Raw genomic sequence first — 144,179 nt, 5'->3', positions numbered from 1 at the left:
AGTCGTACTGCTACTACTATCAGTCAGAGTCAGTAGCTACACTCATACAATACTATACTGCCTCTATCTACAAAATATACATAATATAACACTCATCGATCTGCTAATCTCAAAATCCTGGTGGTACGTGGCTCAAATCCTCCTGTAATGCCTCTAGCACTGCCTCGGTAAGTCCTAATGCTCTGCGATATGCTGTCTCCGCACTAAGATCCTGCTGTCTCAAATCAGTAAGCTGCTGCGAACTAACCCGGTGAATATGATGTAGTCTCTCTCTCAGTATATAATCCGGTCGTAATGCTCTGACAGGACCATCCGTCTGTGTCTCATACAACCCAAGGATCTCCCTACACTGGTTCTGCCATCTAATCCTCTCCTCCCTCTCTGCCTGAAAGCGCTGGTAAGTCACGGTATGATGCTCATGAAGATCAGTGCTGGAACCTCGAGAAGGTAATGGTCCATCTACCACGATCTCATCTATAAACTCCGGCTGAGGAAACTGATAAACTCCCGGAACAGGTGCATAAATGGCTAATGGGGCAGGAAATAAGACAGGCTGCTCCATAGGCGCATACACGGGCGGCTCTGCCTCTGGCTCCATCGGTGGCATATCTGGAATCTCGACTGGTGGCATAGGAATCTGAGGCTCTAAATCCTCCCACTGCGGAAGATCAACCATATCAGGAATATCGAACCTCGGGAACTCTAATGGTGGAAAATCTGGTATCTCTGGCTCAAAATATGGAAAATAATCTGCAAAACCTGGTACCTCTGGGGGAAGTGGTATCTCTGGTGCTGGCTCAGGTGGCAATGGAGGTAAGATCTGCTCTGACACTGGGGCTACTACCTGTGCATCCACTGGATCTGTCTCGGTCCTCTCCGTAGATGATGATAAAGAAGCCATCTAATATACATAAAAATAATAACACAAAAACAATCAAATCACAATCCTAAACTCATAACTTCTAATCACATAGACAAACAATCCTAACACTCTTAATCTCATCCTATCTCATTTTCCTATCTTATCTTAGCCCTAACGTTCTTGTTTTCAAAGGTCAAACCGTTCTTGTTTTCAAAGGTCAAACCTAAGCTCTGATGCCAACTATAACACCCTCCAAATCCGGGGTATAGATTTGGGGCATTATTAACAACAATTACCAACTATACCTGCACAAGCGGAATATAAATATAATAATTACCCCGAACTATCACTACTCAAGATCTTTTAAGGTTTGAGTTTGGAAACAAGAATCATGCACTACACTTTATTACAAACCCAACTAAATAAAACCTGTCTCAAGAATTCTCTTTATTACAAAACTTTATTCTATCTACAATTTCACTACGCAATCTTTTATTCAAACTACACAAGACTTTTATTCAACCCAACATTACTATTTATCCTGCTACACCTGATCTGGCAATTCAAAACTCTCTTCGAGAATAGGAAGGAACACTCTTGGTATAAGAGGGTCCCGCTGCTTGACTCGCTTCTTGACTATGCGGGTCCTGATGGGTTTCATTCTCTACCTTAACTGTAAAACAATAGGAGTGACAATAAAAGAAATGAGCCAAAATTGCTCAACAAGCCTGCAACAATATATATATATATATATATTATAAAGAGAGAGAAATAAATGAACCAATAAGCTGCTGGTTTGAACAACCATCTGTATCTGTATATGATAATAATTTGCCAATACTGGCGAGTGCCAAATGAACAAGACTGGAAACAAGAACCAACATATGCACTATAATCTGCTGATCAGTCAGAATATAGTGCGGATCTATACCCAACTGCATAGACCCAACCAACATAAGGAGTACTCAGGCAACTATGGCCTATTAATTAATGGTCTGGGAAAAACCCAGCCTTTATAGTAACCATCCAGTCCAAGGCTGAGCATCCGGAACAATCGGTATGCTATTGATATATCCCAACACCAGGATATACCAGAATATATGTAGGGTAAAAGAATTGAAATATGAACAGGGAATTCAATAAATTGGGTAAATCAAGAATTGAAATGAAACTGGAACAAGTAATAATAAATGGATCACAGTGTATATGAACAATGATTATCAAAGAGAATTGATATGATAGAAAAGAAATATAAATCACTATTCTGAATTTAGAATAGGGGAAAAACTTGCCTTGCGCGTACTTAACCTGGTTTAACTCACTGTCTTCTGACCCTAGCTTGCTCTGCCTTGCTAACACTGAACAATTCATGGAAAGATAGGTGTTTAGATAATTTACTATATACGCGTATCTTGAATTGATATCACGCAACCTTATCAGTCTACCCATGCGTTTCTATCTGACTCGCATATATATATATATATATACATTTATACAGCATATCTATTCACGTAATCACATAAAGCACGTAGCACGTAAGGCACATAATTAATTTCTAGATTTATAATTATTTTTAGAATCAATTCTGGGCTTATTCCTGCATTACTAGTCGTATCTGATTTTATTATAATTTTTCGGGATTTATTCAACTCAGTTATACCCCTATTAGGGCCTACGAACTATTAATTATCTCAAGATCACTCTCTTCCGGGAGAATTTATGACTCACAATTATTTTTATTGGATTCGTCTCATTTTTCTGAGTCTAGGGGTCTTCGTTTTGCTCAAATCGGACTAACGGTTTAATTATTATGAATTAAACAAGATTTAATTAATTAATAACTAATTATAAATAATTAATTATAATTAAATAATCCTTAATTATATTTTTAGATAATTATTTAATAATTATTGCATTTTAAAATAATTAATCCCTAATTATTAGGATTAATTACAATTTACTATAATAATTTACTAATTATTAACGCTTACCCGATCAGATCGATTATTTACAAATAATCAATCGATACAATTAACTGATACGTTATTTACCGAATAACTACGAATTACTTGAATTATAAATCACTTAACGATTAATTACTCGTATAACTATGAGCTACTCGCGATTCTTGCCTTATTATCGAACCATTACATTATTATTGTAACCTATACGATTCGTGAATTAATTATCGATATTTAATTATACAATACGAATAATTATTACGATATTCTTTGAATAACTATCGCTCGAATAATAATTCTAATTATCGAATCCCTACTCGCATAAATACGAGTTACTCATAATATTAACTAGTTATCGGATTATTAATCATATTATTTAATCCTTATTTATTAATTACCTAATTATTAATTAATTACCTAATTATTAATTAATTAGATAACTAATAAATAATTAGATAAATAATTAAATAATTAATTAATAACTGATTTCGAATTTCTAAACTAATAAAATAATTTAGAAATTATTAATACTAATTTTCAGAATTTAAATCTAATTTTTATTATATTTTTAGAATTAATAAAACTGATTTTTAAATTAATAAAATATAAATAAAATAATAGAAAATCCAGAAACAGAAATCTGGAAATGGATTCCGGGTTGAGGGGATCAAACCCGGGTTGTTTTTCGGGTCAATAACCGGGTCGGCGGGTCGCTGAAGAACAGCCGCCGTGCTGCCCAGAAACCGGCACCGGCGAGCTGTCTCCGGCGAACCCAATTCGAACGTACAGATCATTATTTCTGCAAGGTTTTTATCCCGTTCGATTCCATGTGACTGCAGAAACACAACTCCGTCGTCCTCTTCCATCCCTGTCGTCCCAGTCGTCTTCTCCGGCGAAAAACAGAGCATCGGCCGGCGAACTGCTGCAGATTCCGACGAGCTCGGTTTCTAAGGTCAAAACACAACCGTTTGATTCGTTTCTTGGTGGGTTTTCATTCAAAATCACTCCAGGAACACAATCAAATCAGTAACATCATCTAATAACCCCTGGAACAATTTCTCCGGCCAAACCAAGCAATTTTCTGGCCAAAACCTAAACTAACGATTTCGTACATCAAAAATTACAAATAAAATACCAAAATAAAGCTTAACACTTGTATAATCTAACCCCTATAATCATATTAACCTCAGGTTCATACAAAATTAAAAACGAACTAAAATAGAATTGTATAAACTTGAAACTAAGAACTAACACTTAGAACAATTGTTTGTTCAAATAAATAGCATAAATCGATTGTAAACAAGTACAGGAAACTATACCAAGCATCAAAATCAACCCATAACCCCATAATTAAAAACCCCCAATTTCAGTCCAAGAACCCTAAAATACGAATTGAAAATCTAAACATCAAAACATGAAATTGACGGTATGAATAGAAAGTAGAGATCAAAAGCTTTGTTTTGGTTACTCACATGATCGATTTGGATAACAGAATCACTCTCAAATCTGCAGTTTAATTCCCTGGTTGTTCTTCACCCCCACTTTCTAATTTTTTTTATTTTCTGATTTTTAACAATTAATTAATGAATAATTAATAATAAAACAGGTATTTATACTAATAAAAATAATACCCCTAAATAAAATTAAGGGTCTAATTCTACATCTAATAAAAATATTTGGCCCCAATTTTTATAATTTTTGGGTATTAATATTGAATTTTTAAATATCCAATAAATACAAAATAAATGCTAAAAATTCCCAAAAATTGTGAATATTACAAAAATACAAAGAAAAATGATATATGATAATTTCATGATCATATAAAAATAAAAATGTGATTTTTGTGGGGTTTTTGGTACCCAAAGGGGTCCGGAAAAGTCATTTTTCGCGAAAAGGGTAAATTTGTAAAACGTCTAGGGGTTCAAAATAGCGATATGGTATAGGGCATTTTTGGTAAAATAGGACCAATAATTTTATTTGAAATACGGGCTTTTAAAACACTGTTTGAGCTGTACGGGTTTTGATATAAGATATATAACTTGCGATAAAACATTCAATAAATATCCAAAACACATTCGGATCATAACAGACAACACGTAGCACATAACGATTAGGGTTTAATGACTCAACACAGTTAATCACATAATAATACACACAATTTATCTTTATTATGATATAATACAAGCGTAATTTCTCGGTCGTTACAATTCCTGCATTTAGATAGTTTTGACATTATCAATTGGAACTTGTCCATAATTCCATAATGAACAAGTAGGGGGAGATTGTTAGGAGCAATTGATGATATCAAACAGAAACTATCAGAAGTTCATTTCAGAACTTATATATCAACGGATGTTGATGACAATATCAACGGATGATGAAATATCAATGGATGATAGGATATCAACGGATGATGATTTTAAGGGATGATGATGTCAACGGATAATGAAATCAGTATTTGTCACATCAGTTGATCTTCACAGAGGAAAAGGAAACATGACAGTGAAGGACTTTATCTCAGAAGCAATGGTATTGGTTTCGTTATTGTTAATAGAATAAGATTCCTTATACATTGGTAGTTGTGCTTTATATAAAACATAGTTTAGGTTCATGTTATAAGCATTGCGATATTGTTATATCTTCCGCATAACCTAGCAACTCTCAAGGACATTTGTTCATCCTTTCGAGAGAGTACATGTATAATTAGGTTTTTTTCCAGTTAATATAAAAATTGTTGATCATGTTGAAGCTTTGTCGATTAGATTGTGTTAACTGTATTCACCCCTTATACAGTTGATTAAGGGCATAACACGGTACTTATGCGTAAGTGGCCATGTCTAGTCATTCCGGCCATTTTATTTCTGGCCCATGTGCTTCCCAAGGATGTGATCAAGTTCTAAAATTGTTCTTGTCCATCATAAGGTCAAGTTCGAAAAGTGTTCTTGCCTTGGTCAAGTTCGAAAATTGTTCTTGTCCATCTATTAGTAGTAAAAAGTTCCCTCGGAAGGACATGATTGAAATGTCTGATCATAGTTTAATCATATCCAGTTGGTAGAAAGTCGTAGTCCCTCGGAAAAGAAATGTTTAAAATACTTTTAAATTGAATTGCCACAGATAAATGATGATAATAAAAAGAATAAATAACATATTGGATTGTTAAGATTGTTTGGTAATGGAACATCTTGAAACTGATGTTGATTGTTGAAAGATTGAATGAGTAATTATTGTTATTAAATTATATTACAGCTAAGTGCTGGTAAATGATACATTACCGACTGATTGAACAAAACGACTATCCTAAAGTAACTTGAACTATTGGAGAATTATAAAAAGGTTCGAGGTTTATAAAAGATGTTGAGATTTCTTTCATACTTTATACCACAAAGATTTTCAGAAAAATGTTTAGGCAATGTTAGATATATGAGATCACCTTGTAACATTATATTATACAGTTTATATTTTAAAACTCTATTTATAATATGCATAACAGAGGATTTCAGAGATTTATGAAAAGAATATATGTTGAAGTACCTTGTAACTTCATCTTTTAGAATATATCGAAACTTTGTTCATATTTGCATAATAAAGGTTTTTAGAGGTATTATGAAAAATGCTATATATATTGCTAACAAGATATATATTATTTTAGGCTTTATTGCTTCCTTTTATAAAGTATTTTGAACTGTATTTTATAATCAGAAATTGGAAAATGTTAATATCCCTTGTATAGTATTTCGCACCCTATGGTATTTTGAAATCAAGAATATGACATAGAGATTATGGTTGCTATACCAATAAATATTATTCAATTTCAAACTTATAAGGGGAGAAATTATTTATTCTACGGTAGGGATAGTTGCTGAGCATTATTGTGCTCACCCTTACTTTATTTATTTAACCTTACAGTAGCTGGAGAATATAGTCAATTATTCCGTACTACAAGGAATAGAAGTGGAAGATTCAACCCTGAGTTAGCTAGTTCAGAATGGTTAATGTAGAAGAGAGTTGTACACGTTTTAGTCGGGAATGTTGAAGTTGGTATTCAAGTCTAGTTGTTTATTCAGTACCCTTGTATAATTAAGATTAGCTGTTAATATAACTTCAGGCAGAGGTTGTAATTAATAATGTGAGACCATGGATAATACATTTGGATTTAATAACTAATGTTACTTTTGAGAATTGTTTTTAAGGATCTAACTTGTGTGTGTAAGAGATTGGGGTCATTTGGTGTTGTATTATTGGACTTTTGAGGTAATGCGGGTAATATATGTTTGGGCGGTAGCGTAACGACTCAGATCCCTGACCCCGAATTTTGGGGTATTACAGAAATGGTATCAGAGCGATAAGTTATAGTGCTTAGAGACGAGAGTGTTAGGAGTTATATCCAAATAAGAGAGTAACGTAAGAACTTATATAGAGTTCATTATTGGACTACCGGATGTAGTGCCAATAAGTAAGCTAGATTGAAAGGTTGACTTGAGGTAATATATTTGGACCGATAGAATATTTAAGAGACCGTCATAATAATGGGAATATTGGTTGTTTTGCATATGAATTATTAAGGACTTTGACCTGGAAAGCGGAGCAGAGACACTATAGCACACTACGCCATAGATTGCTTTAAGCAACATCCAAACAGTGTTGCTATAGACCCGAAAAAATGTTGCTAAAGGCCCAAAAAGGGCTAAGGCAACATCAGAGTTATGTTGACCCGTAGATAGTTAGTATAGGTATTTATAACAACATAGACAGTACTCTATTACAACATACCATATTCTGTTACTATAGATCTCAATAGCAACATTTTTGGACTCTATAATAACATACTTTTTATATTGCAAAAGATCTTTGAATTTGTTTCAGGATGGTAGACCCCACCTGTGAGGCCCACATTAATAATTTTTAAAAATTCATATGCAATAGTTTTTGTTGTTGCTTATATTTTCTTTAATTTTCATAAATACATTAATAATAGACAAATATATAAATCCAAAATATAATTATAAATATAAACTCATGAAATCAATACAAAGATATCAATTTACAACCGGCATATCTCGGTGCCTTACAAATTAGATGAACCTCCATAACAGAAAGGCTAACCTAGAAACAACATAATTGAGTACATAGCTCAAACAAACTCCTAATAAATATTCTAAAGCAAAACTATAATGTCAATATGCAGTATATGTCTGGCATTCATCGCAAGCTTGTGAACTCTTGAAAGAGCTTCATTTTATTTGTTTGTGACATTTCCAGGATTTATTATATTACTTCAACTTAGCTCCAATAGAAACTGTCAAAAAATAAGAAAGCAAAACTGAGTTATTTGTAAAAGCCAAGCAAAAATCATAGAAGAACTTAAAAATCAATTTTATTAAAGATAAAAGATGACTGTACTTAGCAGTGCCTGTAAGACATTTGAACTCACCTGACACTCCCTTTGATGCAATCACCCGTCGTCCAGTATACAGGCTATATATTTCGTACAGGGGTACCCTAACAAAAACAAGAACCTACATAACAATAAAAGAAGTAAAATTATGGACATTGAAAACCAAATAAATTGAGTGCAAATAAAATTTGAATCACTGTGTCGATATATAATCATTTGATCAGGTTTATGTTTCCATGATCGAGTAACTATCACTTTTATAGTCATTTTTTATTCTGCCTAACTAAAAAGAGACAACTTAGTTACACCAGGAAATCAAACAATTAAATACAACCAGATATGCTTTACTATTTCAGAGTTTCTAATCACTGGTTGCTTGCTTGCTTATTGAAGAACAAAGTTAGTCCTTAATAACCAGCATTACGCTGCCCATAGCTTTTCTTTTGTCAAACTGTGTACATGCTTCTTTTTGAGATACAGTGTCCATAGCCAAATCCTAGAATGTGTTGTAAATGGTAATCCTTTAGAAACACAATGACAAAAGATCTGCCGGACTCAAATCTTATATATTCTGCACTTTTATTAGGAATTACAGTCTACAATAATATATAAAATGAGTTATTATTGTTCCATAGGAATGAATTTAAAAAGATGATATATAAATCTAACCAAATATTCCTTTAAATTTAGAAAAAAGGTGATATGGCATTGGATTCATTACATATCTTGACGCTTGTACCTATATACGAACATATATGCACACAGAATACTGACCAGGGTTGGTGAAGCAAATACAGAGCATTCCGTGTCCAAGTTTTGATGTTTGGAAATTGAAGTGCATTTTTCCAGCCGCCCCTCAAGAGTCTGCAACAATAGTAGAAGCATTGTGGATGCATAAAGCCTCCTAATCCACATAGAATTGTGAAAATGAACTGCAATTCTTTCTCCAGCCACCAAATATTTCTTGAATCATGTAAAATTAGGCTTAAAATTGTTGCTCAGAGATGTATTTTGTAAGTAACAAAAATATTGAAATGACAGCAGATAGTTAGAGTCTAATCATTCTACTATCTAGTAATTCATTCACAATCTCTTTGAACAAATCTCTGATATGTTCACGAACAAATAGTAAGGACTTCAAAATTTCATATAGCAGGGTAAATTTTATTGCAATTATAATTTCACAATCCAATCATACAAGTTGACGAAAAGTACAAAACTTAATCCAATAAGCTAATAAAAAGAACAAAAATCCTATCAACTTTACACTGATCCCACACTGGTCACAGTCAAGTAATCCAACTGAACCAAAAATTCCTCCAAGTCAATATAAATATATCATTTTTTGCTAAACTTTTAAACCCTAATAGCTCCTAAACCCTCCTACCCTCCAAAGAACTAAAGAACTCTGACCCAAATTAAACAAAAACCCGGAAAAAATAACGAAAACACATACACAGGACAATAATCAATGCTCTTTGTTAGTGGGAGAGAGAGTAATTGAACAAAATTACTCAATAAATACACAAATATAGCTTAAAAAGAAGATGGAAAAGAACCTTAAAATCGAACCCCGTGTAACCTCATCGAACCCTAATTGAACCGTAATTGAACCCTAATTTAGTTTGAATCGTAATTGAATGTGTTCCTCGAAACCCCTTGGACCCTAAGGTGAGATTGTGACCTTGCTCGACTTGGTTGCTCGTCGCCATACTCGTCGTCACAGGAGAGAGGGAGAATTTATTTTATGCTAGATCTATGTTTACTGTTTAGTCAATCCAAATGATTTCCTCCCCCCCCTTTACTTTTTAGTCTGAAATTTCAGTTCCCGTGTTAATATTTTAGCCACCCATACTAAATTTCAGCAGCCCAGCCCAATTTCATCATTTGTATTTATTTAATTTTATAAATATTGTAATATTGTTAAATTGACACATTAATTTTGTAATATCCGGGATATATCGTGTAATTATTTTGCTATTAAATAATTATTATATGTGTTCAGTATTTATTCTGTGAATTAATTGTTAAGTGTTATCTGTATTTGGATATTCAAAAATAATATTAATTGAGTATTTTAATTTTTATATGTCTAAAATAAAATATAGATAATTGTCATATCTTCCTAATTATTTTTATGTTGATTTATGAATTTATAAGAATCATATGAAATTTATAAAATCTTTTTCCGCGTATTTAAAATCTATTTTATTAAAACGGGAACCAACTGACGTCATCCGTTGTTACGTTTTTGGAACCCGAAACTCTTCCGAGAACTCCTTCCTAACCTAATTGTAATATTCCGAGCATATTCCATGTTTCAACTTTTTCGATCCGGCGTACGGTTTGTTCTGCGCGGGTCCCGGCGCAACATTTTCGATACAATATTCGTTTCGGTAAATCAATAAAACCCGTATTTTCGATAAACGGGAGCTTTTTATTAAAATATCACAATTATCACCTCGTAATACGTGTAACCAGGCGCTGAGACCAAGACCGCAGTACAAATTGTACTGATTTGGATAATTATCCCGGAAACCGATACCGATTGTATCAGTTTTTATAAATAAACGTACCGTTTTAAATCCGGAATGATCCAACGGGATACTAATTTTCCGTAATTATAAATAGTCTTTTCCCGTATTTTATTTCGTATCAAAATCATTTGCAGACAGATAATTATATAATTTTCAGAGAAAAACTCTAATTTCATAAACTGTTCTAAGAATCAAACAGCAAAACGAATGCGTTACCGATCTCTGTTTTCAAAGCTCGAGTACTTAATCCAAAGGATCTGAAGTGTTCTATCAGATTCTGAGCTTCGTTTTACTGTAGAAATCAAGGTTTATTTTCTATATTTTTATTTTTTTTTGAATTAATTTTATTATAAATATGAATTTTTGTTCGGATGATTATTTGTATGATTTGATGATTGCATGTTGTAGAGCTTGTTTTCCTGATGATTTTGATATATTATACGTCTAATTTGGAGTTCAATAACATGTTCAAATTTGAGTTTAATTTTCGAATTTCAAAATTAGGGTTTATAACCCGTATGAATGTTCTTAAGTGAAATTTGGGGGTTTCTTATTCTGGAATAGATAGATGTTGTGGTATAGTGGATTGTGTTCTCTGTGAAATTTGCAATCCAGTCGTGTAAGTTTCATGAATCAACGAGGTCTGTAGAGAAGGGAGTTGTGTTTGAATATTTTCGAAGTTCGCCGGAAACTGGCAAACTTCACGGCCAAATTCCGGCCAACTCAGGGATTGTTAGGTTGTTTTGATTGCATGGTTGTGTTCCTGGTAGTTTGTAGATGTCATCTGGAGCTTGTGGTAAGGTGAGGAGGCCGGAATCGTGTTCTCCGGCAACCCCTGCATTTTCCGGCGACAGGGGTGTAAAATTGTAGTTTGATACCTGAACTTTTGGGGACGATGCAGTTTGATCCCTGAAGTTTCCAGACTTTGCAAATTTAGGATTCCTGTTTTAAAAATATTTAAAAATTATATTTCTTATTTATTTTTATTATAAACATTCGTTTTTAATTTTTGAAAATTCTAAAAATTATTATTTTAATTCCGAAAATTATTTTTAATTCGAAAATAAAGCTGAATTAATTAGTTAATTAATTTCAGTTAATTTTAATTGATTAATTGGTCAATTAATTCAAAAATTAATTTATTAATTGATTTAATTAATTATTAATTGATTTTAATTAATTATTTAATTAGATTTAATTATTTAAAAATGATTTAAAAATTCTGAAAATTAGTTTTGAGCTTTAAAATATTATTCTAAATTATTTCCAAGGCTCGATAATTATTATAAAATTGTTTCGAAGCCAGAATTGGCCAACCGAACTCTGTTTATTGCTCCGAAATTGATCGAGCGACCCGTTTTAATTCCGAAAAATGTTTTAAAAATCATTTTAAATACTAGAAAGCATATTTATGACCCGAAACTTCTTTATAAATGATATATCATTGATTATGTGACATATTATGTGTTATATGTGACTTGTTGGTTGACTGTCGGTCTGTATATTCGATGTTTACTTGTTCATTACATAACTTTCAATCCGTTAATCGGATTTGGGTGAAACGAAGGGTAGATAGAAGTATGTGTTGAACAGAATCATATGAGTTGAATATTGATAGATGTTTTTAATATGTGATGTGAGCAGAAGAGGCAAGACGTAGGAAAGGGAAACAGGTAGTTGAGGAGTGAGACGGTTGAGATTGGAAGCGAGTACAGTGTAGTAAGCTAACACCAGGCAAGTGTTCTGAACTTTCTCGAGATATTGTAGTACTTAGTAGTCCTGTTGATATTACAAGTGCTTTGAGGCACTGAAACCCAAACCCTGATTCCAGTTATTACTCTTGATCCGTAAACCCTATTCTTTCTAAGCCATTGATTATTGCATACTCAAATACGAACCTCAAGTATACGATACTACTCCACAAATACATACAAAATAAATACCGAACACTGAATCGAATTACCCACACACTCCAATCATTGTATCCTATGCTTTGAAAGGCAAAATCCTTGAAACACTGATTCCTTTGTTATCCAATTCTTTCATTACCCAACAGCTAAGCTTTGAAAATGCCATATTGATCCTCATGAACTCTGGAACCATTTCATTATGAAACATCCAATATTGTTAATGATTCTATTTATTGTTTATTATTGTTTATTCTGTTATTATGCTAGAATTGGATTGTTTTTATAAAATTGTGGACTAGATTCGTGGTATGTCCATATAATGGTCAAGTTAGGCCAATGTGTGCCTTCGATCCAGTAGTTAGAGCAATGTTGTGTGCTTTTCTCGGGGTTAGTGCGTGACTGATCAGCAGCCTAACCTTGGTTTTTAAAATAAAAGTATAATATCCAATTCTAAATCATAATCCATTGTTCACTTGATATCATAACCATATTTACATGATGATCATTATTCTCAGTTTTGTCATGGTGACTTGCTGAGCTAGTTAGCTCATTTGTGCGATGTTGTTTATATTCTTTCCAGTTAAAAAGGAACAAGTTGGTAGCGAGGATCCCCAGTCCAGCGCGAGAGCTAGGGGTTCAGGTTGATCGAGTTAAGCTAGCAGGCTTCTTTTGGAATAATTTAAGTTTGTAAAAATTTGTAATAATGCTTAATACTCAGTTTGAGTTTGAATGGTTGGGATTTGAACGGTTTGTAATATAAGTAGATGTGTTTGGCTTGTGTGCATACTTTAACCAGTTGCGATCCTTGGTAGTTGGTAAGTAGGGTCATTGCATATTATTATTATCTTTATTATTGTTATAAGCAGGTTATAATTAAGGTGTGTGAGTGGACCCCAAAATTCTGACCCGGGTTTGGAGGGCGCTACAAATTTATTATTTTTAATTAACTTATTACTTTCATTATTTGTAAAAATTCAAAGTTATTACATGTTGTTATTTACTATAAATAAATGATTTAGTGTTTTTAATCAAAATTTATTAGTTTTATTAAATAATTAATATAATATTTTAATTTAGTTTGAAATCTAATTTTGTTTTCCATCCATCCCATCCCATTTAATTTGTTATTATTTTACTTTTTTTATCCAAATATTTTTATTTTTATTAATTCCGCATATTATAATTATTACAATAAAACTACAGATTAGTTCGATATAATAATACTTTCCAAGACAAATCCATGAATATCTAGATCAAATATTTATAAAAATCAATTTTATTTTTGATTTAAATTTAAATTTTATTTTATTCTTAGTCTATAACAACACACTATATCATGTTACCTCTATTTAACACCTCAGTGGCCTATGACAACACAGTACTATAGCTTTAGTAACCCGCATAGTGTAGGTGTTGTGATAGGGTGAAAATTTCACATCTATAGTAACATAATCTAAGGTAATACCCCTACTCAAATGTTTAGTTAGGCCATCTATGGCGTGGCAGTGAAGGTAGAGGCATTATTGCCAATACCACTGATTTAATTGATTAGAACGAAATGTTTCACCTATATTTCTTCATAGTTTCCAAGAGGAGGCAGAATATGTGAGAGCGAAAATGTTTCAACTTCATTACACAAGTTAGGTTATTTAGTACCTGAATTAGTTCAAGGCATTGACTTGTCTATGAGATTGGATTCCCCACGAGCAGGGATTTAACTAGAGATAGTGTATACTACGTTATTGAGGATTCTATTGCCTCGAGGAAGATGTATATGCATGTATTAGGGGAATGTTATCTTAAGGCCAATGTACTTGACGACATCACAAATACGCTTCATATGATAGGCCATGATGGTTCGGCTCAAATATTAAGAATGATGGAAATTGATGGCATGACTTTAATGAAGTGCATATGGTTATAACGAGAAATATGGAGATTTAGAATTGGAGTCTTTCGATACGACTCTGGAGAGCGAAGATGAAAATATTGACTAGTACACCTCCATTTTTAGGGGACATATCGATTCGGCTGTTGAAGACTCAAAGTTGGATGAATATAGGGGAATGGCAGATATGCGGACCCCAATCCAGTGAATAACTTTGAGATGATTTTGAGAGACAGTTTATTTGTATCTTATGTTCTTAAGGTAAGGAGATGGGATCATCCTAGTACCGGTAATGTTAGAATTTACGAGGACCATTAACTTATTTTGGTATCTACTAGCTGGTGCACTATCCCATCTAAATTTTATTTATGGACCGTGTTACCTTATTTAAGTTTATATCGGGTAACCCTTCTTGCTTTCTACTTAAAAAGTAGGATGTCAAAAATAACTGATACATTCATTTGATTCCTTTTCCTTCTCCTCACATTACTTCTAAGGTTTGAATACGGAGAATTAAGTTATCACTACTTATCAGAGCGTTTTGTTTGTGCTCTAGGATGACTAGAAGGGGAACAATCATTTCTTCTAGCCTTCTAGGTCTATACTTTTAATTCTTTCAATTATTCAAAGAACATTCAAATTATACTCCCTTAATTATTTGACAAATATTCTTCGACAATTATTTGATAGTCAACTCCTTATCTCATACCTGGATTTCTCAGTCGAGCTAGTAAAGATCTAACTATTTGGTTAAACATAGATGGTTTATTAATTCAGATATTCCTTGTAACTTTTTTTCTTCAAGAGGGGATTTGCACATTGGATGTGGAAATCGTTGAATAGATATCAATTTGATATTGATATTCCGAATCACTCGTTCATCCCAAACTTATTTATTCTTCTTTTAATTAGATATCCGAATAGCCAAAACATTGATTATCTTTCTTGGCTACGAGGTTGGGATTTTGTGCTAGCAGTTTAAAACTGGCTAGTTATATATGTTCTTATGGATGACTAGTTAGTTATATTAACTAGTTAGAATTTTAACATTTTAATGAAAAGCTAGTTAACTTTCCTATCTAGCTGTTATGTTTTGAACTAATTGAAACTAATTGATTTGGTTTAGCTAATTCTTAATGATTCTTGAAATAGACTGGTTATTGCTTCACTGGCCCAACTTCCAATAAATTTGTTTTCACAAATTTAATGCATGTTATATACAGTAATGTATAGTGATGAAATTTCCAAAGGATGCTATAATTGAGACCTAATCAGGTAGCCCACTCAACCAGAATTCTCATCCAGTTTTGTCAAACTTGGTTTCGCTTGATTATTTTATTATTTCATTTATATAACGAAGATTCGTTCAAAATCATGAATTATTAAATAACCAACTGCTTCATTCATTATTTATCATGAAGTAGAATTCCTTTTTTAGATTGACATAATTGATGAGACCTTATTCGTTGACTTTTATCAGTAAAATTATTTGGGGATTTTCCTTTTATTGTTCAAGAGTAAAATTATTCGTCCAATATGGGAATCTTATAAAGATTGTTCGTATGATATTCATATCCAGCCTTTAGCTTAACAAATCGAACAATGGTTTGTGTTTGAGAATCGAGCTTTTAAATAAATTAAGTTGAGGTTATTTCTTAAGAGACATGGTTTTGAATTTGAATGGAAAGAGATGAGAGTTTAGAGGAAATTTTATATGGATAAAATAGGGTTCTAATAGAAAAGACGGTGACATGTTGAAGTGGAGAAAAATGGGAGATCGAGGAGTTAGGGGAGAGCAGTCGGGGAGGGAGAGAGCGGCGATGAAAGAGAAAAAGATAGAGGCGCATATTTAAGGTTATGGCTTGAGTATGTGTTGGAGATAAAAGGGGGAATTGAAATTTAAGGGAGAATTGAAATATTGACAAAGGGGGAGTGAAACAATACAAGGGAACATAAAACAATTTACTAAATAAAAAATTTAAATTTAGGTGATAAAGAAAAAAATTAAAAAAATTTACTAATTTTTTTTAAATTTTTTGATATGAATTAAATGAGTATATCTAAACATCTGTAAGGTTGGATTGTCAAAGAAATTATTTAAAATATTTATCTTGTTAATCGGGGACGAGTTTCGTGTTTAGAAATAGTACTTTTACCAAAATTTTCTATTCCTGACATTCGAGAAGAATTTAATTTTTTTTTAACCTTTTTCATATGAGTAAAATAAGTATATCTAAACATCCATATGGTTGGATCATCGAAAAACTCATTTAAAAAATTTATCTAGTTCATCGGGAACGAATCACGTGTTGAGAAGTAGTGCTTTTACTAGATTTTTCAATTCCTGACATTCGAGATGAATTTGAAATTTTTTAATACTTTTTTCATATTCCTAGAATAAGTATATCTTAACTTCCGTACGGTTGGATTATCAAAAAAATCATTTAAAAAATTTATCTTGTTCATCGAGAACGAATCCCGTGTTGGGAAGTAGTGCTTTTACCAGCTTTTCTATTCCTGACATTCGAGAAGAATTTGAATTTTTTTAATAATTTTTACATGTGATTAAAATAATTATATCTTAACATCCGTACGGTTGGATCATCAAAAATGCATTTAAAAACTTATCTTGTTCATCAGGAACGAATCCCGTGTTGGGAAGTAGTGCTTTTACCATATTTTTCTGTTCCTGACAATTGAGATGAATTTGAAATTTTTTAATACTTTTTTCATGTGACTAAAATAAGTATATTTTAACATCCTTACAGTTGGATCATTAAAAAAATTATTTTAAATATTTATCTTGTTCATAGGGAACGAATCCCGTGTTGGGAAGTAGTACTTGTACAAGACTATTTTATTTCTGACATTCGAGATGAATTTGAAATTTTTTAATTCTTTTTTCATGTGCCTAAAATAATTATCTTAACTTCCGAATGGTTGGATCATCGAAAGAATCATTTAAAAAATTTATGTTGTTCATAGAGAACGAATCCCATGTTAGGAAGTAGTGCTTTTACCAGATTTTTCTATTCCTGACATTCGAGAAGAATTTCAAATTTTTTAATATTTTTTTCATGTGACTAAAATAAGTATACCTTAACTTCCGTACGTTTGGATCGTCGAAAAAGCATTTAAAATATTTATCTTGTTCATCGGGAACGAATCCCGTGTTGGGAAGTAGTAGTTTTACCATATTTTTCTATTCTTCTCATTTGAGATGAATTTTAAATTTTTTGATACTTTTTAGATGTAACTAAAATAAGTATAACTTAACATTCGTACAGTTTGATCATTGGAAAAAATAATTTAAAAAAATTATCTTGTTCATCAGAAACGAATCCCGTGTTGGGAAGTAGTGCTTTTACCAGATTTTTAAATTCCAGACATTCGAGATGAATTTGAAATTTTTCAATACTTTTTTAATGTGCCTAAAATAAGTATATCTTAACATTTGTACGGTTGGATCGTCGAAAAATTATTTTATAAAAATTATCTTGTTCATCGGGAACAAATCCCGTGTTGGGAAGTAGTGCATTTACCATATTTTTCTATTCCCGACAATTGAGATGAATTTGAAATTTTTTAATACTTTTTTCATGTGACAAAAATAAGTATATCTTAACATCCTTACGGTTGTATCATTGAAAAAATAATTTAAAAAATTTATAGTGTTCATCTGGAACGAATCCCGTGTTGGGAAGTAGTGCTTGTACAAGATTATTCTATTTCTGACATTCGAGATGAATTTAAAATTTTTTAATATTTTTCTCTTGTTACTAAAATAAGTATATCTTAACATCCGTACGGTTGGATTGTTGAAAATTTTATTAAAAAAATTTATCTTTTTCATCGGGTATGAAAAAAAATCTAGTACGAGGCAACATCCAACGGTTTTCTATGAAAAGGTCTTGTCTGATATAAATTATGACAACAGTTTTTTTGACAAAAACCATTGTCTGAGTTGATCAACTTTTTTTAAATATTACGGCTGATATTAAATCTACTTTTAATGAACGACTCTAATTACACCAACATAACAATCCAAGTGAATGTTTTTTTTACCAATCACATGGTGCCACCTCATCACAAGCAATGTTCAGAAATTTGAAGAGTCAGACTTACAGACAACGATTTTTTATGAAAAAAGATTGTCTTAGATGAACATTGACAACATTTATTTGAACAAAAACTGTTGTGTAAGCGTAGCAACATTTTTTAATCTAATGGATGATATTAAATATACTTTCAACCAACTGCTCTTATTAATTACACCAACTCAGCAATCCAAGTGAATAATTTTTCACCAGTCATATGGTGCCACCTCATCACAAACAATGCTTTATAAATTTCTAGAATCAGACGTATAGACAATGGTTTCTATGAAAAAGGTTGTCTTAGATAAACATTGACAATATTTCTTTTGAACAAACAAGGTTGTGTAAGCATAGCAACATTTTTTAATCTAACGGCTTATATAAAATCTCCTCTCAATGAACGTCTCTTATTACACCAGCTCACCAATACAAGTGATAATGGTTTTATGAGCAAAACGCTTGTGTGATGTCGTGACATACAACAGAAGAAAAACACCTGTATGTCAAGTGTTATTCAGAAAACACAACGGAAGTACGTTGTTTCATTCCAGCTTAACTAAGGCAATGAGAAAACACTTGTTTGTTTCCAACAACAGTGTTTCACAACGTTGTCTCCATTACTTTCAGACAATACAAAATTAAACTGTTGTACAAACTGCTTCATTTACACAACATCAATTTAGAAAGGCTTGTCTGTGTCGATTATCTAGACAATAGTTTTTAAAGTATTGTAGGAATGATGAAATCTTTTGATTTAAACAACACCTTGTCTCATAAAACGGTTATCTGATACGATCTGCTAGACAACAGTTTTAAATCTATTATAGTAAAGGGATTCACACAACACCCGTTTTCTGGTTTTTAAAAAACCGTTGTGTAAAATTTCTGGACAACACTTTTTTGGTCAAGCGTTGTCTGATGGTATTTTTCTTGTAGTGTAACGACCCGGTCGGGGCCGAACCCGATAATTTTTAGTAAACCGAAACATTTCCTAAATTATAATAAATTTCAAAAATAATTATAAAATATACAAACTCACACAAAACGAGATAAATCATGTAACACGTATCAACCGCTACTAGACACATGTTCAAATAACTTACAACTTCGTTTAAATGCCTTTTAACATGTAGCAATTATCCAAAAAAATACACTAATCTACATATGACCACAAATTACCAATAACACGTAACATTTATAGCTAGACACATTTTCAAATGAAATAAAATATGAAAGATTATATTTAACACATAATAAAATAGTTGTTAAATAGCGCGCAATATTGACTCAGTTGGTTAAAGAGGGGATAACTATCCTTTTGGTCACAAGTTCGAATCCCACGGAAGGAGAATTTATAATTATGCCTCCGGAGTCAGAGTCTGTCGCTTAAATGCGGTTTACCTTGATTCACGTGAAATAGCTGTAAAATACTATTTTTAAATATTTTCACAACTCACCTGTTATTAGGGTGAACCCGGATAAAATACCAAATATATTTTTTGACGCAGAGAAATATCCACTCGATCCGGGCCCAAGGCTATAAAAAAACTAAATGACCGATAACCATAAAATGACCGGCTTTAATAAAATTTAAAATAAATTAAATACTTTCAAAATACCGACTGGTTTCGATAGATAGAACTAACAATAACACATCAAGCCGTTTAATGACACGAACTCATCAAATAAGAATAAAACATCAACAATTTTAATCCTTCCTTATCATCAAAATCATATAACAATACTCAAATAATAATATTAATAATTTTTGAAAATACCGAATATTACATATACTAACATATTATAAGAATTAATATATATACCGTTAATTTATATAAAAATTAAATTACAAAAGAAAGTAAACATGCATTTTGGTTAATAATAAAGTTAGGTGTGTGTCTTAACCATAAAATATAAACAAAAAAACATAAGCAAGAAAGATGACACAAGGAGAACGAAGAAGACGGACAATTTTGAGTAAAATTGAGAGAGGATGTGATTTGGGTATATCCCTATATTACCGCCCTTTATTTTTACATATTCACAGAAAGTGTTATACATAAAACAGAGAGGTGCCACCTAAATTATTTAATTAATGAGTTTTCTACCCTTAAAAATGATTTTAACAATATAGTGAATGACTTTTTGATTTTAACAATATAGTGAATTGTGACTTTGTAACCGTAACAAGTTATCTCGATAGAATATAATAGAATCATTTAATAAATGGGTCACTCTAAATTATCAAGATATTAGAATTCAGGATTTTATATTATTACACTCTCCCTCATTCGTTAGTTTATTAATGGATTGAAAAATTGATCACGGACACCTACTAAGAGCTCATTAATGGGTTGAATAGTAAATCATGGACGGACATCTTTTAGACATAATTTTGCATTTCGTGTCACGATAAATTCTGAGAATATTGGAGGGTGACGTAGAGTCGAATCCGAATTCTTTAGATAACCTGAAATCTGATACCATGTTAAGAAAACAGTTACTCTAAAATCTCAAAATACTAAGGGAGGAACCTTTTTTAAATTTTATATTATTATTCAAACTACAAAATCTCAAATTTTGACATGTTTTAGTTCGGTTCTGTTGTTTCACTTGAGCTGGATTTTCTACAACTCCGTAATTAGTTTCTCTTTATTAGTTACATATTTTCAACTTAATTTCAATTTGTTTCTATTTATTAGTTACATGTTTCAACTTAATTTCAATTTCTCCTGGTCACAGGAAATAAACTATATTTCAATTTCAATTATCTATAACTACATGTTTTTATTTTGATAGTTAAATATCTCCCTTTCTCTAGTGCAGATTATCGGCTAATATCTTACAAGCCCCCTATTACTTTATGATGGCATGAAGCCTATATTATCCAACAGCAACATAAATAAAAAAGAAAAGAAAAATAATTTTTACAATTCGTCGGTGTTATGATAAAATGAACATTTACATCAGGTACACCGTATACAAGTCTTTCCTCATTTAGGATGAGAGCCATAAGTACTGCCATCATAACCTGGAAATGATGATCGGTTTATTTGGTAAAGCAAAAAAAGTTGGGAAGTAGAGCTGCATGCATGGCTATTATGAAGAGACAATTATGAGAAAAGAAGTTAACATGAAAAAGCATGCATGCATGCAGATTTAACAGACAACATACTTGATCAATCTCTGTTATTAAGAACGCTGAACGTGCATGAACCAATCATACCGGTGTAAGTAACTCAAGTTTTAATTACTCCCTCCCTCCCACCGGCTGTTTACATGGGTGACAGGAATTAACACTCATTTTAAAATCCCTTAAAAACATGATTTTCTAAATAATTTTTAATAATTTTTTCTTTTAAATAAAATTATAATATTTAAACTTTTATACAGAAAAAGATTTTTTCTTAAAAAAAATATAGAACTATAAATTGTATAACAGGTCAAGTATGAGGCAAAAGTATGTAAGCATGGAGATTGTTTAATGCATGCATTCGTTTTTATTTAATATATTATAATAAATACTAGCCTAAAACCCGACACGGTTGTTTTAAAATTTTGTTATTTTATTATTTTAATATTATATTAATTATAGTTGTTAAAAGAGTAAGTAATATGTTGTTTTTAGCTCGGTATCATTATATCGACCAACAAATTATTTTTTAGTTTAATTTTTTTATCTCGGTTCAATACTATAATTGTTTCGACACAGTCAATAGAATCTATTATTTTATTTTAGATCTACCCAAATACCGTCTCATACTCGCGTACCGTATCCGGTTATATATAACTTTATGTTAGGTGTTTCATAATTTTTAACGATAATATTATATAAGATAATTATGTCAAAATAATAAATAAATTCTTCTTCTTTCTTTCTTTATAATATATCAGCTTAGCAAAAAATAATAATAATAAATAAATTAAGTGAGACAATTAAGTAATTTCAGCAAGTACCCACCGACTATCAAACTTTTAATATTTAGTGTAAACCCGTACGATGCACGGTTATTTTAAATAATTGTTATTTTAATGTTAATATTTTATTAATTATATTTGTTAAAACATTAAGTATATCTGAATAAGCAAAACAGAATATATATTATTATATCATAATACCTATTTTATAATAATTAGGTTTTAGAAAAAGATAATTTGATAAACTAGCTCAATAATATAGATTAAATTTTCATCCATAACAATTTACTATCAATGTTGGACAAGTTTTCTTACACAAAATATGTTTAGTGCAAACTTGGATAAAATTAGTTTCAAAGTTATGAATAGGAATCTTATCTAATTCATGATAAAATTCTCTTTTTTCATGTCCATTCATTTGTAATATTATAGAAGATAATTATGTTAAAATAATAAATTAGTTAAGTTAAACAATTATGTAATTTCAGCGAGAACCGACCGACTACCAATTTTTTTATTATTTTGTCTGTTATATTATAGTATAGATTGATAGATAGATAATCAATATATATTAAAAAATTATCCATAATAGTTTTAGAGAAATTTTTATTTTAGTTGGAGAAAATAAAAATGGCAACATGTTTTATTTAAAAAAGGGTATAAATTAAAAGGAATTGTCTAAAATACATGTAGAGAAAGAATTGTTTTAGTTGGTGAAAATAAAAAAAAGCAACGAATTTTACTTATAAAGGTAATTGGTAATTTATTAATTAAATAAGGGTAATTGAGTAAATTATTGAATTTTTTTAAGGACGGACAATTATGTAATTGAAGGAAGGACCGTACCAACCAAAATTTTAATATTTCGTTTATTATATAATAGTATAGACTATAGCATAAAACCGGTACGATGCAGTTTTTAGTATTAGATAAATTTTTGAATTAATTTTGAAATGAAAATTTTAAATTATTTTTTTAACGATTTGATAATAATTATAAATGTACTCATGTGTATAAATTAGTGATATTTTTTTAAATACGTTTTATTTTAGTTAAAAAATAAAATTAATGATTGAAAAATAAAGATTTTATTGATATTTATAGGCCTGTTCAGAAAAGATAATTTATGTTTTAATTAAAAGGTAATTTTAAATCATATCACTACTATTCAAATTATCTTTTGATTGGTTTTAATAAAATAATACGAATATTATAAAAATTAAAAAAGTATGTCATTATATGAACCCTAACATTCTGACCGACTATCAAAATTTTAATATTTTCGCTATTAGTGGTGTATCCACCGTAATCCAACACACTTTTAATCCTACATTTTATCTACCAACAAATTAAATACAATTTAATTTCATTCTTGGCCAGATAAATATAAGAATTTTATATAATTCGAATTTTATTCTTGATTTTAGCGTGAACGTGGTTTTATTTTAAACCCCGCGTGCCTGTTATATTTATATCAATCACCTAATTATATTTAATTTGTTTTTTATTTTATTTTAGTCCAGGGTGAAGATTATTTTGAATTAAATTATTAAATTAATTAATAAAACTAAAGTATCGTACCGACCGACCGACTATATCCTTTTAATCGATATTTAAATGTGAAATTCTTTGGTTTAAATTTTTTAAAATTAAGTAATAAAGCCTAAGTGCCATATCGAGTGATCATCTATTTCTTTAAAAAATATTTAAAATATTTTGGCCCTAAATTTGTGTTTATAATGTATTTTGAAAAAAAAATAAAATAGAGTAATAAAATCATAATATACTTATAATTGTTTTAATTAAAATATATTTGTAAAATAGTTAGACCCATATTTATTTTAATTTAAATAGTTTTGTAAAATAGTTATGCATTTTGCAAATACGTTTTAAATGAATAAGAAGGTAAAACTACTAGAGAGATTTATATTTATCTTATTTCGCTAGATCATTGTACCGAATTCGACCAAGGAGTTAATTTTAATATGAATTTAATAAAGTAGTACATAGTAAAAATAAATAAATAAGGGTAATTAAATTAAAATAAAATAAAGATATATAGATTATATATTAGTATAATATATACCGTAACTAAATAAGCCAGCTAAATAATTACAAAAAATATATACCGTAACAAAATTTTAATATTCGTTTATTATAATATAGTAATAATATAGACATATAGATTATATATTAGTATAGATAAATTAGGATATCAATATCAAAATAAATATAATTATATAACTTAAAATAAAATAATACATGCAATTTAATTAAAAAACTAAAAAAGGAAAATTGATGTTTGAGAGGTAATAGTACATCTATGCGGTAAGGGGGGGAGTTTGACGATGGATAAGAATTATTATTACTTGTCTTTGAGATTCGATGACATGTATCAGTTTCAATTAACTTTAATAAGTTAACATGGAGGCATATATATATAAAAATTATATGACTATCCCGCTTTATAATTACACTATTATGATCTTATTTTTTGTTTAGATTATAGGATTAAGCTTGAAAACATGATATATTAAAAAGTTTATATATAATTAGGAACCAAATCAATATCTTGAAAAGAAAACCTCAATTCAATTCGTACCCAATTTTTTTAGTAGTTGTTTGATCGGATGATTATTAATTATAAGTATAATTAGATAAAAATTAGATAAATTTGTAAAATGTTATTTAAAAATAAGGTAATTAAGTAAATTTAACGTGTACTAAAAAATAGGCACCGTACCCAAACTTCAATAAGTCGTCTTTTATACAATAGTAACAGTTAAAATTTTAAGTTAATATAAAACATAGATATATGTTTTCGTAAAGCAGTTTTTTTAATGTCTAACAACTATTTAGCATTTTCAATGGGTTTGAAAATGTAAATGTCGGTTCGGGGAGCAGAATAGGGTTACATGTCATTCCAGACTTTAGTAGGCCAGCCTTCAATATATTGGGCTTCATCGGGCACCAAAGTAGCTTCTTTTGTGGATGATCGACATCTAACAATAATTACCTATTTCTTAAAAATATAATTTATAATTTGTTATGGGTAAGAAATTAGGGTGTATTTATTTCAAGGGTTTGTGAGCTTCAAGGCTCGATTGGACTGCTCTCGTATTTCGTGACTCAATCTGCCTTCACAAGATGCCTATGTACCTTGCTGTTTTCCAAGGATCAAGTCAAGACGTAGTTCTTGATTGGTGGGGGCGAGACCCTTAATATAGGCATAAGATTCCTTGAATTAGATTAGGGTTGAGAGACTTGGTGGGCAAGTCTCAGATGTAGAATAGATTGTAGAGTCCCAGAGAGTAGAGATTTGCTTCCCTATAGGACTGTGTGACTTGGGAACTACTCTTTTGAGAGTCTGATTCTAATTTGAACTTGGCTTCCCACATACAACTTGGGCTAATATCAGGCCTACAAATTTAATAATAAATCATTGGTTTGTGGGCCCTTTGAGCCCAATTAATGACATATTAATTGCTAAGCCTTGATAATTGGGCTTTGTATTTGGGCTAAATTAGTCATAATTAATGCGTTTATTTATTACACAACCAGGGTTTATTTTACTCCTTATCATTTTCCCCCCAACTTCTGGGAAATCGTCTAGATTTCGCAGAAGTTAGGTTCATTTGTTCCCGTACAGGGTATCATGTTCAACGTAAAGTGTGGAGTAAACTACACATTTACAATGACTTGCCTTATGCGAGGCTTCAAGATATTTTCTGAAACATCCGTATTTTTTTTTCTTACCTTATGTTATTCCCAAACAATTTAACAAAGAATTACTGAAGGGGGTTGAATGTAATTCCGGTTCTTTTTCAATTTCAAGAATTATTATATCCCTAATATATATAACAGTGTTTGATTAAGCAAAAGTACGTGATGAAAAATATTGATGTAATCAAATACAAAGTAATTAAACACAAGTATTTAAATACTTTATGGTGGATTGAACTTTTCCACCAGAGATATAAATAAGATTGAGAACTCTGTGATGCAAGGTTTGTACACAGCTGCTTACAAGTAGAATTACAAGAACAGAGAAATTCTTCACACAGATTCAGCTTTTTCTATTTCTCTTGTTGATTGCTTAATTTACTACTAGCTACTCTTGGTTTATATATTACCAAGATACAAGTGAATAAGACAAACTAATAAAACGAAATGTGTCTTTGTCTAATCACATGCTTCTTCAAGTATCTTTGATTTTCTTCAAGTAAGTGATAAGTGGCATTTTATACCACTTAGAATGTCTTATAATGGCTTTAATTGATGCCTTGCAATCAAGTATTTTATGTATTTGATACGTTTTTCTAGTGTTTGTGCATTTCAGGGTATTACTTGTATTTGTGGAGAGATATCATTAGGAATAAGCCTCGGTATGTGCTTGGCATTGCAAGTGGGAAGTTAGGAGCAGAACGCAGCCGAAATCGGGAGCAAAATAAGCATTTTTCCAGAAAGGTGTTGGGCGCCTGCTCAGCCTGGCTGGGCGGCCGCTCAGGAAGCTGGGGGCCCGCTCAGGATTGTTGGGCGGCCGCTCATGGTCGTAAAATTAAATAATGATTTTTAGAGTTATATTTCTATTGGACTTCAGACTTCTGAGATAGCTGGGTCTTGTGGGGCTTCTATATAAGTAGTTTCAGAGACGTTTCACGTGTGAGGAATCGTGGTATCAATCAAGGAGCAAGGAGAGAAGGAAGAAGACCGTTTTAGCACATCACAACGAAGAAGAGGAAGCATAGTTTTCTTGTTATTCTTTTATTCGTTGTATCAGTGGATGCTAGTTTATTTACTTTAAACCTTATTACTCTTGTGACGTACTCTGGTTTTAATAAGTATTTTATTTAGTTTATCTTGTGTGTTATTATCATGTTTTTATATAAACCCATGGTGACGATGACTTCTATCATGGGCTAATCGTAATCATGGGGTCGTAACGGATTTACTATGGAATTCTTTAGTTAGTTGTTTAATACCTTAGTGTGTGATGATTGTATGATATCTAGTATAGGTTGCGCTTATTCGTCTTATGGGCGTCGCGAACATATAAGATAGGGTGTTAATCTCTTGTGAAGTGACGGTGGATCTTGAGGTTTAGAACTTGCCATGCTAGCATAGGTTCATGTATGTGTATGCATGATTAGTGGGTAACTCTAACCGTTTTACTTGCCCTGTGTAATCATAAGGAATAACTTGTGCTTAAATCGTTATGTTGTCAAATTCTGTAGACATATAGGGTCTCAACATAAGTGATACCTATTCAACTTCTATCTTAATTGTGGATGTTTGGTAGAATGTTATTAGTACAACGAAAGTTGGCTTTTATCAGTTTCGTGTTGTTCGTTTAATATCATCACCGTTACATGCTAAGGGTAATAACAATAACTATTGAAGGAAGTAGTAATGAAGTCATGATCTCATGAGTGTTTAATATTGTTAATTCAAGTATCAGTTAAGTGTTTAATTCTCGTAGTTAATTATAGTTAATAATTAGTTAATCAAATCTACGTGTTATTGTCTTGACGTTGAGAAGTAATCATACATTTGTGAGTAAGTGTTAATTGAACATAACTAGTCTGAGTCTCTGTGGGAATGAACTAGAAAGTATTCTACATTACTTGCGAACGCGTATACTTGCGTGAATTATTAGCGCGTGTTTTCGCCCTCACAAGTTTTTGGCGCCGCTACCGGGGACTCGGCATATTTGTTTAGTTTATGTACTTACCATTAGTGGTCGTTAGGACTCATTGATTAAGACATGTTACTTATTGTTTTCGGTTGTATTTCAGGTACTTTAGCGAGCATTTATGCAAACACGTTCTCGTACTCGCAAGAGGAGACAGACTCAGTTCTTGATATTCCGGAGAAGATAGATTTTGAAGATTCGGATAAAGAAAGTGAGCAGAAAGAACCAATAATCATGGGTGATCGTATAGTTCCGGCAGATCCAGCTCTTATGGACTTTTCTCGGCCAAAAATTGATGACATTCAGTCAAGCATCCTTCATCCGGCTATTCAGGCTAACACTTTTGAAACAAGCCAGGAACTATTCAGATGGGGCAGAATTCTGTTTCTTTCAGAGGTGCTGCGGCTGAAGACCCCAACATGCACATCAGAAATTTTGTCGAGATCTGTAGTACTTTCAAATATAATGGTGTGACTGATGAGGCTATCAAGCTGAGGTTTTTCCCATTCTCTCTGAGGGATAAGGCTAAGGACTGGTTACATTCTGAACCAGCTGGTTCCATCACTACTTGGCAAGATCTTGCACAGAAGTTTCTAGTGAAGTTCTATCCAATGGCAAAGACTGCAGCTATGAGGAGTGCTCTTACTCAGTTTACGCAGCAACCAACATAATCTATGTGCGAAGCTTGGGAGCGCTACAAAGAGATGTTGAGAAAATGTCCACATCATGGTATGCCTGACTGGATGGTGATCATTGGTTTTTATAATGGTTTGGGGGCCCAATCTCGGCCAATGCTCGATGCAACAGCTAGAGGCGCCTTGTGGGCCAAAAGCTATACTGAGGCTTATAATCTTATTGAAACTATGGCTGCAAATGAGTATCAAAACCCAACTCAAAGGATGATGCCTGGGAAGGTAGCAGGTATTCTGGAAGTCGATGCAGCTACAGCTATTGCAGCACAGCTCCAAGCGCTGTCTTTGAAGGTCGATTCTTTAGCCACCTATGGAGTCAATCGGATAGCTACGGTCTGTGAGATTTGTGCAGGGTCTCATGCTACGGATCAGTGTTCTCTTGTTAATGAATCTGTTCAGTATGTGAACAATTATTAACGACCGCAGTAGCCTGTGCCAGCTACTTATCATCCTAACAACAGAAATCATCCCAATTTCAGTCGGAGCAATAATCAAAATGCTGTTCAACAACCATATCAGCAGCCTATCAGTAAGCAGTTTAATCCACCTGGATTCCAACAACCACAGCATTATGTTCAAAGGCAATCATATCCTCAACAAGGAGGTGCTGCTCCACCTTCTAGTGCTGATTTCGAGGAACTCAAACTGTTGTGCAAAAGTCAGGCCGTTTCTATCAAGACCTTGGAAAATCAAATCGGTCAAATAGCCAATGCAGTGCTCAACCGTCAACCTGGCACACTTCCCAGTGATACTGAAGTGCCAGTCAGGAAGGAAGCTAAAGAACAAGTCAAAGCTATTACCTTAAGGTCTGGGAAAGTTGCTGATGCTGAAAAAGTGAAAGACGGAGAAGCTGAAGTTGTTGATGAAGAAGAGAAATAAAAGGAGAAAGCGGCGGAACCAAGGAAGACTACTGTTGAACACATTCTCCCTGAGGGTAATACAGGGGAGAAATAACTCTATCCTCCACCATCTTTCCCTAAGAGATTGCAACAACAAAAGCTGGATAAGCAGTTTGGTAAGTTTCTTTAGGTGTTCAAAAAACTTCACATCAATATACCTTTCGCTGAGGCTCTGGAGCAAATGCCTAGTTATGCAAAATTCATGAAGAGTATTCTTTCAAGGAAGGTGAAACTGGATGACCTTGAGACCGTTGCTCTAACGAAAGAGTGCAGTGATGTCTGCAACAAAAATTACCTCCAAAGCTTAAAGATCCAGGTAGCTTCACCATTCCTTGCACCATTGGCAAGTTATCTTTTGACAAATGCCTGTGCGATTTGGGAGCAAGCATCAATCTAATACCGTTGTCTATCTTCAAAAAGTTGAATTTGCCTGATCCAAAGCCTACCTACATGTCTCTACAATTGGCTGATCGTTCTATTACATACCCACTAGGCATAGTGGAGGACGTGTTAGTTAAGGTGGATAAGCTCTTCTTCCCTGCAGACTTTGTCATTTTGGATTTCGAGGAAGATAAGAAGATTCCCATAATCTTGGGAAGACCTTTCTTGGCTACATGCCGTACCTTATTAGATGTGCAGAAAGGAGAACTTACTATGAGGGTGCAGGATCAGGATGTGACATTCAATGTATTCAAGGCGATGAAATTCCCTATAGAAGATGAGGAGTGCTTAAAGGTGGATTTGATTGATTCTGCGGTCACTTCAGAACTTGATCATATGCTAATGTCTGATGCCTTAGAGAAAGCCTTGGTGGGGGACTTTGACAGTGACGATGAGGATGGCAATGGGCAACTACAATATCTAAATGCTTCTCCTTGGAGGCGAAAGCTAGACATGCCATTTGAATCTCTGGGTACTTCTGATCTCAAGAATGCTGAAGGAAAGCTCAAACCATCTATTGAGGAAGCACCTACTTTGAAGCTTAAACCATTGCCTGAACACTTGAGGTATGCTTTTTTAGGTGATGCATCTACTTTGCCTGTTATTATTGCATCTGACCTTTCAGGTAGTGAGGAGGACAAGCTCTTGAGGATCTTGAGAGAATTCAAATCGGCTATCAGAAGGACTATAGCAGATATCAAAGGGATCAGCCCTTCGTACTGCATGCATATAATTCTGCTAGAGGAAGGTAGTAAGCCGACTGTTGAGCAACAATGACGACTTAACCCTATCATGAAAGAAGTGGTGAAGAAAGAAATTCTGAAGTGGCTGGATGCAGGAATCATATATCCTATTTCTGACAGTTCTTGGGTGAGCCACGTGCAATGTGTACCTAAGAAAGGAGGTATTACTGTGGTAGCAAATGAGAAGAATGAACTCATCCCCACTCGAACAGTCACAGGATGAAGGATATGCATGGATTACAGAAAGTTGAACAAAGCCACGAGAAAGGATCACTTCCCTCTTTCATTTATTGATCAGATGCTGGACAGGTTGGCCGGTCATGAGTATTATTGTCTTCTGGATGGCTATTCGGGGTATAATCAGATTTGCATTGCACCAGAGGATCAAGAAAAGACTACCTTCACTTGTCCATTTGGCATGTTTGCTTTTCGCAGAGTATCGTTTGGCTTATGTGGTGGACCGACCACTTTTCAGAGATGTATGATGGCTATATTCTCTAATATGATTGGAAATAATGTCGAAGTGTTCATGGACGACATCTTCGTCTTTGGACATTCGTATGATGAATGTTTGAATAATCTTTCGTGCGGTGCTCAAAAGGTTTGTGAAAACTAATTTGGTGCTCAATTGGGAAAAATGTCACTTTATGGTACGTGAAGGCATTATTCTTAGGCATAAAATCTCTAACAAGGGTCTTGAGGTGGACAAAGCCAAGGTGGGAGTCATTGAAAATCTCCCACCACCTATTTCTATGAAAGGAATCCGTAGTTTTCTTGGTTATGCGGGTTTTTATCGGCGTTTCATTAAGGACTTCTCGAAGATATCTAAGCCGTTGTGCAACTTGCTCGAGAAGGATGTGCCTTTCAAATTTGATGATGAATGCTTGGCAGCATTCGAGACTCTCAAGAAGAGTTTGATAACTGCACCAGTTATTACGGCACCTGATTGGACAGAACCTTTTGAGATCATGTGTGATGCGAGTGATTATACGGTGGGAGCAGTTCTTGGGCAGCGCAAGAATAATATTTTTCATGTAGTCTACTATGCTAGTAAGACTTTAAATGCAGCTCAAATGAACTGCACCACTATTGAGAAGGAGCTCTTGGCTATAGTCTTTGGTTTCAAAAAAATTCGATCTTATCTGCTTGAGACAAAGGTGACAGTATTCACTGATCATGCTGCCATTCGCTATTTGGTCTCAAAGAACGATTCGAAGCCTAGACTTATTCGTTGGGTGCTCTTGTTACAGGAATTTGAGTTAGAGATCAAGGATCGAAAGGTACTGAGAATCAAGTAGCTGACCATCTCTCTAGATTGGAGAATCCCGATTCTACTTTACATGATAAGACATTGATCAGCGAATCTTTTCCGGATGAGCAGTTGTTCACAGTTCAGGAGGAAGGGCCATGGTTCGCAGATATTGTGAACTATCTTGTTAGCAATATAATGTCTCCTAATATGAATGCAGCTCAAAAGAAGAAGTTTTTGCATGAGGTGAAGTGGTACATGTGGGATGAACCATATTTGTTTAGACAAGGAGCTGACCAGATCATTAGGAGATGTATCCCATTCTGTGAGATGGAGGGGATATTACGAGACTGCCATTCCACAGTATATGGTGGACATCATGGTGGTAAAAAGACAACCGCTCGTATTCCGCAAGCAGGTTTTTTCTGGCCTACTTTGTTTAAGGATGCACCAGTTCGTTTTAAGGTGTGATCGTTGCCAAAGAGTGGGGAATCTTACGAGGAAGGATGAGATGTCGTTAAATGTGATGCTGGAAGTCAAGGTCTTTGATGTATGGGGAATCGATTTCATGGGACCATTTATCTCATCCTGTAATAATCAGTACATCTTGATGGCAGTCGATTATGTCTCAAAATGGGTAGAAGTCAAGGCTCTACCGATAAATGATGCAAAGGTAGTGTTGAATTTTCTTCATAAGCAGATTTTCACAAGGTTTGGAATGCCACGAGTAATCATAAGTGATGAAAGGTCGCATTTCTGCAATCGTAAGTTTACTTCTTTGATGTAGTGCTACAATGTGAATCATCGTGTTGCTACTGCCTATCATCCGCAAATGAATGGTTAAGAAGAAGTGTCTAATAGAGAGATCAAGCGCATTCTAGAGAAAGTTGTTTGTCCATCAAGGAAGGATTGGTCCTTAAAGCTCGATGAAGCTGTTTGGCTTATAGAACAACATACAAGACTCCACTTGGAATGTCCCTGTAACACCCCCACATCCAGGGTCGGGGATCCGGGTCGTCACGGTCTTTCTTTCCATAATATCACTTCACTTAATTAATAATAATAACCTTATGCTGTGACCCCACACTAACACACACCACAACCCGTTATAGTCTCAGAGATGAAATTGAAATAAGTACAAGTCTTTGAATCCACAATTTAAAAGTTATTACAACCCAAAATGATTACTTGATAAATTTACAGTTAATTGCCATTATCTGCCACAAGTTATAATTATACATAATTTGATTCTCAAAAATAGAATGCCTGATCTACCAATAGATCTACCTCTGCAGCTATAGCAGCTACAACATCATCGGGAAGACGCGGGACGCTTCCCACGCGCTTGCGCTGGGTCTGCTGGAGTCTGGCCATCTTTCCTAACTGTTGTTGTGTGATGAAGAAATAAAGCAAGAGTGAGCCTTACAGCTCGCAAGATAATATATAGTGATAACAATAATATAAGTATCTAAATGGATACTTACTAGAATCTTTTATCAAGTGTAAGATAATTACTTACTAGATATAAGTAAAAACAAGGGATGAAGTTACCAAATACTTCACTACACTTATATCATTTATAAAGCTACTTGAACTACCACTGTTCAAAGTATAATGAGCTTTTACCAATTCATCACATAGATGAGACTACAAGACACGATTTGAATAGATTAAACCTTTGAAATATTATTAAAGGAAATGAAGTTATGATATACTTCATTAAGTTCTGATATATATATATATATATATATATCCACATATACATCTTCTTTATACATTTCCTGAAAACCTCTGTCATGTAAAGTATGAACAGAATTGCAATATCCAATAAATTTGGAAAGGAAAAGAATTTTGGCATAAACCAGATATCTTGCTGATCAGGCAAAGATACCAATAAGTAACCTTTTCTACTAGTAGATGGACGAATTCCCCACTGGTCATCACCCTGGTCGTAATAGGACCTTATGCTTGACTGCCACTCAGCCACTTATGCATTTGATGGACTCCCACTGAGCCACTTACACTATCATGGACGCCCACTGAGCCCATGTTGCTTATGCCGACTCAATAGATGGACTTACTTCCCGAACGTTGGGTAAGTAATCAATTCATTTACCAAAACTGCAACCTTGTTGCGAATATAAAATACACCACAGAGCCGGATCCCTCAAATTTTGAGCGAGTATTTAAATCCCCTTAAAAAGGAAGATCTTAAATATAAAAATGAGTTTTGGGATCCGCTCTAACTTTTTAAAAAATCATTTTGAAGACTCGAAAACACTTTAAAGAGTGTTTGGAGTAAAGCTGATTTAATGAAGTAAATCAGTCCCCAGTATATTTAGAAAATGTCTGAATATTATTATTTAAATAATATTCCCACAAAGAATAATCTTTATAAAAATAATTGAAGTAGAAGTATTAAAATTATACTTGAAATGAGTATTAAATAACCAAAGATATACTTATACGAAAGTACTATCTTTATTTGAATAATCGAAAATAAGTTTGAGTATTGACACCTTATTCTTTAATAAAATAAAGAATATATTTCAGTTATAAGCGGAGTCATAATAACTCGAATGAATATTATAAATAATATTCATTAAATAAAAATAAAGGAGTCATACATCCTCAAATGAATATTCAAATAATATTCATTAAATAATATAAACTGAGTCATAAGCCCTCGAATGAATATTCAAATAATATTCAAATAATAAAATAAAAGTTATCGAATAAACCTTATTCGATTAATAGTTTGGAAAACTATAACCATATATATATATAAGTATATATATATATATATATATTTATATACATATATACAAAATCTACTCGGGATCCTCGACTCCCGGTTTAGAAAATATTTCCACCTTTTGGGTCCCTATACTAAGGGTATATGCAAGTTACCGCTATCCTCTAGCATAGGTGTTATCAACTGAATCAACAGATATATATAGCAAGAATACGAAACAGGAATGCATATATATATATATATCATAGCAGCATGCTTCAATGTATTGCAACATTTGCTAATTAACCAACATGCATCTATCGCAAGATAATGCAAATCCATATATACATCACAACAACAGTTATAACGGGTAGAAAACTTGCCTGAGCGACTTGGGGTGATAAAAGGCTCGGGACGAGTTTGGTAACCTATAAACAACAAGTAAGTTGGAATTAAACCAAAGTCACTTGTAAATCTATACTTTAACTAACTTAGACTCTAACGCTTGTTTTGCGCTTACTGATTCGCTTAAGTCACTCGAGTACCCTCGGCTCCACCATTTTTAATAATTTAACCTTTACGAGTTTTAAGGCGATTCCTTCGCGAGTGTCTTACCAACTGCCTAACACACTTACCATAAATGTTTCATGCATTAATTAACCCTTTTTGGTCTTTAACCTTTGTTTCAAAGTAAGGCAAGGGGAAAAGTTTCGTTCGCGAAACGCCGTTACTTGAAACGGTCGTTTCTCCTAAACCGTGCATCGGAATCGAACGAACTACATATCAAAACGAAGCTCGTAACACGAACTATCTAAACATGGCAATGGTCATAATCTAGCAGGGGGTTCTCGGGTCCTAATGTTATGCACAAAAACAGTCTAAAGAAAATCGGACGTTACGACGGCTATGTTTACACGATTTCCCAATTTAAAACCATTCAAAACCAACCCAATTCAACCTCAAATCCAACATACAACCAACATCCATCCTTATCACATCATAAGAACCCCAACCAATTCAATTTTAACATTCATACTTATGCCTAAGCTTGAATTTAACTATACTACATTCTTTTAACCAAAACAACAAGATTTACCAATCCGATTCAATACCATTTCAATCCCAAACTCTAAATCACAAACATCAAGCTACAATATCACCCTACTAATCAAAATTATCTTATAATACATAGGAATCTAGGGTTTGGAGATGATATACCTTCCTTGAAGTGGTGGGAAGAGCTAGGAAGCCTTAAGAAGCTTTGAGAAGTCTTAGGAATGCTTGGATCTTCAAGGAAAACAAGAAAAATTTCAAGTTAAAAACTTGAAAACACTATTCATAGTCTTTTTCTTTGATTAAATGAAGAAGATTGAGAAGGAATTGATGGCTTAAACTCATGATATAGCCCTAACTAAGCATAAAGATGATTAGGGAATTAACTCACCAATTTAGGAAGCTTGGATCTTTGATTTTGAATTTTCTTGCCTTTTGCAATAGTAAAAAGCCGAGAGCTCTCAAGAACAATGCCTTGGTTTCTTTTTGATTTTGATGAAGAATGAATTTGCTTGGCTTGGTTGATTTGTTTTTGTGTTTGATTTAGTTAATTACCTTGTTGCCCTTGATTTTGTGTGGTTAAAAAGCCACCACATCTCCTTCCTTCCCATGTCATGCCCATGTCATGTGGTGATGTCATCCTTCCCTCCTTGTCCTCTTCTCATTGGTTGGGTGACATCACTCTCTCTAATCCCTTTAATTAACTCCCTAATTGTTTGCCTAATGACCGCTGATCTGTTATACGGTTCGCTTAACTTTCGTTCTCGTTTATCGTTTGAAGGATCATACCCGGGATCTTATTACTTAGGTTCCCTTAACCTTTCTCAATACATTATATTCCTTTTTATGATCCTCTATTATAATCCTTTAATTTAAATCCTTTTTATCCTGTTACCTTATACTCAATTCTCTCCGTATCTAGTGGATTTCTGGGAAAAACCAAAGTGTTCGGAATTGGATTCTGACGATCTTTACATACACTCATATACCGTATAGAGTACTAATAAAATCTCATAATATCCATAACAGAACCCCTACATAGTGTGGCATGAAAAGTTTTCTCATTCAGCTAAAACACTATTCACAAGGGTTACAAAAAGTTGAAAATTTTGGGGGTTATTACAGTCTCCCCTCCTTAAAAGGATTCCGTCCCGGAATCAAACAGGAAACAAATGGGGGTACTTTTCTAGCATTGTGCTCTCTAGTTCCCAAGTTGATTCTTCCATATTAAAATTCTGCCATAGTACTCTGACTAGCTTGATTACTTTGTTCCGAAGCACCTGCTCCTTCTTATCTATAATCCTTACTGGCTTCTCCACGTAAGTTAGATCTGGCTGCATATCCACCTGCTCGTACTCCACTATGTGTCTGGCATCCCGATGATACTTCCTTAGCATTGACACATGGAACACATTATGAACTTGTTGCAAATTAGGGGGTAAGGCTAGCTCGTAAGCTAACTTTCCAATCCGTCTTAATATCTCAAAAGGTCCAATGTATCTTGGGCTTAGTTTTCCTTTCCTTTCGAACCTCATTAATCCCTTCCAAGGGGATACCTTTAGCAGTACTAAGTCCCCGACTTCATATTCCTTGTCCTTTCGGGCTAGGTCTGCATATTTCTTCTGTCTGTCTTGGGCTGCTACAAGCCATCCTCTGATGAGATCCACTATATCTTTGGTCCTTTGGACCACTTCGGGTCCGAGCATCTTCCGCTCTCCTACCTCATCCCAGTATAAGGGAGATCGACACCTTCTTCCGTACAGGGCCTCATAAGGCGGCATTCCGATGCTAGCATGAAAGCTATTGTTATAAGAAAACTCGATCAACGGCAAGTGATCATCCCAACTCCCTTTAAATTCTATTGCACAGACTCTCAACATATCCTCTAGTGTCTGGATGGTCCTTTCACTCTGCCCATCCGTCTGGGGATGGTACGCGGTACTCATATTTAACTTGGTCCCCGCACATTCCTGAAAGCTCCTCCAAAATCTGGAGTTGAACCTGGGGTCTCGGTCTGAGACAATGGACGCTGGGACTCCATATCGCGTTACTATTTCCTTAAGGTAAATGTCCACCAGTCTATCGACTGTGTATCTCTCATTGATAGGAATGAAATGAGCTGACTTTGTCAGTCGGTCTATAATTACCCAAATGGCATCATGATTGGCTTTCATCCTTGGCAATCCTACAACAAAATCCATCGCTATATGTTCCCATTTCCATTCGGGAATCTCCAGGGGTCGTAAGAGTCCACTGGGTCTCTGGTGCTCTGCCTTTACCCTTTGGCAAGTCAAAAATTTGCTTACCCATTCTGCTATGTCCCTCTTCATGTTGGGCCACCAGTAATATTCCTTCAAATCCCTATACATCTTGGTACTTCCCGGGTGAATGGAATACCTTGAACTATGGCTTTCATCCAATATCTCATCTTTAAGCTCTTGAACATTCGGAACCCAAATCCGGTAGGAGTACCTCATTATCCCTTTATCATCTTTCTCAGTATGGATCTCCTCTCCAGTCATTGACTCTCTGCCTTCATTCATTATTTTCTCCTGGAACAATCTGATCTTTTCCAATAAATCTGGCTGCATTGAGATCTCAAAAAGCTTTTCAGTTTCGGTTCCGGTTACCTTTACTTCTATTTCCATTCTCTTAAAATCCCTTATCAATTCTTCCGAAGTCGTTATCATTTTGAGTCTTTCCTTTCTACTAAGGGCATCAGCCACCATATTGGCTTTTCCTGGATGATAGAGAATCTCACAATCATAGTCCTTGATTAGTTCTAACCATCTCCTCTGGCGCATGTTGAGCTCTTTCTGCGTAAATATGTACTTGAGGCTTTTATGGTCTGTGAAAATCTCGCACTTCTCTCCATACAAGTAGTGCCTCTAAATTTTTAAGGCAAATACTATTGCCGCGAGCTCAAGGTCATGAGTAGGATATCTAACCTCGTATTCCTTTAATTGTCTCGACACATACGCAATCACTTTACCGTGCTGCATAAGCACACATCCTAATCCTTTGTGCGACGCGTCACTATATATCACAAAATCTCCTTTTCCGTCCGGCAATGCCAATACCGGAGCCGTTATCAACCTTTTCTTTAATTCCTGAAAACTGTTCTCGCATTTCTCCGTCCATTCAAACTTCTCTGTCTTACAAGTAAGTCGTGTCAAAGGGGCTGCGATCTTCGCAAAGTCCGGTACAAATCTACGATAGTAGCCGGACAATCCTATGAAACTCCTTACCTCTGTGGGGGTGGTTGGCCTTTCCCAATTTGAGACCGCCTCTATCTTGGAGGGGTCGACCAATACTCCTTCTTTATTGATCACATGTCCTAAAAACTGTACTTCATTCCGCCAGAATTCACACTTCGAGAATTTGGCATATAACTATTCCTCTCTGAGTATTCCTAGAGCTATCCTCAAATGCTCTGCATGTTCTGTCTCAGTCCTTGAGTAGATCAAAATATCATCGATAAAAACTATCACACATTTGTCCAAGTACTTCTTAAATACTCTATTCATTAAATCCATGAAAGCCGCTGGGGCGTTGGTTAATCCAAAGGACATTACCAAGAACTCATAATGCCCATACCTGGTACGGAACGCTGTCTTGGAAATATCTTCGGGTTTAATCTTTAGTTGGTGATATCCAGTTCTCAGGTCGATCTTGGAAAAATAAACAGCATCCTTTAGCTGGTCGAACAGATCATCTATTCTAGGTAATGGGTACCTGTTCTTTATGGTTAGCTTGTTCAACTCTCGATAGTCTATGCACAGCCTCATGCTCCCATCTTTCTTCTTAACAAATAAAACTGGTGCTCCCCATGGAGACACACTGGGTCTTATCATACCCTTATCCAAGAGTTCCTGCAATTGGATAGCTAATTCCTTCATTTCTAACGGGGCTAACCGGTAAGGTGCCTTTGAAACTGGCGCCGTCCCCGGGGCCAACTCAATAGCAAATTCAATCACTCTATCGGGTGGTAATCCCGGAAGGTCTTGTGGGAATACATCTTCAAATTCGTTGACTACTGGAATATCTTGTAAGTTGGGCACCTCCTTCTGCATGTCCACCACATAGGCTAGGTAGGCTTCATTTCCTTTTCGTAGCATCCTTCTGGCCTGGGCCATAGTCAAAAATTTATGCGTCTGCCTCTTTCCTCTAAATATAACTTCCTTCTTCCCTGGGATATTTAGCTTAACTTTCTTCCCTTTAAAGTCTATCTGAGCATCATTTCTAGATAGCCAGTCCATTCCCAAAATTACATCAAACTCCCCTAATTTAAAAGGAATCAGATCAACACTAAAAGATTGCTCCCCTATGCCTATCTCACAGGCGGGGTGAATCTGGTTAACAGGAATAATTTCATGATTGGCTATTTCTACTTGTAAGGGTTCTATCAAGGGTTCAGCCTTAAATCTTAACTTACGCGCAAAGTCCTTTGATATAAAAGATTTAGTTGCTCCCGAATCAAATAAAACATTTGTACTGACTGAATTTAGAGAAAGGGTACCTGCTATCACATCTGAATCTTTCATAGCATCCTGGACTGTCATGTTGAAAGTCCTTGCAGTAGGTGGCTTATTAGAAGCAGCCCTGCTTGCTCCCGAAGCTGCTGGTTTGTTCATTGGGCATTCCCTCTTCCAATGACCCGGGCGTCCACACTGATGACAAGTGATGGTTGGAATGACGGCAGGGGTTGATGATGGGCACTTAGTTGAATAGTGGCTTTCCTGACCGCACTTAAAGCAGGTTACTGACTTTCCTTTACACTCCCCAGTGTGATTCCTTCCACATATGTTACAGGCTGGCAATGGGGGTCGAGACTGGTTGGAATAGGACATTCTTGACTTCTGGCCGCCCTGGCTCACGCTCACACTCATTGGCCGCTTAAACCCAGTGTTCCTTCCTGGTAGGGACACTGCTCCTCGATTAAATCTAGTTAGGAAGCTTCTTCCTGCGGAACCTCCACCCATGCTCATACTTTTCCTCTTTATTCCTTTCTTCTCTCTTTCCTTCTGCATCTGTTCACTTCCGACTTCTACAATCATTGCCTTTTGTACCAGAGTGGCATAGTCCGTAAGCTCAAGGATTGCCACCCTATTCTGAATCCACGGTTTCAGTCCCTGCTGAAACCTCCTAGCTTTCTTTTCCTCGGTGCTCACAAACTCCGGCACAAACCTTGATAACTCAGTAAATTTCGCTTTGTACTCTGCTATAGACAAGTTATTCTGCTTTAGCTCCAAGAACTTGAGCTCAGTCTGGTTTTCCATAAACCTCGGGAAATACTTTCCCAGAAACAACTGACTAAATCTCTCCCAGGTTATAATAGCATCTGTCTCCACGTTTTTCTTGGCCTCCCACCAGTAGTTAGCTTCTCCTTTCAGAAGGTAGGTAGTAAATACAGTCTTCTGTGCCTCATCGGTACTCAAAATCTCAAAGGATTTCTCCATTCCTTTAACCATGCCCTTGCCTCAACTGGGTCGGCTGATCCGTGGAACTCAGGGGGCTTAAGTATAACACCCCCAGATCCGGGGTCGGGGATCCGGGTCGTCACGGTCTTTCTTTCCACAATATCACTTCACTTAATTAATAATAAATAACCTTATGCTGTGACCCCACACTAACACACACCACAACCCGTTATAGTCTCAGAGATGAAATTTAAATAAGTACAAGTCTTTGAATCCACAATTTAAAAGTTATTACAACCCAAAATGATTACTTGATAAATTTACAGTTAATTGCCATTATCTGCCACAAGTTATAATTATACATAATTGATTCTCAAAAGTAGATGGTCTGATCTACAATAGATCTACCTCTGCAGCTATAGCAGCTACAACATCAACGGGAAGACGCGGGACGCTTCCCACGCGCTTGCGCTGGGTCTGCTGGAGTCTGGCCATCTTTCCTAACTGTTGTTGTGTGATGAAGAAATAAAGCAAGGGTGAGCAGCAAGCCCACCAAAATAATATGTATAATGATTTACAATATATGAGCCTTCTCATAGTACTCATGCAAGTCTTGGTCAAAAGAAATGAACCAAGTTTGATATCTTAATGCGATGAAGTCGCAAAATATTCAGTATATATACATATATACTTTTCAAAATCTTGGAAGTCCTCTTCCATGCATAATATACACAGAGTTCCAGTGTATAACTGTATAAAAATATCGTTGCAAGGTGATCTCATATATCTAACCTTGTCTCAACGTTTTTCTGAAAATCTTTGTCATGCATAAGATAATCATTAACTAGATATAAGTTTAAAAGATGAAGTTACAAGATACCCCAAAATACTTATATCTTTCCCAAATACTACTTGAACTACCCCCGTTCAAGTTATAATCAGTTTCAAAGGTTCATCACATAGATGAGACTACAAGACAAGATTTGAATAGATTCAATCTTTGAATATCATTATAAATAATGAAGTTACGAGATACTTCATTAAGTCCCGATATATAAATATATTCATATATATCTCCCATACATTTCCTGAAAACCTCTGTCATGTAAAGTATGAACAGAGTTGCAATATCCAATGAATTTGGAAGGAAAAGAATTTTGGCATAAACCAGATATCTTGCTGATCAGGCAAAGATACCAATAAGTAACCTTTTCTACTGTAGATAGATGAATTCCTCACCGGTCATCACCCTGGCCGCATTAGGACCTCGCGCTAGACCGTTACCCGGCCACTCACGCGTTGATGGACTGCCACCCAGCCACTTACACTTTATAGACCGTACCCCGGCCTGTCGCTTATGCCGACTCAATCAGATGGACTTACTTCCCGAACATTGGGCAAGTAATCAAATTGTTTTCTCAAAACAGCAACCATGTTGCGAATATAAAATACACCACAGAGCCGGATCCCCAAGATTTTTGAGCGAATATTCAAGTCTCCTTCGAAAGGAAGATCTTAAATCGGAAAACGAGTTTTGGGATCCGCTCTAACTTTTAAAATCATTTTGAAGACTCGAAAACATTTTTAAGAATGTTTGGAGTAAAGCTGATTTAATGAAATAAATCAGTCCCGATATATTAGAAAATATCTGAATATTATTATTTAAATAATATTCCCATAAAGAATAATCTTTATAAAAATAATTGAAGTAGAAGTTTTAAAACTTATACTTGAAACGGGTATTAAATAACCAACGATACACTTATATGAAAGTATTATCTTTATTTGAATAATCGAAAATAAGTTTGATTATTAACACCTTATTCTTTAATAAAATAAAGAATATATTTCAGTAATAAGCGGAGTCATAATACCTCAAATGAATATTATAAATAATATTCATTAAATAAAATAAAGGAGTCATACATCCTCAAATGAATATTCAAATAATATTCAATTAATAAAATAAAAGGAGTCATAAGCCCTCGAATGAATATTCAAGATAATATTCATTAATAAAATAAAGTTATCGAATAGACCTTATTCGATTAATAGTTTTGAAAACTATAACCATATATATATATATATATATATATATATATATATAAAATCTACTCGGGATCCTCGACTCCCGGTTTTAGAAAATGTTTTCACCTTTGGGTCCCTATACTAAGGGTATATGCAAGTTACCACTATTCTCTAGCATAGGTATTATCAACTGAACCAACAGATATATATGGCAAGAATACGAAACAGGCATGCATATATATACTATATCAGCATGCTTCAATATATCGCAACATTTGCTAATTAACCAACATGCATCTATCGCAAGATAATGCATATACATATATTCATCACAACAACAGTATAACGGGTAGAAAACTTGCCTGAGCGACTGGGGGTTACGAATGGCTCGGGACGAGTCTGGTAACCTATAAGCAACAAGTAAGTTAGAATTAAACCAAAGTCACTTGTAAATCTATACTCTAACCAACTCAGACTCTAACGCTCGTTTTGCGCTTACTGATTTGCTTAAGTCACCCGGGTACCCTCGGCTCCACCATTTTTAATAATTTAACCTTTACGAGTTTTAAGGCGATTCCTTCGCGAGTGTCTTACCAACTGCCTAACACACTTACCATAAATGTTTCATGCATTAATTAACCCTTTTTGGTCTTTAACCTATGTTTCAAAGTAAGGTGAGGGGAAAAGTTTCGTTCGCGAAATGCCGTTACTTGAAACGGTCGTTTCTCCTAAACCGTTCATCGGAATCGAACGAACTATATATCAAAACGAAGCTCGTAACATGAGCTATCTAAACATGGCAGTGGTCATAATCTAGCAGGGGGTTCTCGGGTCCTAATGCTATGCACAAAAACAGTCCAAAGAAAATCGGACGTTACGACTGCTATGTTTACGCGATTACCAATGTTTAAACTACTCCAATTAACCACCAACCAACTCATAACCATCAATACAACAAAACTTCACCTAAACCATACCACATCAGTCCATAATCTCCAAGGTTTTCAACTCAAACAACCACAATCAAGACCTATGAACTATAATCAAGCTTCAATTACCAAAACACTTCCAAATCAAACCAAACTACTAATAATCACAATCCATGCTTCTCATTTCACAACACCAACCATTAAACTTACTAACAAATAAATTAAAGGCTAGGGTTTGAAGTTTATACCTTCCTTAGGAGGTGTTAAGTTGCTAGGAAGCCTTAGGGAGCCTCCTACAAGCTTGATCTTTCCAAAGAAATCAAGAACACAAAGTTAGGCTTTGAAGTTTCTAAAAGTCCGATTTAAAGAACTGTAAAAATGAGGGTCTTACCATGATTATTTGGACGAGACCTGTGAACAAGAGTTGTAGGCCATCTCAATACCTTTCCAATGAGCTATAGAACACAATATTTGAGTGAGAAATGAAGGAGATACAGCAGTTTTAGTGTTCTGGTTCTGTTTTGGCCGAGAGCATGAAGAACAATGCCTTGGTTTCTTTTTGATTTTGATGAAAATGATTTTACTTGGCTTGGTTGCTTTGTTTTTGTGTTTATTTTAGTCAATTACCTTGTTGCCCTTGAATTTGTGTGGTTCTCATTCAACCACACCTCCTTCCTTCCCATGCCATGCTTGTGTCATCCTCATGATGTCATCCTCCCCTCCTTGTCCTCTTTCTATTGGTTGAATGACATCATCCCCACTAATCCCCTTGATTAACTTCCTAATCGTTTGCCTAATGACCGCTGATTTGTTATACGGTTCGCTTAACTTTCATTTTCATTTATCGTTTGAGGGATCATACTCGGGATCTTATTACTTAGGTTCCCTTAACCTTTCTTAATATATTGTATTCCTTTTATGATCCTCTCTTATAATTCTTTAATTTAAATCCTTTTTATCCTGTTACCTTATACTCAATTCTTTCCGTATCTATTGGATTTCCGGGAAAAATCAAAGTGTTCGGATTTGGATTCTGACGATCTTTACATACACTTATATCCCATATAAAGTACTAATAAAATCTCAGAATATCCATATCAGAACCCCTACATAGTGTGGCATGAAAAGTTTTCTCATTCAGCAAAAACACTATTCATAAGGGTTTCAAAAATTTCCCAAAAATTGGGATTATTACAGTCTCCCCTCCTTAAAAGGATTCCGTCCCGGAATCAGATAGAAAATGAATAGGGATACTCTCTTAGCATTGCACTTTCTAACTCTCGAGTAAATTTTCCCACTTTGTGGTTCTACCATCAAACTCTTACTAGTTTGATAACCCTTCTCCTAAGCACTCGTTCCCTTTTACTCTATACTCTTCCTGGTTGCTCCATATAGGTTACGTCTGGTTGCATGTCTATGCGCTCATATGCCCCTATTTGTCTGGCATCCGAATTACACTTCCTTAACATTGATACGTGGAACACGTTACGACCTGCTACATGTTCGGGGTTAGGGCTAGCTCATATGCTAACTTCCCAAACGTCTTAATATATCCAAGGGTCCAACAAATTGTAGACTTAGCTTTCCTTTCTTTCCGAACCTCATCAATCCTTTCCAAGGGATACCTATAACATTACTAGGTCCCCTATTTCGTACTCTTTATCCTTTCGTGTCAAATCAACATACTTATCATGTCCATCTTGGGCTACTACCAGCCGTCCTCTGATTAGATCTATCATATCCTTGGTCCTTTAGACCACTGCTGGTCCGAGCATCTTGCGCTCTACAACTTCATCCTAACATAAGGAAGATCGATATTGTCTTCCCTCAAGGATCTCATAAGGCGATATCTCAATACTAACATATGATCTATTGTCGTAAGAAAACTCAATCCGTGTTAAGTGATCATTCCAATTTCTTTCAAGTCTATTGCACAGACTCTCATTATAGCTTTTAGCATTAGAGCTTTTGCTTCTCAATACCCATTCTTTTCCAGTTCGTAATCGCTACTACCTTCCGTTCCTAATATTATACTGGTTATACTTTTGCTCGTTAGCGTTCTATAACCTTTTAATAACCACGTCAACCTTAGTATCACGAATGTGTTTCCATTCCGAATACTACCACAACTTTATTACTCCTTTTTCAGCTGTTTCTATTTCCCAAAGTTTGATCAATCATATAGAAGTAAAGGAATTTGTTGAGAGATCACTATGATCATGAACACTTGTTATCTCGCATAGTTAGTACAGAAGGTGGCCAGCCTTTAGTACTTGACAAGCAATTAAACAATAGTTGGTATCCTACTAGGCTTCTATCACACAGATAGACAGTCATTCGGCAATACCTCCCCTTCTGGAAGGGTTGTTCTTCTCAAATTACATGAAATGAAAAGAAGAGAAAAGAACGAACTGAAGAGAATTGTATATATATAAAAAAATATACTGCCACAAAATATCTGGCTTGGAACCTACCTCTGAACTATAGAGGTTTGTCATAGGAGAACAAAATATATATGTATTTATATCAACATCAAGTATTATAGCATCCTATTTCACATGCCTAAATATTTCTATTCCGTTCATCATTCTATGGACCCATGCTCTTCCTCGAGCTTATACACAATCACCTTTGAAACTCCCTCGACATCGAAAATCGAATCTGGGATCTCATTCTATACATCATCGCTACTAGAATTCTATGCTTGCACCGCAACCTTCCTCGTATAATAATACGACTCTCTATTGATAAGAAAGAATAATAATTCACTAGGTAGATACTCTACTTAATTAGTTTATCAATGATAACTTATACACTACCACGACCCGATTAGTGGTACTCAATCTCAACACCCATTCCAATACAACTCTCACGGTTGTAATCAGCTCATTACTCGCAGAATCATTGCTACCTTACTATGGTCCACCACTGACCTACTGTCGTCATTCACTTTTCCATAAAATCTTAATATCTAACCATACGGAGTCCATACATCTCGTATCTAATTCTCCTAAGGAGTTAACATAACCACCAATCACAATTCATGAAGAACACTCCAAACTCTGACGTACTTTCATGATATGAAGTAGATAAAATTGCAGAAGAGTTTCAATCAAAGCAACGATAGCAGGTTAATACCATTCTTAGTCATATGCCTTAAATAGAAGACTTAACTCAAAGGTTCGTTTAGTCCTCTTTGAAACATGGTCCTGGATTATTCTCAAGATAGTACCTCCTAAGATAGATAGCCCGTTCCTGGCGATTACATGAATTAAACCTTTACCAACTACTATTACGGTTGGGTATTGCACAGTCATCAGAAGGAATGTCAATCTTCCAAACCATAATTCAACCTTCACATTTTTAACCATCATCACTGTATTCTTTTGGCACACGCGCCTATAATCATCCACTTACCTTTAAAGTGTCGGCCACCTCTTTGGCCTTTCCTGATAGTAAAATTTCCTTACAGTCAATGTCATTTTAACCACCTCCAAATAAATTTTCTACCTTATTTCCGATCACTGCTTGAGTGAAGATGTTTTCCTTAAAATCAGATGGGAAAAAAAATATCACTATTTTTCCATAAGTTATTGCCTCATTCTTTAGAGGCTAATCACTGTCAAGACTGACTCTCAATCATACTTAGAACATTTTTTTTTATCTTAAGTCCTAATTGCCCTGAACAATTTCGACCATTACTGGTTCGATCCATAATTTCTCGTGGTTTAACACGTGCCCCACTTGGCATCATTATAATTATGTCATATTTCCTTTATCCACATTTCTATTCTTGAGAATTTTGAATATTACCTTTCTCCTTGTAAAACCTCTAAGGTTATCCTTCAATCGTTCCTCCTGTATTCCCTAGATACAGGGCATATCAAAATACCATTCACTATTACTAGAACCATTGTCTATATACTTCTGAAAAATTTCTCCACTGATCCTTAAAGGTTGTTGTTACCTTAACCCTTTCCAATTCATCCTGTCAAAACTCATACTGTCCCTATTAAGGGTGAAATGCCAACCTTTATGCATTCCCCTAGGATTCATTTTAAGTTACCAATGTTCTATCCTTAATTCCACCTTAAAAAGGTACCTGCATCCTTCCACGAATAAATAAAGTCATATATCCCTGATAAGGGTATCTTATTCAATCATTTCCACCTCGATAGTCTATACCGAATTTCACAATAGCATCCTTATTCAAGTTAAGGTCAATCCACATGGCCTCCAAAAGATAAAAATGGTTATCCGCTTTTTTTTCCTGATTTGGTAATGATCACATGGATGATCTGGAAGATATTGGTCGTGTTCAACGTGAACTTCTTCTTAATAAATCCTTATTTACTTTTGTTGTTTATCTCAACAGTCATCTCAATGTTGGGATATCTTTCATACCTGGCGTCTCCCTTCCTGGGTATCAAGCCACCGGTCTTACACTTCACATTCTTGAAGGTCACTTCCTTCATCCAATTTTCTTAATTTCTTACTTTCTTGTCTCCTCAGTCTATCCGCGTCTCATTATTTATCCTTTGAACTATCTCAAGGTTTCTTCGAATCCTCCCAACTTATAGGGGATAATATATATGTATCTCTTATACCTTCAACCATCAATTTAACTCATGGTATATCACCCTCATCCTGACGATTACATACTTTTCTATGTCTATTGCTACGAGTCTTTAGGGTTTCCTCATACCCAACTCCCTTATCATTCCTCAAACTCTATTGCCTTTATATTCCTTTCCACTTCAGTTTCTTTTTATTTTCCTTTCTCTTATCATTATTTCATGGACTAACACAACATAAACATTGATTTCATACATCCCTCATTCTGGATTCGTGTCCTCAGAACGAATCTTGATAACTTTTACAACTTAGATTCATAATTCATCATACTCGTCTGCCTTTGTTCTGTCTCTAAAGCTTTTACACTATCTCCATAACCTTGGGAAGTACTTTCCTAAAACAATTGACTGAACTTAAATCAGTTTATTATAACCTCTGGCTCCGTGCCTTTCTTGGTCTTTCACCAGCGGGTGGCCTCTCTCTTAGGAGGGTAAGTGACAAAAATAGTCCTTTGTGGTTCGTCAATCATTTAGAATCTCAAATGATTCCTCTATTTCCTTTAGCCAGGCTCTTGCCTCGGCTGGGTCAGCTTGTTCCATGGAACTCTGAGAGCTTAGCGACTTAAAGGTCCTGAAAGAATTTCTCACCGTACTGTCTCCTCAGGGTGGTGGTTGGGGATAATAGTCTAAGTTCTCTTTAGACAGGTCCATGAATTGTCGTATAGGGGTACCATCTCGGGTCTCCTTTCCTTACTCAACTTTTTGTTTCCGTAGTATAAAATGTTTCATCCTACTCCCCATAATTGGGGTCATCTTTTAATTTAAAATCCTCATTTTCCACTCCATTATGTCATGGGTTCCTTCTATCTTGATGGCGACCTCCCTGACTATCACGTTCAGGGTTTGCTCTAAATCTTATTCCTCAAACTAGCTTTCATCTAAGATCTCATCTTTAAGCTCTTGAACATTTGGAACCTAAATTCTGTAGGAATACCTCATTATTCCCTTCTCATCTTTCTCGGTATTAACCTCTTATCTATTTGTTGGCTCTCTGCCTTCATTCATAACTTTTTCTGGCACAATATGATCTTTTCCAATAATTCGGGCTGTATTGCTATCAAAAAACAGCTTTTCGGTACCGGCTCCGGTTACCTTCACTACTATTTCCATTTTCTCAAAATCTCTTATAAACTCTCCAAAAGACATTATAATCTTGAGTCTCTCCTTTTTACTAAGGGCATCAGCCACCATATTGGCTTTCCCCGAATGATAAAGAATCTCCCAATCATAATTCTTGATTAGCTCTAACCGCCTCATCTGGCGTATGTTGAGCTCTTTCTACGTAAGAATGTACTAGAGCACTTATGGCTTAGGTAATTCTCGCACTTCTCTCCATACAAGTAGTGCCTCCAATCTTTAGGGTAAAACTATTGCCACGAGCCTAAGCTCATGGGCGGGGATATCGAATTTCATATTACCTTAATTGTCTTGACGCAGACGCGATTATCTTGCTGTGCTAAGAAGCACCCTAATTCCTTATGCGAAGCGTCACTTACAAATCACAAAATCTCCTTTTTCCATCCGGCAACGCCATCATAGGGGCCATCACCAACCTCTGCTTCAGTTCTTGAAAGCTGTTCTCGCATTTCTCTGTCCATTCGAACTTCTCAGTCTTACGAGTAAGCCGCGTTAAAGGGGCTACTATCTTTACAACTTGAACGAACCTCCGGTAGTGACCGGCCAATCCTACCTCTGGTAGTTGCCCTAACCATGGTCATCAATTCCTCAGTGGTCCTTTATTCATTCTTGTCAGGATCCTCCATGGGATCCTCCTCAACAACTATCCCTTCTAGGACAACATCCTCAACCGCTACATCCTCAATATCAACATCATCCGGTCCCGCGTTAGGACGCTCTATCGGATCCATAATCTGATCCCCAATAAATAATAAAACATCATCACGTTGATGTTCCTCAACTTCAGGGTTCGGAGTCCCGCTACCATATACGATAACGAACTACGCTTCTATCGCTACATTTATAAGGGTTCCCATAAGGGTTTTAACTGTCAGTACTACGTTAGGTAGTCCGACTATGAACTTGGCAAGAGTTCTTATTATCTTAGTGAACTTATTATCTTAACGTCCCATCATCTCTGAGGTTTATAACGCTTAGCTCTGATACCATTTCTGTAACACCCCCAGATCCGGGGTCGGGGATACGGGTCGTCACGGTCTTTCTTTCCACAATATCACTTCACTTAATTAATAATAAATAACCTTATGCTGTGACCCCACACTAACACACACCACAACCCGTTATAGTCTCAGAGATGAAATTTAAATAAGTACAAGTCTTTGAATCCACAATTTAAAAGTTATTACAACCCAAAATGATTACTTGATAAATTTACAGTTAATTGCCATTATCTGCCACAAGTTATAATTATACATAATTGATTCTCAAAAGTAGATGGTCTGATCTACAATAGATCTACCTCTGCAGCTATAGCAGCTACAACATCAACGGGAAGACGCGGGACGCTTCCCACGCGCTTGCGCTGGGTCTGCTGGAGTCTGGCCATCTTTCCTAACTGTTGTTGTGTGATGAAGAAATAAAGCAAGGGTGAGCAGCAAGCCCACCAAAATAATATGTATAATGATTTACAATATATGAGCCTTCTCATAGTACTCATGCAAGTCTTGGTCAAAAGAAATGAACCAAGTTTGATATCTTAATGCGATGAAGTCGCAAAATATTCAGTATATATACATATATACTTTTCAAAATCTTGGAAGTCCTCTTCCATGCATAATATACACAGAGTTCCAGTGTATAACTGTATAAAAATATCATTGCAAGGTGATCTCATATATCTAACCTTGTCTCAACGTTTTTCTGAAAATCTTTGTCATGCATAAGATAATCATTAACTAGATATAAGTTTAAAAGATGAACTTACAAGATACCCCAAAATACTTATATCTTTCCCAAATACTACTTAAACTACCCCCGTTCAAGTTATAATCAGTTTCAAAGGTTCATCACATAGATGAGACTACAAGACAAGATTTGAATAGATTCAATCTTTGAATATCATTATAAATAATGAAGTTACGAGATACTTCATTAAGTCCCGATATATAAATATATTCATATATATCTCCCATACATTTCCTGAAAACCTCTGTCATGTAAAGTATGAACAGAGTTGCAATATCCAATGAATTTGGAAGGAAAAGAATTTTGGCATAAACCAGATATCTTGCTGATCAGGCAAAGATACCAATAAGTAACCTTTTCTACTGTAGATGGATGAATTCCTCACCGGTCATCACCCTGGCCGCATTAGGACCTCGCGCTAGACCGTTACCCGGCCACTCACGCGTTGATGGACTGCCACCCAGCCACTTACACTTTATAGACCGTACCCCGGCCTGTCGCTTATGCCGACTCAATCAGATGGACTTACTTCCCAAACATTGGGCAAGTAATCAAATTGTTTTCTCAAAACAGCAACCATGTTGCGAATATAAAATACACCACAGAGCCGGATCCCCAAGATTTTTGAGCGAATATTCAAGTCTCCTTCGAAAGGAAGATCTTAAATCGGAAAAAGAGTTTTGGGATCCGCTCTAACTTTTAAAATTATTTTGAAGACTCGAAAACATTTTTAAGAATGTTTGGAGTAAAGCTGATTTAATGAAATAAATCAGTCCCGATATATTAGAAAATATCTAAATATTATTATTTAAATAATATTCCCATAAAGAATAATCTTTATAAAAATAATTGAAGTAGAAGTTTTAAAACTTATACTTGAAACGGGTATTAAATAACCAATGATACACTTATATGAAAGTATTATCTTTATTTGAATAATCGAAAATAAGTTTGATTATTAACACCTTATTCTTTAATAAAATAAAGAATATATTTCAGTAATAAGCGGAGTCATATTACCTCGAATGAATATTATAAATAATATTCATTAAATAAAATAAAGGAGTCATACATCCTCAAATGAATATTCAAATAATATTCAATTAATAAAATAAAAGGAGTCATAAGCCCTCGAATGAATATTCAAGATAATATTCATTAATAAAATAAAGTTATCGAATAGACTTTATTCGATTAATAGTTTTGAAAACTATAACCATATATATATATATATATATATATATATATATAAAATCTACTCGGGATCCTCGACTCCCGGTTTTAGAAAATGTTTTCACCTTTGGGTCCCTATACTAAGGGTATATGCAAGTTACCGCTATTCTCTAGCATAGGTATTATCAACTGAACCAACAGATATATATGGCAAGAATACGAAACAGGCATGCATATATATACTATATCAGCATGCTTCAATATATCCCAATATTTGCTAATTAACCAACATGCATCTATCGCAAGATAATGCATATACATATATTCATCACAACAACAGTATAACGGGTAGAAAACTTGCCTGAGCGACTGGGGGTTACGAATGGCTCGGGACGAGTCTGGTAACCTATAAGCAACAAGTAAGTTGGAATTAAACCAAAGTCACTTGTAAATCTATACTCTAACCAACTCAGACTCTAACGCTCGTTTTGCGCTTACTGATTTGCTTAAGTCACCCGAGTACCCTCGGCTCCACCATTTTTAATAATTTAACCTTTACGAGTTTTAAGGCGATTCCTTCGCGAGTGTCTTAACAACTGCCTAACACACTTACCATAAATGTTTCATGCATTAATTAACCCTTTTTGATCTTTAACCTATGTTTCAAAGTAAGGCGAGGGGAAAAGTTTCGTTCGCGAAACGCCGTTACTTGAAACGGTCGTTTCTCCTAAACCGTGCATCGGAATCGAACGAACTACATATCAAAACGAAGCTCGTAACATGAGCTATCTAAACATGGCAGTGGTCATAATCTAGCAGGGGGTTCTCGGGTCCTAATGCTATGCACAAAAACAGTCCAAAGAAAATCGGACGTTACGACGGCTATGTTTACGCGATTACCAATGTTTAAACTACTCCAATTAACCACCAACCAACTCATAACCATCAATACAACAAAACTTCACCTAAATCATACCACATCAGTCCATAATCTCCAAGGTTTTCAACTCAAACAACCACAATCAAGACCTATGAACTATAATCAAGCTTCAATTACCAAAACACTTCCAAATCAAACCAAACTACTAATAATCACAATCCATGCTTCTCATTTCACAACACCAACCATTAAACTTACTAACAAATAAAGTAAAGGCTAGGGTTTGAAGTTTATACCTTCCTTGGGAGGTGTTAAGTTGCTAGGAAGCCTTAGGGAGCCTCCTACAAGCTTGATCTTTCCAAAGAAATCAAGAACACAAAGTTAGGCTTTGAAGTTTCTAAAAGTCCGATTTAAAGAACTGTAAAAATGAGGATCTTACCATGATTATTTGGACGAGACTTGTGAACAAGAGTTGTAGGCCATCTCAATACCTTTCCAATGAGCTATAGAACACAATATTTGAGTGAGCAATGAAGGAGATACAGCAGTTTTAGTGTTCTGGTTCTGTTTTGGCCGAGAGCATGAAGAACAATGCCTTGGTTTCTTTTTGATTTTGATGAAAATGATTTTACTTGGCTTGGTTGCTTTGTTTTTGTGTTTGATTTAGTCAATTACCTTGTTGCCCTTGAATTTGTGTGGTTCTCATTCAACCACACCTCCTTCCTTCCCATGCCATGCTTGTGTCATCCTCATGATGTCATCCTCCCCTCCTTGTCCTCTTTCTATTGGTTGGATGACATCATCCCCACTAATCCCCTTGATTAACTTCCTAATCGTTTGCCTAATGACCGCTGATTTGTTATACGGTTCGCTTAACTTTCGTTTTCGTTTATCGTTTGAGGGATCATACTCGGGATCTTATTACTTAGGTTCCCTTAACCTTTCTCAATATATTGTATTCCTTTTATGATCCTCTCTTATAATCCTTTAATTTAAATCCTTTTTATCCTGTTACCTTATACTCAATTCTTTCCGTATCTATTGGATTTCCGGGAAAAATCAAAGTGTTCGGATTTGGATTCTGACGATCTTTACATACACTTATATCCCATATAAAGTACTAATAAAATCTCAGAATATCCATATCAGAACCCCTACATAGTGTGGCATGAAAAGTTTTCTCATTCAGCAAAAACACTATTCATAAGGGTTTCAAAAATTTCCCAAAAATTGGGATTATTACAGTCTCCCCTCCTTAAAAGGATTCCGTCCCGGAATCAGATAGAAAATGAATAGGGATACTCTCTTAGCATTGCACTTTCTAACTCTCGAGTAAATTTTCCCACATTGTGGTTCTACCATCAAACTCTTACTAGTTTGATAACCCTTCTTCTAAGCACTCGTTCCCTTTTACTCTATACCCTTCCTGGTTGCTCCATATAGGTTACGTCTGGTTGTATGTCTATGCGCTCATATGCCCCTATTTGTCTGGCATCCGAATTACACTTCCTTAACATTGATACGTGGAACACGTTACGACCTGCTACATGTTCGGGGTTAGGGCTAGCTCATATGCTAACTTCCCAAACGTCTTAATATATCCAAGGGTCCAACAAATTGTAGACTTAGCTTTCCTTTCTTTCCGAAACTCATCAATCCTTTCCAAGGGATACCTATAACATTACTAGGTCCCCTATTTCGTACTCTTTATCCTTTCGTGTCAAATCAACATACTTATCATGTCCATCTTGGGCTACTACCAGCCGTCCTCTGATTAGATCTATCATATCCTTGGTCCTTTAGACCACTGCTGGTCCGAGCATCTTGCGCTCTACAACTTCATCCTAACATAAGGGAGATCGATATTGTCTTCCCTCAAGGATCTCATAAGGCGATATCTCAATACTGACATATGATCTATTGTCGTAAGAAAACTCAATCCGTGTTAAGTGATCATTCCAATTTCTTTCAAGTCTATTGCACAGACTCTCATTATAGCTTTTAGCATTAGAGCTTTTGCTTCTCAATACCCATTCTTTTCCAGTTCGTAATCGCTACTACCTTCCGTTCCTAATATTATACTGGTTATACTTTTGCTCGTTAGCGTTCTATAACCTTTTAATAACCACGTCAACCTTAGTATCACGAATGTGTTTCCATTCCGAATACTACCACAACTTTATTACTCCTTTTTCAGCTGTTTCTATTTCCCAAAGTTTGATCAATCATATAGAAGTAAAGGAATTTGTTGAGAGATCACTATGATCATGAACACTTGTTATCTCGCATAGTTAGTACAGAAGGTGGCCAGCCTTTAGTACTTGACAAGCAATTAAACAATAGTTGGTATCCTACTAGGCTTCTATCACACAGATAGACAGTCATTCGGCAATACCTCCCCTTCTGGAAGGGTTGTTCTTCTCAAATTACATGAAATGAAAAGAAGAGAAAAGAACGAACTGAAGAGAATTGTATATATATAAAAAAATATACTGCCACAAAATATCTGGCTTGGAACCTACCTCTGAACTATAGAGGTTTGTCATAGGAGAACAAAATATATATGTATTTATATCAACATCAAGTATTATAGCATCCTATTTCACATGCCTAAATATTTCTATTCCGTTCATCATTCTATGGACCCATGCTCTTCCTCGAGCTTATACACAATCACCTTTGAAACTCCCTCGACATCGAAAATCGAATCTGGGATCTCATTCTATACATCATCGCTACTAGAATTCTATGCTTGCACCGCAACCTTCCTCGTATAATAATACGACTCTCTATTGATAAGAAAGAATAATAATTCACTAGGTAGATACTCTACTTAATTAGTTTATCAATGATAACTTATACACTACCACGACCCGATTAGTGGTACTCAATCTCAACACCCATTCCAATACAACTCTCACGGTTGTAATCAGCTCATTACTCGCAGAATCATTGCTACCTTACTATGGTCCACCACTGACCTACTGTCGTCATTCACTTTTCCATAAAATCTTAATATCTAACCATACGGAGTCCATACATCTCGTATCTAATTCTCCTAAGGAGTTAACATAACCACCAATCATAATTCATGAAGAACACTCCAAACTCTGACGTACTTTCATGATATGAAGTAGATAAAATTGCAGAAGAGTTTCAATCAAAGCAACGATAGCAGGTTAATACCATTCTTAGTCATATGCCTTAAATAGAAGACTTAACTCAAAGGTTCGTTTAGTCCTCTTTGAAACATGGTCCTGGATTATTCTCAAGATAGTACCTCCTAAGATAGATAGCCCGTTCCTGGCGATTACATGAATTAAACCTTTACCAACTACTATTACGGTTGGGTATTGCACAGTCATCAGAAGGAATGTCAATCTTCCAAACCATAATTCAACCTTCACATTTTTAACCATCATCACTGTATTCTTTTGGCACACGCGCCTATAATCATCCACTTACCTTTAAAGTGTCGGCCACCTCTTTGGCCTTTCCTGATAGTAAAATTTCCTTACAGTCAATGTCATTTTAACCACCTCCAAATAAATTTTCTACCTTATTTCCGATCACTGCTTGAGTGAAGATGTTTTCCTTAAAATCAGATGGGAAAAAAAAATATCACTATTTTTCCATAAGTTATTGCCTCATTCTTTAGAGGCTAATCACTGTCAAGACTGACTCTCAATCATACTTAGAACTTTTTTTTTTATCTTAAGTCCTAATTGCCCTGAACAATTTCGACCATTACTGGTTCGATCCATACTTTCTCGTGGTTTAACACGTGCCCCACTTGGCATCATTATAATTACGTCATATTTCCTTTATCCACATTTCTATTCTTGAGAATTTTGAATATTACCTTTCTCCTTGTAAAACCTCTAAGGTTATCCTTCAATCGTTCCTCCTGTATTCCCTAGATACAGGGCATATCAAAATACCATTCACTATTACTAGAACCATTGTCTATATACTTCTGAAAAATTTCTCCACTGATCCTTAAAGGTTGTTGTTACCTTAACCCTTTCCAATTCATCCTGTCAAAACTCATACTGTCCCTATTAAGGGTGAAATGCCAACCTTTATGCATTCCCCTAGGATTCATTTTAAGTTACCAATGTTCTATCCTTAATTCCACCTTAAAAAGGTACTTGCATCCTTCCACGAATAAATAAAGTCATATATCCCTGATAAGGGTATCTTATTCAATCATTTCCACCTCGATAGTCTATACCGAATTTCACAATAGCATCCTTATTCAAGTTAAGGTCAATCCACATGGCCTCCAAAAGATAAAAATGGTTATCCGCTTTTCTTTCCTGATTTGGTAATGATCACATGGATGATCTGGAAGATATTGGTCGTGTTCAACGTGAACTTCTTCTTAATAAATCCTTATTTACTTTTGTTGTTTATCTCAACAGTCATCTCAATGTTGGGATATCTTTCATACCTGGCGTCTCCCTTCCTGGGTATCAAGCCACCGGTCTTACACTTCACATTCTTGAAGGTCACTTCCTTCATCCAATTTTCTTAATTTCTTACTTTCTTGTCTCCTCAGTCTATCCGCGTCTCATTATTTATCCTTCGAACTATCTCAAGGTTTCTTCGAATCCTCCCAACTTATAGGGGATAATATATATGTATCTCTTATACCTTCAACCATCAATTTAACTCATGGTATATCACCCTCATCCTGATGATTACATACTTTTCTATGTCTATTGCTACGAGTCTTTAGGGTTTCCTCATACCCAACTCCCTTATCATTCCTCAAACTCTATTGCCTTTATATTCCTTTCCACTTCAGTTTCTTTTTATTTTCCTTTCTCTTATCATTATTTCATGGACCAACACAACATAAACATTGATTTCATACATCCCTCATTCTGGATTCGTGTCCTCAGAACGAATCTTGATAACTTTTACAACTTAGATTCATAATTCATCATACTCGTCTGCCTTTGTTCTGTCTCTAAAGCTTTTACACTATCTCCATAACCTTGGGAAGTACTTTCCTAAAACAATTGACTGAACTTAAATCAGTTTATTATAACCTCTGGCTCCGTGCCTTTCTTGGTCTTTCACCAGCGGGTGGCCTCTCTCTTAGGAGGGTAAGTGACAAAAACAGTCCTTTGTGGTTCGTCAATCATTTAGAATCTCAAATGATTCCTCTATTTCCTTTAGCCAGGCTCTTGCCTCGGCTGGGTCAGCTTGTTCCATGGAACTCTGAGAGCTTAGCGACTTAAAGGTCCTGAAAGAATTTCTCACCGTACTGTCTCCTCAGGGTGGTGGTTGGGGATAATAGTCTAAGTTCTCTTTAGACAGGTCCATGAATTGCCGTATAGGGGTACCATCTCGGGTCTCCTTTCCTTACTCGACTTTTTGTTTCCGTAGTATGAAATGTTTCATCCTACTCCCCATAATTGGGGTCATCTTTTAATTTAAAATCCTCATTTTCCACTCCATTATGTCATGGGTTCCTTCTATCTTGATGGCGACCTCCCTGACTATCACGTTCAGGGTTTGCTCTAAATCTTATTCCTCAAACTAGCTTTCATCTAAGATCTCATCTTTAAGCTCTTGAACATTTGGAACCCAAATCTATACTCTAACCAACTCAGACTCTAACGCTCGTTTTGCGCTTACTGATTTGCTTAAGTCACCCGGGTACCCTCGGCTCCACCATTTTTAATAATTTAACCTTTACGAGTTTTAAGGCGATTCCTTCGCGAGTGTCTTACCAACTGCCTAACACACTTACCATAAATGTTTCATGCATTAATTAACCCTTTTTGGTCTTTAACCTATGTTTCAAAGTAAGGCGAGGGGAAAAGTTTCGTTCGCGAAATGCCGTTACTTGAAACGGTCGTTTCTCCTAAACCGTGCATCGGAATCGAACGAACTACATATCAAAACGAAGCTCGTAACATGAGCTATCTAAAAATGGCAGTGGTCATAATCTAGCAGGGGGTTCTCGGGTCCTAATGCTATGCACAAAAACAGTCCAAAGAAAATCGGACGTTACGACGGCTATGTTTACGCGATTACCAATGTTTAAACTACTCCAATTAACCACCAACCAACTCATAACCATCAATACAACAAAACTTCACCTAAACCATACCACATCAGTCCATAATCTCCAAGGTTTTCAACTCAAACAACCACAATCAAGACCTATGAACTATAATCAAGCTTCAATTACCAAAACACTTCCAAATCAAACCAAACTACTAATAATCACAATCCATGCTTCTCATTTCACAACACCAACCATTAAACTTACTAACAAATAAAGTAAAGGCTAGGGTTTGAAGTTTATACCTTCCTTGGGAGGTGTTAAGTTGCTAGGAAGCCTTAGGGAGCCTCCTACAAGCTTGATCTTTCCAAAGAAATCAAGAACAAAAAGTTAGGCTTTGAAGTTTCTAAAAGTCCGATTTAAAGAAATGTAAAAATGAGGGTCTTACCCTGATTATTTGGACGAGACTTGTGAACAAGAGTTGTAGGCCATCTCAATACCTTTCCAATGAGCTATAGAACACAATATTTGAGTGAGAAATGAAGGAGATACAGCAGTTTTAGTGTTCTGGTTCTGTTTTGGCCGAGAGCATGAAGAACAATGCCTTGGTTTCTTTTTGATTTTGATGAAAATGATTTTACTTGGCTTGGTTGCTTTATTTTTGTGTTTGATTTAGTCAATTACCTTGTTGCCCTTGAATTTGTGTGGTTCTCATTCAACCACACCTCCTTCCTTCCCATGCCATGCTTGTGTCATCCTCATGATGTCATCCTCCCCTCCTTGTCCTCTTTCTATTGGTTGGATGACATCATCCCCACTAATCCCCTTGATTAACTTCCTAATCGTTTGCCTAATGACCGCTGATTTGTTATACGGTTCGCTTAACTTTCGTTTTCATTTATCGTTTGAGGGATCATACTCGGGATCTTATTACTTAGGTTCCCTTAACCTTTCTCAATATATTATATTCCTTTTATGATCCTCTCTTATAATCCTTTAATTTAAATCCTTTTTATCCTGTTACCTTATACTCAATTCTTTCCGTATCTATTGGATTTCCGGGAAAAATCAAAGTGTTCGGATTTGGATTCTGACGATCTTTACATACACTTATATCCCATATAAAGTACTAATAAAATCTCAGAATATCCATATCAGAACCCCTACATAGTGTGACATGAAAAGTTTTCTCATTCAGCAAAAACACTATTCATAAGGGTTTCAAAAATTTCCCAAAAATTGGGATTATTACATTAAGGGACTTAAAAGCCCTGAAAGAGTTTGCCACAGTATTGTTATTTCCTTGAGGGGGTGGGTTGGGTTGATGTTCCAAATTCTGCATTAGGAGTTGCATGAACTGGCCCATGGGATCCATGCCTGGGTTTGGTACCGGTTGCTCAACCTCAGTTTCTCCTTCTTCAGCCTCTATCTCAAATCCCTCAACATCATATGTTTCCTCTTCCTCTTCATACAGGGAGTCATCCTGTTCCACATAATCCTCATCTTCCTCTTCACTGTGTTCCTGGTTCCTATCATCCTGGTTATGGCTTCCCTGGTCCTCAGATCCAGGGTTCGCCCTAGTTCCAATCTTTCTTGGCGGCATGATTCTGATAATAAAAAAAAATTATTGGGAGATTCAACGTTAGGTCACAATCATATACAACATTGTGCCTTGCACAGCTTCATAATGGGTAGAACGTATATCGCAATTCTATTATTTTAAGAAAGTTCTAATACGAAGTGCAGTAATAATAATGATAAAAACAGTGACCTCGTCACTAATGAACTGAACCGAAGGAAACAAATATATACATAATGCGAGAAATACATAGTTTGATCTGGTCAAAAGTACAACAGTGCTACAGTCATCTGTCCCAAAAGTGATACACAAGAGTCTATCTGTCTAGTCAGAAAAAGGGATGCTATATACAAGTCAACTATCCCGGAAAATTGGCTCTTACTAAGGCCTCGGCTAACTAGACAACTAGACTATTCCATCATCAGTCCTGAATCATACACCGGAGCGGGTCAGCTCCCATACCCTTTCCATCGCACGACGGAAGATATAGTCGGCCTGCCGCCTGGAGATCCTACCATGCCTGTCCCCCTGGAGCGATCTGAGCCTCGCTCGGGATGTGAGTTCTATCCCCGTAAGCTCCCTCCTCAAGGATCGGGGTATAGAAGCCCTAGTCTCATAAGCTCGGGTACGCCTACCCGCCCTCTCTGCATCCAACTCCCTCCTGGCCTCATCCAGTCGGCCCTCAGCAACAGCCACTCGGGTTCTCAGAACATCCTGAACATATCCATGAGCTAACGAAGACTGCCTGTGGGCAGGGTCAAGAGGTGGAGAATCCGGAGCCGCTGAGGGTGCCTCCTCGGTCTGCCTAGGCTCGGAAGTATGGGTCTCTGAGCTGTCATCATCGGGAATCCAGGATAGTGGTGGAGGGGTAGGGGCTCTGACCACCGGAAGTGTGGGTAATGGGGTACCAGCATACAGTACCATAGGTCTAACACGCTCCTCAGCTACTGGGACCTCATCCGGGTCCTCCTCATCTGGAATAGCAATAACCTCTGTCTCTGACTCCTCTGAGGGGTCCTCCTCATCTGAAATAGCAATGACCTCCGTCTCTGACTCCTCTGAGGGTTCCTCCTCATCCTCCTCCATCTCAGGCTCCTCCTGATCCTCAACATCTAGCAGTGCCTCATCATGCTCACGCTCGAACATCTCAGGGTCCTCTATCTCAGGCGCCTACACATTAAACGAGCTAAGTTACTATCATGATACTTATAAGGGTTCCCGTAAGGGTTTTAACTGTCAGCACTACTTTAAGTAGTCCGACCATGAACTTGGCAAGAGTTCTTATTATCTTTGTGAGTTTGTTATTATATCGACGCATCATCTCTGAGATTTATAACGCTTAGCTCTGATACCATTTCTGTAACACCCCCAGATCCGGGGTCGGGGATCCGGGTCGTCACGGTCTTTCTTTTCACAATATCACTTCACTTAATTAATAATAATAACCTTATGCTGTGACCCCACACTAACACACACCACAACCCGTTATAGTCTCAGAGATGAAATTGAAATAAGTACAAGTCTTTGAATCCACAATTTAAAAGTTATTACAACCCAAAATGATTACTTGATAAATTTACAGTTAATTGCCATTATCTGCCACAAGTTATAATTATACATAATTTGATTCTCAAAAATAGAATGCCTGATCTACCAATAGATCTACCTCTGCAGCTATAGCAGCTACAACATCATCGGGAAGACGCGGGACTCTTCCCACGCGCTTGCGCTGGGTCTGCTGGAGTCTGGCCATCTTTCCTAACTGTTGTTGTGTGATGAAGAAATAAAGAAAGAGTGAGCCTTACAGCTCGCAAGATAATATATAGTGATAACAATAATATAAGTATCTAAATGGATACTTACTAGAATCTTTTATCAAGTGTAAGATAATTACTTACTAGATATAAGTAAAAACAAGGGATGAAGTTACCAAATACTTCACTACACTTATATCATTTATAAAGCTACTTGAACTACCACTGTTCAAAGTATAATGAGCTTTTACCAGTTCATCACATAGATGAGACTACAAGACAAGATTTGAATAGATTAAACCTTTGAAATATTATTAAAGGAAATGAAGTTATGATATACTTCATTAAGTTCTGATATATATATATATATATATATATATATATATCCACATATACATCTTCTTTATACTTTTCCTGAAAACCTCTGTCATGTAAAGTATGAACAGAATTGCAATATCCAATAAATTTGGAAAGGAAAAGAATTTTGGCATAAACCAGATATCTTGCTGATCAGGCAAAGATACCAATAAGTAACCTTTTCTACTAGTAGATGGACGAATTCCCCACTGGTCATCACCCTGGTCGTAATAGGACCTTATGCTGGACTGCCACTCAGCCACTTATGCATTTGATGGACTCCCACTGAGCCACTTACACTATCATGGACGCCCACTGAGCCCATGTTGCTTATGCCGACTCAATAGATGGACTTACTTCCCGAACGTTGGGTAAGTAATCAATTCATTTACCAAAACTGCAACCTTGTTGCGAATATAAAATACACCATAGAGCCGGATCCCTCAGGTTTTGAGCGAGTATTTAAATCCCCTTAAAAAGGAAGATCTTAAATATAAAAATGAGTTTTGGGATCCGCTCTAACTTTTTAAAAAATCATTTTGAAGACTCGAAAACACTTTAAAGAGTGTTTGGAGTAAAGCTGATTTAATGAAGTAAATCAGTCCCCAGTATATTTAGAAAATGTCTGAATATTATTATTTAAATAATATTCCCACAAAGAATAATCTTTATAAAAATAATTGAAGTAGAAGTATTAAAACTTATACTTGAAACGAGTATTAAATAACCAAAGATATACTTATACGAAAGTACTATCTTTATTTGAATAATCGAAAATAAGTTTGAGTATTGACACCTTATTCTTTAATAAAATAAAGAATATATTTCAGTAATAAGCGGAGTCATAATACCTCGAATGAATATTATAAATAATATTCATTAAATAAAAATAAAGGAGTCATACATCCTCAAATGAATATTCAAATAATATTCATTAAATAATATAAACTGAGTCATAAGCCCTCGAATGAATATTCAAATAATATTCAAATAATAAAATAAAAGTTATCGAATAAACCTTATTCGATTAATAGTTTGGAAAACTATAACCATATATATATATATAAGTATATATATATATATATATATTTATATACATATATACAAAATCTACTCGGGATCCTCGACTCCCGGTTTAGAAAATATTTCCACCTTTTGGGTCCCTATACTAAGGGTATATGCAAGTTACCGCTATCCTCTAGCATAGGTATTATCAACTGAATCAACAGATATATATAGCAAGAATACGAAACAGGCATGCATATATATATATATATATCATAGCAGCATGCTTCAATGTATTGCAACATTTGCTAATTAACCAACATGCATCTATCGCAAGATAATGCAAATCCATATATACATCACAACAACAGTATAACGGGTAGAAAACTTGCCTGAGCGACTTGGGGTGATAAAAGGCTCGGGACGAGTTTGGTAACCTATAAACAACAAGTAAGTTGGAATTTAACCAAAGTCACTTGTAAATCTATACTTTAACTAACTTAGACTCTAACGCTTGTTTTGCGCTTACTGATTCGCTTAAGTCACTCGAGTACCCCCGGCTCCACCATTTTTAATAATTTAACCTTTACGAGTTTTAAGGCGATTCCTTCACGAGTGTCTTACCAACTGCCTAACACACTTACCATAAATGTTTCATGCATTAATTAACCCATTTTGGTCTTTAACCTTTGTTTCAAAGTAAGGCAAGGGGAAAAGTTTCGTTCGCGAAACGCCGTTACTTGAAACGGTCGTTTCTCCTAAACCGTGCATCGGAATCGAACGAACTACATATCAAAACGAAGCTCGTAACACGAACTATCTAAACATGGCAATGGTCATAATCTAGCAGGGGGTTTTCGGGTCCTAATGTTATGCACAAAAACAGTCTAAAGAAAATCGGACGTTACGACGGCTATGTTTACGCGATTTCCCAATTTAAAACCATTCAAAACCAACCCAATTCAACCTCAAATCCAACATACAACCAACATCCATCCTTATCACATCATAACAACCCCAACCAATTCAATTTTAACATTCATACTTATGCCTAAGCATGAATTTAACTATACTACATTCTTTTAACCAAAACAACAAGATTTACCAATCCGATTCAATACCATTTCAATCCCAAACTCTAAATCACAAACATCAAGCTACAATATCACCCTACTAATCAAAATCATCTTATAATACATAGGAATCTAGGGTTTGGAGATGATATACCTTCCTTGAAGTGGTGGGAGGAGCTAGGAAGCCTTAAGAAGCTTTGAGAAGTCTTAGGAATGCTTGGATCTTCAAGGAAAACAAGAAAAATTTCAAGTTAAAAACTTGAAAACACTATTCATAGTCTTCTTCTTTGATTAAATGAAGAAGATTGAGAAGGAATTGATGGCTTAAACTCATGATATAGCCCTAACTAAGCATGAAGATGATTAGGGAATTAACTCACCAATTTAGGAAGCTTGGATCTTTGATTTTGAATTTTCTTGCCTTTTGCAATAGTAAAAAGTCGAGAGCTCTCAAGAACAATGCCTTGGTTTCTTTTTGATTTTGATGAAGAATGAATTTGCTTGGCTTGGTTGATTTGTTTTTGTGTTTGATTTAGTTAATTACCTTGTTGCCCTTGATTTTGTGTGGTTAAAAAACCACCACATCTCCTTCCTTCCCATGTCATGCCCATGTCATGTGGTGATGTCATCCTTCCCTCCTTGTCCTCTTCTCATTGGTTGGGTGACATCACTCTCTCTAATCCCTTTGATTAACTCCCTAATTGTTTGCCTAATGACCGCTGATCTGTTATACGGTTCGCTTAACTTTCGTTCTCGTTTATCGTTTGAAGGATCATACCCGGGATCTTATTACTTAGGTTCCCTTAACCTTTCTCAATACATTATATTCCTTTTTATGATCCTCTATTATAATCCTTTAATTTAAATCCTTTTTATCCTGTTACCTTATACTCAATTCTCTCCGTATCTAGTGGATTTCCGGGAAAAACCAAAGTGTTCGGAATTGGATTCTGACGATCTTTACATACACTCATATACCGTATAGAGTACTAATAAAATCTCATAATATCCATAACAGAACCCCTACATAGTGTGGCATGAAAAGTTTTCTCATTCAGCTAAAACACTATTCACAAGGGTTACAAAAAGTTGAAAATTTTGGGGGTTATTACAGTCCCCGTTTCAACTTGTTTATGGTAAGGGATGTCATTTACCTGCGGAGCTTGAGCATAAGGCTTATTGGGCGTTGAAGAAGTTGAACCTTGATCTAGATGCAGCTGGGAAGAAGCGAATGCTTCAGTTAAATGAACTTGATGAATTTCGACTCCAAGCGTACAAGAACAACAAAATGTACAAGGAAAAAGTGAAAAGGTGGCACGACCAGAAGATATGTCCTAAGTCATTTGTGCCGGGGCAGCAAGTTCTTTTATTCAACTCTTGTCTCCGACTTTTTCCTGGAAAGTTGAAATCAAGGTGGTCTGGACCTTTTATTGTCAAAATTGTGTTTCCATATGGAGCGGTGGAGATTTTTAAGAATGATCCGGGCCAAACATTCAAGGTTAATGGTCAGCGATTGAAGCATTACTATGGGGACACGGCAAACTGGGAAGTGGTTAGTGCTGTTTTATTTTCAACTTGATCGAGGTACTCTACATCAAGCTAATGACGTAAAAGAAGCGCTTCTTGGGAGGCAACCCAAGATTTGTGACTATAGGAACCCTTAGAAGTTAGTACCTATCCAAAACCACAAAAAAAATCAGAAAAATTGGGAAAGAAATTTTTTTTTCTAGAAACCATCTGGGCATCCGCTCAGCTTTGCTGGGCGGCCGCTCAGGATGCTGGGCGCCCGCGCAGCTTTGCTGAGCGGCCGCTTAGCCCCCGACTGTTGAAAAAAATTTTGCCTTCTCAAAAATCCAAAAAAATCAGAAAAATTGAAAAACAAAAATACAACCCACAACCCATGATTTCTTTTCCCATAACCCACGTTTTTCTACTCACAACCCCACTCCTATTCAATTTTAACCCTAATTCCTACTATATATATACATACAACTCCTCCATATAAACTCCCACATACTTTCAACTTTAAAACTCTCTTCTACACTCAAAACACAACTCTTAAACACTTGTTCTCAGTTTCAATGGCACCCAAGAGATCCTGAACTATTGATAGCAGCAGCACCGTTCCTACTCCTGATTCTTCGAGGGGAACTGCTGCGAGACCTCGTTTGTTTGATAGGGCTGCTGAGGGGGAGTATACTAGGCTTCTGGCTAAGCTGATTCTGAAGGAGAGGGGATTCTTAGCATCGGGGATGGATGGTGAGTTGTTGTCGATGATTGCTGAAAGGGGTGGATTTCATTTTATGAGTCGCCGGAGGCGGTTCCGATGAGCGTGGTTCGCGAGTTTTATATGAACACAAAGGCTGAAAAGAATGGGTTTACTGTTGTTCGTGGGCTTACAGTTGATTATCAGGCCGCGGTGATTCGTCGTGTGATTGGACAGCGACAACGGAAGCTCATGGAGGAGAATTGAAATAAGAAGACCCCCGGGGACTTTGATTTGGATTTGATTTGTGCTACTCTCTGTCAGCCGGGCACGATTTTGAAGTTCAAGACTGGAACTAACGAATATCATTCTTTTCCGGTGATTGCGATGAATAGGTATGCCCGTGCATGGAATGCCTTTATTTGTGCTAATATTCTGCCTACTTCACATGCACATGAGGTTACAGTTGAGCGAGCAAGGTTGTTATGGGGTATTTTGAATGAGGATTATTATGTGGACCTTGGTGAGTTCATCTACCAAGGGATTTTGAAGTTTTTGAGGGGAGCGAAGCACATGAACATCCCTTATGCATCTACTGTCACGAAGCTATGCCGAGCAGTGGGAGTTTATTGGCCTTCTCACGAGCAGTTGCAGATGTCGGCCGCTCCTATTGATTCAGCGACTCTGAATGTGATGCAGGAGTGGACGGGTGGAGAGCCCGAGCAGCATGGGTTGGGTTATCGTCTTCCAGGAGGACGTCCAGCAGCTGGTGCTACCATGTCTAGGCCGGGTCGTGATGAGGCAGGCTCTTCTAGAGCTCAGGAGGGTGCTGGGATGGCTAATGCCTAGTATAGGAGGCTATCGAGGAGGATGGATGCGATGTATGAGTCGTAGAGTAGGTTTGCTCAGGAGCTCACCCTTGAACTTGGGACTGCTTTCAGAGGCCTTGGAGCTGACATCCAGTGGCCCGTTTTTGGTGAGGACTCTGCTTATCCGCCTCCTGATACTCCACCCTATGAGGATGATGATGATGATTTCTCCGAGTAGGTATACCATGTGTTCCTTTCTACTACCTTCACTGGGGACAGTGAAGATTTTAAGTTTGGGGGTCGTAGTTAAGGAATATTTTTGTGTGTGTCAAGTAGTTGCATATGCATGATAAGTTTAGTTCATATAATTGCATATTTTTGCCATATAGTTTTTTTAGTTATTTTATATCTCTATTTATCATGACATTTAGCTCATGCATATACCATGACCCCTTTCGCGTTGCTTTACCGATTGATTTGTGATATTGATGCAAGTGTAGTGATAGCGTTAGAGTGATTTTGAGTCTTGTAGGTTGACATGCATGCTAGAAACACTTGTAATTTCACTAAGTCTTAGAGTATGCTTAAGGACTAGATTGTTTTCATGGTTTGATGGTTTTTGAGGTTAATCTATTGATTATGCTTAGAATTTATGATAGGCTCTTAATGATAAAAGGCATGAAAAGAAAAAAATGGAGTAAAAATTAAAATTCATTGCTAATTGTGGCTAGGCGTCAAATGGCTAGTATCCGGCTCATATTTTTATGCGAGTAGTCTAGGGTTGAGCAAGATGGAGCGAAACGCACTTGCTCCGAAAGAAAGAAAAAAAAGAGAAAAAGAAATAGAAAGAAAAAAATAAAGAGTTAATACATAATTGATCACGAGTGGGCTATTTGGTATTCGAGTTATTAAGTTCTTAGGGGACTTTGTGCCTAGTGACCTAAGGCTTTTATAGTCTGGGATCCGCTAACCTAACACTCGCTAAATGGATGCCATTGCATAAGTCTTTTATGGACCTCACTCATTGCACGGTCAAATAAGCATTTTTTATTGTGTTGAATAAAAGCATGATTCCGTAATAAGCTCCAGTGATCTTGAAGTGTTATAAGTCATTTTGTTCCTAGAATTTATTCTTCGTATAATCATGTGATTGCCTTGAGGATAGTCGAGTTATGATAATTGATCTAGTTTCGAAGCATATCTGTTAAGCATCCGCACACACCACGTTTCTAGTTGTATGTTAGTTTGTATGATTTAATTGATCTTTATTCGCCTAATTGCATTTATTGAGATGTCGTGAATTGGTTGGTTTAGTCATTGTGAGGGAGATCGCTGCATTTCATATAGTTTGCATTCATACATGTTTTTGTTTTATTTTTGAGTCTGTGACGCTTGAGGACAAGCATCGATTTAGGTTTGGGGGTGTGATAAGTGGCATTTTATACCACTTAGAATGTCTTATAATGGCTTGAATTGATGCCTTGAAATCAAGTATTTTGTCTATTTGATGTGTTTTTCTAGTGTTTGTGCATTTCAGGATATTACTTGCATTTGTGGAGAGATTTCATCAGGAATAAGCCTAGGTATGTGCTTGGCATTGCAAGTGGGAAGTTAGGAGCAGAACGCAGCAGAAATCGGGAGCAAAATAAGCATTTTTCCAGAAAGGTGCTGGGCGCCCGCTCAGCCTGGCTGGGCGGCCGCTCAGGAAGCTGGGCGCCCGCCCAGGATTGCTGGGCGGCCGCTCAGGGTCGTAAAATTAAATAATGATTTTTAGAGTTATATTTCTGTTGGACTTCTGACTTCCGAGATAGCTGGGTCTTGTGGGGCTTCTATATAAGTAGTTTCAGAGACATTTCACGTGTGAGGAATCGTGGTATCAATCAAGGAGCAAGGAGAGAAGGAAGAAGACTGTTTTAGCACATCGCAACGAAGAAGAGGAAGCATAGTTTTCTTGTGATTCTTTTATTCGTTATATCAGTGGATTCTAGTTTTCTTTACTTTAAACCTTATTACTCTTGTGACGTACTCTGGTTTTAATAAGTATTTTATTTAGTTTATCTTATGTGTTATTATCATGTTTTCATATGAACCCATGGTGACGATGAGTTCTATCATGGGCTAATCGTAATCATGGGGTCGTAACGGATTTACTATGGAATTCTTAATTAGTTGTTTAATACCTTAGTGTGTGATGATTGTATGATATCTAGTATAGGTTGCGCTTATTCGTCTTATATGCGTCGTGAACATATAAGATAGGGTGTTAATCTCTTGTGAAGCGACGATGGATCTTGAGGTTTAGAACTTGCCATGCTAGCATAGGTTCATGTATGTGTATGCATGATTAGTGGGTAACTCTAACCGTTTTACTTGCCCTATGTAATCATAGGGAATAACTTGTGCTTAAATCGTTATGTTGTCAAATTCTGTAGACATATAGGGTCTCAACATAAGTGATGCCTATTCAACTTCTATCTTAATTGTGGATGTTTGGTAGAATGTTATTAGTACAACGAAAGTTGGCTTTTATCAGTTTCGTGTTGTTCGTTTAATATCATCACCGTTACATGCTAAGGGTAATAACAATAACTATTGAAGGAAGTAGTAATGAAGTTATGATCTCATGATTGTTTAATATTGTTAATTCAAGTATCAGTTAAGTGTTTAATTCTCGTAGTTAATTATAGTTAATAATTAGTTAATCAAATCTACGTGTTATTGTCTTGACATTGAGAAGTAATCATACATTGGTGAGTAAGTGTTAATTGAACATAACTAGTCTGAGTCTCTGTGGGAATGAACTAGAAAGTATTCTATATTACTTGCGAACGCGTATACTTGCATGAATTATTAGCACGTGTTTTCTCCCTAATGGTAAGCATGGAAATGGAAATGCTTCTGTGTTCTCTAAAACCTGTAAATAGACCGTCACATTTCATTTGCATCTACTCAACCCATGTGACTGTCAAGTCACTATCAACTGTAATTTAAATTAGAACATCCGTTGAAACTTCACTGGATCATCCGTTGAGACTATGTTAGATCATTTGTTGAAACTTTATTAGATCATTCGTTGAAACCTTATAGAATCATCCGTTGAAAGTCTTCCGTAACAGTTAACTCCATTTCACTTATGCAAAATTACAAGTCATCTAATATATACAATAGCTCCATTTCCATCATCCAGTATGGCTTCAAATGCACTCTATTTCCATTGTAGGGAATAGTTAAGACTCTTGGGAGTGCATTTGGGTCTCTCCAACTATTTCTTATCTTTTCAATTTTGTGTAGTATCTCCCTTTTGGCAACAATATTGAACCGAAAGTTCTTCTTTATTGAGGAGAATATCTTCACTAAGACAGAATAGCCTTCATTGAGAATTCTGTAAAGAGGCCAAGTTAGCTCTTTTCCACCCTTGTACCTGAACACCAATCTCTCTCGAAGCTTCTTGTGAGCATCAATAGCTCTTACTTCATCTATCTTATTCAGATAGAGATTGAGTTCTGAAAACTCCTTGATGTCATAAATGTAGAGTTGATCTACCTTATTGACAGTTTGTTTAGGTTTGGCTAAGGCTTTGGATGGAAGTTTGACAGGTTTTACTTGTTTGACTGCTCTTTTCTTCGTTTTCCTTGGTTTGGTTGTGATTGGAATGTTTAGATCAGGGATTGGTAGGCTTTCCCAATCTATGGGTTCATTCTTGGGAATTATGGGTTTACCATGGAAATTTATATCAGAATAAACCTTGAATTCAGCCTGATCCATTGTGGGTAAGGTTGACTAGTAGTGGTAGATTGGGTTGGCATGTACTCTTCCTTTTCTTTATCAAAATCCATCTTCCTCTTTGTTCTAAATTTCTGTCTTGGTACTTTTGTTTGCTTTGGTTCCTCTTGTTTTTCTTCATTCATAGACTCAACTATCACAGCAGGCATTTCAGTTTCTGTGGTTGCAAGCTTCTTAGCTTGGTTCTTGGCATCTAGGGTAACTTACCTTTTCTGTTGTTTGAGCCTCACCTTTTCTTCTTTCTTAGCTTCTAAAAATTATGGATGTCCAGCCATCACACAGATCAACTTGCCATGCCTGTAAACTTTAGCAATTCTCTTCTTCAAGACCGAGTCTCTTGGATATTTGTGATAAGCAATAGATCTACCAAACAGCTTCTCTTCATCAGGCTAGGGAGTTGCATAGACTAGGTTCAATTAATTTTTGCTTGAATCCTTTGAGTATTTTTTCTTTGGCTGTAAAATCACATTGGACTGTAGAGGTCTTCTTGTTGAGGGTTGACCTTTTTCCAAATTCCCTAAGCTCATTTCATTGATTGAAACTGGTCTCAATTGAGTGAAGTATTTCCCTAGTTTATCAGGTTTTGTAATATGACCAAAAAAAATTTCATTCTTCTCATCAATCTTTTTCCATTTCTCTTTCAGCTCTAGTTCAGCTGTTGCTATCTGTATCAGGTCAATGATGTCTATCATTGGTGGGTTTGTGAAGGAATTTTCTGGAACAATCACCTTACTGACTTGATTGTGCACTTTCTCCCCCTCACTAACTGTCTCCCATTTACCAATTGGAATGATTGCATTATTCTCCCCCTTTTTGTTAGCATCAAGTTGAGCAGGGTTTGAGATTTGTGCGGCCACCAATTGTTATAGCAAACTTGTCTGAGCTTCCTGATTTGCAAGTATCTTGGCCATGATTTCTCCATATTTATAAGTCTTAAATCCACGGTCTCAACTTATCTGTTCACATCAGCTTCCCTTCTTAGCTTCTGGACTATTTATTTCAAGGTTGTGTTTGAAAGCCTAGCATCCAATCTAGCAAAAAGATCTTGTTTAACTTTAGCAAGTTCTTGCTTTAGTCCATCCACATCTTGACTTTGTTTTAGAGCTTGAATCTTGTGCAATTATAGACACTCCAGATGGGCTTTGAGTAGACTTTTGGTGCTGTCACTTGTGGTTGCTTTAATTGCACTTTGGGTGTCATGAATTAACTTGAAAAGTGTGGTTGGAGATGTGAGTAAGTGCATTCCTTTTGCATCATCCATGATGGAATGTCTACATATCTCCCTATATCGATGCCTTCTCCTTCATCATCCTCAAAATCATCCCCAAAAGAGTCTTCCGGAACCACCAGAGGGATACTCAAAATCATCACCAACTGTGGAGGGAATGAAATTGATTTAATCCTTGGCCCTTAGCATAGATACTGTTGTGTGCACCAAATTCAGAATCTGCTTAGCAACGTCATTGCCCAATCCAGCAAGAACTTGATATGCTGGATTAGGGTGAGTAAATGTCTCAGCATCATAAGTGACAGAGTCTAAAAGAGCTTAATATTCTTGCTGAATTAGCTGCCTCTTTTCAGGCTCATTGACATCCATTAACTCACTACCAATGGGCATTTCCCATTTATCTGTACCTACTTTTCTCTCATTTTCTCTCTATTTTTGTATCAAGGTATCCCCTTGGCTTCCCATCATCACACTCTCACCTTCACCATCTAAGGTGGGACTTCTCTCGCTCTCTTTTGCCAAACTGGAAGAAATAGCTTACATTTGTTCACTCTTTTCCTCTCCTTTTGCCTGAGAGCAACTCAACCTCTCACTCTATTCACTCCATTCCCTCAATCCTAATAGTGATTGTACAACTACTAGATCATCTGCACTTGTAACAATTTTGGAAATTTCAAGTGGTGTAGTGACTTTCAATGAATGAGCAACATCCGTCAAAGTAGTAGTTGAGAAATTTAACGGATAATTGCTGTTAAGCACATCCGTTGAGATACAATCACTAGTCAATGGATGAAAAATATCCTTTGAAATAGTGGAAATGAATGAGTTTGGAGTTGAAAATATTGTAGAATCTCTGGTGATTGATTTCAGATTGTCCACAGATTTCCTAATATTTTCAGAAAGAAATGGCAAGTGAGCCAACAAATCATCTAAAAGATGATGCCCACTTGCTTGATATTTTGGCTCCTCCAAGATAGTTAAAGATGGGGAATCAGAAAATGATATGCGAATCATGTCCACATCCAAAGAGTTAGTGGGTGAGTTTTATGTGTGAGGTCTTCTATAGTAATAGATTTTGGTTGTGACTCCACATTTATTGGAGTCACATCAATCTGAATTTGAGAAGGTGCTATAACTGAGTCTTTAACTTTAGTTTGCACAGTGTGTGCACCCTGTGTATCCCCAGTGTGTTTATATTTCTTCTTTCTTATGTAAGTTTGAGGCTGGTCTGTGTACCTAACCCTTTTGACCTGTGCTCTTGGTTGAGAGCTAAGTTCAATAGTTATATTCTTTTGGGAGGATGCAACTAGTAATGAGCCAAATTCCTTATTAATCACTACAGTTTGTTGGGAAACTACAGTGTGGCTATGCTGGGTTACACACACCTCACTCTTCTTATTTTTAGGGTTTCTTTGATGTTCACCCTGTCTGTCACCGGCCTCGCTTCCCTTCACACTCCTCTCTATAGTTTTGGTAGTTATTGAAACTAGTCCTTTTTGAGAGGAACTAGAGTGGGGTCTTTGAGATTTGGATTTAGAAACTTTTGGGTAGGAATCTGTTGGGTCAAACTCACAGATGCCATAGCCACACTTGTCTACAAAGAAGATTGTGGTAGAGAAGTAGTAGAGGTAGAAGTGTTCACCTCACTTACCTGAGGCCCCTCCATGATTGGCAAGTAGATTATGGGAATTTTACTAAGATTATTTGCCCTGTTCAAGTCAGCAATAACTCTTCTCTCTTGGACCCAATAATCTAACTTGCTTGTTGGGTTCACAATTGAGAGATCTTTAGAAACATGATTAGCTATCATCATAAAGAATCTAGCATAGTAGATTTTATTGTTTCTCTTCTTAATATCTCCTAATTTAAAACCTAACTCATACATAACAGACTCACTAAAATATAATACTTATCACTAAGTAGCATGTATAGCATGATAACAAGTGAGTAAGTTACCACATCAAAATTGCTTATTTTTCCGGAAAAGACTTTAATGATAAAATCATAGAGAAAGCTCCATTCCTTTCTAAGGCCTTTCCTCCACCAAGCTTGGCAGGGTCAAGAGAATAGCCCATAGAAATAAGCATAGAACTTACATCCGTGTCTGTGTGTGGAACTAATGTATTATTCTCAGGTAATTGAAAACAGGTTTGAATTTCAACACTATTTATGCAGAAATTATTACCTTTCAGAGTGAAGGCAATAGTTTTGTCCTTTGAAATGTACAGTGTTGTGGTCCATATCTCTTCCATAACCTCACAATAGATTACTGGTGATGCTAACATAGCATAGCTCAATTTGCAGCCTTGAATGAAGTCCATCATCTTGTGATAGGCCTCAAAAGCAGTGATATTCTTGTTGACAAGTGCTATAAAATTGTTCTTTTCATATACGAAACCAGTTTGAGACATGATCTTTACAACATGTGCCATTGAAATGATGAAAGTAGTTACAGAGAAAGGTTTTGAGCTTTGAAGACGAAGAGAGTAGAAATTGCTTGAGAGAGATAAAAGTAAAAATGAAAAAGAAATTGGGCTTTTATATTATCTCGGAATTGAACGGTTAAAAATTAAAAGGTAAAAATAAAGTACCCAATGAAATTTTTCCAAAATAGCCATTTAAAAATGAAATAAACTGTAGAAATTCTAAAGGTTATCCATCGAGATATACTTATAGACTGTAAGTAAATTTAATAGATAAGAAATATAATTAACGGCTATGATTCAAGCAATTCGACGGATGAGGATTAAACAAATATCCGTCGAGATAAAAAGTACCCAGAATAATACTTGATTTTTCAACAGATAATGAAATTTAACAGATATTCATTTTCAACGGAGAATGAACATCCATCGAGATGTAAATTTTGACTTAGCCAAAATTTCATCCTTGATAAGAAAAATTAAATTTGATTCTGGCTGCATTTCAAATTGCTTAGACATCAAAATAATTTAGGAGTAATTAAGCATACCTAACTCACTTACCAACCTAGTAAATGTTGACTCATCAAGTGGCTTGGTAAAGATGTCTACAAGTTGCTTCTTACTTGGAACAAAATGAAGTTTCACAGTACCATTCATGACATGCTTTTAAATGAAATGGTATTTGATGTCAATGTGATTGGTTCTTGAATGTTGTACTGGATTTTCGGTAATTGCAATAGCACTTTTGTTATCACGGGAAATAGGAATCTTATCCACCTGTAGACCATAGACCAACAGTTGGGTTTTCAACAATAAAATCTGTGCATAACAACTGCCAACAACAATATATTCAGCCTCATCTGTAGAAGTGAAGACTGAATTTTGCTTTTTACTGAACCAGAATACTAGCTTATTTCCTAGAAATTGACAGGTTCCTGTTGTATTTTTTCTATCAATTCTACAATGTTAGGAGCAATTGATGATATGAAACGGAAACTATCAGAAACATCGACGGATGATGATTACATCAACGGATGATGATTACATAGGCGGATGATGATGACATCGACGAATGTTGATAATCGGCGGATAATGATATCAACGGATGATGATGTCAACGGATGATGAAATTAGTATTTGTTACATCAGTTGATCTTTGAGAGGGAAAAGGAAACATGAACTCAAGGTGGTGAAGGACTTTATCTCAGAAGCAATTGTATAGGTTTCCTTGTTGTTAATAGAATATGATTCCTTATACATTGTTAGCTGTGCTCTATATAAAGCACGTATTAGGTTCATGCTATAAGAATTACGATATTGTTATATCTTTCACATAACCTAGCAGCTCTAAAGGATATTTGTTCATCCTTTCGAGAGAGTACGTTTGTAATAAGTTTTGATCAGTTAATATAAAAAAATGTTGATTCTGTTGAAGGTTTGTCGAATTGATTGTATTAACTGTATTCACCCCCTCCACAGTTGATTAAGGGCCTAACAATTGGTATCAGAGCTTGCTGTTAACGTACAAATAGTTTAAGATCTGAAAATCAATTAACCATGTCAGAAAAAGAAGAAGAAACACAGAATCCGAATACGAAGCCACCACCCCCAGCCACATCAAAGGTAAGCAGCAACATGAGTAGGTATGAAGCAATCAAGGTGCCTATCCTGAAGATACATGAATATACAATCTGGAAAGTCAGGATGGCCATGTGCTTGGAAGTCACAGATGCTGGATATCTGAACATGATCTATGATGGTCCTCACCGACCAATGAAGGTAGTTGTTTCGCTTGCAGGAGAACCAGAGAAGATGATAGACAAAGATATGAAGGACTACTCTCCTGAAGATATCTCATCTATCCTGAAGGATGCTAAGTTCAGACACATCATGCACAACAGTCTTGATAGTGTTATGTCCAATAGAGTCAATGGATGTAAGACAACAAAAGAGATATGGGATGCTTTAGAAGTAAAGTGTCAAGGTACAACTGCTATCAAGAAGAATAGAAGGATAGTACTTCCTCAAGAATATGAGCACTTTGACTCAAGGGACAATGAGTCCTTAACTGAGATTTCTGACAAATTTCAGAAGTTGCTGAATGACTTATCCCTTGTCAACAAAGAATATGATTTGGAGGACTCAAACTTGAAGTTCTTACCGGCTCTCCCTGAAAAGTGGGACTATAAAGTCACATCAATAAGGCATAACTTTCAACTTGACATCACACCTCTAGATGAGATCTATGGAGTTCTGAAAACTCATGAACTAGAGATAGAGCAAAGAAGTAAGAGGAAAGGATCAAAAGCGAGACCAGTTGTACTCAAGGTTGAAGAGAAGCCAAATGAGAAATCTAGGAGAAAAGTTACTCCAAAGGGAAAACCATGATTGTAAAGTCAGATATTAAATCATCAAATTATGATGATGACTCAAATACTGATATTGAATCAGATACTAACATTGATCATAACAACAATGAAGATATGGATTAAATGGCTTCCCTACTGGTTTAAATCTTTGAGAAGATGGTCTACAAGAACTTCAAGAAAGGGAGAAGATTTTCCAGAAAAGGTTCCAGTTCCTTAAACTCTGATAAGAGGAACAACAGGAGAAATACTGATGCAACGGAATCACGATCTGGAAAACTTGACAAGTCAAAAGAGAGATGTTACAACTGTGATGGAATTGGACACTTTGCAGCTGACTATGAAAACCCAGAGCTGAGAAGAAACAAGCCTTGATCTCAAGGAAGAGAAACTGGGATGATTCATCAGATTCAGATGATGGAGTCAATTATACTCTCATGGAAAAAGCTGATGCTGAGGCTGACAATGCTAAATTAAAGGTACCTCAGACTACTCTTGCTTTTGATACTGATGATATCTATGAATTAAGAAAAAGGAATGATCACTTATAAATTGAGTTGCTTTCCATGCTAGAAATTCAAAAAGAAATAGATAATGTTGTTTGAGGAAAAAATTGCTAGAAAAACATGCTTATCTAGAGAAAAAGCTAGCAAAAGAAAGAGAAGTCATTAAACTTTGGACTACCTCAGGAGAATCAACTCAGAAAATTCTAGAGAATGGTTGTTGGGGAACAGGATTAGGATATTCAGCTAGATCTAATTCTGATCATAGAAGTGGAAAAGAAACTGAGATAACATAACCAATAAAAATTAATAGCGAGGTTGAACTAAACAAGGTTCAAATAAAGACCATTAAGTTTAATCCTAGTGCTAATACTGTTAAGTCAATTCACGAGGAAGGTGCTACCTCAACACCTAGATCAAACTTAGTTACTGAAAAGAATGAACAAGTTCACATAAATTCAGTAAATATTGGTTCAATGACTCAGAAACAGCTTAAGCAAAAGCTGAAGGATCTACACATGAAAGACAAGAGGAAAAAGTCTAGGAAAAATAGGAATGGCAAGGTAGGTGTTAATAAGAATGGAAATAATGTAACCCCACCTAATGCACCTAGAAAGACCTGTTTAAAATATAGTAGCATTAATCATCTTGCTAACTCTTGCAAGAAGAATAAAAAGATAAATGTTGTTTCTTGCAAATTGAAGTTTAGGAATAAAATAGTTAGATATAAACCACAGAGTCCTTCTTTTCATTATGGAAGTGTTTGGCATTCTATTTATACATGTAAAGAGTATCACAGTTTGTATTATGATTATTATAAACTGAAACCCTCTTTAATTAAAGTAAAATCTGTTTCTGCATGTATAAATACTGTTAGTAAGGATGTTAACGTAAACTCTGATAAAATATCTCCTGCTGCATATGTTAACAAACTTAAAAAGGCCAAAGGATCCAAACAAGTCTAGGTCCTTAATACTAACCATTAGTGGTTTTTGTGATTGCAGGGAAACAGGAAGAACATCCTAGTTCTGGACAGTGGATGTTCTGGACATATGACTGGAAATAAAGCCCTTCTATCAGACTTTGTGGAGAAAGCTGGCCCAGGAGTTTCTTATGGAGATGGCAATATTGGGAAAACTCTGGGATATGGAAAGATCAATCTTGGGAATGTCATCATTGAATCAGTAGCTCTTGTCTCAGGACTTAAACATAATCTGTTGAGTATAAGTCAAATATGTGACAGAGGTTATCATGTGGATTTCTTTGAAGAACACTGTGAAGTAATAAGTAATTCAACAGGCAAAGTGATTCTGAAAGGATACATGCATGGTAACATTTATGAAGCCAGACTTTCAACAAGTAATGATGGTTCTGCAATCTGTCTGTTGAGTAGAGCATCAATTGAAGAAAGCTGGAATTAGCACAAGAAACTCTCTCATTTAAATTTTAAAAATATAAATGAGCTTGTAAAGAAAGATCTTGTGAGAGGTGTTAGGTCTCAATATGTTTGTAGAAGGGGGGTTGAATACAAACAATACCGTTTAATCGAATAAAATGCGGAATACAAAGGTGAAACAAAATTCAAGTTAAATAAAACTTTTATTAAACTTGAATGGTGTTACAACTACGGTATCGGTTACAAGGGATTAATCTCAAATCAATTATTACAAATCTAAAATAAATTCGACATGAACGTTTTCTATTTTTGCAATTAAAAGATCAAATGCTAAATGCGATTTGAGATTAAGTTCTAGGGATTTTAATCCGCTAGATTGTTACACAAGAACAAGATAAATGATTCTAGTGGATTGGATTTAACTTTACAATCTAGAATTTTGATCTTGAATAAAACAGATGAAAAATGAAATGTTGTGCCTTTGTTTTCTGCTGTGTTCTTGACTTGTGTATTTTGTATGATAATTGCATGAATGTCTTCTGCTGCTTCTTTTAATCCAACAGTCGAGTAGAATGTACTGGCATGACAATCTCTTTGAACTGGCAAGACAATCTGAATGAACTAGCAAGACTTTCGGTATGACTATCAATTGTCATACCGATTGTCATAGTAGTTCAAAATCAGATTGTCTTACTGAATTAATAAAAGATTTTAATGCAATAAAAAATCTGATAAGACAATCCTTTTGAATTAGCATGACTTTCGGTATGACTATTGATTGTCATACCGATTGTCATACTAATACAATCAGTTGTCTTTATGAATTAATAACAGATTTTAAATCAATTAAAATCCTGAAAAACCTTAATATTAATTCTGAATTAATTAATCAATTAATTTAATTAATTAATAAATTAATCTTTGTAGATAAAATTTATTTTCTTAATTAAATTATATGACTTAATTAATTAATAGAGAATTAACACTAACCTTGAGCAGCATCCATTCTCCTGTAAAACTTCTGAAAATCACTGAAATATATGAATCAATTCCACCACTTCAACGTTGACACTCGATGTACTGTTTGGATCATGAGTGACTAACTTCCGTGATGTTTCTTCATGTCTTGACTTTGATTTTCTTCAGACTAAATCCTTGTAATTAATTGATACCCTGACGAGATCTCTGTCACTTGATTAAATCCACAATCTTGATTTATATCACTGAGGCTTGATCAATTTCTTGAGCTTCTTCCAGTGAATTAAGTCTTCAAGTCTGTAGATGAATAATGTTTCTTAACCCTTTGACAGATGTTACTCTGTGAGATCTCTCTGACGATAGATCCACTATTTACTTATTACATTTTTTTTTGAGTTGAGTTAAATCCTCGAATAAACAAATAGGCTATGACATATGCCTTTCAATCTCCCCCTATTTGCTTGTTAGACAATAACAACAAATACCTAGAGGATAACTCAACTAACAAATAAGAAAAAGATATAAACAGTAATGCAAAGTAAATAGCAGAAAAGTTCTGGATTATATTTAACATTTTCCAGATTCCAAAAGAAATTTACAAGTGAATACAAGATAGATGTTCCTCTAGCCTGAACATATAACTACATTAGACTATCTTGATTCATAAAGCTCTAATCATATTACATTGAGTTTTGAGCTAATTGACTTCAGTTGTCTTCTCTTCTGACTTCACCTTCTTCTAAATCTTGAAGCAACTCTTTGTCAAAGACACGATCCTTTTCTGAAGTGAAGCTTGCTGGTCTGACTGGTTGTTCTCCAACTGACTTCAGCTTATTCTTGATCTGATTGTACCTTTTAATATTCTTTTCACAATAAGCTTGAATCAAATCAGCAGCTTGAGTCTTCAACATGGATGAGTATCCAACAGTTCTTAAATGATGTTCCATCCAGACCAGATGCTTAGCTGAGTAGTCTTTAAGAGATTGTACATCTAGCTGACAGATTTGAAGACAATCAGACTTAAAGAATCTCACCTGATGAGGATTGTTGACCACTTGAGGACTAGCCTTGCTGGCAAACTCTTTAAGCCTTTCTCGAAGAACTTCATTCAATTCTGAGCTTCTTTTTACCTTGTTGAGAAGAACCCAAGTCTCTGACAAAGAACGATTCTCAAACAGATGAAGTGACACCTTGAAAGATCCTTCACTCTGATAATATACAAAAATGCTCATCTCATTTAGGGATCTGTCAAAAGCAGCTGTGATCCTTGAGACTTCAGTCTTGATTGCATTCATGTACATGTCATTGTTAGGATTTGAGATTTCCAGCTTGTCAAGAAGATGTAGGAACTGCCTATCATTGTTAGTGCTCAGCTGAGGCATATCAAGTACTCTCCTAGCTTCATCCCATTTTTCACCAATCTTCAGTCTGACATCTCTTCTCCTTTCTTGAGCCTTAATGTCATGAAGACGTTGCTTTTGAAGAGTTTCTGTTCTTTGTATGTCTTTCCTCATGTCAATGATCTGGGAGACCTTTTTGAGTTCAGCTTCTTTTTTTTTCATCTCTGACTGCTGCTGCTGAAACTCTTTCTCAAAGATAGGATCCACTGTAGCTTCCTCTTCCCATTCTCCAAAATCACTTTCCTCTTTAGCTTCAAATAAACCATCTTTATCTTCCAAGACTGGTTCAGTGGGAATGTCAAAAATATCAAAGTCATCCTGTTCTCCACTGTAGTAGACATCATCAGCCTTTCCTTTGTCTCCAGCAGAGGTATCTTTTTCTTTCCCCTTTCCACTACTCTCTTTCTTCTCCCCCTTAGTTGAGGGATCCTCTACGGACTTTCCCTTAGATCCTCCATGACCTCCATCACCTCCCGAGCCTGAGCCTCCACCAGACGGCCCTTCAAAGTAAGTCCTTTGTTCTTCATTGGGACAGTGAGAATTTTTGATCATGTAGTACAGGTACTTCATCCCTTCATTCAGATGTTCCATACCTGTCTCTATCTTCAGAAATCTGGAGGAATCCAGTGAATGATTCATTTCAACCAAATCATCAAGAGAAGTCATCCTTGTATGTAGAGAGCAGAAGTTAGAAATGTCATCAACTGATAAAGTTGGAGTTTCCTGAATGGAATTGAGCTTTGGTGTGACAGTGTTCTTGAGATCTGAGATATCATTCCTTATGAGTGCCAACTGATTGTTGACAGAGGTGGAAGAAGAAGACCGTTCAACCACTTGTGCTTTGAATGCTTGAGCCTCAGCTTGGCTTTTAGCAAGTTCTTCTTTTAGAGCAGCAATTTGAGCTAATAGGTTTTCAGTATTTGTGTCTGTGTGTGCTCTTACCTGAATTTCACTCGTGTTTGGTTCACTCACCTCACGTGCTTGTGTTTCTCTCAATATAATTGCTCGTGAGGAGTCTTCCTGTTGCTGTTCTTCTGTACCTGCAGTTAAAATCACCCTAGCCTCTTCAAGAGAGGTCAGTGGTGGTGCAATGGGAATTCGCGAGTCCCGATCCTCAGTCAAACCTATCATTTCATGTGAAATAGATGTCTGAATTGCTTCAGGGATAGATTGACCGAGTTGCCCTCCACTTTCTCCAGATAAATCTGCGAGTGGAGAATCCCGTGAGGGAGCCAGAGGTGTTTGATCTGGGAGGGGAGAAAATGACTCTATTAAGGGTGGCTGAGAGTCAGATTTTCCCTCATAAGCATGTAACTGCTCTTCTACCGTAACTATGGCAGGCACTGTAACAGACTCTATGTGCACTCCTTGCTCTGTGTCCTGAGTATCATCTGTGGGTATGTATGGTTCCATTGTGAGTAATGGAATTGTGCTTGACTCAGTACAAGATGCCATGGCCCTATGGCGAATTTCAATAGATTCATCCTGTTGAGAGAATGTCTCTAGTAACTGTTCATTGGCCATTTCAAAGTCCATGTCCTGTTGGGAGGACAAGGATGGGCTTTCAGATGCCTCAGTATATGTTCTTCTTTTCTTGGGAGGAGGCAGAGCTGAGGGTTCACTCACATTTAACAATGCACTACTTCCTATTAACCTTCTGGGCAACATTTTAGACAGTGGGGGAGAGGTTGAGATAGGTTGAGACTCTGTGTTTGGCTCTATGACCTGGGATTGAAGCTGTGGTTCTACAACTTCATGGTCAGTCCTATCGACCACTGGGGGTCTTTCAACAGAAGTAGGAATGGAGTGAGAGTGAGGAATTACTACCTGTAAAGGAAGAGCATCTGATGTTGGAGGAGCCTGGGTGGCTTGAACCACTGGAGGTTGAGGTTGCTGTTCATGACCGGGAAGATTGAAAATAGGTAAAGGAATATAAGTGGCCATGAAAGCAGAAACAAGTACTGGAACTTGCATGAATTTGAAGGTTGTGTCTTGGCGGGTGTAAATCTTTTTGCTTACAGGAGGGGGTTCAGTTACTGCAGAGTTAGCAAAAAGGGCTTTGTGCTCAGGTGTGAGAAGATGATCTGCTATAAGCATGAGAAAACGAGCATAGTAACATGATACCCTACGATTTGTAGAATGATCACGTAAAGCAGTAGTGAGACGTCTCAAGAGAATGGGAAAAAGTAGTTTGCCAAAATTGATCCTTTGATTGAAAACAACCACAAGACCAATATACTGCAGAGTGGAAGTGATGTTGTGAAAGTTGGATTTAGTGCAGTTGGCAAACACTTTAGAAATTGTATCGAAGAAAATATCCCATTCAGACACCAAATTGGATTTAGAAAGTTTGGTTAAATTGATCACCCCCTGATAGTGAATAGCATGGAAAAAGTTTGTGATATCATTTTCAGAGGGTAAATTACAGAAATTGTCCAATGGAAAATTTAACGCTTGATTGACTACTGTTTCATCAACCACATACTGTGTGTTTGCCACGGTGAATGAAAAAGATTTTGAATCATCGGCCACAGTAGAGGTTGTGCATATCAGTCTAAGCAGATCGACATTTAAAATCACATTTGATTTAATAGCAGAGCTAACAATCGAATGGTCATTTAAAAATCTAATCCATGGCTTAAATTTTTCCACATCACATTTTTCTGGATTAAAATAACCAACCTGATTATGCGCGACAATTTGGAAATTGAGAGCCATTTAAAATAATAATAAGACACACACTTTCAGAATTTTAAGAATAATATTAAGAAAATTCGAATTAATTAAATTAATTTAATAATTCGAATTAAATTAATTATAATCGAAAAATTTAGACAGGAATGTATCTCGTTAAAATTCTTAACTCACAAACGCAGATTTGAAAAGCCAAAAGACACAAAACAGAAATTAAAATTAAAATTAAAATTACCCAAAATCAACAAACACAATGATTCGAAAAAAAATTTTGAAAAAATTTTGGCAGCACTCCTGTATGTATATATGTAAGTATATATCACAGGAGTGATGATCTAGATTGCTGAGTAAAAACTCGAGCAAAGGAGATCAATGGCGGTTGAATTTGTGTTTTTTGTTCGAAGAGAGAGAGAGAGAGAGAGAGAGATAAACTGTTGGAATTTTTTTGAAAAACAAAAATAACGAACTGATGAAACTTAAAACACACACAAAAACAGGTTAAGTAGTATAACTGGTATGACAATCGGATTGTCATACCGATTGTCATACCGATTGTCACACCAGCTTAAAGACAGAAAAAAAACAAACAAAACAAGACAAATAAAAATAAATAACTGGTATGACAATCTGATAGTCATACCGATTGTCATACCAGTACAAAATAAAACATAATAAGTCTGATATTAATTTTATTACTGGCATGACAATCAATAGTCATACCGATTGTCTTGCCAGTTATAAAATTAATCTGATTTTAAAATAACCAATCATTATTACTAAAATGACTTTCAGCAAGACAATTTCAATTGTCTTGCCGATTGTCATTCTAGTATAAGATAAATAAGTATTTACATATACTGAATAATTAACATAAAAACAGAATATATAAAATCTTTCAATTTCAGAAAACTGAAATGAATATTGCAGAACATATTTACATAATTAGAATAATTAAAATATTTCAGAGATAATAATATTTTCAGTCCAAAAATAGATTTCTTTTGAATTTTAACAAATTAAATTCATAGAGAAATATTTTTAGAGAAAATAAAATATTCCGAGACATTAAAATTAACATGTTGAGTAAATAAATAAGATAAGATAATAGAAATTCCATAGAAATAAGCAAGAAATATGATAAAATGATAAAATAAATTTGCAAATGAATTTTTCATTTATGAAAAATTCATTTGTAAATTCATTCAAGAACAGATCTCAGATATTAACTAAATTAATCACTAAAACTATTCAACATGCCCAATTTACCAACTAATCTGGTAAATGTGGATTCATCAAGTGGTTTAGTGAAAATATCTGCTATTTGTTCTTCTGTTGGAACAAAAAATAGTTCAACAGTACCATTCATGACGTGCTCCCTAATAAAATGATACCTGATGTCAATGTGCTTTGTCCTCGAGTGCTGCACAGGGTTGTTGGTGATGGGTATTGCACTTGTATTGTCACATAAAATAGGAATTTTGTTCAATACAGAGCCATAGTCTCGTAGCTGGTTCCTAATCCACAAGATCTGAGCACAGCAGCTTCCGGCAGCAATATATTCAGCCTCGGCCGTTGAGTTGGAAACTGTTTGATGTTTCTTGCTGTACCATGAGACTAGCCTGCTTCCTAGGAATTGATAACTCCCTGAGGTGCTTTTCCTATCAACAACACTTCCTGCGTAATCTGAATCTGTATATCCAACAAGGTTAAAACCAGATTCTTTAGGGTACCAAATACCTAGATTTGGTGTTCCCTTAAGATATCTTAAGATTCATTTAACAGCAACGAGATGAATATCTCTAGGATCCGCTTGGAACCTTGCACATACGCATGTAGCATACATAATATCTGGTCTACTTGCAGTAAGATAGAGTAACGAGCCAATCATACCTCTGTAGCTTGTGACATCTACCTTAATGGAGTTTTCAAATGGTCCAAGCTTCACAGCTGTAGTTGATGGAGTCCTTGCTGATGCAGAATCCTCTAGATTGTACTTTTTGAGGAGTTCCTTGAGATACTTGGATTGACAAATAAATGTTCCATCTAACCTTTGATTTACTTGTAATCCAAGAAAGAACTTCAGCTCTCCCATCATGCTCATTTCAAACTTGCTGTGCATTAACTTAGCAAATCTCTTATAGAGATTATCATTAGTAGACCCAAATATTATATCATCCACATAGACTTGGACTAATATAGTATCATTCTTATGTTTTTTAGAAAAGAGAGTTTTGTCTATGACACCTCTAATAAAGCTATTTTCAATAAGAAATTCAGAGAGAGTGTCATACCATTTTCTTGGAGACTGTTTGAGCCCATAGATAGCCTTGAAAAGAAAGAAGACAAAATCCAAATGATCTGGATCTTCAAAACCAGGAGGTTGCTCTACATATACCTCTTCATCCAGCTTTCCATTCAGAAAGGCGCTCTTGACATCCATTTGATAAACTTTAAAGTTTGAGAATGCTGCGAATGCCAGAAATATCCTGATGGCCTCAAGTCTAGCCACTGGAGCATAGGTTTCATCATAATCAATGCCTTCAGCTTGAGAATACCCTTTTGCTACCAGTCTTGCCTTGTTTCTTGTAACCACACCATCTTCATCTAGTTTATTCCTGAATACCCACCTAGTACCAACAGCTTTCTTGTGTGTCGGTCTAGGTACCAGTTTCCAGACTTGTTGACTTTCAAACTAATTGAGTTCATCTTGCATAGCAATCACCCAATCTGGATCAGTTAGTGCTTCTTCAATCTTCTTAGGTTCCATCTCAGAAAGAAATCCTGAGAACAGACACTCATTTTGAGTAGCACGTCTAGTTCTGACTCCAACATCTGGATCACCAATAATCAACTCAAAAGGATGAGCTTTATTCCAGACAGTCTGTCTTGGAAGATTTGATCTTGATGATTCGCCTTGAAATTCATTGGGATGTTGTGTCCTATTAGATGATCCTTCAGCATCTCCCCCTGAATTGTTGCCATGTTGACTTGAAGATTCTCCGTCAGTAGCAGTGGTATCTCCATTTTTGCCAAAGTTTCCATCACTATTACCTTGAGTATCATCATGATTAACAGGTTCTTCACCAGCAACAACCTCAGGTTCTTGACCATGTTCTGATTCTGAATCTGACATATCATCAAACTTCAGTTTCTCAGAAGGATCTTCAGTTTGGATACTAGGGAGTTTAGTGTCATCAAATGTAACATTGACACTTTCAGTTACTTTGTGTTGATCAATGATATACACTCTGTATGATCTTCTTCCATATCCAACAAAAATACCCTCATATGCCTTTGCCTCAAATTTACCACGACGATCATCTCCATCCTTGAGCACGAAGCATCTGGCACCAAATACATGAAAGTATTTGATAGAAGGTTTCTGTTCATTCAAAATCTCATAAGGAGTTTTCATGAAGTCTTTGTTGATTAGAGTTCGATTCTGAGTATAACATGCAGTATTGACAGCTTCAGCCCAAAAGTACATTGGAAGACCTGATTCACTTAACATCGTTCTTGCAGCTTCAATCAATGTACGATTCTTCCTTTCTATCACTCCATTTTGCTGAGGGGTTCTAGGAGCTGAAAATTGTCTGGTAATCCCTTTATCTGTACAGAATCCATTGAGAAGTGAATTCTTGAATTCTGTTCCATTATCTGACCTTATTGCTCTAACAGGGACGTTAGAATCTAACTCAATCATCTTGATATGATCAATCACAACTTGTGGTGTTTCATCCTTAGAGTGAAGAAATAAAACCCACGAATACTTGGAATAGTCATCAACTATCACAAGACAGTAACACTTCTTTGACATCGAAAGGACATTAACTGGTCCAAATAAATCCATGTGCAATAATTACAGAACACCAGTTATGGAAGATGTGTTAGTGCCTCTGTGACTTGCTTTCTTTGACTTTCCTTTCTGGCAAGCCTCACATAGTCCTTCTGGAGAGAATTCCAGCTGAGGCAGACCTCTTACCAATTCTCTTTTTACAAGAGAATTCATTATTTTGAAATTGAGATGAGAAAGTCTCTTGTGCCATAGCCAACTCTCATCTGACGATGCCTTTGCATAGAAATAATTGACTTCAGGATTGCTTCCAGAGTTCATGTCAGCTACGAACAGATTTCCTTTCCGGATTCCCATTAAGGAGGGTTTTTCACTTTTCTTGTGCAGAATCTGACACTTCAGCTTGTCGAATAAAACATTGTAGCCGTTGTCACAGAACTGACTAATGCTAAGTAGATTGTGTTCAAGTCCTTGCACAACATACACATTTTCAATAATAACATTTCCAGCTAGCAAACAGCCATATCCCTCCGTTAAACCTTTGATGTTATCTCCAAAGGTAACTACTGGGCCAGCTTTCTCAACCACATTTGATAGCAGGGCTCTATCTCCGGTCATATGTCTTGACGATCCGCTGTCAAGAATCCACACTACCGGTTGTACCTGTTTAATGTCCTCTTTTCTTGACGATGAGGTGTTTGCATCACTAGCCATGAGAGCAAGATTTCCAACTTCTTCATCTTCACTGTCAGTATCATCCCAGCTTCTTCCCTTTGCCAGGTAAGCCCTTTCAGATTTACTCTTCTGATTAGAATCGTAAGAGTTCTTCCTAACTTGTTTTGGCTTCCTGCATTCTGTGGCAAAGTGTCCCAACTCATTGCAGTTGAAGCATCAAATGGTGCTTCGATCAACCATCCCTGTTTTATACCCACCACTGCTGGTGTTAGAGGATGAAGATCCACCTTTCTGGAATCTGTTGTAGTTGGACTTGTACTTGAACTTGGGATTCCTTTTGAATCTGACATTTGAGAATCTCTTGACAATAAGGGCCATTGACTCATCCTCCAATTGCTCCAGTTCTTCCAGGGAATAATAATCATCTCCTGATTGATTTGTAGTAGGAGGATCAAATTCTGCTACTATCACATTTTCTTCAACCTTGGAAGACTGTACCCTTCTTTCTGACTGTTGAGATTGTTGTTGATGTTCATCAGCTACTAGAGCAGTAGACGTGCTGACCACTCTTCCTTTCCCGTAAACTTCCTTCTGCTGAATCTGCTCCAACTCATAAGTCTTTAACACACCATAGAGTCTTTCCAAAGAAATCTCACTTAGATCTCTTGCTTCTCTTATGGCAGTGATTCTATGTTCGAGATGAGTTGGCAGTGTTAAAAGAAACTTTTTGTTGACCTCCCTGATGGAATAGTATTTACCATTAATGTTCAGGTTGTTGATCAATGCATTGTACCTCTCAAACACTTCAGTGATTCCTTCTCCTGGATTGGATTTAAAGTATTCATACTCAGAGGTTAGGATTTCTAACTTGTTCTCCCTAACTTCCTCTGTGCCTTCATTAATAACCACAATAGTTTCCCAGATATGTTTGGAATCTTTATAATTCATCACATGTCTATTCATCAAGGGATCAAGGGAATCTACTAAAATTAATTGAAGGCTAGCATCCAGGGAGGCTTCTTCTATTTCAGCAGGAGAGAAATCCTCAGGATCTTTCACATAAGTTCTCGCTTTGGTGATCACCACATCATTTTCTATTACCTCTGGTTCAATAACCATAGGAATTTTTGGACCCTTCTTTAACACTTGCAGATATTTGGGATTAGCAACTTGTAAAAACAGTAGCATCTTCTTCTTCCATATAACATAATTTTCTTTATCGAAAAGTGGAATTTTAACGGTTCCAACTTTTTGTGTAGTCATTATGAATTTTTTGAGTGAATAAAAAATTCAAGGAGTGAAAGAAACACAAAAGTCTAGGATCTTGATTTGTACGTTAATCAGAAGGCTCTGATACCAATTGTTAGGTCTCAATATGTTTGTAGAAGGGGGGTTGAATACAAACAATACCGTTTAATCGAATAAAATGCGGAATAAAAAGGTGAAACAAAATTCAAGTTAAATAAAACTTTTATTAAACTTGAAAGGTGTTACAACTACGGTATCGGTTACAAGGGATTAATCTCAAATCAATTATTACAAATCTAGAATAAATTCGACATGAACTTTTTCTATTTTTGCAATTAAAAGATCAAATGCTAAATGCGATTTGAGATTAAGTTCTAGGGATTTTAATCCGCTAGATTGTTACACAAGAACAAGATAAATGATTCTAGTGGATTGGATTTAACTTTACAATCTAGAATTTTGATCTTGAATAAAACAGATGAAAAATGAAATGTTATGCCTTTATTTTCTGCTGTGTTCTTGACTTGTGTATTCTGTATGATAATTGCATGAATGTCTTCTGCTGCTTCTTTTAATCCAACAGTCGAGTAGAATATACTGGCATGACAATCTCTTTGAACTGGCAAGACAATCTGAATGAACTAGCAAGACTTTCGGCATGACTATCAATTGTCATACCGATTGTCATAGTAGTTCAAAATCAGATTGTCTTACTGAATTAATAAAAGATTTTAATGTAATAAAAAATCTGATAAGACAATCCTTTTGAATTAGCATGACTTTCGGTATGACTATTGATTGTCATACCGATTGTCATACTAATACAATCAGTTGTCTTTATGAATTAATAACAGATTTTAAATCAATTAAAATCCTGAAAAACCTTAATATTAATTCTGAATTAATTAATCAATTAATTTAATTAATTAATAAATTAATCTTTGCAGATATAATTTATTTTCTTAATTAAATTATATGACTTAATTAATTAATAGAGAATTAACACTAACCCTGAGCAGGATCCATTCTCCTGTAAAACTTCTGAAAATCACTGAAATATATGAATCAATTCCACCACTTCAACGTTGACACTCGATGTACTGTCTGGTTCATGAGTGACTAACTTCCGTGATGTTTCTTCATATCTTGACTTTGATTTTTTTCAGACTAAATCCTTGTAATTAATTGATACCCTGACGAGATCTCTGTCACTTGATTAAATCCACAATCTTGATTTATATCACTGAGGCTTGATCAATTTCTTGAGCTTCTTCCAGTGAATTAAGTCTTCAAGTCTGTAGATGAATAATGTTTCTTAACCCTTTGACAGATGTTACTCTGTGAGATCTCTCTGACGATAGATCCACTATTTACTTATTACATTCTTATTTGAGTTGAGTTAAATCCTTGAATAAACAAATAGGCTATGACATATGCCTTTCAAGAGGACTGCCAAAAACAGTATTTGCTCCTGATGGCCTTTGTGATTCATGTTAGAAGGCAAAACAAAGAAAATCTTCTTTCAAGAGCAAAACTGAGTCATCAATTCTTGAGCCTTATCACCTACTGCATGTTGATCTATTTGGTCCAGTCAATGTCATGTCTATTGCAAAGAAGAAATATGCTATGGTTATAGTGGATGAGTTCACAAGGTATACATGGGTGTACTTCTTGCACAAGAAGACTGAAACTGCATCTACCCTAACTGATCATGTCAGGCAGCTGGATAAATTGATCAAAGATTCTGTTAAAATCATAAGGAGTGATAATGGAACTGAGTTCAAGAATTCAATCATGGAAGAGTTCTGCAAAGATCATGGAATCAAACAGGAATTTTCTGTACCTGGAACTCCACAGCAAAATGGAGTTATAGAAAGAAAGAACAGGACTCTCATTGAAGCTACACAAATAATGCTTGACGAAGCAAAGCTACCAACCTATTTTTGGGTTGAAGCTGTGCAGACTGCTTGTTTTACACAAAATGATACATTTATAAACAAGCATGGAAAAACGCCATATGAGATGGTGAAGAAGAAGAAGCCAAATCTGAAATACTTTCATGTATTTGGTTGCAAGTGTTTTGTTCTTAAGACTCATCCTGAACAGCTTTCCAAATTTGATCTAAAAGCTGATGAAGGAATTTTTGTTGGATATCCAATTTCCACAAAAGCCTTCAAAGTCTACAATTTAAGAACAAGAGTTGTCATGGAATCTATCAATATCTCTTTTGATGATAAGAAGATTACTGGACTTCAATATTTCGATGATCATAGTCAGTTGAGATTTGAGAATGAAGATTTAAATTCTGATTCTGAAAATTCTGATCCTGTAAGTTCTGATGGATTAAGTTATGATGTTATTGAATCTGTGGTAACAACTCCAAAGGAAAATGCACATGTCCAGGGGGAACAAGATGAAGATCCTACCACATCTCAAGACTCTTGAGAAGCATCAGAACTTGTCACTGGCTCTTCAAATTTTTGATTCATCTAGTTCTGATGAGTCAAACTCTGATAATTCTAGAAGCTCTGATTCTTCAACTCCTGAAAAATCAAACTCAAATTCTGAAGTCTCAGAGAGCATAACTACAGGGGGAGCATCAGAAAATGCTGATGGAGACAGCATGGATCATGGGGGAGGATCCAGTTCTAGAGATCAACTTCCATCTGCAAGGAAGTGGACTAAAGCACATACACCTGATTTAATCATTGGAGATCCTGAAGCAGGTGTCAGAACTAGAACTGCAACTTCAAATGAATGTCTCTATCATTCTTTTCTATCTCAGACTGAACCAAAGAAAGTGGAAGAAGCTCTTCAAGATGCTGATTGGGTGCAAGCAATTCAGGAAGAGTTAAATGAATTTGAAAGAAATAAAGTCTGGACCCTAGTGCCAAGACCAAAGAACAGATCAGTTGTTGGTACAAAATGGGTATTCAGAAATAAAACTGATAGTGATGGCATAATTACAAGGAATAAAGCAAGACTGGTTGCTAAAGGTTACTCTCAGTAGGAGGGTATTGATTATGATGAAACATTTGCACCAGTTGCTAGATTAGAAGCCATAAGGATCTTTTTGGCTTATGCTGCTCACAAGAAGTTTAAAGTCTTTCAAATGGATGTGAAAAGTGCTTTTCTCAATGGAGAATTGGAAGAAGAGGTATATGTTGAACAACCTCCAGGATTTGTAGATCCTAAACTTCCCAATCATGTCTACAGGCTTGACAAAGCATTTTATGACCTTAAGTAAGCTCCAAGAGCATGGCATGAGACTTTAGCTCAATTCCTTCTGGAAAGTAGATTTCACAGAGGCACAATTGACAAGACTTTATTCTACCTCAACCATGGAAATGACTTACTTTTGGTACAGATTTATGTTGATGATATCATATTTGGCTCTAGTAATTCCAAACTGTGTGAGAAGTTTGCAAAGCTAATGCAGTCAAGATATCAAATGAGTATGATGGGAGAACTCAGCTATTTTCTGGGCCTTCAAGTCAAGCAAACTGAAGAAGGCACTTTTATTTGTCAATCCAAGTATACCAGAAATTTACTGAAGAAATTTGGAATGCAAGATTGTTCAACTGCATCCACTCCCATGGCCACTGCAACCAAGTTAGATAAGGATACTGGTAAATCAGTAGATATTACTAACTACAGAGGTATGATTGGCTCATTACTCTATCTAACTGCAAGTAGACCTGATATCATGTATGCTACCTGTCTTTGTGCAAGATTTCAGGCTGATCCAAGAGAACCTCACTTATTAGATGTGAAAAGAATTTTCAAGTACCTTAAGGGTACCGCTGATCTAGAATTGTGGTATCCTAGGGAATCAGACTTTAAGCTAATTGGTTACTCAGATGCAGATTTTGCAGGATGCAAAATTGACAGGAAAAGCACTAGTGGAAGCTGCCAATTTCTTGGAGGCAGATTGGTTTCTTGGTTTATCAAGAAACAAAAGTCAATTTCCACATCAACTGTAGAAGCAGAATATATTGCTGCAGGAAGCTGTTGTGTACAGATTCTTTGGATGAAGATATCATGTCACACCCCCAACTTAAATAGCAAAATAATTATAGCTATTACATCATTTTAATGAGTATTACACAACCAAAATCCAAGATCTTACAGTTTAGGGTTTGGAACAGCCCAACACTACCAACTATTACATCTGATTACAAATACCGAGTCCTCACACAACTATTATTACTTATTCTACCTGAGCTCGAACATAAACATCAGCATCACAGGTCTTACGGGCAGTCTGCTTGAATCTAACCATGGCTGCTAGCTGTAATATCAGGGTAAAGCAAGAAGTGAGCCAAAAGCTCAACAAGTGCTAACAATACAACGCAAAGCATAAATCGAGATATACCTTTAGGAATGACAATGGAATGACATAATCAATGATAATCGAGAGATAAAACTTATGTGAGTTGGCATCATTTTGCTTACATCAAAACAAATTTTAAAACCATTCTTAATCAAAATCATTTTATGACGCTACGGATTACAGCCGGTGATCAGCCGCGAAGTAATCCCGAACCTCGCTGGGTTCTAAAACATTATTGGGAATCCCTAGGCAACTTTTAAGCCTAATATAAGTGTGGAAAGGACTCGCGTCTCAGTCCAGATCCACCATTCAAGAAAACATTTGTCCCCCTTTGGGACTGAAAAATCCACCTTTTATTCATTTCGAAAACTGATGCCGATTTATGACAAAATCTCTTTTGACTGAAATCATTTTTATCAGGGGATTATAGATCAACTTGAAACACTGGAATTCTGACTCTAAATCTCAGGGCCATGATCTACTAGACTTTACTATATTAGGGTAATCGAGAGATTTCCATAAACAAGAATTTTGACAAGGAAATTAAGCAAGGCTATTGGATAATATGAAAGAGTAATGCCAAACTAGGCTTAAAGCAATGGTTGTAGACAAGGTATAGGTATTAGAACATCAAGGAGATAAGCATCACTGGTTCCAATAGGATAGAGGTGCTAAAATATAAAGGAAGTGATCATCAGCTCAAGATATAACAGGGCATCAAGCTTTAGGGTAAGGATAGGGTTATCAAACAATCATGAATGAATTTAAGAAAAGATTGGCTTTTAGATATCAAGATAAAGTTTCTATCGAGGTTATTTCAAGAGTTGAATCAAAGCATCAGGGTGCAACATCAAGATTTCTCAGGGATCAATAGCATGATAATCAAAAGGATCAATAAGGTATTATAACACATCTCTATTTTATCATGGCATTAAACTATCATGAAAGACTTTTGAACTACTTGCAATACGTACTCGAGGGTTCATGGCATCTCTATGTAACTCAAAGATAAACAAAAGATACTCTTGATTTAAATATATCAAAATGACTCAGGATAATTGCATCGATATATATATGAACTGGTTACAGTAAATGCGAAGGTCAAGTTGAATCACTTGCCTTGAGATAGACTGGTCTGGTCTGACTGGTAGGAGCAACAACTGGAGCTTCACTCGACTTTTATGGCAAGTTTTCCCTCGTCTCGAGATCCTACATAAATAATAATAATCCTCATTATAATATATTCTTTCCATCTTAACCTATTTACAACCCGAAATTAAACATGGATGGCACTTAGGCCTATACACACTTAATTCATATCCACCATTTATATTTTCAAATGTACACTCGTAGCCACATAATCACATATCGTATATTAATACCAAATAACATCATATACACCATAATGCCACACTAGGCTTGGATGATCTCGACTCACCACTTAAGTTACTTGGTCGCTAACTAAACGAAGTCTTCGAATTTGGGCTTCCTAACTCAATGTGCCTTTCCTAAATTATCCAAAACCTATTGACCCTCACTTGTGCCTTTTGTTCTACTGACCTTATACTATCTTACAACTATGGTGGTCGACCTAATACTCACTTCTAAGTGTCCTAAAACTATGTGATAAGTGAAAGTGCTCACTGGTGCAAATTTCAGAATGGTAACTAAGGTTTCTTGAGTGCATTAGACACTCTTAAACTACAAGTTTTTCTTCAAAATTTTTACACAAGACTCTCCTGACCTAAGGGCATCTCTCAAGCTTGATGTGGCTCAAAGGCCTGGCTTGGGCCTTCTTGGGCCTAAGCTAAAAGTCCAAGGTTCCCCTGTTTTTCTGGGCAGAAAATGCCCTGACTTGAGTTAACTTGTGACACATGGTTCTAGCTCATATCCTATGAACTATGGTTGGATAAACTTCTCTGACATACCCTCTAACTAAGGCCCAATTGGGCCTAATGAGGGCCTACCCATGACATGGCCAAATCTCCCTATTTCTAAGTTGCAACAAAACTGTCCCCTGCTGGACAGATTTTGTTATTCTACTTGTGCACCTAACCAAATGACATGCAAACCTCCAACCAACTCCTAAAACCTATTATATACTCCCCATACTAACTTCTGGTGGCTTGGGCCTCAAAGTGCACATCAATGACATGGTCAAAACTCACTCTAAACTCAGGGTACTAAACTGATTTTTCTGCAGAAACTATAACTCTCATTTTCCAAGGTTTTGACTTGACAAACCCAATTATCAACAACTAAATACTTAAACCAAGACCTATACTTGGTGTTCTACTGAACTAACTCCCTTTTTCTCAAAATACCCTTGGTGAGATCATCCTTACCTATGGTGCAACTATGGCAAAATAAAAGAGACTACTCTTAACAAATCATAAACCTTTATGCTTTTGAAACAACAAGATATATATTTTTATAAAAGATAACCACAAATTATTACCATGCAACAAGAAGCATAAATCCATATTATCACATTATTCCTACTGAAATTAAGGCTCACTAACAAAATCTTTTCCAAATGGTCAAAATCTTACAACAAACTAAGAGAATTCCACATGCATGCATGCCTTCGGGTTTTTCAAACCAAAACAACATATTTTCTACATATATTCCATCTTAAAATTGACATGCAAGCCTAGCCTATGGTATACCTAGATGATCACTTAGCATGCAAGGAGTTTTATCAAATTTTCACCACCAAATTCAAGTCATTATCACATAAACATGCAAAAATTGATCAAAACTACAAGAATGATTTCAAGGACCATTCATTCGGCTCCCATATGGTCATGGCCGAATGAAATGGATGGAAATGGCCATTAAATCATCAAGATTTTCCTTCTCATGACTTGGCACTTATCCATTCATTGTAGTCCTCTCAAAAACAACCTTAAATCCATAAGAATCAAGATTGTATTTTGAGTTTCACTAAAACCTTTACATGCAACTTTAAAACTTAAACTTTTTACTCAAAACTCTTTGGAATATATGTGATCATGATATAGGAAGTAATATTTACTTGTATGGGAGGTGGGAACTTGAATGTGGAATGAAGAAAAGGGGAGGGGGTAGGATTTCGGCAAAAAAGCCGAGAGGAAAGGTGGGAGGAGGGAGAGGAGAGGGAGGAAAAATGTAGAAATGGTGGAGTGATCATCATGATTGTTTGGTTTTTATTTGCCCACAAGTGAGTGGATGTGAGAAGTTACAAGAGTAACCCTCTAGCCAAAGTTAGGCAAGTTTGCATGCAAGGTCAAGGAGGTAATTTGGCTAGCAAATTGTGAGTTAGTGGGGTGGTTATTGACTCTTTAGCCCTTTGGTTAAATAGAAGAGAGTTTGCATGCAAGGTTATTCATGTAATTTGATAATTATTAAGCAACTAATTTCCAAAGATTTATTTTTATATAATAAAGTACAAGTTCAAAAATTATAAAATTTATACCATAAAATAACTTGGATTTTTAGAGACTTTATAAAATCATTTTCAAAATTTGTGTACAAAATGTCTTTTAAAAGAAAATTTTTTTCCAAAGCTTAGAATATTCCTTATAAATCAAAAATAAAGAAATTAAATAAATTCTTGCTTTGAAAAAAAATCATATACTACCCAGAGCAAATTTAAAATGCAGAAATTTTCACTCACACAAACGTACAAGCATTGAATATATTTTTATTTAACTTAATATTATTCACAAATAATATTACATAAAATGCCGGTCGTAACATCCTCTCCCCCTTAAGGGATTCTGTCCCCAGAATCTAAGAGAACAGATGAGGATACCGGGAACGCATATCAGACTCTAACTCCCAAGTCGACTCTTCGACCTTAGGGTTCCTCCAAAGTACTTTTACTAACTTTACGGATTTATTTCTAAGACTCTTTACTTGCCAGTCGAGTACTTTAACCGGTTGCTCCACAAATGACAGGTCTGCCTGAATTTCTACAGGTTCATATTCTATCATATGGCTAGCGTCAGGATTGTACTTCTTAAGCAACGACACATGGAACACATTATGCACATGCTGATACTGAGGTGGTAAGGCCAACTCGTAGGCCACCTTTCCTACTTGACTCAAAATCTCAAAAGGACCTACGTATCTAGGTGCTAACTTTCCTTTCTTGCCAAATCTTATCAACCCTTTCCTAGGTGACACTTTTAGTAACACAGCTTCGCCAATTTGGAATTGAACATCCTTACGCGCTGGATCTGCATACTTCCTCTGTCTATCTTGAGCAGCAAGCAACCTTTTCTGAATTAACTTGACTGAGTCATGCAACTGTTGTACCAATTCTGAGCCGAGAATTCTTCCTTCTCCTACTTCATCCCAACTTGTTGGTGATCTACATTTTCGCCCGTACAAAGCTTCATATGGTGGCATGCCGATACTGGAATGATAGCTATTGTTATATGAAAATTCAATCAATGGCAGGTGGTCGTCCCAACTTCCAGCAAAATCGATTGCACAACTGCGCAACATGTCTTCAATTGTTTGAATTGTTCTTTCACTCTGGCCATCAGTCTGCGGGTGATACGCCGTGCTCATATTCAACTTCGTGCCAAGACATTCCTGGAATTGCTTCCAGAATCTTGAGTTAAATCGGGGATCTCTGTCTGAAACTATTGATACAGGTACTCCATGCCTTAATACGATTTCGTGCACATACAGATGAACCAACTTGTCCAGTGACGACTTCTCATTTATTGGAAGGAAATGCGCCGACTTCGTAAGACGATCAATTATAACCCATATTGCGTCATGTCCGGACTTTGTTCGCGGTAGTCCTACTATAAAGTCCATAGCGATATTTTCCCATTTCCATTCTGGAATCTTCAGGGGCTGAATTAATCCGCTTGGTCGTTGATGTTCTGCCTTTACTTTCTGACAGGTATAGCACTTCGCAACCCATTCTGCCACGTCTCTTTTCATATTTGGCCACCAAAAGTTCTTCTTTAAGTCTTGATACATCTTGGTGCTTCCCGGGTGGATTGAAAATTTCGAATGGTGGGCTTCATGGAGGATCTCATTCTTTAATTCAGATACATGGGGAATCCATATTCTGGATGAAAACCTTAGTATTCCTTGCTCATCCCTTTTAGTATTAATCTCTTCTCCAGATAACTGATTTTTCTCTTTTTCCATTACTTCCTCTTGATACTTCTTTATCTTTTCCAGTAGTGTTGGCTGAAAGGTCATTGCATGACAAACTTCTTTGACTTTCCCATAAGCACAAAGTTCTAATTCAAATTTTCCGATTTCTTCAGATAACTCTTTTGATGTTATCTTTGCATTCAATCTTTCCTTCCGACTCAGCGCATCGGCCACTACGTTCGCCTTTCCAGGATGGTAATTTATCGAACAGTCATAGTCCTTAATCAATTCCAGCCATCTCCTCTGCCTCATATTGAGCTCTTTCTGAGTAAAAATGTATTTTAAACTCTTGTGATCCGTGTAGATTTCACACTTTTCTCCATAGAGATAGTGTCTCCAAATCTTGAGTGCGAACACTATGGCGGCTAGTTCCAAGTCATGCGTCGGATACTTTAACTCGTGTGGCTTCAACTGTCTTGACGCATATGCTATTACCTTACTGTGTTGCATCAACACACAACCCAAACCCTTATGTGAAGCGTCGCTGAATATTACAAAATTCCCTTGATCATCTGGAAGTACTAACACCGGAGCTGTTACCAACTTCTGTTTTAACTCTTGAAAGCTATTTTCACATTCTGCACTCCATTCAAACTTTTGATTCTTTCTGGTTAACTTAGTCAATGGTGTGGCGATTTTCGAGAAATCCTTGACGAATCTTCTATAGTATCCGGCCAATCCTAGAAAACTTCGCACTTCCGTAGGAGTCCTTGGCCTCTCCCAACTCATAACTGCATCAATCTTCGCCGGATCCACTTTAATTCCATCATTTCCAATAACATGCCCCAAAAATTGAACTTCCTTTAACCAAAACTCACATTTGGTAAACTTGGCATACAACTTCTCTTGTCGGAGTATCTCCAAGGCTATCCAGAGATGCTGCATATGTTCTTCTTCCGATTTAGAATAAATAAGGATGTCATCAATAAATACCACGACAAATTTATCCAAATACTTCTTAAATACTCGATTCATCAGATCCATGAATGCGGCCGGAGCGTTGGTCAAACCAAACGGCATTACTAGGAATTCATAATGCCCATATCTGGTCCTAAATGCGGTCTTGGGAATATCTTCTTCCTTGATCTTTAATTGATGGTATCCCGATCTCAAGTCAATCTTCGAAAAACATTTTGCTCCCTTTAACTGATCAAAAAGGTCATCTATCCTTGGTAGCGGGTAGCGGTTCTTGATCGTTACTTTATTCAACTCCCGGTAATCTATGCATAGACGCATACTCCCATCTTTCTTCTTCACAAAGAGAACAGGTGCTCCCCATGGCGACGTACTTGGTCGTATCACTCCCTTATCCAATAATTCTTGTAGCTGGCTCGCCAACTCTTTCATTTCTGCTGGTGCCATCCTATACGGAGCCTTTGAAACTGGTTCCGTGCCTGGAGCAAGGTTGATCTCGAACTCAATTTGTCGATCTGGTGGTAAGCCTGGTAGTTCGTCGGGAAACACATCGGGAAACTCATTAACTACAGGAATATCTTCCATGCTGAGGCTGCCTCTCTCTGAATCCACTACATATGCTAGGAACGACTCACAACCTTTTCTAAGTAACTTCTTAGCCTGAATAATTGTAAGAAATAGTCGCTCTTGCCTCTGCCCCTTAAATACTACCTTCTCTCCACTCTTCGTCTTTAAATACACTCTCTTGGTCTTACAATTTATCTGAGCGCTATTCTCTCCTAACCAATCCATTCCTAAAATTATATCAAACTCTCCCAGCTTGAAGAGTATCAAGTCGGCCGAGAACTTATATCCTGAAATATCAATCTCACATTTTGGACAAAATTGATTCACAGGAATCTTCTCTTGGTTCGCAATTACCACATTTACTACCTCACTCATAACCGTTTTATCACATTGGATCTTATCAATAAAAGATTCTGATATGAAAGATCTTGTGGCTCCCGAATCAATCAATACTTTGGCTTTGACATTATTGAGTAAAAGTGTACCTGCTATCACCTCAGAATTCTGAACAGCATCTTTCATCTTTAGGTCAAATGTCCTTGCTGTTGCTTGCGGGGCTGGTGCGGGTGGTGGAGGTAATGCCAATACCTCAACTGGCACGCTTGCACTGGTACTTGCCACGTTCATCAGAGCTCTGACTGGTCCTGTTGCCTTACACTCCCTAGCCATGTGTCCAGTCTTCCCACATTTGTAGCACGTAACTCCTGGCTTCGGCATCTTGCACTCATTGGCCAAATGTCCCTTCTGATTGCACCTATAACAGGTCATACTCAGCTTATTGCATACTCCGGGGTGCCTTCTGCCACAGTGCTTGCATTCTGGCCTTTGGAACCTGTTTTCTCCAACTTGCCCTTGGCTTGCCTGATTGTTCCCTTTTGATTCTTGCCTTTTGCCCAAATTTCCTTTCCTTTGAAAATTTCCGCCCTTCTGGAAACCAATCCTCTTTACATTCCGATCTTGCGAACTTCCAGCTTCAGACTTTTCTCCATAAAATGGAACCTTCCTCTTCTTGTTATCCCTCTCTTTCCTTGACTGCATCCCATTATTCTCAATCAGAGCAGCTTTCTGTACTACTCCCGCATAAGTTTCAAGCTCAAACATAGCCACCCTATCTCTGATCCAAGGCTCCAATCCTTGCTGAAATTTCTTTGCTTTTTCTTCCTCAGTGTTAGTATACTTTGTCACAAACCTTGACAACTCAGTGAACTTCTTCTCATATTCTAGTACAGTCATGTTCCCTTGCTTTAACTCAAGAAATTTTAGCTCCATCTGATTCTGCATGTACTTAGGGTAATACTTGTCCAGAAATAACTTCTTAAATCTCTCCCAAGAAACCTGCTGAGTGACTTCCATAGCTTTTACTGATTCCCACCAATAGATGACTTCTCCCTTCAAGAAGTAAGTGGCATACGGCGTCTTCTGATCGTCTCCTAACTGTACCAACTCAAAAGCCCTTTCCATCTCCTTGATCCATGTGTTTGCTATCACTGGATCAGTGGTATCATGAAATACAGGTGGATTCACATTCTGAAAAGCTTTGAAAGTGACAATTTGTCTAGGTGGTACTGGTGGTTCAGGTGGTTGGTGTGGCTCACGGTTATCTTGGTTTTCAATTCGTTGTTGAAGAGTTAGTTGTTGTTGAGCTATAGCATTGGTTTGCTGTTGCAAGGTTTCCAGTAGTCGAAGAATATTTGGGTCTGTGGTGAAGGTGGTTGTTGGGTTCTTCTTTTTGGGAGGCATGATCCTGAAATAAGAGTTGTGTCAAAACAGATATGAATGATAAAATGATTCGAGGGTATCGCATGGCATTCTCATTTACATATGGGGTCAAGTTTCCAAATTAAGCAGATATGATGATAAAAACATAAAATAACAGTTGAGAGCAAATGGAACAATAGCACATAATTATTGAAATTTTAAAGGTCACAGTACATAGGATTGGGACATAGTCTGATTCTAGGAATAACAGGCTTATTTAAAGGAAAGACGGAAACAACTGGGGATTCCATAGAGTCTGATAGTACAACAACATGAAAGGTAAATGGAAAGAACTAAGGCTCCACTCCATCTGAACGGGGCTTGGTAGTCTTTTCCTCTCGAAGCGTCTTCACAATGCTCTGGAGCTCATCCGCCACCATCTGAATGACATACTGGCTGGTACGGTCCCGGTGCGCTGGCATCTCCTCAAGCTTAGTGTTGACGTACCCAACCAAGGTCTCAAGTCTCGCAATCATCTGCTCCTTGGGCTTCCCTTCATAGTTTCGGCTGTCCGGATACACTGTTCTTCAGTCGGTCTATCAGTCGGTCGTACTTGCCCTGAAGCATATCGAACTCGCGCCTCAACTCAGCATACACGGAGAAAGCAATAGTGTCGTCCGACCCAGAGGATGACGAGGAATGCGCCCTTTGCTGACAACCAATAAGAGGAGTATTAATAATAATTTACTTTACCTACTCTCTCGCGTAGTATCTATAACCTACACACAAATCCTATAACCTATTTGGGCTGTCCAGGGACTCTAAACCGTAGCTCTGATACCAAAACCTGTCACACCCCCAACTTAAATAGCAAAATAATTATAGCTATTACATCATTTTAATGAGTATTACACAACCAAAATCCAAGATCTTACAGTTTAGGGTTTGGAACAGCCCAACACTACCAACTATTACATCTGATTACAAATACCGAGTCCTCACACAACTATTATTACTTATTCTACCTGAGCTCGAACATAAACATCAGCATCACAGGTCTTACGGGCAGTCTGCTTGAATCTAACCATGGCTGCTAGCTGTAATATCAGGGTAAAGCAAGAAGTGAGCCAAAAGCTCAACAAGTGCTAACAATACAACGCAAAGCATAAATCGAGATATACCTTTAGGAATGACAATGGAATGACATAATCAATGATAATCGAGAGATAAAACTTATGTGAGTTGGCATCATTTTGCTTACATCAAAACAAATTTTAAAACCATTCTTAATCAAAATCATTTTATGACGCTACGGATTACAGCCGGTGATCAGCCGCGAAGTAATCCCGAACCTCGCTGGGTTCTAAAACATTATTGGGAATCCCTAGGCAACTTTTAAGCCTAATATAAGTGTGGAAAGGACTCGCGTCTCAGTCCAGATCCACCATTCAAGAAAACATTTGTCCCCCTTTGGGACTGAAAAATCCACCTTTTATTCATTTCGAAAACTGATGCCGATTTATGACAAAATCTCTTTTGACTGAAATCATTTTTATCAGGGGATTATAGATCAACTTGAAACACTGGAATTCTGACTCTAAATCTCAGGGCCATGATCTACTAGACTTTACTATATTAGGGTAATCGAGAGATTTCCATAAACAAGAATTTTGACAAGGAAATTAAGCAAGGCTATTGGATAATATGAAAGAGTAATGCCAAACTAGGCTTAAAGCAATGGTTGTAGACAAGGTATAGGTATTAGAACATCAAGGAGATAAGCATCACTGGTTCCAATAGGATAGAGGTGCTAAAATATAAAGGAAGTGATCATCAGCTCAAGATATAACAGGGCATCAAGCTTTAGGGTAAGGATAGGGTTATCAAACAATCATGAATGAATTTAAGAAAAGATTGGCTTTTAGATATCAAGATAAAGTTTCTATCGAGGTTATTTCAAGAGTTGAATCAAAGCATCAGGGTGCAACATCAAGATTTCTCAGGGATCAATAGCATGATAATCAAAAGGATCAATAAGGTATTATAACACATCTCTATTTTATCATGGCATTAAACTATCATGAAAGACTTTTGAACTACTTGCAATACGTACTCGAGGGTTCATGGCATCTCTATGTAACTCAAAGATAAACAAAAGATACTCTTGATTTAAATATATCAAAATGACTCAGGATAATTGCATCGATATATATATGAACTGGTTACAGTAAATGCGAAGGTCAAGTTGAATCACTTGCCTTGAGATAGACTGGTCTGGTCTGACTGGTAGGAGCAACAACTGGAGCTTCACTCGACTTTTATGGCAAGTTTTCCCTCGTCTCGAGATCCTACATAAATAATAATAATCCTCATTATAATATATTCTTTCCATCTTAACCTATTTACAACCCGAAATTAAACATGGATGGCACTTAGGCCTATACACACTTAATTCATATCCACCATTTATATTTTCAAATGTACACTCGTAGCCACATAATCACATATCGTATATTAATACCAAATAACATCATATACACCATAATGCCACACTAGGCTTGGATGATCTCGACTCACCACTTAAGTTACTTGGTCGCTAACTAAACGAAGTCTTCGAATTTGGGCTTCCTAACTCAATGTGCCTTTCCTAAATTATCCAAAACCTATTGACCCTCACTTGTGCCTTTTGTTCTACTGACCTTATACTATCTTACAACTATGGTGGTCGACCTAATACTCACTTCTAAGTGTCCTAAAACTATGTGATAAGTGAAAGTGCTCACTGGTGCAAATTTCAGAATGGTAACTAAGGTTTCTTGAGTGCATTAGACACTCTTAAACTACAAGTTTTTCTTCAAAATTTTTACACAAGACTCTCCTGACCTAAGGGCATCTCTCAAGCTTGATGTGGCTCAAAGGCCTGGCTTGGGCCTTCTTGGGCCTAAGCTAAAAGTCCAAGGTTCCCCTGTTTTTCTGGGCAGAAAATGCCCTGACTTGAGTTAACTTGTGACACATGGTTCTAGCTCATATCCTATGAACTATGGTTGGATAAACTTCTCTGACATACCCTCTAACTAAGGCCCAATTGGGCCTAATGAGGGCCTACCCATGACATGGCCAAATCTCCCTATTTCTAAGTTGCAACAAAACTGTCCCCTGCTGGACAGATTTTGTTATTCTACTTGTGCACCTAACCAAATGACATGCAAACCTCCAACCAACTCCTAAAACCTATTATATACTCCCCATACTAACTTCTGGTGGCTTGGGCCTCAAAGTGCACATCAATGACATGGTCAAAACTCACTCTAAACTCAGGGTACTAAACTGATTTTTCTGCAGAAACTATAACTCTCATTTTCCAAGGTTTTGACTTGACAAACCCAATTATCAACAACTAAATACTTAAACCAAGACCTATACTTGGTGTTCTACTGAACTAACTCCCTTTTTCTCAAAATACCCTTGGTGAGATCATCCTTACCTATGGTGCAACTATGGCAAAATAAAAGAGACTACTCTTAACAAATCATAAACCTTTATGCTTTTGAAACAACAAGATATATATTTTTATAAAAGATAACCACAAATTATTACCATGCAACAAGAAGCATAAATCCATATTATCACATTATTCCTACTGAAATTAAGGCTCACTAACAAAATCTTTTCCAAATGGTCAAAATCTTACAACAAACTAAGAGAATTCCACATGCATGCATGCCTTCGGGTTTTTCAAACCAAAACAACATATTTTCTACATATATTCCATCTTAAAATTGACATGCAAGCCTAGCCTATGGTATACCTAGATGATCACTTAGCATGCAAGGAGTTTTATCAAATTTTCACCACCAAATTCAAGTCATTATCACATAAACATGCAAAAATTGATCAAAACTACAAGAATGATTTCAAGGACCATTCATTCGGCTCCCATATGGTCATGGCCGAATGAAATGGATGGAAATGGCCATTAAATCATCAAGATTTTCCTTCTCATGACTTGGCACTTATCCATTCATTGTAGTCCTCTCAAAAACAACCTTAAATCCATAAGAATCAAGATTGTATTTTGAGTTTCACTAAAACCTTTACATGCAACTTTAAAACTTAAACTTTTTACTCAAAACTCTTTGGAATATATGTGATCATGATATAGGAAGTAATATTTACTTGTATGGGAGGTGGGAACTTGAATGTGGAATGAAGAAAAGGGGAGGGGGTAGGATTTCGGCAAAAAAGCCGAGAGGAAAGGTGGGAGGAGGGAGAGGAGAGGGAGGAAAAATGTAGAAATGGTGGAGTGATCATCATGATTGTTTGGTTTTTATTTGCCCACAAGTGAGTGGATGTGAGAAGTTACAAGAGTAACCCTCTAGCCAAAGTTAGGCAAGTTTGCATGCAAGGTCAAGGAGGTAATTTGGCTAGCAAATTGTGAGTTAGTGGGGTGGTTATTGACTCTTTAGCCCTTTGGTTAAATAGAAGAGAGTTTGCATGCAAGGTTATTCATGTAATTTGATAATTATTAAGCAACTAATTTCCAAAGATTTATTTTTATATAATAAAGTACAAGTTCAAAAATTATAAAATTTATACCATAAAATAACTTGGATTTTTAGAGACTTTATAAAATCATTTTCAAAATTTGTGTACAAAATGTCTTTTAAAAGAAAATTTTTTTCCAAAGCTTAGAATATTCCTTATAAATCAAAAATAAAGAAATTAAATAAATTCTTGCTTTGAAAAAAAATCATATACTACCCAGAGCAAATTTAAAATGCAGAAATTTTCACTCACACAAACGTACAAGCATTGAATATATTTTTATTTAACTTAATATTATTCACAAATAATATTACATAAAATGCCGGTCGTAACATATCAGTTACTGGATTATGGTTTAGAATTTTCTAAAATCCCTATTTACTGTGATAATCAAAGTGCTATTGCTATGAGAGGTAATCCAGTTCAACACTCAATGACAAAGCACATCAGCATAAGGTACCATTTCATAAGGGAACATATGGATGAATGTACAATGGAATTGCATTTTGTTCCAACAGATCAACAGCTAGCAGATATCTTCACAAAACCACTATGTGAAGCTACTTTTATAAGATTGGTAAATGAACTTGGAATGGTTTCAGGTTCTTTCTCTAAATCTGCTTAGTTTTTGTTCTTATGCATCAGACTTTATGATCAGTGTTTACAGATTGTATTATCTATATATAATCTGTGCTTAATTTGAAAATTCATTAAATGCTGATTGTTATCTGATGTGGATTTATATACTCTGATAAGTATTTTGAATGTTCTGTGACTATTCAATCCAATGAGGATAATTGTGCTAGATGCTGACCTAGTAGTCTTTAACATATTAGAAATCCCATGTTTGAATTAGTTGTTTGTGGAAACTCATTAACACAAGCAGATTCTGATATTGAGCTTAGTCAAGTTTACTTTGTCTATCTTATTACTAAGTCACAAACTAGATTCTTGTTTCTAATCTGTCAAATTCTGATGTCAGTAAATCTTAAGAATGAACTAAGTGATGATAAGCCTTACTTATCAAAAGAAAAGAAAAGAAAAGAATAAAAGTCAGGTACTCCTTCGAGATCTAGAGTAAAAATGTGGAAGGGAAGACCCAAGTGCATTGCCGGTATTAAGTAATATGCATTAGAAAAGCAAAAAAATTTCTTGGTGACTTTTCACACTCTATGATTACTGGAGAAATACTCTGATAAAAGCATAAATTCTGATAAGCAATCGTGACTCACTTACACTGAGAAGCCACTGTAAAAAGGAACTTCAAAAGATGCATAAAATGAGCACAAACAGTTGAGGTGGACTCTTGCATAAATTTGTTTTATAGTAGACATCATGACTGATGACAGATTTTAAGCATTTTTCTTAGTTATGCCTTATTTCTAAGATGTACTGAAGTTGATCAGACTTTAATCTTTATCTAATATTTTTCTAAATGCACACACTTTCACTCCATATGAATGATGAAAATTGATGTGGTGATTAAGTTGTTTTTTATAAACAGTTAAGTGTCATTTGCATAAATTCTGAGGACAAGTTCTGATGGAAGTTCTGATGATTAAACTCTGAAGAAAACACGTCAATATTTGTATGAAGAATCACAGAAAAAGATATTCACTTTTTGAGTACAGAAGCCATGTTCTAATGACTGTTAAAATCTGATATAAGTTAAGTTCTGATATTAAATCCTTATGGAATCTTTGATGCTTACGTGGCATTTTTCTTTACTTGACTTATTTGTGGTAAAATCTGAAACAGTCATATTTAAATCAGAATAATTTGGGCGAGATAAAAACAGTCATAATCATTATGGGTTAGTGGTTAACGTGTACAACCTGAAAACCTGCATGTGCATGGTAATTATTGCTTATGTTACGTGCCCATTAACTCCTCTCTAGCCATTTTTGACTGCTCACACGGTGCCAGGTGTAAAGTGTATATTATGCTTCAAAAATATAACTGTTGAGTGGAGAGAGTATATATATGGGAGTTAACAGATTTTATAATCTTTTACTTACTTTTCTATTTTTCATCTCTCTTATTCTCTCTCTCTCTAATATTCTCTGAAGCGTTTTCTTTCAGGACTTTTAACAAACACTTTGCAAACATTCTCCTTCTCACTTAATTTCTTACAGAGATGGCACCAAAAGACATAATTTTTAATGGAGCTAAGTTTGTTCCTAACAACTACTCCGCCATTCTTAGCAAGGCTGAAGCTCCATCAGAACTTCACTTCATACAGGATTTTCTCGCTAATTCTGATATTGGGTATGCTCTAACCCAACCTGATGCAATCTCTGAAACTCAAGTGCTGGAGTTCTGGAGAAGTGGAGTATATGATGATGGTGGTGCTCAAGGGTCCCCAAGTATAATCTTTTGATCAGGGGAGGACGAGCATGTCGTAACTTTGGCTACAGTATGCCAAGCACTACAGCTACCTGAGAACTGCGCCTATTCCACTGTTGAGGAGCCAGTTCTTCAAAATATGATGGCCAGTCTGGGGTATGAAAGGACATTGGCCAAGCTGGGTCAATTGAAGAGACCTTACATAAGGAGGGAATGGAGTTTCTTCTTTGACTGCATTACCAAGGCTTTTGCAAACAAATGTTCTAAATTTGATGCAATCCCCATATTCAGTCAAAAAATCGGGTATGCTCTCATTAATCAAACTGATTTTGATTATGAAAGTGCTGTCTTAGGTTTCATTGGGGATAGGATGACAGAAGATAGAAATACTGTTTATTTTGCTAGATTCTGTCAGCTTATTTATAGTTTTTGTTGTGATGATAAGCCCCAATCAGCTAGTGAATTAATTCCATCTTTCAGACTAGCTAAAAGAGTTTTTAATGACTTATTATCTACTGATAATAAGAAGGCTGTGTTAAGACCCCTCCAAATATCTTTATCTGTCAAACAAGCCTTAATAATCTATGATCTAGTGAAATACACTGCATTATATCCTGATGTCCAACCATCAGAACCTCAACCATCAACACCTACCACCTCTACAGAACACCTCAGACTTCTCAACCATCAACACAAACAAACAGACCTTCATCTTCCAAACCTTCTAAGAGAACACAGTCTGTTTCTCAACCTCCACAAAAGAGAAGGAAGATGATTCTCATAGATGAGTCTGAGAGTGAAGAGGAGACAATTAAACCACGAGTTCAGGCATCTGAACCTGTGATAATTGAAGCTGAGAATGTTACTTCTCAAAAAGAAACAACAGCTCAAAGTTCTGATACTTTGAAGAGGAAATTTGTAAATTCTGATGCTGCTGAAGCAACTCCTTCATTGGCAAGGAGATTGAAGAAAATGAAGGCAAGGAGGTATTTGGCTACGGCTATATCAGAAGATACTTAAGAAGATGAGGAAGGGGATCAGGAATCTCTGATCTCACAAGAACCAATTATTATTGAAGCCCTTCCATCTCAAGCCAAAGACACTGCTAATGACACAGTTCTAACCCCTCCTGTCTCTCCTATTAAAGCTACAGATGAGGCTAAAGAACAAACTGATATTTCTGAAATAGATATTCATAATTTGAATATACTTGAAGTTCTTTATCTCGAAGCTCCATCTACATCAAAGACACCAGCTCTGGAGATAAATTCTGCTGATCATAATTTAGATGATGTTATTCCTGAATCTCCAGTTTCTTCACACACTGTTGAGCTATCAGAACATAATGAGTCTTCCTCAAGTTCTGATGACAGTGTTTCTGCTGAGACTCCATTACTTATTCTGGGCAAGGAAGAATTGGTGAAGAAGTTTGTTAAAAAGGAAGCACCTATTCCTTGGGAGGATACTCACAGAGGTGTTGAGTGGACCAAGAAGTGGAATGAATCAGATTTTATTCCATGTTCTAAAATTCTGACAGAGCATATTGCAAAAGCTGATGAGTTTCTCACAAATGCTGATTTCAAGACACAACTCAAGATCACAGCTCTGTCTAAACATCTTCAAGGTCTACATACTTCTACTCATTAAAAGGTTGATACACTCAGAGAACAAGCTGATAAGCTCGATCAGGTGCTCAAGCTTGACAAAAATAGGTATATCAGACCTATTTCTGAAAAAGTTGCAGCCATTGAGAAAACTCAAGAGAAGCAACAGGCCCAAATTGTTGAGGTTCTGGTTAATCAAGCTTCTCAGAAAGCTCAATTGGATGAAATCCAATCTTCAGTTGAACTTCTTCTTTCTCTCTTACTTCCTGATGATGCCAAAAAAAGGGGAGAAGGTAGTTAAGTCCAAATGCTCACCTACTCAAGAACTGAAGAAAAAGGATGATAAAGGTGATGACCAGGGAAACTCTGAAAAGAGCAAAGGTCAAAGAAAAGTTCAAGGAAAATCTTCTATTCAGAACAAGTCAAGTTCTGATGCTGTGAATGCTCAAAGACTGAAGTCAAGTGGTGATAAGCAAAGTCTGATGTCAAGTTCTGATATTCTAATTCAGTCATGATCTGAAGACTCTCAGAAGTTCTTGCAAACTCTGAAGTTAAAGGGGAAGAAGACTACTGTTTATTAAAAAGATCTTAAAATCCTGACACTTGATGAAGAGATAGCAAGAAGATTATTTCTAAAACACAATCCAGGAATGGATTTAGAAACTCTCAAGGAGGAAGAAGCTAGATTTGCTGCTGAGAAGACAAATCCTAAGTCTAAAGCTTCTGATGCAAAGAGACCTCCAAGGCCTAAGGAGAAAGGCATTGTGATCAAGGAGAAATCAATCACTGAGGCATCTAAAGCCAAAACAAGATCACAAATTGAGATTGATTCTAAATCAAAAGGAAAAGAAAAGGTTGGTGAACCTTTAAAGAAAAAGAAAAATTCTTCCATTCCAGTCTATCAAACTACATTGCATGATGATGATTTGATAGAAGATGAAACTGTTCAAATTCTGAAAAGAAGAAAGATAAGTGAAGATTCTAAAATAACCTCTGACATTGCTCAAATTGTTGTTCAGAGTAAAGGACATGAAGGTACAGAAGAAACAGCAAATTCTGATCAAGCTATCAAGACATCAACTATTGACAATGCTCAAGTTGATTTGAATAAATTAACAATTGCTGATAAGAAGAAGCTGTTATGGAAGAAAGCTACTCCAGTTGAACCAAAATCCAATCTCATGATTAATCAACTTGCTACATTTGGGTTGAAAGCCAAACAACCTAGAGATAGAGCTGGATTAAGTTCTGAAGAAGAGAAGATTCAAATAGGAGTAGAGGTTACTCTAGGAGATCCTTTCATATTGACAGACAAACCATATGAACAAATCAAACAAAGGCACCTTGACAAGGTGTTGTCTGCTTAAGTTGTGATAGATGCTCATGATAAGGAGAATCTAAAAGAGAAATTAATCTTATTTCTTAATGATGAAAGGACTTATAGATTAGCTGATTCTGATGTATTAAAGAAGTCTATCAGAGAACTTCAACATATTCATTATCTTCTGGAAGAAAAATCTAATGTTACAAGAAGATGGTCAGAATATATTTTGAAGGCTATAAGAGATCTATTCAGAATCTCTGGTACGAAGATTTCTCATTACAGTCCAATGATTACTGAAGGTGATGGAAGAGAAATTCCTATGCTGAAGAATTCTGCTAAGGTGGAAGTTATTCTGAAAGGAAGATGCTTATGTTATAATGAAAACTCTTCATATACTAAGGTTATCAGACTTGGTGATGGATTTGAAAGAACATCCATTCAAGCTCTCAGAACAACCATTTATCAAATTGGTGATAGTAATGAAGAAGAACTGATGCAGGTCAAAGCATAGTTAGCTGAAGTTCTGAAGAAATCTGAAGATAATCTGATAAATAATTTTGTTAAAATTCATTATGGATTCAGATTGTTTCAGTGATGTTGGTAAAGCTGGATGTTTTGTAAGTTGTAATTTATAGTCTTATTAAACTCTTAATGCATTTGAACTTAAGTATTTTTGACATCATCAAATCTATTAACTTGTACATTCTTGCATAATTACAAGTTGGGGGAGATTGTTGGATGTATTTGAGATGTCATGTCTAATATGTTTCATGTTTAATTTTCAGATCTTAACTAACAGGAAATATCAGTACTTACTGGAATCAGGACTTACTGGAAGTCATGACTTAAGGATATCAGAACTTAGATTATCAGAAGATAATATCAGAAGATGGATATCAGAACTTAAGTACTGGAGGACTAACAGTTAAGGAAGGAAGCTAATTTACAGGAAATAAGATCTAAACTAATACGGAATAAGATATGCATGGAAAGAGTTCGAGGACTAGAAGAATTATATAAGATATCTGGTTGATATATTTTAGGAGACAGAATTATATTCCATATCAACTAGAAGTTATCTTGTAACTGTGTGTCTATATAAATACAGACATAGGTTTACTCTATAAGAGTTACGATCATCGAGAAGATCGTATATTGTAACCTAGCAGCTCTCGTGATATTTGTTCATCACTGAGAGAGAATAGTTCCATTATAACAGAGTTTTTTATATCGAATACATCTATTTTCTGTTAATTGTGCTTTAAATCGATTTGATTGTATCCTACACTGTATTCAATCCCCTTCTACAGTGTTGTGTGACCTAACATAAACGCTATTAGTTTTCGAAGAAAACAAACTTTGAAAAATGACCGTATTTACGAATTATCGAGGATTACGGGAATCAAAATATAATTACGAATTTAAAACCCTACAGATTTATATCTAAGAATGATACTTCAAAACATAAAGAATAAATACAAAAGGATTTACGCCGCGAACCGTTTACGAGAAATCATTACGAAAACGATTAAGCGACTGAACAAATGCGTTAACGAATAAATAAACGTATCATGCTAACCAACCATGGTATAAAAGTAACCATGGTTACTTTATCAAATAGTAAGATAAGCTATATAGGCATGATCACCTAAAGCTAAGGAATAGTGAAGCTAAAGACTAAAACCAACTAGATTAGCTTGTAACCTAGGAAAGCTAGTAAGATTTGTCCAAGATATGATAAAATAACACTAGCTTAGGTTATATACTAAAAGATATACAAACATATAACACAAGTCTTATTCAAGAAGCAAGCAAGAAGCTCACAAAATCTCTCTCTCTCTCTCTCCCCAAAAACTCAATGCTGATTTTCAAGAACACCATGGAAAACAAAATCATATCTCATGATCTACTCATTCAAAAATCACCAAATGTTTAACAAACCTCTTTCGTATCATGGGTAAGTCATGAACCAAATTTAATGCCCATCCATGAAGTTCTCAATTTTATAAAAATGTTTGAAGTTGAGGGTGAATAGTAACTCCAAAAATCACTAACTTGTTTTCTTGATTTTTCATGAAAGTTTAAGGCTCCTAAAGCTAGACCAAGGCTTCATCAGGGATCTTAGGACTTTATTAAGTATTAAAAAGCTTAAGGAAGGTATAAACATTCATCCAAACTTTGTTTAAGTTTTAAGTTTCAAGAAAAGTAAGTATCTTGGATATAAGTATGGTTTTGATGATTAATTTAATATTATCTTGATGTTTAGTTAATTAGTTTTAAGGTTGATGATTTTTGCCTCAAGAACATGATGTTCTTGAGAGGAGTTAGTTTTGAGGTGATGATTTGATGGTTGTTGATGGTGGTATAATGACTTAAGACGTAAACGAAACTCGAATCGTAATCGTAACCTCGTTAAAACGAACAAAACTCACCTTAAGTTTCTGCAGATGTTCCCCAATGTATAAACTGTAGTTTATTAAAATGTAACACTTTATTATGATAGAAAATATTATAAAGATCTTTTAGACACTTGAATCACTTGATTCCGATTTACGGATCAAAAGTTATGACCATTTTAGTAAAAGGGATTTACGCGACAAAACTGCTACAAATTACGAATTTTGTAAATATAAATGATCGACTTAAAAATATTTAAAAATCATGAAATTTTTACAGAGAGTAAGAAATATAGTTTATTAACTTCCATAAAAATTTCAAGTAAAAATTTTGATTTTTCAATTTTATAAAAATATCGGAGACGAGGTCGCGGGAAGTACGAACGTCAAAAATAACACATGTTTGGAAACTGCCACTTCGGGATTTTTATACCAGTTACCAGAAAACCATTTTGAAATAATGTGTTCCAAATTTCATCTAGATCGCGCACGCAAAAAAGTGTTCAATTAAGTTAACGGTTTGAGAGATAACAATATTTTAGTGAAAGCAGTTTAAATTGTAAAACTCCGTAGTTGACCGAACTTTTGAAATACTTTTCACCTAATTAAATTCATTTTATCAAGACAAAACTTTTAGGATAAATATTAAAAGCACTCAAGATGCTCCTCGAGGTGGTTTCTTATTAAAATATTAATTTTACGAATTATTAAAAATGATAGAGTGTGAGTCGCGTAATAGTAATATTCGGTAAAGTCAAATCTAGAAGACCAATTTGACCGTCCGTTTCGACCAAGGCGTGATACTTATTTCGAGTCGGTCGAATAATGAAAATTATGAAGTATTGAACTTATTAGAAATATAAGTTGGTGATGAGAGTAGAAATACAGATTAAGATTATGATGTTTGTTGATTAGAAAACCCGAAATGAGAGGAAGTCGGGAAACGTATCTTAGACTCCAGGCAAGTTTTCAAACCCTACATTTTAAAACTGTTGTATGGTGTCATTTTCAAATAAATACTATATATATACATGATGTTGTATTACAATATTCACTAATTGTGATATATTATATCGTATGATATATTAATGATTTTGGTATATGTAGATTATCGAATTTCAATCGATAATGCTAGCGAGTAGCGTTGTATATATGAAGAGTATATTTTAGACTGAGGATCGGTCAGTATAATTTGATAAAAACCCGGAAGTATTCCAGAGATGTTTTATTTAAGAATATTTTAACGCCACCATAAGTGTGATGTATGATTATAAGACCGAGAGTCAGTGAGAGTTTTAAAACGAAAACCCGGGAATCATCCCGGAGATGTTTTGGACGATTAAAGTCCGTACTTATTTTATTCTAAGGGACTCGATGTCCACTTGCAAAACATTAAATACCTCGAATATATTTAAAAGAATTTCGAAAGATCGTATTGCCTCAACTACATTTGTTTACTTGAGCAACGAATATTATTTCAAGCTATTCATTCAATATAGGAGAGTAATCTCCAATGATTATTTATTCCAAACCTGATTAAGTATATTATTAAAGATTACTTTAATTACTTAAACATAAATTGGTTGAGGAATATTAATTCAAATATTCTTTTAAACTATATTTATTCGAGGTTTAATTATTTAATAATTAATATTTGATTATTAAGTATTTATTTAATGATTTAAATATGATTTAATAATCATAAAACCTGATTTAAAATACAATATGAATTTCAGAAAATCATTCGAATAATTTCAGATCGTCGAAGAATATTATCTCAACTTATTTTAAATATTTTGAATATAGCTTCAAAAGAAACTCCCCCTTATTTAATTAATCTGTTGACAACGGTCAACTCACATCCTTAGTACTTCCTCCGAAAATTCTCGGAAGTACATATATATCAATACAAATCAAAGTGTACCTATCAACAAGCAATATGCTTGGGGAACAGTATAAGTTCCAGATATATGATGGGATTGTTACAAGGACAAGGAGGGGTAGACTCCAGTACTTCGTGGACTGGGGAGACTACCAATTTACTACCACATGAGAAGGTATCTTATATACTGATGAACATGTGGAGTATGCGTACCTGATAGGGATGAACGCAAGACCGTGTCTTGAGAGGGATAGACACGAAGTTTATACCTGAGAGGGATGGACACAGAAAAGTCCCGAATGCGGCCAGGGTGATAACCGATAATAAAAAGGAATCATCCTTCTACTAGTAGAAAAGGTTACTATTTCCGTAGTACGACTGATCATCGTATGTGGTGGCTCTAGTGATTGTCCTATATTCTTCCAATTGGAATTGAGATGCAATACTATAACCCAAGCCTAGGCGCTGGGTTTACCATTAAGGTATTTACAAACTAATAAGTCAATCAAAAAATTATTTTGAAAAGAGGTGTGTATCATCAAGAAATCTACTTTGAATAAATATGTATCCTTGTACGTAGTAATATTATTTCCTTTAACAGTCTTTTCATACTGTTAATTATTATGGCTGAGCATTATTGCTCACTCTTGCTTTCTTTTAAATGTCACAACACAACATATTACCAGTATGTTGGCATGGGACTTAGTCACTCGAAATCATGGGGAGAATTCCTTACAGCTTTGTCTCAGGTGGACCAGAGTATCCAGATATGTATAAGATGTTAGTAGTAATTATTGTAACTTCATGTAGAGGTTATGAATAATTGTTTAAGATCCTGTAAAGTACTTTTGAGTGTAATAAAATAAGATTACATTTTGTACATCATTTCTAAGGCTATAACTTGTGTGAGTGTGTGCGTGAGATTAGGGTTTGTTGGATTATTGAATCAATACAGGTTACAGATGAGTGAAGGATGACATGACGATCCAAATTCCTGACCCCGGATTTGGGGGCGTTACAGAAATGGTATCAGAGCATTAAGTTATAGTACTTAGAGACGAGAGTGTTAGGATTTTGTCTAGATGCGAGATTTCGTAAGAGCTCATATAGAGTTCATTATTGGACTACCGGATGTAGCCCCAAGGTGTAAGTCAGGATAAGTGTATATTTGAGGAATTAAAGTGTGACTAATAGAACCATTGGAGATTATCAGAATGATAAGAAAAAAAATTAGAATCATATATGATTTGGCAAGGATGTGGATGTAGAACTCGGAGCTGAGTCTCCGGGGCATTTGGGGTAAAGACGATCTTACCAACACCATATATAAATTTTGATAACACGAGCCTTGTTACTCGTAGTTCTTTATAGGTTGCCCATGAAGGGGAATCACATGTGAGAACCATAAAGTCTAATTATTAATATACAGTTGAGGTTATTGGCCCAAACTAGTTGAAGGTGTCATTTTACCAATGAGGATGTGAATATCGTATTAATAACGAATTCAGCAGAGATAGGGTCTGATATACCCTTGAGGATTTTTATTTCCATTAAGGAAGATTTGAATATAATATTTAAATGTCATCATAAGATAAGTAGAGTACATGATATTATTAGTGCGCTTAACATGTAAGGTTATGATGTTTTAGCTCAGAGATCAAGAGCATCGAGAATTGATGGCATGTCTATAATTAAATGGCATATGATTACAACGAGTGATGGTTTGATCTTAGAACCTTTTAAAAGGATATACCAGTGAGTCTAGAGCGGAATTTCTCGGTAGGTATGATGTCAGAGACTACGTATATAAACTCGTAGACCTTTAATATATTCGATAACATCTGTTCAATTACACACACATGCCACCGAACTTATGGACTACATTGAGATCCCTAAGAGATCTCTTTGATCTGTTCCCAGGGGGAACTGGCCACTTGTAGTTAGTAACAGATGCGTGTAGCAGGCAACTATCGGCTTAACAGATATTTTTGGAATATTTCTGAGTAAGGTCTTCGAGATAAAACATCGGAATGATAGATATACGTGCAAAAGTCAAGTTAGTAAGCGATTTTAAAATGATGTTGAAAGAGAAACTATTTGAAACATGGAATTACGAAGAAGAAGAGGTGGGATCATCCTCAGATGGATAATGATGAGAGTTAGGATAATCAGTGAAATATTTTGGCACCTACTCACTATCACGTTACTCCCTCCAAACTGTTGATCATTCGTATTGCCTTGATAAGTCATATCAGGAAATCTTTTTCGTTCCCTATTTTGAACTTATGATGTGACCATCATGAATAGTCTTTCTCCGCATCAGGACTTGTTCAATTCTTTTAGTTGATCAATGAACTTTCATTCATATATTATGATCTTTTTGTTCGGCTCAGAGCTATTTATACTTTATTTCAATTATCCATGGATTTTTTTTCTCCTCAATTTATTGACGAAATTTTATAATAAATATCTTCATTTGATTCTTCTTTCATACTTACTCTTCTCGGTCGAGATTGTAAATATTTAACAAATTGTTAAAAACATGGATGATCTAATACCCATAGATTCCTCGGGAATCCTTTTCTTCTAATCGGGATGAAATTGTATATTAAACTTTGAAATCATAGTAAGGGTATCAATTTGATATTGGTGTTCCGAATTCAATTCTATTTGAGAATCTAATAAAGTATGTGAACGAGAACACCTCGGAGTGTACCCTTTTATTGGCAAGAAATATTTGATAAGAGGCTATCGATTGTTCCGATGCCAAGGTCACTCGATTCAGAGTTATAATTATCTTTCTCGGCCCAAATTGGAAAACTCTTTATTTTCAAATCGTCATCCAGGTAGCCACAAATTCTTTAGTGGTTACGATATTGAGATTTTCTTTTTCGAACAAACTGAAATATGCTTAGTTGCATATGTTCTCATGAACGACAAGTTAATGTCCTAACTAGTCAAAATTTTAATTAATATGATGAAAGTCTAGCTAATCGTTCTAGTTGGCTTCTATGGGCCAAACCAATTGTGCTGGCCATTTTCTTAGCCGGTTGATAATATTGCTTGATATGGACTAGTTATTATTTTGCTAGTTCCACTTCCAATCAAATTTTTATTATTCCATAGTGCATTATATATGTAAAATTTAATTGTTGATGAAATTTTCAAAGAATGATTTAATTGAGACCTAACCAGGTCGACCACTCAAACGAGAATTTATATTCAGTTTTATGAAATATTTTGTTCCTAAAATATTATATTCTTTTGTTTATATAAAGAATATCCGATTAAAGTCATAAACTGATTGAAGAACAATATACTTCCCTATTTGTTAATCATTGAATAAAATTCCTTATTTCAAAATAACATCTCTTTGAAACCTCAATGGTTAACCTTTGGTTGAGGATGTTATTCAAAATTTCTTTCATTACTCGAAAAGAAAAGTATTCTTTCATTGGGTAAATCTTATAAGTATTGTTCGTATGATGTTATTATTCAGCAATCATTGCTTTCAAGGAATATTCTCTATAACATCAAAATATAAAATTCTAAGGACATGAAATGATAATCCTTGTTGTATTCTTCCTTCCAAGTAATAAATCTTTTGAGTCTTGCGACTCTTTTATTCAGAGCTCATTGTTTTTTCAGATATTAGATTTTGAAATCTTGTTAAGAATGTCTAAATTACATCGATATCGTGAGAATCATTTTGTTTCAAGACTGATTGCCTTCCGAACAAAGAGATGTATAGTTGAGAACCAATTGTTGTACTATGAGATTGAAGACTTAGTGCTAAGATGGTGAAATCGGAGCATCGTGATGAGTAAGTTGTTTTAAAAAGAAAATATCATATTTAGTTATTATCATAAGGATCTTTAATATGGTTATAGAAGAACGATAATAGAGATACCAACGTGATTAGTGAGATACGCCTTTATAGAATATTATCGATAGATACTAATAAATTCGGGAAAGACAAAGCATGTATGAATTTGATGTATAGGATTTTCAAAAAGTGAAGGTAAGATTAGTAATAACCCCATGTTAGCAATAATCGATGATAAGAAGAGGATTTTGTGTGAAGTATCATGATATGTCTATACGGCTTAATGACCGTTATATAAGGTGTTCTAATAATAATCTAGAATAATCGCGATAAGGTTCGCATTGGTAGGGACAAAGAGTTTAACTTATGAGAAAATTTCGAATTATTTTTTCCTTACATTGAACACGAGTTAGGGGCTATAGTCAAATTGATCAAGAGTTGTGATTGAGAAATCTATTATCATCAAGGAAAGGCCAATATGGTGACCGACACTTTAAGTAGTAAAAGACAGATTGAGATTAATAAATTTCAGGACAACTGATGAAAAGGATCGCATAAATGAATTTTGAAGTTGAGACAAGGTGAATAGAACCCTTTATTAGGTAACCGGAAGACTTGATGATGCCTGGAAACTTAAAAGGATATTAGTCATGACCGAATATGAAAGGGATATCATTGATTAGGAAAGTAAGTACTCGACATGGTTGAAAGTAAAAATGGAAAGTCGAGGTTTAAAATTTTTGCAATTGCGGCATGTAAATGACCCGAATGGGAGTAAGAGTTAATTATAATAAATATTGAAGGAGGATTATCAAGAACCAAGTTAGCTGTCGTGCTATTTGAGGATTTTGAGTGATAGATTAAATAAGACCGCTTGTTTATTATGCAAACGATAGATGTCCACTCTACAAAATTGTTATGAACGCGGAAGAGATAATTGGGAAAGAGAGACCCCGTGACGACTGCGCAGCGCAAGGACCCAAGATTTAGTTTCACAACGAGGCTATTTCCCAAGATATTTTAAGAAAAAGGACAGACAGAGGCACGACTTAGAGTTCTCAAATCGACAAGTAGAATGAGAGGACTATCCTGACCATTGAAGATACGTCTAGCGGCTTACCTTTTATTTGGAATGGTTTGGGGAATCGCCTATTGTTGACAGATAATTCGTGTAGATGTACTTTCCACGCTAGCATACGAAAAATAGTCGCCGATATCCCTTACGAAGGACAACGTGAAAGAATGAAGGATGACATTGTCAGAGCTGATAGAAGGCAAAGAAGATCGTACATGCCCTATAAAGGCCACTGGTAGCAGGTACCAATAAACGCGAATACGTCTAAGGCACTAGCGAGAATAACAAGTATGACCCAGAAGGTATCGTAAGTACTATAGATATTATACGGGGAATGATTAAAGAAGTCCGACCGATAACGGAAGCTGAGCGTTCCACATGTCTAAATGTGTCAATCAATTGTGTATGAAATGGTGCTTCCTTCAAGATGGAAACAGGACCCGACGTGCCTTACGTTACTACGGGAAGAAATGTTAAATCTGGCGCTAAACGTATAATAGGAGACGAGCGTGTAGAAATGCAATGAGAACTTCTTACATAAAATAATCGACATAGATGATGCGCCGAAATGAGCAAACGTTAAGGAAAAAAACTCTAGCACTAGTAAGAGTGATGGAGGAGGAAACGAATAAGTTAAAGGAGCATTCCAAACACTAGAAGATGCGCTAATAGTCCATATTATAGATTTTTAAGGAAAGAAAGGGAAGCTGAGTCCCAGATTCATAGGACCCTTAAAATTTTTGAGGAGAATAGAACCTCTAGCTTACGAGCTCACCTTGCCTCCTAATCTGCAACAAGTGCACAACATGGTCCACGTGTCAATGCTAAGGAAATACCATGCCAATGCGCGACATGTGTACGAGTAGGCAGGTTTACAATCAGACTTGACCTACGTTGAGCAACCGGTAAGAGTAATGGACCAAAAAGAACAAGTGTTGAGGAACAAGACTGTGAAGCGGGTTAGAATCTTGTGGAAAAAATCAAAATGTTGAAGAGTCAACTTGGGAACTAGAAGACGCAATGAGGAATAGATATCCCCACCTATTTTCTAATTGATTCCGGGACAGAATCCTTGTTAGAGGGGAAGACTGTAATAACTCAAATTTTTGAGACTTTGTAAAAATGTTTAATAAATAGTAACCCTGGAAGACGGGGAAAACTTTTTAGCCCACACTATGTTGTGCATGAGAAATTGAGTTTTAGAGTTGATAACATGATTATACGTACCAAATGAATGTATGTAAACGCTATTAGTTTTCGAAGAAAATGAACTTTGAAAAATGACCGTATTTACGAACCATCGAGGACTACGGGAATCACAATATAATTACGAGTTTAAAACCCTACAGATTTATATCCAAGAATGATACTTCAAAACATAAAGAATAAATACGAAAAGATTTACGCCGTGAACCGTTTACGAGAAATCATTACGAAAATGATTAAGCGACCGAACAAACGCGTAAACGAATTAATAAATGTATCACGCTAACCGTAGTTGACCGAACTTTTGAAATGCTTTTCACCTAATTAAATTTATTTTATCAAAATGAAACTGTTAGGATAAATATTAAAAGTACTCAAGAAGTTCCTCGAGGTGGTTTCGTATTAAAATATTAATTTTACAAATTATTAAAAATGATAGAGTGTGAGTCGCGTAATAGTCATATTCGGTAAAGTCAAATCTAGAAGACCACTTTGACCGTCCGTTTCGACCAAGGAGTGATACTTATTTCGACCAAGGAACGAGAGGAAGTCAGGAAACGTATCTTGGACTCCAGGCAAGTTTTCAAACCCGACATTTTGAAAATGTTATGTTGTGTTGTTTTCAAATAAATGCTATATATATACATGATGTTGTATTACGATATTCACTAATTGTGATATATAATTTCGTATGATATATTAATGATTTTGGTATATGTAGATTACCGAATTCCAATCGATAACGCTAGAGAGTAGTGTTGTATATATGAAGAGTATATTTTAGACCGAGGATCGGTCAGTATAATTTAATGAAAACCCGGAAGTATTCCGGAGATGTTTTATTTAAGAATATTTTAACGCCACCATAAGCATGATGTATGATTATAAGACCGAGAGTCGGTCAGAGTTTTAAAATGAAAACCCGGGAATCATCCCGGAGATGTTATGGACGATTAAAGTCCGTACTTATTTTATTCTAAGGGACTCGATGTCCACTTGCGAAACATTAAATACCTCGAATATATTTAAAACAATTTTCAAAGATCGTATTCCCTCAACTACATTTGTTTACCTGAGCAACGAATATTATTTCAAGCTATTCATTCAATATAGGAGAAGTAATCTCCAACGATTATTTATTTCAATCCTGATTAAGTATATTATTAAAGATTATTTAATTACTTAAACATAAATTGGTTGAGGAATATTAATTCAAATATTCTTTTAAAATATAATTATTCGAGGTTTAATTATTTAATAATTAATATTTGATTATTAAGTATTTATTTAATGATTTAAATATGATTTAATAATCATAAAACCTGATTTAAAATACAATCTGAATTTCAGAAAATTATTCGAATAATTTCAGATCGTCGAAGAATATTATCTCAACTTATTTTAAATATTTTGAATATAGTTTCAAAAGAAACTCCCCTTATTTAATTAATCTGTTGACAACGGTCAACTCACATCCTTAGTACTTCCTCCGAAAATTCTCGAAAGTACATATATACATACAAATCAAAGTGTACCTATTAACAAGCAATATTCTTGCGGAACAATATAAATTCCAGATATATGATGGAATTCTTAGAAGGACAAGGAGGGGTAGACTCCAGTAATTCGTGGAATGGGGAGACTACCAATTTACTACCACTTGAGAAGGTATCTTATATACTGATGAACATGTGGAGTATGCGTACATGAGAGGGATGGACGCAAAATCGTGTCTTGAGAGGGATAGACACGAAGTGTGTACCTGAGAGGGATGGACACATAAAAGGCCCGAATGCGGCAAGGGTAATAACTGATAATAAAAAGGGAATCGTCCTGCTACTTGTAGAAAAGGTTACTATTTCCATAGTACGAATGATCATCGTATGCGGTGGCTCCAGTGAATGTCCTATATTCTTCCAATTGGAATTGAGATGCAATACTGTAACCCAAGCCTATGTGCTGGGTTTACCATTAAGGTATTTGCAGACTAATACGTCAATCAAAGAATTGTTTTGAAAAGAGGTGTGTATCACCAAGAAAACTACTTTGAATAAATACGTATCCTTGTACGTAGTAATATAATTTCCTTTAACAGTCTTTTCATACTGTTAATTATTATGGCTGAGCATTATTGCTCAGTCTTGCTTTCTTTTAAATGTCACAACATAACAGATTACCAGTATACCAGCATGGGACTTAGTCACTTGAAATCACGGGGAGAATTCCTTACAGCTTTATCTCAGGTGGACCATAGTATCCAGATAGGTATAAGATGTTAGTAGTAATAATTGTAACTTCATGTAGAGGTTACGAATAATTGTTTAAGATCCTGCAAAGTACATTTGAGTGTAATAAAAGAAGATTACATTTTGTACATCATTTCTAAGGCTATAACTTGTGTGAGTGTGTGCGTGAGATTGGGGTCTGTTGGATTATTGAATCAATACAGGTTATACATGAGTGAAGGATGTCGTGACGACCCAGATTCCTGACCCCGAATTTGGCGACGTTACATAGTAGACCTAATATCATGTATGTTACCTGTCTCTGTGCAAGGTTCCAAGCTGACCCTAGAGAACCTCATATATTAGCTGTGAAAAGAATTTTTAAATATTTTAAAGGCACCATGAATCTGGGATTATGGTATCTTAGAGATTCATACTTTAATTTAATTAGATATTCAGATGCTGATTTTGCAGGATGCAAAATAGACAAGAAAAGTACTTCTGAAAGCTTCCAATTCCTTGGTGACAGATTGGTTTCTTAGTACAGCAAGAAACAAAAGTCAATTTCCATATCAACTGCAGAAGCAGAATACATTATTGCAGGAAGCTTTTGTGCTCAGATTTTATGGATGAAGAATCAATTACTGGATTATGGGTTAGACCATTCTTCTATTCCTATATATTATGATAATCAAAATGCTATTACAATGACAGGAAATTCAGTGCAGCATTCAATGACTAAGTACATCGGTATCAGGTTCCATTTCATAAGGGAACATGTGGAAGCTGGTACAGTGGAATTGGTCTTTATTCCAACAGATCAGCAAGTAGCAGATATATTCACCAAGCCTCTTTGTGAAGCTACATTCACAAGATTGGTGAATAAATTGGGAATGATTTTAGGACAATTCTCAAACTCTGTTAATTAAGTCTGCTGGTATTATTGAAGCATGGAATCTTATTATTTATCAGTACTTGTTAGATACTGATTCTTGTGCTAAATGTTGATGCCATGATAACATGCAAATTGTGCAAAATGATTTTATATGAAAACTGCATGTTGAACTACTGATTTTGCTTACATATTCTGTTATTAGTTAAACTTGTTTGACTAATAGTTTATGTCAGTAGTTGATAAGTCCTCATAGTTGTAATTAAAATGCTGATAATGATCAAGACTTGACTGATTGTTATACTTATTGATTATTTTGAACTTGTTCGAAATAAATTGTTAAGCAATATTTTTAATTATACAGTGAGATAGTGGAATATCTTTTAATTGCTTAAATGGGTTAGTTACTGATGCAAGTATCTTGTTATACTTGAGTATTTACATTGGGAATAGGAATCTGAAGAGAAAGATTACTTTTTGTTTACCTAGATAAGCGTAATCGTGTATTTGTATTATGGTCAATTTTTACTTGGTTAATCAAACAGTCTCTTCATTTTATGAACTTCTTTTCTATAAATACAACCCTCCACTTTCAAAAAATTTCACTGCCTTTTTCATACTCAACTTATCATCTTCTCAATACTCTATTCACAACCTTACTCATCAAAAATGGTTCAACCCCAGTTTTACACACGCAGCGGTGGATGTTATCTACTGATCTTTAATCCTAGTGATGAAAAGATGTACTTTGATCCATACGGACTTAAGGTTCGTATTGGTGGTGAAGTTTACCACCCAACTGAAGTTCCAAATTCAGTCTATGATCATTTCTCTTGGGATGATCAGTTGAAACGACACTTCTTCACCGAAGAAGTTCTTCTTCAAGAAGAACTTTATGCTAAACTGAAAGAATGTTCTCTTCTAGCAGCTCTTGAGCTGCAAGTGTATATCATCTCTCTTGCAGGAACAATGAGTAGAATCTACAATCGCAGGGCGATGAAGGCAGAGCGAGCGATAAAGAAAAGAAGAAGAAGTCCGAGTAGTTAGATTGTATTAGGATTTTTAGAATTCTATAAAAAATCTTGTACTCTGGTTCTTAATGATCAATGAAATATTCTATCTTCTTTGATTCTTATTTTATTACTTGTTTACTTTCTTGTTTGTGTGTGCTTAAATGCTCTACATGATATATCCAAATCAGTACTGCATGCTAAACTTCGAATGTTTTAATAGTGCATGGGAATAAATTAATCTCTGTTTAAGTTCATGTGATCACATCAGTATAGATTGAGTATACTGCAGGAGGTAACGGTTGTTAAAGAAGAAATTTATGGAAGATTTAATTATTAGTCAATAAGGATTATTATCTTTGAGTGTTACATTCTATTAAAACTCTTTGAAACTTTCTCTTTCTCATCAAAAAAGTTGTTCACACTCATTTCTCAACACTAAATATCTTAAATCTTAAATTTCTTCTCACAATTTAAACACTTGAATTCTTTTCTCAAATGTTGCCAAAAATCAAGTGACATAATTCTTGAATTGTGCTCACCACTCAGAAACAACGTTTAGTTGGTTAGAGACTACTTGTTGAGGTAGATCTTAATGATACTAATAGACACACAGAGGTTTCATCAGTTTTTACTGAAGACTCTGTGATAACTTTTAATAAACACATTCAAGTGTTAGTTCTTTGCAAGAAGAACAAGGTTTAAGATCATGGTACATGACAGTAACATGATCAAATCCTATCTATGCAAATGGAGGTTCTCATTATTGATGAACAACAACTGTCATAACCACAATATCAACTGTGAGCTAAATTATGTATTCACAAGGTAAAAATACTGTTATTACTTTATCATCATTTATTCTAAATATTGGTCCAGTTCTTTCAGCATTTATTATATTATTCATGATATAAATCTTGTTGGCATGATTACTCATAGACCTTATTTAATGACTACCTCTAGTTGTATGACCATAGATCACACTTCTTTAGCCACCTCTTATTTCTGTAGGAAAATCTTTCTGAGCCTTCATCTGTGAGATGTGTGAAAAGATTGAGAGAAAATCAGAATTTAAGAGAGGCATGATCCTTCCTGGAAAAAGGCGAGGTAGATGAGAGATAGGATTTAGTAATCCTTGTGAGGAATCTTTGACTATTAAAAGTCATGAGATGTGTGATGTCAGGAGTAGTGAGACTACTTTAAAAGAATAGAGAGATTAAGTTTTATTTGCTATATGTTTGCAGGTGCTCAGAGTACTAAAGAAACAGATGCTGAACAGGAGTCTGTTGAACATCAAGAATACTCTGATACACCAAGGGCTATTATTATACCTGTAAGTCTAAGTACTGATACTTTCCTGCAGTCCATACATTCTACTATTCCACCACATGGTATAATCCCTATTTTTGTTGAAAAATAGTCTATTTACTCTACTTTACATTCACTTGAGGAAATCCATTTTGTTGCTGAAGATGTAATAGCACAACAGTCCATTCATAAAGTTTCATTCATTTCACCACATAAGTCACCAGAACATGTTACATGAACTGAGGTTCTAGAAGTTAATCTCGAAGCTCCAATTCATTTATCTATGATACTTGAAGATGTGGAGTTAACTGCTGAAGGTGTGGAAACTTCTGAAGTAACTGGATCACATACTGCACAAATTTCTAATTCTATTCTACATGCTGAAGCTGGTGAAAAGGTTCAGCAATTAGTGCAAAATCCGATTGCTGTTGAAGAATCTAATGATGGTGAAGAAGGTAATGTTTCTAATGCTATTATAGATCCCGAGGATGATCATTTCTTCCCTGAAGATATGACTATGCATGTGAGATAACAGAAACTGAAAGAGTTTGATGCCATGAAAGAAAAGGATTATTCTGATAATCTCTGAAATTCTCATTGGAAAGATAATACATATCCTATTTCCAGAACATAAGCTGTTGTACATCTGGAAACAGCAGAACAGAAGATTACAAATCCTCATATGCTGAATCATCTGAAAGCATCAACTTTAGTTGTTAGATCCTTACACATAGCTCATGAAGCAACTACTACTCAAATCAATCAGATTAAAGAATCTTTGATTGCTTCAAAGCTGACTACTCATCAGGATATTCAGAAACAAGTTTCACCAATAGTTTCCAGACAAACTACAATTGAAGCCAGTCAAGCTAAATTGGAAGCTAATCAAGATCAAATGTCTGCTCAACTTACAGAAGTACAGAATTCAATGAAGCTGATTCTTTCTCTACTGCTTGGTGATGATGCCAAAAAAGGGGAGAATATTGTTAAATCTAAATGCAAACAGCTGTCATTGACAAGTACTGATGATGAAAATCCTGATTGAGGTAATGAGGGTGGACAGAAGAATAATAAAAGGAGAAAAGGTGAGAAGATTTGAAGATTTGACAGTGACTACAAAAAATGCAAAAATATTCACAAGTCATAGTTATTGTTGATGAAGACCAAGGTATTCTGGAGATAGAACTGGTGCTGAAGCAAGTCAATTTCTTCAAACTCTGAAAGATAACTCTATTCTACAAGGATCCAAAGATTCAATTATTTGATTCTGAGGAGAGTAGAAGAATATGTGCAAAAGAAAATCCAAGAGTTGATCTTGAACAACTAAGGAAAATGGAGGAAGACTTCAAAAATTTCATGAACACAGCAAATGCTCATATTGCTGTTATTTCTCAAGTACTTTATGAAGATGATCCTCTTAACAGACCAACCAGAGGTGTAGTTATAAGGGAAATCAGTCAGGCACAAGATCTCAGATCACAAGTTATAGTAACTGCTGACTTGAAGCTTAAAGGAAAAGAAAAGATAGGATAGAAGTCAAAGTTTTCAAAGTCTAAAGCCGAAGCTGTTGAAAATAAAAAAAGGAAGATTATTGAAGCATTCTGAGCTGAAGAACTGGAATTAACCTCTTACATTGCTCAAGTTGAAGAAGCAGTTCAGGATGAAGAGTAAAGTCTGATATTCACTGAAGCAAGATTGAATATGCATACTTGATTCCTGCATTTAGATAGTTTTGACATCATCAATTAAAACTTGTCCATATTTCCATAATGAACAAGTTGGGGGAGTTTGTTAGGAGCAATTGATGATATCAAACAGAAACTATCAGAAGCATCGACGGATGACAATTACATCGACGAATGATGATTACATCGAGGGATGATGATGAAATCGACAAATGTTGATAATCGACGGATAATGATATCAATGGATGATGATGTCAACGAATGATAAAATTAGTATTTGTCACATCAGTTGATCTTTGAGAAGGGAAAGGAAATAGGAACTCAAGGCGGTGAAGGACTTTATCTCAGAAGCAATTGTATAGGTTTCCTTATTGTTAATAGAATATAATTCCTTATACATTGTTAGTTGTGCTCTATATAAAGCACAGATTAGGTTCATGCTATAAGCATTATGACATTGTTATATCTTTCACATAACCTAGCAGCTCTCAAGGATATTTGTTCATCCTTTCGAGAGAGTACTTGTGTAATAAGTTTTTATTATTTAATATAAAACTGTTAATTATGTTGAAGCTTTGTCGAATTGATTGTATTAACTGTATTCACCCCCCTTATAGTGGATTAAGGGCCTAACATACAACTTGCATAATCTGTATCAGAATAACCCATTAGATCAAAACCAGAATCTCTAGGATACCAAATGCCAAGTTTTGGTGTTCCTTTGAGATATCTGAAAATTCTCTTTATAGCTATTAAGTGAGATTCTCTAGGATAAGCTTGAAATCTAGCCCAAAGACAAGTAGAAAATATTATATCTGGCCTACCGGCTGTTAAATATAAAAGTGAGCCAACCATGCCTCTATAACTTGAAATGTCCACAGACTTTTCAATAGTGCTTAATTCAAGTTTAGTGGTAGTGGCCATGGGAGTTTTTACAGATGTGCAATCCATTAAATTAAACTTCTTTAAAAGATCATAAATATATTTGGTTTGATTAATGAATATTCCATCAGTAACTTGCTTAACTTGTAAACCAAGAAAGTAAGTTAGTTCTCTCATCATGCTCATTTCATATTTACTTTACATTAATTTGGCAAACTTTTTGCAAAGTTTCTCATCTGTAGAGCCAAATATAATATCATCTACATAAATCTGAACAAGTATGCTAGATCCATTAACATTTCTAAAGAATAAAGTTTTATCAACAGTATCTCTTGTGAAATGATTTTCTAAGAGAAACTTTGACAAAGTGTCATACCAAGCTCTAAGTGCTTGCTTCAATCCATAAAGTACTTTCAAAAGATAGTAGACATAATCTAGAAAATTGGGGTCTTCAAAACCAGGAGGCTGACTAACATAGACTTCCTCCACCAAATCTCCATTCAAAAATGCACTTTTAACATCCATTTGATAGACCTTGAAATTGGCATGGGTTGCATAGGCTAGAAAAATTCTGATGGCTTCAAGTCTTGCAACAGGAACAAATGTCTCATCATAATCTATTCCTTCTTGTTGACAATAGCCCTTTACAACCAATATAGATTTGTTCGTGACTACTATGCCATTTTCATCCATCCTATTTCTGAATACCCACTTGGTGTCAATAGGATATTTGCCTTTAGGTTTGGGTACCAGCTTCCATACCTGTTTTCTTTCAAATTGGTTTAGCTCTTCATGCATAGCTAAAATCCATCAGGATCCAACAAAGCTTCTTCTACCTTTTTAGGCTCTTCCTGAGGCAGGAAGCTGCTGTATAGACATTCTTCTTGAGTTGTTTTCCTAGTCTGCACTCTTGAAGTTGCATCACCAATAATAAGTTCAAATGGGTGATCTCTAGTCCATTTTATTTGTTGTGGTAGATTATCTCTAGATGAAGAGGCCTCATAATTTTCTTGATGTATGACTGAGTTTTGACAACACATTGACTGGTCCAAATAAATCCATGTGCAGCAATTGTAAGGGTTCTTCAATTGTTGATTCAGGCTTCTTTTTGAATGATGCCTTGATTTGCTTTCCTCTCTGACAGGCACACACAATCCATCATTTGAGAATTCCACTTGAGGAATGCCTCTTACCAAATCTTTTCTAACTAGTTCATTCATAGTCTTAAAGTTGAGATGGGACAACTTCTTGTGTCATAGCCAACTTTCTTCTTGACTTGCCTTGCTGAAAATACAAGTGACAGATTCTGCATTTGATGAGTTGAAGTCAGCTAGATATACATTTCCTTTTCTCACTCCAGTGTGAACTACTGTGTTGCTTTTCTTGTTGGTCCCAACACAGGCTTCAGAGTTGAATGTTACTGAGTTGCCCTTATCATAGAGATGGTTGATGCTCAGCAAATTATGCTGGAGTTCATCCACTAGGGCAACTTCTTAAATGATGACATTGTCTTTAGAAATCAAGCCATATCCCACAGTATAACCCTTGCTGTCATCTCCAAAAGTGATACTTGGGCTAGCTCTCTCCTTGAACTTAGTGAGTATGGTAGAATCTCTAGTCATGTGCCTTAAGTAACCACTATCAAAATACCAAAGATTCTTTATATTTCCATGCACACATCAAAATCAAATAAAGTTGATTTTGGTACCCAAGTTTCCTTGGGTCCTGCCTTGTTAACCCTTTTCTTAGGTTTCTTAGGCTTGTCCACATTTGACTTAGGTATCTGAGATTTATCCTTAGTCATTTGAGTATAACCTATAAAACCATTTATCATTGCAGTGTTATCATGCACAAATTAGTTAACATGGCATGGCATACTATGTGCAAACATGTTATTCCAGAATGGCATGCTAAATGGCATTTGTTCCGGGTTCACTGATAAGAAAGATAGAGTCGAGGTTACTGAATGCATCGTAATAAGGCTTTTGTGCAAATGGCGTATTAGCAAATTGTGCATTCATATTCTGTGCAGGCATAACATTCATAAGCATTGTGGGCATGCTAGGAAATGAGAGAGGTGCAAACATAGGTACAGGCATAACAAATTTACAATTAACAGAAATATGATTAACACTCACACACTTAATACATATATTTCTAGGTGCATATTTATCAGGTGTGTAGTTGTTATGTTTGTTAATTCCTACTTTACCATTCCTGTTGTTTTTCCTTTTAGATTATGTCTTAACCTCAATCTTCTCCAACCTATCATTTAGTTGTTTCATTGATCGATGCCCCATATTGACTCTTTTGTTCTCCTTGATTTGACTATTTTAACAAAGTTCTTGGAAACTGGTCCATATTTTTCATTTAGCTCGGCTAGCTTGACTTTGATAACTAGCTTTTATCACTCGATAGATGTGGTTCTTTGTCTTTCGACGGATAAATCTTTTTGTCATCCGACGGATAAACTTTATTATCTGTTGAATCCACATCCATTGAAAGTCCTTCTACCAAATTAGGATCCAGTTTCTCTTTACTCTTTTTCCAGGCTTCCTCACAGAAAAACTCTATACCTTGAACTTTGGTAATTTGAGTATGGACATCTCTAGATGATTTCTAATCCTTAATTACCTCCTGTTCTCGTTCAAGTTGCTTTCTTAAAATCTCCTCTTTCTTTAATGATTCAGTCAGTTCTTCCTTAGAAATTCTACACTTTATTTCCAGTTTCTCAAACTCAATCAATTAAGTTTCTAACAAAACATTTCTCTCACTTAAAAACAAATCGTTTTTTTTTAATTCTGGTGTTCTCCTTAGTGAGTGACTTAAGTGTAACACGTAATTTATATAACTCTGTGGACATGTCAATTATAACATCTTTACACTCAGCCTTAGAAAGATGTGCTAGATTAGTAGTGATTACTTGATTCCTTGAAGAATTGACCTCTGCTTCGTCTGATTTGGCCATCAGGGCTAGGTTGACATAGCTTGGTTCCTCATCTTCATCTTCCCCATCTGCTGCCCAGTCATTTTCTCGAGTCAAGAAAGCTCTTTCTTTTTGTTTGATCAATTCAACGTATTTCTTTTTATAGTCAACTTTCACAAATTTCTTTCTCTTAGAATTAGGCTTTCTACACTCATTTGCAAAATTTCCACTCAAGCAACATTTGAAAAACATGAATTTGGATTTATCCACCATGTTTCTATTTGGCTTGGCTGCTCCAAAATTCTTTTTGAATTTGAGCTTGGCAAACCTTCTTTATAGGAAATCTAGATATTCATCTATATACTCCATTTCATCTTGACTAAGATGGTCTTCATGTTTAGCTACTAACCCCTTTCCTTTGCCTTCACAAACCCTAGAGTTTGGTGCAGATTCCACAGCTTTAACCTTCATCCCTTTCACTCTCTCTTGTTCATCTACCAAAGCTACATGTCCTCATTTCTTTCTTCCTTTATCTATTTTCTCATCTTGTTCCATTTCAAGCTCATAAGTCTTCATAATTCCATATAGTCACTCCAAAGTAAGTTCCTTGTAATCTTGAGAATTTCTGAGAGAAACAGTCATAGGCTTCCACTCTTTTGGTAGAGATATAAGGAACTTTAGGTTTGAATCTTTTGTTTGATAGACCCTTCCAAGCATTTCTAGTGCATTTAGTAGTTTTTGAAATCTACTAAATATGTCACTTAAAGAGTCACTATTTTCACAATGAAAGTGCTCATATTGCTGGATTAGAAGCCATATTTTTTTGCCCTCACTTGTTCAGTTCCATCACAAATGATCTTAATTGTATCTCATATATCTTTAGCAGTCTTGCAATTAATGACATTGTCAAACATGTCTCCATCAAGACCATTGAACAGAATATTTATAGCCTTTTTGTCTTTGTGTACTTGCTCAATGTCTTCATCTGTCCATTCTTCTTGTGGCTTTGGAGCAGTTTGCTCATCACCTACAGCTCCTTCATTATCTTTAGCAGCATTTCTAAGGACATGATGGCCTTTCTCAATGCAATCCACATAATTTTCATCTTGATAGAGAAGATGCAGATGCATTTTCACCTTCCAGTGGTGGCAGTTGTCTTTATCCAAGAATGGAATTTTTACTCCAACATCTTTTCTGCTCATCTTGTTAGTTGTTGTGATCTTTAAACTCTTTGTACTTCAAGATCTAGCTCTGATACCAATTGTTATTCCCAAATAATCTAACAAATATAGAAGGGGGGTTGAATGTAATTCTGGTTCTTTTTCGATTTCAAGAATTATTCTATCTCAAATATATATAACAATGTTTGATTAAGAAAAAGTACGGAATGAAAAATATTGATGTAATCAAACGCAAAGTAATTAAACACAAGTGTTTAAATACTTTATGGTGGATTGAACTTTTCCACCAGAGATATATATAATATTGAGAACTCTGTGATGCAAGGTTTGCACACAGCTGCTTACAAGTAGAATTACAAGGAACAAAGAAATTCTTCACAGATACAGCTTTTTCTATTTCTCTTGTTAATTGCTTAATTTACTACTAGCTACTCTTGGTTTATATATTACCAAGATACAAGTGAATAAGAGAAAATAATAAAACAAAATGTGACTTTGTCTAATCACATGCTTCTTTATTTCTCCATCCAGTATCTTTGATTTTCTTCAAGTAAGCATGGAAATGGAAATGCTTCTTTATTCTCTAAAACCTGTAAATAGACTGCCACACTCCATTTGCATCTAATCAACCTATATGACTGTCAAGTCACTATCAACTGTAATTTAAATTAAAATATCCGTTGAAACTTCACTGGATCATCCGTTGAGACTGTGTTGGATCATCCGTTGAAACCTTGTAGAATCTTCCGTTGAAAGTCTTCCATAGCAGTTAACTCAATTTCACTTATACAAAATTACAAGGCATCTAATATATACAATTAACCAACCTATTTTGCATATAAATCTAGTAGTCAACATGACTTTATATATCCTACAACTTCTAGATCTCTAAAGTATTGTAGTATGCAGAAATGTGTTACAAAACTTATTAAGACATAAGCTACTCTCTCAACGGATGTTAAAGTAAATCATCTGTTGAGAGCTACAAATACACTAGATTAAATCAACTAAGGTGTTTTGGTGAAATTATCATCAAGCCTATGACATATTCCTAACACCTTATTCCCATTTTTAGGAAATTTCTGGCATTTTTTAGGATTTTTCCTTGATTATATGGAATTTCCTTAATTATCTCGAATTTTCTCTAATTTCCTGGATTTTTCCTTAATTTTTTCAAATTTTATGCTTTTTTCAACCATGATTCTAGTCGAAATATCAATCTGGATCCTAGTCAAAATCTTTGCCAACTCTTGTGTTCTAGTCGAACAACTTCGACCAAGATCCACGACTTGGAATTCGACCAGGATCTTGGTCAATAGACTAGCTACTTGTCACACCCTGTTCGAAGCCTCATAACCAGAAATTGCGACCAAGATCTCGACCTCAATCCTGGTCGAAAAAGTAACTGAATTTGAGGCTCCTAGTCATACTGATTCGAATAGGTTTTATGACCTGAAACTTGACCAGGTTCCTGGTCATTCTCATGAGCGCTTTTAAGGCTTCTGTTTGAAGTATTTCGAACAGAATTCATGATCTAAAACTCGACCTCGATCCTGGTCATTTCTTAAGTTATTTTATAGCCTCCTGTTTGAATTCTTTGAAATAGAATCCACGATCTCAAATTTGACTTTGATCCAGGTCATTTTGAAGGTTCATTTTTATGCTTCTATTCGAAGTCTTTCGAACAAAATCCATGATCCCAAATTCAACCTTGGTCCTGGTCATTTGGAAGGTTCATTCTTAGGCTTCTATTCGAAGTCTTTTAAACAGAATCCATGACCTCAAATTCGACCTTGATCCTGGTCTTACATGGATCTTTCAAATTTTTAAATTTGGAATTTTAACTGAATTGGGCCTTTAATTAAGTAGGTCCTTCATTAGATTGGGCCTTCATTTTCCAAATCCAAATTGGATTGGGCCTTAATTTTCCTAATCCAAATTGGATTGGGCTTTAATTTTCCTAATCCATATTTGATTAGGCCTTCACCTTAATGGGCCTTGGTCTTAGAAGCCTCAAGAATATTCCAAAAGCTTCCGGAAATTGGGCTTTTAACCTTGGGCCTTCGCTTTTATGGGACTTTTCCTTTTCATATTCCTCCCCCTTTCCTATATAAAGGAATGAGTTAAATTATTTCTCCTCACTTCTCATTTCACACGCCTTGCTTTTCTTCAAAAAAATTCCAAGTCTCTCTGGCTATTCTAGGTATTTCCGGCAATCCAGCTCCAGTTTCTAGTTGAAGATGTCTAAACTGTTCCAGGTATATTCACCATGTTCTTCTTGTTTTCCAGTTCTCTTTTTAAGTTCTGGGTTGTTATATGAGTATAAATTCATACATTATGTGCATGAGCTCTTATTTTTCTGCATTTTTATGCGTAAACGCATGTTCTTCTACATTTCAGATCACATCAACACATTTTATGACGCCAAGGAGCTGGAGAAGCTGAACACTGTGTTCAGGATTCAGAAGCCCTATAAGATGATCTTCGCAAGCACCGCAGACAGGGCTTTCCATTTGAAGAAGGATGCTTTGTGTGTCTTCAGGGACACAATCAGGTCTAGAGTCAGGTTTTCTTTTCACTCTTTCATCCCTGTTCTTCTTACAGATGCTGGGATCAACCCCTGCCAACTTCCTCCCAACACTTGGAGGCTAATCCTTTATTTCTTGATGTAATGTAACAAACACAATGTTCCCCCTACCGTCGTAGTTTTCAAGAAGATTTTTCAGTTCAAAAATAGCTCCGACAAGAATCCAGGGTGGGTTACCTTGAATCAACGCCCTATTATCCCTCATATCATCAACGGGAAGTCCATTGATAACAACCTGGGTTGGAATAAGGAATTTGTTTACTTGCTTTGGGAAGGTGACGACTAGGGTATGCTCTTCCGCTCATCCTTTGGGCAGGTGGTCGATGGGAGCCCCAACGATATTGTGTTGTCTGAAGAGGAGGCAAGGGCCTTCAATCTGCTTACTCAGGATAATGGGGCAACTCATTCCTAGGATCTTATCATGGAGACAGTCCTGGTGGAACACGGCCTTTCTCTTGTTCCAATGAAGATTAAGTTTATAGATTTAAGTTTTAACTCAGAAGTTTCTTCTTTTTGGCTTGCTTTCTCAACTGTTATTTCTCCCTTCATGCAGTGGCTGAAAAAATAGTGGAGGTGACTAAGCCTAAGGACTTAGAGACCACTAGAATGAAGCGGGCCGGGAAGGTCTTCAAAGACCCATGCCATGGGGACCGCTTCCCAGAATTTTTGCTCCAAGTAGGAGAAGGGGATAAAGAAGGCCCCAACCAACCCCTACGCACAAAACAGAAGTTGGGGGCATCCTTTCAGCCTGTATGGGGAATCCGGGGAAAAGACACGATCATTGGGAATATGAAGCATGCCAAATAATGGTCGCTTCAATCTATTTCCCCGGTAGACTAGAAAGACCTTAAAGAACATAACTTGGTCTTTTAAAATCGGGAAAATCGTAGCTCCAAAAATATAATTTGGTCTTTCAAAACCTTATATAAGATGGGTTCGAACCAAATTCATAAGCTAAAATATAAATTCTATTGAACTGAAATATAAAGTCCTAAGCATGTAAAGCTTCATGGTGCTTTTGAACCTTATTGCCACCTTAGCTAGTATGCACTTCTTTTCCTCCGAGCTATATATAATAGAGCTTTAGGTTTTGGGCATGCCAAGTCCTTGGAACTTTTTCTCCTTCCATCGTCTCCAACTTGTAAGATCCTCGTCCTTAAACACTTTTAATTTTGTACATCCCTTCCCATTTTGGGGCGAGTTTTCCTTTCTGTTTAATTATTGAAGCTTCAATCTTCCTTAAGACTAGATCTTTTTATTTAAAAAACCTTTCTTTCACCCTTAGGTTGTAATATAAGGAAGCTTTTTTTTTGATATCCCACAATCTTCGTATGTGCTTCATCCTGCATTTTATCTATTAAGTCCAGGGCTAACCTTTTCCCTTCCTCATTTTCTTCAGCATTGTATGCTTGGATTCTCGGAGTTGAATGTGATATATCCACTAGAACAACCGCTTCTTCCCCATATGCTAACATAATTGGTGTTGCTCCCGTAGTGACTCTACAAGTGGTCCTATAAGTCCAGAGTTTTGAAAGTATCTCATCTACCCAGTTATTCCTGGAATTTTTAATCCTCTTCCTTACCTATCCACTTTAATTCGATTTGCAACCTCTGCTTTCCCATTGGCTTGAGGATGGGCCACGGAAATGAATTGCAGCTCAATCTCATTCTCCTCATAGTACTTCTTGAACTCCTTATTGTTGATTTGTGTTCCATTATCAGTCATCAAGATTCGGGGAATCCCATACCTACACATAATATTCTCCCATAGGAACTGAGTGACTTGTAATCTTGGCCAAGGGCTTGGCTTCGATCCAATTAATAAAATAATCAATTGCCACGATCAAGAACTTCCTTTGAATAGTAGCCATTGGGAACGGCCCAAGAATATCCATTCCCCACATAGCAAATAGGATTGGAGAGTTTATGGAAGTGAGCATTTCGGGAGGCTGCCTTACTACAAGGGCATGTTTCTGACAACGATCACATCTCTTCACATATTTTTTGGCATCAACCCTCATTTCTGGCCAATAGAAGCCTAAGCGGGTAATTTTGTGGGCTAAGGCCCTTCCCCCTAAGTGTTGGCCACATATACCCTCATGTAATTCCTCCAGAGCAAGTCGAGCTTCATCCGGCCTGAGACATCTTAAATAAGGAACTATTAAAGACCTTTTATTAAAAAAACCCATCAATCAGAGAATATTTTAGAGCTCGTACAAACAACTTTCTTGCTTCCACATCATCACTAGGAAGCCATCTGGTTTGTAGCTGAGCATTAATAGGATCTATCCATGACCCTTCAAGTCCTATGGGGGCAATTAACTTGACGTCTATGTTCCGTGTTTTCAAAACGCGAAATTACATGCTCCCAGAGCTTTCTTCTATTTCTGATAAGAAAAATTTGGATAACGCATCGGCCTTAGCATTTTCTTCCCTTGGAATGTGCTTAACATGGCATTCATCAGACTGAGTCATCACGACCCTCACTAAGCGTACATACTTTTCCATGGTTTCATCCCTTGCTTCAAACTCTCTCTTGACCTGGGATACCACCAGTTTCGAGTCTCCACAAACTTTCAAGTTTTTGACTCTCAACGTCCCTGCTAGGCCAATGCCAACTATCAGAGCTTCATACTCGGCTTCATTATTTTTAGTTGGGAAATTTAACTTCATAGAATATTCAATCAAGAACCCATTGGGGCTTTGTAAAAGTAGCCCTGCTCCATTCAAATTTGTTTTTGATGCTCCATCAAAATAGAGAACCCAGAATTCATTGTCCTTGTTCTATCCTCCTTCATTATCTTCATTTCCCTTTATGCCCTGAGGTTTGGAATCTCCCTGCCCCCCGACTTCTTGGTTGGGGATGGTACATTCAACCATGAAGTCAGTCAAGGCTTGGGCTTTTATTGGTGTTCGTGGCTTATATTTTATGTCAAATTCTCCCAGTTCAATAGCCCATTTAATCAACCCCCCACTGGCTTTAGGACTGTGAAAGATGCTTCTCAAAGGATGATTCGTTAGTACCTCAATCTTATGAGCTTGGAAGTAAGGACGCAATTTTCTTGAGGCCATCACCAGGGCTAAAGCAAACTTTTCAATAGTCGATGTAATATCCCGTATTTCTATAATTATTATAATTAATATTTGAATATATTTATGTGATTTTCCGATTTAGAAGGAATAAAATGATGGATATTTTATTCATGTTTGACGAGTTGGTGTTATTAAATGGTAATGTGCTAATTGTTAAGTGTTATATCGATCCTTGTTAATTCTTGAAAATATTTACTTAAATGTATTATTTTCAAAAGTTATTTGAAAGCCGATCTTAATGATATCGGTAAATTGAAATTGTTTTGTAATATTCGAGAAATATCGTGAAATTATTTTTATCAATAAAAAATTATTATGTGATTATTATGGAAATTTTGGTGAATTATCTGATGATTGATATTTATATTTGGGTGTTTATATGTGATAAAGTGTAAGTATTTTGATTTTTAATATGTCCAGAATAAAGTATAGATAATTATGGTATTTTCTAGTAATTTTTGGATTTCTATATGACTTTATAAGGATTTATAGATTTAATAACTATTTTCTCAGTAATTATAAAACAATTTTATAAAGCCAGAAATCGTCTAACTTCATAAAATATAGATAATTATGGTATCTTCTAGTAATTTTTGGATTTCTATATGACTTTATAAGGATTTATAGATTTAATAACTATTTTCTCAGTAATTATAAAACTATTTTATAAAGCCAGAAATCGTCTAACTTCAACCGTTTTTACATTTTTACAACCCGGAACTCTTCGGAAAACTCCTTCCTAACCCAATTTGATTATTCTGAACATTTTCCGTGTTTTGAACTTTTCGATCCGGAGTACTGTTTGACCCGTACGAGTCCCGGCGTAAAATTTTTGATACGATATTTATTTCGGTAGATCAATAAAACCCGTATTCTCGAGAGATGAGATATTTGTACATTACTTTCTCATAGGGTGTTTTATAAGAAGCTCAGTTTTGATAATTATCCAAATCTGATATTATATTATATCGTTTTTATAGTTACTTAGCGGCTAAGTAATCTATTTTTGGATCCGATATATAAGTATAAATTCAGTATTATATTCCATTATATTTCAAAAATCATGAAACTTATATTTTCTTACGTTTTGAATATTTTTAGAATTTTAAAATTATTTCGGAAAATTTTTGGGATTAAATTCACCCGCACGTTTGTTCGTTAGATCGTAAAATGTGGGTCTGATCTGCGTTTCAAAAATACTTTAAAAATTATGAAAATTTTATATTATTAATTTTTAAATATTCCGAGAATTTTAGAAATATTTCGGTTTCATAAAAATTATCGGACCTGGCCCTTATCGGGACATCAAACCCCAAAAAAATCAGAATTTTATTTTTATAAAATCGTGGGACTTTCAAATATATCATATTTTCATATTTTTTAAATATTCATAATTTTTAGGAAATTTTGGTATAAATTTCATATTTATTTGATTAAATATTATTCCCCGCTAATTATTAATTTTGGGCTAATTGATTTGAATTGATTTTAGTTAAAAGAAAAAGAAAACAAAAAAAAGGAAAAAAGGGAAAAATAAAGAAAAACAAAAATCCTATAAACTACCCACGTACCCCCACCCCCTTATCATATTTTCTTTGCCCCCCTCCTGTTCCACCGCCCCCAAAGCTCCCTCTCTCCTCTATCCGTGTTTATATATACTTTTAATTTTCAAAAATTAATATCTTCTCTACCGTCCGTCCAAATTTCAATTATTATATATATAAATGATTAGCGCTTCCATACCAACGCAAAGGTATATATTGCAAGGTTTTGAGAAGAAAATTTACGGAGCATATTTTCTGTTTTAATTTATTTTCGGGGCATAGAAAAGGAGTTTGACGGCGTTGATTACTCCACATGACATCTCAGCGTGTATATATCTATCACTATTAATTTCGGATTTTTTTGGAGATATTTTCCAGACATCAGATATTCTCTTCGGGGTGATCAGAATTTATTTTGGGTAACGATTCCGAAATTCCGCCTTCGTACTTGTGTATATTATAGCATGTTAGTGTTTATATATTTTATTTCATAAATTTCAGAAGTTGTTGTCAAAGTCGTTTTTGGCCATGTTTTTCATTTCTGGCGTGTTTATACGTGTAAATATAAATTATTGTGTGTTTAAATTTATTGGTTTTATTATAGTACAGTCGGATTGTGTTGTTTTAAATTGATTTTGAGGGGTATGACCGGG

General features: G+C 35.7%; 1 long non-coding RNA gene across 1 annotated transcript; it reads right to left on the bottom strand.

The window, feature by feature from the left end:
- Positions 1-7,805: 7,805 nt before the first annotated feature.
- On the bottom strand, positions 7,806-10,028 carry LOC141673077 (uncharacterized). The gene is made up of 4 exons (XR_012555796.1): positions 9,778-10,028; positions 8,993-9,181; positions 8,255-8,339; positions 7,806-8,119 (listed from the first exon to the last, which is right to left on the bottom strand). It is a non-coding gene; the product is annotated as an uncharacterized LOC141673077 (long non-coding RNA).
- Between the last annotated feature and the right edge of the window lie 134,151 nt (positions 10,029-144,179).

This window comes from Apium graveolens, chromosome 7 (genome assembly GCF_009905375.1).
Source record: "Apium graveolens cultivar Ventura chromosome 7, ASM990537v1, whole genome shotgun sequence".
Taxonomy (NCBI): domain Eukaryota; kingdom Viridiplantae; phylum Streptophyta; class Magnoliopsida; order Apiales; family Apiaceae; genus Apium; species Apium graveolens.
This window is presented reverse-complemented; position numbering and strand designations above follow the sequence as displayed.